The sequence below is a fragment of the Dasypus novemcinctus genome, chromosome 28, assembly GCF_030445035.2.
Source record: "Dasypus novemcinctus isolate mDasNov1 chromosome 28, mDasNov1.1.hap2, whole genome shotgun sequence".
Taxonomy (NCBI): domain Eukaryota; kingdom Metazoa; phylum Chordata; class Mammalia; order Cingulata; family Dasypodidae; genus Dasypus; species Dasypus novemcinctus.
Genome location: NC_080700.1, coordinates 21,039,579 through 21,167,609, shown reverse-complemented (window position 1 = coordinate 21,167,609; position 128,031 = coordinate 21,039,579). Strand labels below are relative to the sequence as shown.

Here is a 128,031-nt window from a genome sequence, read left to right as displayed (position 1 = left end):
AATAGACACAGAGAACAGACAACCGGGGTTGGGGGGGGGGAGAGAAATAAATAAATAAATCTCAAAAAAAATAAAATAAAGGGGAATGGAACTACTGATTAGATGATTAGAGCAGATTTATTTTTATTGCAGTTATTCTCTTGTTAACTGAGTAACTTGTAACACTGATGCCAAAAATAAATTAAAAAAAAAAAAGCATCAGTGATACCCATTTTTTTTAAAAAAGCATCAGACTTCCCTTTCTGGAGAACCTCGTCTTGGCTGACATGCATAGCATCTAATTTATTCTTGCAACAGCCTTCGGAGCAGATGCTATTACTAACGGCTTAGGGGAGATGGGGGGTGGTAAGGCATTGAACCGTGGTTCCCCCAAAACACACGTCTGCGTCTGAACCCCAGAACCTGCGACATGACCTTATCTGGGGACAGACTCTTGCAGACGTGATCCAGTTAAGGACGGTGAGGCGAAGAGAGTGCTGGGTCAGCTGATGGCCCTACGTCCGATGGCAAGTGTCCTGGCAGGAGGCCCAGAGTAGAAGACGGAAGAAGAGGAGGCCAGACGGGAGGGATGCAGCCCAAACCGAGGGGCGCCGGCAGCCCCAGAAGCTGGCAAGGGACAGACTCTGTCCCCCGCCTCTGCAGGGAGCGCGGCCTCTGACCTCGGGACCGCGGGGAGGAAACCCCTGCTGCTTCAAGCCGCCGAGCGCGTGGAAACGCGTCCCAGCAGCACCAGGACAGTAAGCTGGGAGGGAAAAACAACTTTCAAAGGCTTGCGCCCCTTGAACTTGACCCCGGTCCACTCTGGCGCAAGGCCCCTTGACCGTCACGCCACCTGCGGCGGCCCGTGTGTTCGTCTGCCAGTTCGTTCAAATATTTGCTGAACCCTTGTGCGTTTCAAGCACCAGGTGGGCTTTGGGAGGCGGAGATGGGAGCGCTGACGCTCCCGGGGGAGTCGGATGTGTAAGGGACGGTCACCAGACTGGGCGGAGGCCTAGGGACAACGTGAGGCCCCCCTCACGCAGCCCCCAGAATGGCTGGACCCCGATGTCCCACAAGAGGTGACCAGGTGAGAGGAGGAGAAGCAGGAGGTGAGAGGAGAGACGAGGGGCGCAGGCCGGTTCTGAGGGTCCCCCGGTCGCTGCCTCCCAGCAGCCACACCCCAGAGAGGGCCGCCCAACCGGGGCCTTGCTTCTAGAAACCAGGCCACGGCCGGCGCCAGGGTCGTCTTGCCGGGAGCCTCTCCTCCCTGCCGGCGTCGGCGAAGCAGGCGTCCACGATGGGGAGGGAACCGGGCGGCCTCGCCCCGGCAGTCAGCAAGAAACAGAGACCCGCGGGCCTCCAGCTGCGGGACGGAATTCCACCAGGAACCGCGGGGCTTGGAAGCGGGTCTCATCCCCCGACGAGCCCTGAGACGGGGCCCCAGGGGGCAGCCGACACCGCGGGGCTGATGAGCCAGTTAGGCTGTGCCAGCCTGACCTCGGGCTGTGAGAGAACAGGGGCCGCTAGACCCACTGAGCTGGTGGACATCAGGAGGGGCAGCGCTAGACGGGTGGCGCAGAGGGTTCCCGGGAGGGTGGCGAGCTCGTCCCTGCAGTAGCTCCGCGGCCTGGGAGCCGGCTGGCTGGGGGTACCAGGGCATCTGATGGAGGGGTCCCTCGACCCACTTTGAGGGAACACAGAGCATGGGGCCTGCTGGACCAAGGGCCGGCGCTGGAAGACACCAAGTCCTCCAGCTTGCACAGTCCAATCCCGATGCGGAGACCGGCGAGGTCACTTGCCCCAAGTCACCCAAAAAGGAAGTAGCAGAGCCCGGAAATGGGCTCTGAGCACGGCTGTGGCCTGGCGGAGGCCAGCCTGGCCCCACGGGCCGAACTGGAAGGCAGCTTTTAAGTTTCAAGCAGCATCTCACTCCCCACCCGGCCTCAGGGGCTAGGGTCTAACTCTGCTGGGGTACCCTCCCCGCGTGCAGTCAAGCATAGTCAAACCTCCCCGCTGCGCTCCCACCTCGCCCCGAGCCCGGGCAGCCCAGGACCCGCGTGGGCTTCTCCAGGTTTCACTGCCCGCCCCAGGCAGGCCCCTGGCTGCTTGGCTGCGACACAAACTGAATTTTCCCGGGACGCGGGCACATGGCCATGTCTGAATAGGCACAAGATGCCAGCCTGGAGGAACCGATAGAAGCCTCAAAGTGCCGTGGAGGGAACGGAGGTGGCTTAAGTGATCAGGCACCTCCCTCCCACATCGGAGGTTGTGGGTTCGGTTCCCGGTGCCTCTTAAAGAAACAAAAGACGAACAGACACAAGTGCCAACAATGAGGGGTGGGAGAGATAAATACATCAAATAATCTTTGGGAAGCAGATGTGGCTCAAGCAGTTTGGCGCCCACCTACCACATGGGAGGTCCCAGGTTCAGTTCCTGGTGCCTCCTGGAAAAGATGAGCAAGATAGCAAGCTGGCAGGATGGGCTGGCATGGCAAGCTGATGCAACAAGGAGACATAAAGAGGAAACACAATGAGAGAGGCAACAAAGCAGGAAATGGAGGTGGCTCAAGTGACTGAGCGTCTCTCTCCCACATGGGAGGTCCTAGGTTCAGTTCCTGGTGCCTCCCAAAGAGAAGATGAGCAGGCAGTGCACATAGTGAACGGACACAGAGAGCAGACAGTGGGGGCAAACAATGGGGGGAGGGGTAAATAAGTAAATTAAATTAATCTTTAAAAAAAAGTGCTGTGGGGCAGAAAACATCCTACCACACCCACCCCCGTTCCAGCCCCAGGAAGGGAACATGGCACAAGTGGCAGTTCTTGTACGTGTGCACAGAGGAGGTACAGATGGGCCTGCAGCAGGCGATGCTGAGCGATATCCTTTTTTTCTCTTTTTAGAACTTTGCAACAGGTTTTTATTTTTACTTTATATCTATTACCGTGTTTGAAACCTAAAGAAATCATTTTCTTTTCAAATTTGGCTGTGTATATAAATATCATTTGTCTGGACTCGCAGCAGACTTGATGCCACAGTTTCTTGGGTTAAATATGCCCTGAAATCATCAAGCTGTTTGTCTTCCTAGGGGCCCTGAGAATATGGAAAACAGCCAGAAGGCTTATGGTTATTGGAAAAACAAAAAGAAAGGAATTTTGAAAGAAAAACCAGTGAGACGAAGGGATGGATTCACTTCCTAGGGTGTAGCTGGGGAGCCAACCTGCTCTTGGGGGGCATATGGTAGGTCTGGAAAGGACATCTAGTGGGTCGATTAAAGGCAGTTCTCACAAAGATGCACTAAAGAAGTCAAAACCCAGGGCCTGACGGTTTTATGTCTTGGTTTTTTTTAAGATTAGTTTTTATTTATTTCTCCCCCCACCTCGTTGTTTGTTCTCGCTGTCTGCTCTCTGTGTCTGTTTGTTTTGTGCTCATCTTCTCTTTAAGAGTCACTGGGAACCAAACCCGGGACCTCCCATGTGGGAGGGAGGCGCCCAATCGCTTGAGCTACCTCCACTCCCTGCTTGTTGTGTCTCATCGTGTTTCCCCGTTGTGTCTCTTCATTGCATCATCTTGTTGCGTCAGCTCGCTGTCTTGCTCGTCTTCTTTAGGAGGCACCTGGAACCGAACCGGGGACCTCCCACATGGTAGGCGGGTGCCCAACTGCTTGAGCTGCATCTGCTTGCCCTGAGTTTCCAGTAGTGGACATGCTCTTAAGTCAGAACTTCCCCGTCCGTCTCAGGCTCAGAACCTTGGGGGACGCCTTCCTGCACTGTCCCAGGGCACAGTAGAGTTTGTTCTTCCCAAACCTGGGGACTGACAGTCGGACCGGCTCAGGGCGACAGGGCTTTCCCGGAGGGATTCAGGCAGGCGCGACGCAGGCTGGCCACGCAGAGGCCAGGCGAGCCCAGGCCCGCTGAAGGCCTCACACTGCGGCGGGCAGCCGCCTCCCAGGGGCCCCGGCCTGCAGCGCTGGCCTTTGGCTTAGACTCTGACCCCTTCCTCTCCTCGGAGCCCGAGGCCGGCGTCCCACCGGATGGGCTGGTAGAAGGGGCAGCCCACCTCGGGGAGCTGCTGCTTTGAATCCCCTTCTCCCTGCCCTCTTCCCTTCTTTTGGGGGCAGGGGGTTTGGGCTGCTGCCTGGAGGACAAAGAATACTCCCTGGGAGGGGTGGTGAGGGCGTGGGAGGGAGAGGAATGAAGGGGGCGAAGGAGGAAGGGGGAGGAGAAGGAGAGGAGCTATGGAGGGGGGAGGAAGAGAGGAAAGGGGAGAGGAGGGAAGGAGAAGAAAGGAAGGAGGGGGAAGGAGGGGGGAGGGGAGGGAGGGAGGGAGAGAAGGGGGAGAGGGAGAGGGAAGGATGGCGGGGGCCAGAGGAAGCCCCCCGAAGGCAGGCCATTTGCGCACACTCCAGAGGCTGGGCCTTTGCCTCTCCACCGGACCCCCTGAGCCGAGCCCCCCACCCCCCAGCTCGTCCTCTGCACTCGCCTCGAGGGAAGGCCAAGTCTGCTCCCAGCACCCGCCCCGGGGATCAGCCAGCTCTCGCCCGCCCCCCCCCCCGCCCCCCCCAGCCAGGGCTGACCATCCGCTGCTCCTCCGTTCCCTGGGAGAAGGCAGCTGGCGCTGGTTCCAGGCCCCACCCCGGCCCTCTGAGGCCTCAGGCACTCTTTCTTTACTCGGACTGGCAGGTGGTCAGGACTTGGTGGTCAATCAAAATTACAGGGGGGAGGGAGCTCCCGCCTCTCACACACGAGGTCCCGGGTTCGGTTCCTGGTGCCTCCAGAAAAAACAAAACCAACAACCCAAACAAATAGAAAACCAAGCGCAGGGAAGCCGACGCAGCTCAGGGGTCGAGCGCCGGCCCCCCATGTACGAGGTCCCGGGGTCGGTCCCCACCCAGGGACCTTAATTAAATAAAACAGATTATAGAGAGAAGCAAGGGAGCACGGGGCGGGGTGAGGGCCAACCGAAGGCCAGGCCCTCCCCGCCACCAAGGGGGCACCTGTGGGTGACGCCCTCCCTGGGCACGTGCCGTGTCATCAGCCGTCGTCCTCAGGGCCCTACGAGGCTGGCCCCAGGGTCCGGGGTTCCTCGCTTGCCCCTCGGCATTCCGCCGACTCTAGGCCGAGGTGCAGTGAACGGCTCTCGCTGAACGCCCCGTCACTGCTGGCCACGTGGCCAGATACGTCAGGACAGGATCCGTGACGTGTTCCAAAAACAGGGCACCCCACGCCGTGGCGCTTCCCGAGTCAAGGAAAAGACGCAGGGGTAAGGGGCTGGTTCAGGCGCAGAGATGGAGGCGGGCGCATTGCTGGAAAAAGAAAGGAAGGACAGGCCATGGTCAGGGACAGGCCCACCGCCGGCGAGCCCGAGGTGCTGGAGCTGCGCTGCCGTGACCTTCCGCCCCAGGAGCAGAGGCATGCCCCTGCCCAAGAGCTGGGACAGCAGCGCGGGGGGGAAATCGCCAGTCATTCAGCAAACTGGTGGCCTGAGTCCTGGGTCCCAGGCAGCAGGGGCTGGAGCAGAAGCCCCTGCGGTAGCCACTGGCCTCCCTCCTCTCGGGCCTTGCAGGGGGCCCAGGGGCCCGTCCCAGCCGCTGGGACTCCTTTCCAGGCCCCTGGGTCGGCTCATTTCCCCCTCGGTGCCTGTCCAAACGGTACTCCTTCCAGGCCCCGAACTCCAGCACCTTCTTCCAAAGTAGCTCCTTTCCTTTGGGTCTTTAGGGGATGGGCTGGCTTGGGTCTGTCTGTCCCCCAGAAAAGTGTGTTCTTAAACTGAATTCGTTCCTGTGGACGTGGGCCCGGGGCAAGTAGGATCTTTTGGTGCGTGGGATCTGAACTTAAGAGGCGACCCACCTCGTTCAAGGACTCCTCTTACTGGAGATCTTTGTAAGAGAATGAAATGCAGACCGAGAGAGAGAGAGCCATGCAAGCAAGAAGCCAAAGGCAACGAAACCTGGAAGAGAAGGCAGAGACGGGCAGATGCCCCACGGGGCAGAGGAGCCCGGGGCATCGGCAGCCAGGGTTTGGGGAAGAAGCATCACCTGCCGATGCCCTGATTTGGACAGTCCCACGGCTTCCAGACCACAAGCTGGTAAGTTAATAAATTCCCATTGCGAAAAGCCACCCCATTTCGTGGTCTCGGCATTTCAGCAGCCTAGCAAACTAGAACAGGAGACGCGTGTTCAAACTACGCAGCGGACCAGGCATCAAAGCACGGAGCAGCTCGAGGGCCCACGGAGTCTCCGGGCGGGAGTCACCCAAGGGCGGCCTGTTTAGAATCCAGCCTGTCCCGTCCCCCGACCCTAGGCTCGCCCCAGCCAGCCGGGGCCTCTGCCCTGTCCTGACACGGGAATAAGACAGGATTTCCCATTTCACTCCAGGCAAGAGTTCCTCCTCCAGCAGACCTCCCTTCCCAGCCCTCCTCGGAGGACAAAGCGGCAGGACTCCTGTTTCCCAACATCATGAGATGTTCCAGTTCTACATTCCCAGGCTCTGGAACCAACCGGATCCGAGGACCGTTTGGGCCCGCCATGATCCATTTGTCCCCATTTGTCTGAACAACCATAAAAAGCAGACGCGAGAGAGAAATGCAATTCCGTATTTATCTCTTGACCTGCCCTCCCTCCCCACTGAAAGCACTGAGAGGCCGGTGTCTCCCAGATGATCAGCGTTCCAGCTCAGGGGACCTGGAAGCATCGTCTAGTCCGCCACGCCAGAGAGCGGATCGGCAGGCAGAGGAGAAGCCAGGTAGGACCAGCCCTGGAGTTTCCAGTTCTTGGTTCTACTCCCAGTTTGATGTTCAGCATTCCAGGACCTGGAGAGCACACCCAAGCACCAAGATCAAAGCCTTGCCCAAGAGGCCCAGCTCCTCCCAGGCAGGAATCAGCCCCACCCACCCCAACCCCCCAAAGAAACCACCAGACCAGCGAGTCATCCATCCATCCATCCATCCATCCATCCATCCATGCCACAAAGATGTAGACTACGTCTTTGTGCTAGACACTGCTCTTAACACTGAGATTGCAGCAGTGGACATAAAAGATAATATTTACCGGAGAGTAAAGACACATAATAAGATAAAGCAGACGATACACTAATGGGTGGTAAGTGCGAGAGGAAAAATGTTAAGCAGGGGAGGCTGTGATGTTAAAGCAAGCGGTCAGGAAAGGCCTCTTTAGGTGAACTTGTTATCAAACAAAAGTGGGGGGCCTCTCTGCCCCATGTGCTCCAGTGACCAATTCCTGAGACATCAGGTTTTCAAAGACAGAGTTCATTGCTAAGCGCAAAGCAGGCGATCAGATGGCCGGCTGGTCTATCTGTCTCCCCAGCTGCAGTAACTCTGAGAGTTTTATGGTATCGAAAGACAGGCAGGTTTATGGCAATGAGTACAGTGGCTCGAGATGATGAAGTGAGAGCTGATCTAATTATTGAGCAGGTACAGACTGATTACACGAAGCTACTGCATGTGTCAGGCAGGCCAATTTTGGCTGTACCTCCCTTTGTCTAGTAAGATAGTTTAGGAATTGGGGTGGGTTAACTCTGGGCTGATTCGAGTTCCTTCACTAATGTACAATAAGAGCTGCCTTGTGATCATAAGACTCCAAAGTTGTCAAACAGCATGCGGGGAAGGCAGAAGTGGGAGCCCATCACAAGGTTTTGACAATCATGAGAGGAAGGTTATACAGTTTTGCAATCATTAGAAAGGTATCTGGGTTCTACTTTAGCCAGTTGCAGAAATTTCAGGTATTTACTTTGGGCTATTCAACAACATATTAGAAAGTAAAAAAGGCAGCTAGACTACGATTCAGTAATCAGAATCATTTAACTCTTAATTGTGGATTGCAAACTTAAGCCTTGAGGGAGGAAGGTGGGAGGTGAGCCTCAGGCATTTGGAGGAAGATGGTTTCAGAAAGAGGGGGTGGCAGGGTCAGAGGCACCTGCTGATAGTTGTGGGGCTAGTGAAGGAGGTAGCATGGCTGGTGGGGGGGCTGGTGAAGGGAGGAGAAGGACAAGATGAGGTCAGGGGTGTGGGGTTCCAGATCGCAGCTTGGAGGCTTGGGCTCTTCTTTGGAGGAAGCCAGGAACCGCTCTGAGCCTGGCCGCAGTGCAGTCAGAGATACGTTTGCAGGGTTTGCTGTGCCACCCTGTTGACTTCCCGACCTTGGGCTCCAGGCGACTGCTGCTACAGTCTGCTCGGTGCAGTCATGTGGACGCTGCTGCTGCTGAGGAGCCCACTGCCCTCCATGGGGGCTCCTTGTGCTCAGCGCGCCCTGATCTGTTCCGAGCTGTGGCAGGGACAGCTCAGGCCACTGTGCTCACCGCCTGCTTCCTGTGCTTTCTCCTGCGCCATGGCGCTGGGTCCTGGAGTGCCACAAGAAGCAGGAGTGAAGGGGGACACCCGTGGCTTGACCGACCCCTGCCCATTCTGATCATGACTCCTGCATGCCTGGCCGGCTGTCCCTGGACACTGTCCTTTAACACGCTGACTTCTTCTGCATGACCTCTCGATGTCTCCACAGTGACATCGGGAACCATGTATATTGGTTTAGAAGGCCCTGCTCCATGGGGTCCCCAATTGAAACAATAAAGTCTAGTTAAACCTTCAAAAGAGAGAGAGTAACTGCAGGGAGCGAGGCAAAGATCCAATGTGGAGGCCACCGCGATGGGTCAGGCATGAGGAAACGGTGGCAGCAGGGGTGGGCAGAGCAGTCAAATCCTGGCTATAATCTGAAATTCAGCTGTGACAGGCTGAGTTTTGTGAACCACAGAAAAAGATTATGTTCTTAAACTAATCCATTCCTGTGGGTGCAGGGGCCCTTTGATTGCATTACATTCAGGTAAGGGGCCTTTGATTAGATTACTTGGTAACATTGATTTAGGCTTTTGATCGGACTGTCAGCAAGGAGTGAGCCAGCTTGGGTCTCTGCCATCTTGTTGGGTCTGATATGAACGAAGACAAAGAGAGAGACACACAGAGAAAAAGGAAGCTGCTATAGTGTATTGATCCTTCCATAAAAGAGAGAGGACTGCAGGAAGACAGAGAAGCCCCAAGAGGCCGAGAGAAGTCCTAGAGTGTGGAACCAGCAGAGCACAGGGCAGGGACAGAGGTCCCCCAGGCGCTGGGCCCAGGGAGCAGCTCAAGGCCCAGGAGATGAGCCCTGCCCAGTGCCTGATCGCCACGTGGCAGGACGCCAGAATCAACAGCAGCTGACTTTGGTGAGAAAGCATCTCCGACAGTGCCTTGATTTGGACATTTCACGGCCTCAGAACTGCAAGCTTCTACCCCAAAATAAATCTCCTTTATGACAGTTGACCCATTTCTGGTACTTTGCATTGGCAACCCTTTGGCAAACTAAGAAACTGTGATGAAAGCATGTACTGGCAGATGGATGTTGGGCATGAGAGGAAGAGAGGGGACAAGAAGATTCCAAGGTTTCTGGCTGGAGCTGCTGGAAAAATGGAAATGTCACCAACAGAGGGGACACCTCGGGAGGCTGAATGTCATGAGGCTACATCTTGAGATTTTCTCTGGGGCAATCCTGGAGGTAAAGGGCTTTGGAGTCCACGTGCCTCTCTGGAGACAGAGAGCTGGACTCAAATCCTGTTTCTACCAGTCACCAGCTGTAGCGCCTCTGGCAGGTTCCCCGTCTTCTAAGCCTCAGTGCTCTCCATAGTAAAATGGGGCACCGGGGCTCCTCACACAGGCTGGGGGACTAGGGGAGCTCACAGATGGGCACCCTCTTTCTATGAAGGGCCAGAGGGTACACAGTTGAGGCTTTGCAGACCCCACGGTCCGTGTCACAACCTCACTCTGCCAGTTCAAGCTGCAGCAGCCACAGGCCGGCAGAGGTGCGGCTCCACACCAATGAAACCAAACTTTGAGTTTCATCTAATTTTCATGTGTCATGTAATCTTCTTTTGATTGGTTTTCAGCCATTTCAAAATGTAAAAAAAAAACCAACAACATTCTTAGCTTGCAGAATATTAAATCAATCCCTGGGTCAGACGATGGATTTAAAACTCAGGACTGTGTGGGGGTGGGGGGTATACAGGAACCTCTTATGTTTTCTTTAATGTGACATTTTGTGTGACGTAGGTTTCTTCAAAAAAATACAATTTACAAAGATGACGGGGGTGGGAGGGTGGGGAGTGGGTTATATGGGAACCTCTTATGTCTTTTTTAATGTAACGTTGTGTGTGATCTTTTAACTTTAATTTTTCTAAAAAGTGTTAAAAAAAAAATAAATAAAGCTCAGGACTGGCACTGAACCAAGAGTTCAGTGGGAAGTGGATGTAACTCAAGTGGCTGAGCACCTGCTCCCCATGCATAAGAGCCCGGGTTCCATCCTGGGTACCTCCTAAAAGCAAACAAATGAAAAACCGGCTCTCATTGGGGAGCAGGTGTAGCTCAGTGGTTGAGCACCTGTTTCCCATGTATGAGGTCCCGGGTTAGATCCTGGGTACCTCCTAAAAAAAAAGAAGTTCAACGTAAACCAGAAGTCACTGTGATAATATTAAAACAGCAGGAACAGGGAGATTTAAACAGCTAGTGTCCCCCTGATTATACTGCAGTCCCTAATTTCAGACTAAGAGCTCTCTCCTAGACTAGTTTCTGATGAAAGCAAAGAGAGAGAGACAGAGAAAAAAAAATAAAGAAAAGAAAAGTTAAGGCAAGAGCCTTGGCACATGGGGCTGGAAACATGTTTGTTTTATTCCCAACCCCAAGCCCCGCTCAAGCCTGACAGAAGCAGTCAATAGAGTTCTTAAGTTTGTGAATTAATCCATTCTTTCAGACATGGAAATACTGTGGAGGGTGGGGAGAAGGTGCCCCTAGGAATTTCCAGAGTTTCTGAGCACCCCAGCTAAAAAAAAATCTGCATCTCCATGGCCAGGGCACATGGCAGTGCCCGTGACAGCTCTTCTTCTGTCTCCTTTATCCTGCCTGCTCTCTCCTTCTTTTCCCACTGTCTCAGTTTGCTGAAGGCTGCCAATGCAAAGTACCAGAAATGGGTTGGCTTGTATAATGGGAATTTTATGTAGGGTAAAAGCCATGAAATGTCCAAATCAAAGCACCATCCGAGATGCTTTCTCACAAAAGTCAGCTATTGGTGATCCTGGCGTCCTGCCGTGTGGCGATCGGGCACCCAGCAGGGCTCTCCATGGGCCCAGGCCCTTGGGTGCCTCTTTCTGTGCTTTGTGCTCTGCTGGTTCCAGACTCCAGGACTTCCCTCAGCCTCTCGGAGTGTTTCTGTTTTCCTACTGCCCTCTCTCTTACATGGCAGGATCAAATAGGGCAGCTTCCCTTTCCTCTGGGTCTGTGTAAGACCCAGCAAGAGAGCAGAGACTCAACCCGAGTCGCGCCTCACTGATGTAGTCCAATCCAAAGCAACCCAATCAAGCGATCTAAGGTGAATCTAATGCAATCAAAGGGTACCACACCCACAGCAACAGATTAGCTTAAAAACAAAATCTTTTCCTTTTGGGGATTCGTAAAAGAACTTCAAACTGTCACACCCACCAAGAACAAGAGCCAACTGGCATTGTGTATTTACTGAGCCATGACAAAGTGGAAACTTCCAGATCCTCATTTAGCAAATCACAGAGGTAAGTAACTTGCCGAAGTTGCGCGGCCAGGTTTCAAGCCTGACTCCACAAACTGAACTCCCTTCGTTGTCACAGCCTTACCCCCTCCTGCCCCCCCGCCCCCCCCCCCACCCGCCACCTCATTTCCCTCAACTCTGCCCTGCTGTGAACTTTGGGTAAACCAGTCCATGGTGACCCTCAACCAGTATAACTTGATTCAAACCCCAGCTCTGTTACTTACTAGCTGTACAACCTTAGGGTTAATTAGTTAGCCCACTCAGGGCCTCAGTTTCCCCATCCATCAAAAGTGGTATTCTCCATTGCCATGAGGATTTGATGAGTTAGTATCGGAGAGGCCGGGCATGCAGTAAGTGTAGACAGCTGCCAGGTGTCCTCTTCAGCCCCATGGCCCCAGAGGCGCCCGTATAACTCTGCATTATGACTTCTTCGCAGGGAGCTCTCTGTAAGAACCAACTGCCCTATTTCTCTTCCCATCACCCGTTCTGTCATGGTGTTTGGCCTAAAACAGATACTCAGGGCCATCTTTTTGAATGAATGAGCAGATAAGTAAATGAATCGATTTTCTGGATCATGTTTTCAGCAGATTTGTTACTGTTCCTGGGATCTACTGAATACGTGATATGGAAGGCAACTGTCCTGGACCGTGAGGGACACAGAGAAGATGAGTGGACGTGGTGGAGGTGGCCTGGATTAGGGACCACTGTGTCTGCTGGTTGCCCTCACTGGTAGACTGTGAGATCCTTGAGGCAGGGCTGTGCCTTTATCTCTGTATCTCCAGCCACCCAGTATGGAGAACCACTAGAGGAAGGGCAAAGGGGCACCATTTCAACCGGTCAGATACTGCAGCCGTGTCATGGCAGAGGTTCCCTTCTTGGAGAATTCAGCCTAAAGGGGAGCATCAAGGGCAGGTGAAAGGCCAAAGGGAGGAGGGGAGGGAAGTGGTGGCTGCTTCTGGTGAGAGTGTGTGCTGAAGTAGCCTGAACTCCTGGCTGGTCTTACCAAAGCCCCATTGTTAACCAGCCACGTTTCTCCTTCATAAGACCCATCCTACCTAGGATGCATGTCCCTCTGGAAAGACAACTGCACCAAGCAGGCAGTGTTCACCCTTTCCAGTTGACATTCCACAGGCCACCAGGTCCCCCAAGGGCACAGGTCAAACATTTGGGAAACACTGTATACTCTGTGCCCTACGTGGAGCTTCACTTGCCACATTTTCTACAATTTTACGTGTGTTCATCAGCCTCTCCTCTGAAAGACGCTGAGACATCTCACAGCAAGAAGAACTGTTAATTTAATGAACTTGAGCAGAGTTCCTTTTCACTGTTTTTATATAGCAGCTATCAAAATCCATGGAGTGTTCCATGGACCATGCTTTGGGAATCACTGCCATCTGACAGCCCATTCTGTGTTCCAACAAGGGTTTCTAGTCCAACTAAGATTTTGTAGAACAAAAATCTGAGGCCCCCCTGCCCTGTCCACACTTCCTGAACCATTTATCCTGAAGCCAAATAGGTGGGAAAGAGCACAATAGCCACCCCTCCCAGTGGAGGGGTGGGTGGGTGAGGAGGGCGACGTGGCAAGGTGGTCTCTGTGGGGTGTCAGAGTCCGAACAGGATGAGAAGGGCACCCTTGCATGTCAAGGTGATAGCTGGAAAATGTGCTTATTAAGATGTCTTCACGTAAGCAGCTCTGAAAATCCTAAAAGGAATTGAGCTGGTTTTCTATTAATCTAATTTTGGAAGTTTACTCTTTGTACTTAGTTCCCTGAAGGATATTAACCAGAGCGTCTCAGTTTTGCTTACAAGAATAAGAAAATGTCTCAAAGCAAAACCAGGCAGAATGGTGTAAATTTGTAACTTCTCAGAGACGAAAACTTTGATATCCTTGGGCGGGTGGGTGAGAAAGGAGCATGGAGAACTTGCACCTGCACAGCAGTATCTAAACTGTGGTTTAATAGCCACCGAAACCAAGGGCAAGTTGAATGTGCTTGAGACAATGCAGGACTGACCAATTGTATATTCCTCCTAAGACCCCTAGCATCACTTTGTTTTGGTTTGGTTTTTACTTTTTTTTTTTTTTTTTTTTTGGCCTGCGTAAACCCTAGCTCCTATTTTCACCTTGAACTGGTTTTTAAGAGTCCCCCAGTTCCAGGCTTGTGCACGCACAATAAATCCCCTTCTCACTGAGAGACAAGTTTGTCCTTTGTGGTGCCAGACTGGAAGGGCGTTTCAATTGGAAATAGCCATGCTATGGTAACAAAGGTCACAAAAGGCAAGGAGAGACTGAGGAACTTTCCCAGACTGAGGGATGCTACAGAGACATGGCAACTGAAGACAATCCACAATCATGAACAAGATCCTTTGACATGATTGTGACACATGTCGAAATGCAAACAAGACCGAAGGATGAGCTGGTGGCGTGCGTCCGCATGCACGTTCTGGCTTTGATGGCTGTGTTGTGGTTAGGTAGAAAGCCCTTGTTTATAGGAATTATATACAAACGTGTCCCGGGGTGCTGAGGCATCTGGTTGGCAGTTTGCTCTCAAATGGTTCAGGGACAAAAAGTTCTTTGTTCTGCATGTTCAAATTTTCTATGAGTTTCCAATTGTCTCAAAATTGAAGGAGGAGGAGGAGGAAAAGAAGAGGAAAAAAGAGGAGGAAGGGGGAAGGCGGGAAGAAGGAGGAGGTGGAGGAGAAGAAAAGAAAATCTGAAGCCCAGGATGCGTCCCAGAGCTGCTTAGAGGTGGAGCTGGCCTGAAAGCTGACCTCCTGATTCCTTTACAGCTTTGTCTGGTGCCCCTTGCCCTGCTCTGAGGGTCTCCAGCAACTACGTTTGCATATCCACGGCCAGCTCCCCAGAGGACAAGCCCCCCCGGGATGCGGCTGAGAGTGGCCCACTCTGAGCAAAGATGGCAGCTCTTGATTGTCACCCTCTCCAGGAGGGATGACCAGTGGGATCATTTTGTTCCTTTCTGGTTTTCAGTAAAGATCCAAGTAATCAAAATAACATTCTAAATTATTTTTGATGAATTTTGATTTGCACACTGAAGTTAAAATACCACAGAGAACAAGAGGGAAAGAAATACAACTAACTAGCAATTTGTAAGCTTGATGTTGCATTTTCCCTCTCTATCCCGAAGGAAAATGCTTTTTATCTTCTCCAGGAAAGTACTGACTTTCAGGCTGAGAGGCTGAGGCTTTCCGATGTCTGCAAAGCCAAGGTTTCCCACTCCCAACCCAGTCATCCGGATGTGAGAGTCTTTGAAGCACCTCTCTTTACTTTCTTCTACTCTTCTGTTTCTAGAATGCGTTTTCAGCCCTCGGTTCTCAAGGGAGGGGCACATGTACCCTGAGCCTTTCTTCAGGAGCTCCCCAGATTGGGTTCTGCTTCAGCCTCATGCCCCCACCCCTTCCTGGTCACTCCTGGCCAAATATGGGCACTGCGACCCTTGGTCTGAAATTGTCCCTCAAACCAGCCCAGGCTCTTGACAGGTGCCATGGGGCCAAGCCTGGGGACCAGTTCAGACCCTCAGGCCCAGCAAGGCCCCCCAAGCACACCCTGCCCTGCCCTGCCGCCGTGCAGCCGGTTCGCCCCATACTCCCAGGAAGAGAACGCTAGAACCTTCAGCACTTCTAGCTCCAGGGCAGGTGAGGGTAACCACAAGTCAGCAGATAAAGCCCAAGAAATAAATAAGGACTCTGTGTGGGTCCCTCTTCCTGAGTTATGAGTATTACTCTTTGCATGCTGATAAAGGAAGTTTCTACAAATCATGTTCCCTACCCCACCGTACCTGCTATTCCCTGGGGGCTGGATTCCCAGTGTCTGGTTTGTCTTTTGTGTACCCCAGAAAATTGTTCTTAGGCGAATCCATTCCTTTGCATGGAGTCTATCATATGGGGAGACTCTTGGTTAGCTTCAGTGAAGGGACCCTTTGATTGCACTAGATTTAATTAAGAGACCTTTCGAGTAGATCACTGTCAATTAGATCATTTTGGGGCTTTTGATTGTGAGGTGTTTTCTTTTTGTTTTTGTTTTTTTGAGGTACCGTAGGGGGCAGAGATTGAACCTTGGACCTTGGATGTGGGAAGATGGCGCTCAGCCACTGAGCCACATCGGCTTCCCCGAGTTGTTTTTTTTCATTTTGCTTGTTTGTGTTTTTGTTTTTATTTTCAGGAGGCACCAGGAACCGAACCCAGAACCTCCCGTGTGGGAGGCAGACACACAACCACTTCAGCCACATCTGCTCCCCATCAGTGAGACTCTTGCTGAAGTCTTAGGTAAACTGAGAACTGAAAAAAGAAACACAGTAAGAAGAGACACAGAGAAAGGGAGCTCTGCCACTTTGGCCCTGCCAAGTGAGAAAGAGGACTCCAGGTTCATCTACAGCTGCAGAAAGACAGAGAAGCCCTGAGAGGCCCAAGGAAGGCCCCGAGAGGGATGCCTGACCACCCACAGCTGACCTCAAGGAGAAAGCAGGGTGAGATTGGAAGACCTGCCATCTTGCCTTGCCATGGGGGCAGGACTCCAGGATCTGCTAGCAACTGACCTCGGGTGATAAGCTATCTCTGATGATACCTTGATCTGGACATTTTCACAGCCTCAAAAGTGTGAACTTTTACCCTAATAAAATTCCCATTCTAAAAGCCAACCCATTTCTGAGATGTTGCATTGGTAGCCTTTGGCAAACTAAGACACCCCAAAAGAGATCACATGTGCTGACCAGTCCTGAAATTCATGCAAAGGATCAGACCATGCCCCCAGGTACTTTTTAAGAGGACCAAGGGTGGTAGATTAAGGGCATTATTTTGTGTAGGACGCTGTCCTGATTGCTTGGAAAAGCGTTGGTTTCTAATTCTTGAAAAATTTTCCTGGTAAGAGTCAGTTTTTCTCCTCGACAAGGATTTGCCTGCCCTGTCTTGAGCCCTGCCCCCTTGTTCCATTTCTCTGACATCCAGTGGACTGTCCCCCCAAAAGGGGGGCATAGACAACTAGATAATTTGGTTAAAAGGAATCCGAAGATCAGGATTGTCTCTGACCAATAAAATTATTTCTCTGAAAAGATTATAATTCCTAGCAGCTGCCTTGGCACATTCTCCTAGAAAATATGGACAACAGCAGCTGAATGGGCAGTTACTCTATTTTTCAGAGATTTTTCTTTTTTGAAAAAACAAACACCGTGACCGCTTCCTCTCTGACAGGGAGATGATAAGCAGTACACTCGAGCACACAGAGCTCCCAGTGAGGGTGGCTGACCCAGCCACAAAGCTTACCAAAGGGTTTCGAGCAGGTCCCTGGACACTTCCCCTGGTCACCAAGAGCAGCAAGGGGCTTCCCTGTGGTCCAGGGAGGGCCTGGACAGCACTGTCCCTCAATGTAATGCCCGAGAGCCAGCCACCCCCCAGTCCTAAGGCAAACCTTCCAGAAGGCCCTACAATGGCTCAGGAGAGCTGCTGGAAGACTCCCACTGAAATGTCACTCCAACTGGATAATTTAAAAATGAGATGGAGGGAAGAACGGCTGCTCTGAGAAACCTGGTATTCGTTTAACATGCTAAGAACTCTCTGCTTTCACGTTAAAACGTGGGTAGCTCTCAATTCCTAGCTAGTTGTCTAAGATGGAAGGCTCAGTGAAATTTCCTCCAGAGCCAAGGCCCGATTAGGTTTCACACAGAGACGCTCTGTGGTATCATTGGGATCTGAACTCTGTAGTTGGAAAACAGGAAACACCGTGATGGGCTGAAGCCGTATGAACCCCAGAAAAGCATGTTCTTAAAGTTAATCCGCTCCTGTCGGTGTGAAGCCATGGTAAGTGGGATCTTTTGGTGAGTAGGAGCTTAAGACAGGACCCGTGTCATTCATGGAGTGAAGACTCTTCTTACTGGAGTCTTTTATCAGAGAATGAAATTCAGACAAAGGGAAAGAAAGCCACCAAACCAAGAGGAGGGAGAGTCCGGCAGATGCCGCCATGTGCCTTGCCATGTGACAGAGGAGTCCAGGATTGGCGAGCCCGTCTTTGGGGAAAGGGGATCGACTTGATGATGCCAAGATTTGGATGTTTTCATGGCCTCAAAACTGTAAGTGTGTAAGCTAATAAATTCCCATTGCTAAAGGCTGGCCCATTCCTCAGTATCTGCATTTCGGCAGCCTAGCAGACCAGAACCCACCCTGGGGTGTGCTTTCAGGGAAAGAGTGAAGAAACCAGATCTAAATAAAAGTGGGAGGAAGGGCCATTCAGACCGAGACTGAGCAAATACCAACAGGGAAGACTCCGGAGAGAAAACGGAAGTGCTACGTAATGAAGGGCCAACCAGGACACTGAAATTAAAACCCCAATACGAAAATGTTTGGGAACTTTCAGAGAAAGAAGCCAAGACAGAGTAAAAGGCAGGTAGTAGGCCAAGAGCTCAGCAGCTTTTCACCGTCACAGGAGAGTGAAAACTCTTAACACTCCATTAATAATTTATCTTTTATTGAAATAGTTGAATACATTGTATACAGTAAATGATTGAAAAATAAAATGAGGAAAAGAAATCAAGTTTATAAAATACACTCATGTTAAAATCAAGCCAGCCAGCAAAACCGGGTACAAACCAAGGAATCTGGTAGGGTTGCTTGCTTTTAAGTATATGAAATACCATGAGTCCATGTACAGTTCTATGTGCGAGAGCAATTCGCAGAAAGTCATCCATGAAACACTTCCCGGAAGGAGTCGAGAGCCGGTGGAAGAACGCGGTACTGCCTGCTCTGCCCTGGTAACACTGAGCAGGAGCCTAAGCGCAACGCCAGGCGGGCGGGGTCTTGGGCCCATCGTTTTCCACGCGATCTCCACCAGTCACGCACTGTGCAAATTAAGGCTTCTTATTGGTCGAATGGTTGATAAAACACCTTTCTCTTGAAAAAAAAAAAAAATGCACAGTGAAGATGGCATCATGAGAACCTAGAGCTACGAGAGCTACACCCCAAATCTGGCGGGGCAAGTCATCTTCTCTGATCTGGAAGCGCACCTCACCTCCGCTTGGCTCTACACACACACACACACACAGATCAATCTTTGGGTACATTGTTTGGGTTTGCCAGCAGGCAAAAGAAATACTGATAGATGTGCTCTAAATATATCTTAGATTGATGAGGTCATGCAAAAAAACTGCAGCCCGAATGGCGCGGCCCAGGCCAGCCGCCGGAGGCTGGAGCCCAAGGGGAGCCCCTGCGCACACTCCTTGCACGCCGCTGCGTGCGTGTGCATGTGCTCCCGTAAAAAATTGAAAGCAAAAAAAAAAAAAGAGAGACAGAAAAATATATAAAATAGAAGTGGTATATATGCTAACATAAGGGGATAAATGATTGGCCGGTTTCTAAAATTCCACACTAAACCATCCTGGCGCAGCAGCAGCTTTCCCTTCCTAGACTGGGTGAGCCACGGACCACCCCCATGCCGGCGGGAAGAGACTGTTGCCGGGTTTGTTTGTTTGTGTGTTTGTTTGTTTTCCTGTAGAGCAAACCTGAGTAACTGTTGAAGTTAATAAATAGGAGGAGAGAATTAAAATGCTAACTGAAACGGTCCCACACCCTACAGACGCCAGAGCAGCAAGGGTTTTTCTTCCGAAGGCAGCCCCTCGCCTGCAGAGCCGCCTTGCGTGGGTGCGGGTTGTGCAGTGCACAGCAAATGGGTTCTGAAAGGTAGGCCGGGGCCTAGACCCCGCGGCCAATCTGAGCCTTGATTCCGGTTAACTGTAAACAACTGTGTTGTGAGCAGCGCCTGACCCCCCCCTCATCCTCTCCCCCTATCACAGAAATTCTTCCCTTTTTTGAAACAGCTTTTGTTAAAGGCAAAAAAAAAAAAATCATGAAGCATCTTTGACTTGGAAGTCCTGTTTGGTTGGAGTCGCTCTGCCGTTCCGCCGATCCGTCTCTTCTCTCGTAGGCACCAGGAGGGGTTTAGATGTTGAGCAGATCCTCGTCGCTGTCATCGTGGAAGGACACCAGGCCACCGGGACTCATGTAGCTCTCGGGTCCGCAGCGGGCCTTGGCTCTTCGGATCTTCTCGGCTCTCATCAGCTCCGCCGCCCTGCTCCCCTCCCTCTCCCTGAACATCTTCCGGGGGGGGCTCCTCATCTGGTAGAAGCTCGGTGGTTCGGGGGGTCCAAGGCTGTGGACTCTCACTTCGGGGATGCTCAGGACCTCGTCTTCACTGTCCAGGTCGTCCACGCGCAGGGAGGTGAGGGCCTCGGCCTTCACGCACTTGGCGGTGATGTGGCCGTTCTCCTGCCCGTCCCTGCTGGACCCTGGGATGGTCACCTGGATCTCTTCCATCAGCCACTCGGTTTCGTGTTCCTCCGCCTCTTCATCCTTGCTGACCTGCCAGGGATCAACGGCAGAGACCACGTGAGCCCCCCTGAGTCTCCCGTGCTGCTTCTCTGCTGTCCTCCCTCCGCGGCCCACCCGGAATCGGGGACCCTCCGTGCCGTCGGGAGCTGGGGGCGCGGCTCGCGCCCCACTGCTGTCGCCGCGTGTCCGGTTCCCGGAAGCCCGAGCGGGGGCGAGGATGGCGTGGGCCGGCGGCAGTCCCCTGCTCCCCGCCGCGGCGCGTCAGGCCGAGGGGGCTCTCGGGAGGGGCTGGGATTGGGGCCAACCGGCCAGAGCTCTGCAGACGCTACGGGTTGAACTGCGTCCCCGAAAAAGATACGCCGAAGTCCTGAACCCCCGAGACTTGGGAAGGTCACTGCGGGGGGAATCGGTTACGTGACAAGGAGATCCTATTGCGGTAGGGTGGGCCCTTAACCCGATCTGCCTGGTGTCACGATAAAGAGAGAGGAGGCACAGAGAAGAGAGGGCAGCCGTGGGAAGACGCAGGCGAGACGGAGGGCCTGCAGGGCAGGGAGGCCCGGGGCTGCCAGCCGACGCCGCAGAGGCAGGGGAGGGCTCTCTCCTGCAGGTTTCTGAGGAAGCAGGGCCCTGACGGCAACCTGACTTGGGGCTTCTAGCATCCAGGGCTGTTAGGACAACAGAGTTCTGTCGTTTCCAGTCGCCTAGCTTGTGGTGCTTTCTCCGGGCCGCCCTGAGGATGCTGGAACAACAGCCAAGGGGGCAGAGCCAACACAGAGAGCCTCCGACGTGGCCCGGGCAGGGAGGGCGGGCAAGCGGCCGGGCAGCAGCGCTGGGCGAGGAGAGGCTCCCCTGAGGCCTGCGTCACAAGGAGGTGCCCTCGGGGGGCAGGGGAGGGAGCTGGCGTGCAAGGAAGGCCACACAGGGCGCGCGTGCAGAGAGCCTAGTTGACGTACACCTCTTAGAAGGCAACTGAAGATCCATCAAGAGCCACAAACACACTTCGACCCAGATAATGCTCCTTTCCTGGAAATTTCCCTGCGGGAAATACTCCAAATGCTAGCGGTAATGAAGACACTCATTCCCTTGCTTTATTTTATGTAGAATCGCCACACACAAAAAAAAAAAACGTGGAAACAATCTAAATATTAAGTACTCCAAGGAAATCAAACACACCAAAAGAAAAAAAAAAGGGGGGTTGGTGGAAGAGGTTGGGGAAATGTTTTTTTCCTTTTTGTATTTCAAACTGTCTGTGACAACGTTTTTACTCTCATTTTGGATGTTGTAACAGTATCAACAACACAATAGGGAGTCGTGGAGGGAGAGGCAGTCACCCCTGAGAATCTGAGCAGGTAATTACCTTTGAGTACTTGTAGGACACGTTTGAGCTTCTTCTACAGCAACTGGCTACCTTATTTATCACCGTTTCCCTGTGAAAGAGAAAACCGTGGTTATTCCACGGTGGGAGGTGCACGAGGCAGGCGTTTCACCCTGGCACCAACTGGCTGGCGCGCCTCTGAAAGGCCACTTAAGCCAGCTGGGCCCTGAGCCTCAACAGGGTTGCAGCACCTACTCTCCAGTTCACTGGACTCACCCAGGACAACCAACAAGGAGGTGAGGACGGACAACCACCACAACAAGGAACTGAGAGAGTCTACGGCTCCAAGCAAGAGAGTCCCATCCATCAGCCCTATGGGATCAAAGCCCCCTCCCAAGTAGAGGGGGAGTGGGCATCGTCATCCCAGAATCCTCAGGACTGGGGAATAAAATATGGACTAGAGTGGACTTGCTAGTATTCTACTGTAGAGTTACTGGGATTCTAGCAATGGAAGGGCATAAATCATTGATAAGGCGACAGTGGCCACTGGAGGTGCTCCAGGCAGGGAGAGGGGAAAAGAGGTGTAATATGGGGGCATTTTTGGGACTTGGAATTGTCCTGAATGACAGTACCAGACCCAGGATATTATATATCCTGCCGTAACCTACAGAACTGAATGGGAGAAAGAGTATAAACTACAATGTAAACTATAATCCCGAGTGGCAGTGCTCTAAAATGTGTTCGTCAATCACAGTGAATGTACCACACTAATGAAGGAAGTTGCTGATGTGGGACAAGTGGGGGGGGGGAGTGGGGCATATGGGAATCCCTTATATTTTTTATGTAACATTTTATGTAATCTATGTATCCTTTAAAAGTTAATGAAAAATATATTTAAAAGAAAAGCCACTGTGCTGGGATAATAAGGCAGCCCGTCCCCACCCCTAAGCACACCCCTTTAGGGCACGGACAACTCAACGACAAAGGAACAACATGTGGCAGCAGAGCTACGCGGCAAAACAGCTCTAGCAATTCAATGGGAAGAGCGTGGGCTTTGGAACCAGAGCTGGATTCAAGTCCTGCTCCACCACTTAGGAGCAAGACCTGGAGTAAGTGATTTAACGTCGGAGCGTCACGCTTCCTCAGGAGGGCTAGGTCAGAGTCCACGTGCCAAATGACTAGCCAGAGGCCAGCACGTACAGGTGCTCATTGAACGCCCTTCCCGCCTGCATTTCCAACACAGGCTCTGGGCCTTGGACTGGCCTGGTGACCACCGCCCAGCTACCTCTCTCACAGCCTGGCTCTCCTGCCATCTCTTGCCCAGGGCCCGTCTAGCATGCGAGACGCCCACCGAAAGGGGCAGCGGGAAAGCCAGGGCTGGGCCCACCCGCCCGTGGCCTGCGCTAACCATTCACTCGCCCACGGGGACGCGGGTGACAGCCACACGGGAAGAGGGAGGAGTCCTTCTGCCCAGCCAAGTGGAGCCAAAAGGCTGGCGCCGTACCTTCCACGCAGCAGGCGCAGCATAAATGCTCACCTCTGCGGGGCCGGCTGATCAAAAGGGAGCCTGCTTGCAAAAGAGGTGTTTGGTTTTCTACAGATCTTTGGACCCATCGAGAGATGATGGTCCTGGAAATGGGCAGGGCCAGGCTGAGGCATCGAGGTGAGAACCTAGAGGGCAGGGCCTGGGGTTCTGGTCAAACTACTTCGTGCACCTGCTCGTCATAGAAATGGTGATGTTTAGAGAACATCTCCCATAGACAGTTTCCAACTAAGAACTTTAAGACTTCTGCTGCTCCTGGACTCCGAACAAGCTGAGCCTGAGCGTCCACGCTGAGCCGCTGGCCTCCCCGCGCCCCCCGCCATCTCCTCACCTTCTTTCCTTCTTGTACAGCAGAAGGGTCAGCAGGCAGCCCAGCAGGGCCACCAGCAGCAGGCTAAGGAGAGCCCCGATGGCCTGGCTCCGCTCCGAGAGCCCCTTGTGCACCTTGGTGTCTTCTCCCATGTTCTCGCCGTCCTCGTAGTCCACCCTGGAAGGAAGTCACAGGACAGGAAGCCACGTCACTCTCCGGGACCGCCGCCCCCAAGAAGGCTGCCTCGCGCGCGCGTCTGTTTAAACCGAGCAGAAGAATCTCCAGCCCGGAAAACGGCTTTGACTTTGACCGACTCCCATGGGATTCTCACTCAAGTCAAATACAATGAGGCCCGCGTGCCGTGGAAAACGGCACTGGAAAAGCTCCCTGGTGATGAGCTTGGGGCAGGCGTACTGGAAAACATTAGAAGGCAATGCCTCCGGCTTCATGAACTATTGACGAGATGAGAGAACATCAGACGCCTGTGGTTTGTCCACCTGCAGGGCCGAGGGCAAAGGCGACTGTGAAAGCAAAACAAATTGGAGACACAAGCCGGCCACACTCACCTCCGGGTGTTTTCCAGGGAAGAATGTGATCGCAACCTGGGCAATAGCTTTTCCCCCTCAACACCCCTGGCTTGGACACAGCCTTGATGTTTTATGGGGGCTCAGGGGAAAGCCACTGTGGAACCCCAGACAGGGACACCCCACAGAGTGTCCCCAAAACCCCAAGAGCCAGTGTGGGTGACACATACACACCGGCTCTTCCCACTGGAGCACTTACATGACTGCTTATGGGGAAAAGAGCTGATTTCCAAGATGGGTTCAACAGTCCAGAAGTCAGTGGAAATAACAAGTAATGTAAATGTAGAGCCAATTGGACTGACTGTGCTATCTGCTCAGAGAGCTGGACGGTTGTGCAACCACCTTGGGATTTCTCATCTGCCTGCCGCGCAGTCATTTCAGACCTGCGCCCGCAGTATAACATAAGCAGGTGAAAGAAATCCTTCATCACCCACAGTCTATCAGAAAGGCAGAGACGAGTGGGAAGTGGCTCGCTGCTGAGGTTAAAAGCGAGGGGATCTCAACAGGCCGTACAAACGTGATGAAGCCAGGCACTGACTTTTTAAATTCTTCCATGGTATTTCTTTAAATCAATTTTATTTAAATTCATTCACAAACCATACAGTTCATCTAAAGTATAAGATTAATGGCATTTGTAATCAGAGTTATGCACTTATCACTTCAATCAATATTACAGCCTTTTAATTACTAAAAAAAAACCACACCCGTTAGTAGTCACCTCTCAATTTCTCTATCCTTCTCCTGTCAATACTGCTAATGTATTCCTGTCTCTGTAATTTATTTGTATTTACATCTATTTATGTGGTAATTTTTGTCTGGTTTCTTTCACTTATGGGCTCTGACTTTTAAATTAGAAAATCATTTCGTTATGGCATGTTTGGCTCTAAAATAATACAAATAATTGGGTCAGAAAGACAACCAAAAGCTTGGCCACATAAAGGAAACTGCTCTGTGTCAAGTTAAAGCCTAAGTCAAACAATCCTGTTTCCGAATAAGAGAAAGACCAGAGACAACAGGAGAGAGTTCCAGGTTTCAGTTCTACCTCCACGGGAACGCTTAAGCCTCTGCTCTGTGGAGTCACAGGCACGCTAAACAGACATCTGAGAGAATTCTGGGGCTTTTCTATCCCCAAAGGCAGAAAGCCACTGAGCCAGAATCAGCCGGGGGTGTTCTCAGTGTTCCCACATATGAGAGCGCAGGTTCAATCCCTGGTACCTCCTTAAATTAAAAAAAAGTGAATTTCTACCACGTAATGTGTACTAGAACACAAAGAAAAGTATCTCTACTGGGAATTCCTAGATGGGACACAGCCTCTGCCCTCCAGGAGCTGATGTTTAGGGAGGGAAATGGCAGGGAGGGAAACAGGTGGAAAGTGCTAGACGTGCTCTTGGGGCACAGGGGATGCGCCGAGGAGCAAAAGCTAGCCCTTGGAAGGGCTGCTGAAAGCTAGAGGCTGCCTCTGTGGTGCCTCGCTCTACCCTAGCCTCTACTTTTGTGTGTGTTTGAATATTTCCATAATAAAGCATTGGGAAAAGCAACCCTTACACCTGAGTGAAGTTTTGAGAGGGCGGGTGGCAGTATACTTGGTAAATGCAAGGAGGACAGCAGTCAAAAGCATGTTCCAGAGACCCTCAGGACGCGGCACTCACCCTAAGGGACACACGGCAGAGGTGTACCAGGAGAAGAGGTACTGGCAGTCGGCCGTCTCATGGCTGAACTCGGGGAGCCCCTCCTTCACCAGGGGGTCACAGTGGAAGAAGATGGTGGAGGACACGGTCTTGGTTTTGTCTTTCCCGCACTTGGAGGAGGAGGAGAACACCACGTCCAGATCGCCATCTGTCAGGAAAGAAAGATGTGCACAAACACAACCGTAAGCTCTGGTGTCATCTTCTCTTCAATGACAGAGCTTCTCTAGACAGGCTATAAAAATCTGCAGAGTTAAAACTCAGACTGAGGATGTTTCGCCCAACGCCACGTGCACTCCTCTGTCCAGTCTCGTAAGTCTACTCGACGCACACCGACCGAGCTCCAAACCCACACTGGCGTGGGGGGAGGCACCCAGGGTCCCGGGATGAGACTTGGTGGGAGAGGCAAGTACGTCCACCACAGGGTGGCCCTCCTGCTTAGGCAGGCACAGGTGTGGGGCTGGGGAAGGCCCCACGTGGTCTCACCTGAGGTGGGGACTGAATGGACAGTTCTAAAGGCTGGAGGGCGGGCAAATGACCCAGCTGGTGAGGGAGGCGAGACGGGAGCTCGGGCTCCCAGCTAAATAGACGGCTTTGCTGCCTCCTGCCCTCTCAAAGGAAAGGCATACCTCGCACGGCCTAACGGCAGTTCCATTCCTTCATGAATGTGAAAAGGGGTCTGAAAGCAACTCTCTGATGCTTAAAGGAAGAAGTAAAAAAGGCCAGAAAAGGGACTTCACTTAGCCAGGAATAAACAAACGTGCGTGCGCACGCAGGCTCTGACGTGGGGCTTTCAGAGGCTCTTCTGGACGTACACGTGACGAAGGTGAAGGAGCTGCCTCTACACAACTTGACACTCAGAACTATCGGGGGGGTTTAAGGTAAGGAAGGAGAAACACTTTTATTAGTGTAAGGCCAGCATTTCTCAGCCTTTTCTTCTAATCCTTTTGACAAATATAAAAACTTCTCCTCCTTTGTTTGCTGTTTGCTTGTCACGCTGGGGTCTGATTTACCTACAGGGAAATGCTCAAGTCTTACAATGCGCCGTCCGATCCATTTTGATGGATGCACAGCAAGATACAGAATTGCTAGGGCTTCGCGTTTTCAGATTGACCCGAAATTTCAACCGAAGGGAGTCTGCTCATGAAAATTTTCAGGTCCTTCCCTCGACGGAAGTCAAGGACCGAAACCGAGTGCGGCGGCCGGAGCTCAGGGGTTGAGCGCGCCCTTCACGCGCTCAAGGTGCCGGGTTCAATCCCCAGTACCTCCTTAGGGGGGAAAAAAAAAAAAGACAGGCCCCTGGTGAGGGCACGGTTACCTTGAATGTAGTACTTGGTCTTATCAGGAGTCCCGATTTTCCTGCTGAAACGCTCGTCGTTGGGTTTCACCTGGCATACGTTGGCTCCGTTGCAGGCAGGGACGGAGGAGGTCGTGATGGAGGAGAGCTGGATTTCATACAGATACTTGTCCCCGTTGGTCCTCATGTCCCCAGAGGCGCTGAAGAGTCTGAGGAGAAGGAGGAGGACAAGGCGGTGACGCCGGCCGCCCTTCACGGAGTCGTTTATGACACCAACCCAAAGTCAGGAGTCCCTGCGGGGCTCTGCAACGCCTTTTTTCCTGCGAGTTCCCCAGCCTGCGGTGGCACTTCTGGAGGCCCCGGACACTTCCCGGGCAGGGTACGGGTTCTCCACCTGCACGGTCCTCCGCCCAGCCCTCAGCCGCTGTCCGGGCCTCACCGGGCCCTTCCCCAAGGCCCGTGCCCACGGCTTCGGCCCCTGAGCTTCCTCTGACGCAAGGGGGAGAAGCTCTATTTTCACACTCGAGTGCACCCACCATCTTTGGAGTTCAAACCTAACACTAACCGCTCAGCAATGCGTCCCCGCGGCTCCAGCAACACACGACGACCCGCCCTAGCAGCGGTTGCTAAAACACACGGGGCCTGTTTCTCCCGCAACGCTCCCCAAAACGGAACGGCTGGTTTATTTTTGAACACGCTGGAGCGTGCAAAGGGAAAATATGTCACTTACTTAAAATAGATGTCTCCCAGGCTGACGCTCTTGCCGTTGACGGGGTTGATGATGGTGCCATTGTCCACCTCCACCTCCTGCGGCTTCACGGCGCAGGCCGCGCGCGTGTCCCAGCTGAAGTAGTACGTGCAGCTGTCGATGTCGAACCTGGGGGGGGGGGCGGGAACGGCGGTCAGCGCGGCCCAGGGGGTGGCCGTCCCGGCCGGACGCCGAGACGAGCGCGGAACGGCCGCCCGCCCCGGTGGGACGCGGGACGCTGCGAGGAGGAGCGCGAACGCCGGCCGGGTCGTAACGAGCGCCCCGGCGGGGCTCGGCGGCGCTCCACGAAGGCACGGCGATGGCCCGGTGGGTTCGGGGGGCCCCCCGGCAGCTCCACCCACAGAAACCCTGCCCAGACGAGGCCCCCCCCCCACCAGGCTCCCTGAGAGCTTCCTGACACCAGGCAGGCAGCAGTGGGCCACGCTGGTTTTTTTTCTTGCTTTTCAAGACAGCCAAGGGAAGCTGGCGTCGGGCACGTCAGGAAGGTGAAAAAGCAGCCTGAGTGTAATATGTCTTTTTTTCAAATTTAGAAACTGTACAGTGTTTAAAGGCTGGACCTTCTGCCCCCTAGATTTTTTTAAAATTTTGTTTTGCCTGCTTCTAGGACTCAAAAACTCATGAAACCTTTTGAGGGTTTCTGGATCTCTCCTTTTCCAAGGTTAGCTCCTGACAGTCTTCACAAACGTCAGGTGACATGCTCCCTCTGCTGGGCAACTCCGAGGCACCAGACGTGGGGTGCCTGGAAAACTCTAAGGTCCAGGGCGTGCCCAGGGCGGGCCTCGCCTGTCCATGGGTCCCATACAGGGCACTTGAGCAACTGTCCCGGGTGGCATCAGCCAACACCCTTTGATTCCACCATGACATATTAGAGAGGGAGAGCAGGTAAATACTGCTCAGGCAGCAGATGAAGTACTAAGTCTCTTCAAGAGTATATTTCCTAAGTGCCAAATCTGGCTCAAGAGTATATGTTCTAAGTGCCAAATCTGGCTCAAGAGTATATTTTCTAAGTGTTAAACCTAGTTCAAGTGCATTTTTCTAAGTACTACACCTAGTCCAAGAGTATATTTTCTAAGGGCCAAATCTAGCTAAAGAATATATTTTCGAAGTGACAAACCTAGTTCAAGAGTATATTTTCTAAGGCAAGACAGGCCCAAAGAAGCTGCTGTAGTCTAATAACAGTTTCAAAAGAGGGTGCCATTGGCAATTTAGCCGGGGAATTTGTCCTTGTGTGCACAGACAGAACAATCAGCAACTGGCCCTCTGGCCTGAAGTATCAGCCAGGGGCCCCTCAAACTTGTGACAACCCAACATCTTCTTCCCCTGCACATACAGCTCCAGCCCCCCCAAGTCAAAGCCACGGGGAGGAGTTCCAAGAGCTCCCCAGAGCTATTCTTTCCCGGATCCCGGCCGACAGCACAGCCTTGTCACCTCTTAAACGTGGGTTTGCCCACTGTCGTCGCGCACGCCAGTTCCAGCACCGTGGACGTGGTCTTGTTCTCGCCGCAGCGGTAGCCTTTTGAGTATCTTACAATCACTTTGTCATCTGAAACACACAAGGTATTACACTGCCATCAATTCTACTTCCTTAAGGAAAAGCCACAAGGTAGTAAGTGAAAATCTATACTAAGGGCCAGGGCAGAACAAATGTGCGGCTCTTCTAAAGGAGGGAAGACCGTCCGCCGGTCCACTTTCCTCCCGCACAGCACGCGGCCGGCTTGCTAGATCACAGGGAGACCCGGGTTCGAATCCCCGTCCTCCCACTCCCCGGGCCGCGGCTGGGGGTGGCTGAACATCTGGCCTCAGTGTTCTTGTCTGTAAAATGGAGGCACCACCCCCAGTGGCACACTGCGTGGGGGGGGCAGGCATCCGACTACTCGTCACTCCACCTCCGCACGATTCCCTCATCACTTGGGCTGTTCTCCCTCACAGCAGCATGGGCAGGTGCCCATGACTTACCGACAACTTCCAGCTTCTGGGTGTGAACGAGACCCAAGGCCTGGACATGACCAGAGTCACTCTTCCTGCAAATGCTGGCTCTGTCGGAGCAGCCGAAGGGTCCGTTATATATCCTCTGGCACAAATTGATAAAGTACCTGTGAACGACACGGAGGGGAAGGGCAGAGAGGAACGCAAGCTCAGTCTACCCAGTGCGAGCAGAGGCTTTTTTTTTTTTTTCACCTGGCTTTGGAGAAAATGGGTTTTCAGAAAGGCCAAGGACCTACTTAATCACAGAAGAAGTGACATTATCAACCGGGCACGCGGGGAGGAAGGAGGGCCAGCAGGGAGGAGGGCTTTGGGGTGGGACAGGCAGCGGCTCGAGTGCTGGCAAGCTATTTCCTCAGGCAAGGTGCTGGCATTCTCCATGCACCTGTGCCTTCTCTGCAGCGGGCAGCCACCAAGGCTTGGGGCAGGGCGCGTGTCCCTCATGCGCTGCTGTCACTGCATTGAGTGACCTCGGGCCACTGCAGAGCCTAAGGACACCAGGTCTCCGGCTTGTGAAATCTAAGCCCCCAAACCCACACAGTGGACCCCCTTCAGAGACAAATCCACCAGGCCAATAGGGGGTGTTTGGTTTTTTTCTGGGGTCTTAGGCTCCATTTCTGTTACTCTCAAGCCCTCCGCCCCCGAAACCACGCACTGGGCACCATAACTGACCCCGCCGCGCCGCTTCCTAGGCGTAGGACAGCAGTAAAGCAAATCTGCGCGGGGTTCCCACCGCTTGGAGCTGAGAACGCTGTGGACCAGCCGCCGTCGCTGGCCTCCAGCTCCTGCTACGACCCCGGAAGCGGCGACGGGTACTCACGAGGAGCCTTCGTGGGCAAAGGACCAGGAGCCGGTGAGGGAGGAGAGCAGCCGCAGGTCGTAGGTCTTGTGGTTCTCAATGAACTTGCACTCCATCCTCTTCGGCGGGCAGACGACCTTGGTGTACCACTCGAACGCCACGTCGCACCCGCGGACCTCGCTGAAGACCTGGGGCCTCCCGATATCTTCGTCTTCGTCACACTTGAAGATGATGGTGGACGTCCGGTGGCTGTTTGCTGGGGAGGCGGGGGCAGCAGGGACCGGCGGTGAGCCCGCGACCTGGGGTCCCGATGCTCCCGGCCACGCACCCCTCTCTTAGACTCGGCAGCCGGGGGGCCCGTCTGTCGCCTGGCCGCGCCTCGGGGGCTGCCCTGGGCGGGTGTCGTTTCAGGTCATTTGTCCGAACCTCAGTTTTAAACAGACCAAGTTCGAGCAGGGCACGGTCCTCACTCTGCCTCTTAATAATCCCACAGCTCGGGCCCATGTCCACGTAGGGGTGTTCAGTACTTGATTAACGTACTGAGAGCTACAAAAACTAAAAATACTAACAGCAAACTATCTGTATTAAAAATGCGTCTTCCAGCTTGGAGACAAAGGGACATGGTGAGAGCACATCACAGGGTCTGTAACGGGCAGTGCTAACGGATGGGTATAGTAACTGTTGAAAAGGAAAGTCTAAGGTCACGTACATCACTGGAAGGAAAGCTAAAAGAAACAGGACTGCGTGGCACAGCAAACCCTCTCGTGAAAAGTGAGTACGGTTAATAGTGCGCATATAAGAAAACAGGACAAATGTGCATTAAGAGTCACAAGACATTAATAACAAGGTGATATTTGGGCCAAAATACAACCAAGACAAGCTATGGACAGTAGTGCACAGTAGTATATTAATAATCTTCTACCATGGAAGGAAGTCTGCTAAGTGAAAGAAACTAGATTACAAATCGTCCGATTCCATCTACGCGAATGCAAGCACAAATGAAATTAGAAACACGCCCGACGTTTGCACCTCGGCCGGCTCTGCTGCCGTCACTGGGATGCCTCCCAGGGAGTGAATGAAAAGGTTTTCGTTGCTCACTACGAGAGTAAAAGAGGCTACCCCGCTAGATAAACTCAATGCGAGAAGGGCCACGGGCAGCGGGCTACTCCCATTCGCTTGGAGGGGCAGGCCGAGGTCTGCGGCACGCCCCGAGGGTCTCGAGGGGTCCCCGGCGGGCGCTCCCACTTACAGTGCTGGCAAAACCCCCACTCGTGGTCCCGGTCGTAGTTGGCCGTGGTGGCGCACCACAGGTTGGCCCTTCCTTCAAAGATGCAGCTTTCGTGGCTTTTGCCGTTGAACACGAAGGGGAAGACGCAGGGCTCGCCCTCGTCCGTTTCTGGGAAGAGAGGAGCCGACTGCAGCTCTGCCCGCGGCCGGCGTCCCAGCGGCCGCGCCAGGCCGGCCAACACCGAGGCGGCAGGGCCTGCGCCCTCCAGAGGCCACCCGGGCCCGAGTGCTGGACGCCCTCCTTCACCCGCCGCCACGCCCGCGGGCACCTCGTGGGGAGCGGAGAGCCTGCCGCGGTTTGAACCCGGGGCGCCCGCCCTCCGTCCCCGGGGTGTGCCCCGTTCCCCGTCTCCCCGCAGGCCGGCCCGGGAGCCCAGGGGGCTCACCTGGGGGGCAGATGTCGCCGTTGACGTAACTGAGGATGACCGCCTCGTCCTGGTGCCGGAAGTCCAGCCGCATGGACGCCAGGCGCCCGAAGGAGACGCCCTTGTTCCCCGACAGCAGGCAGACGCCGCCGTCCCGGCAGCCCTCCTGCTGCGGGCTCGCGGCTGCGGTGCACACCCCCACGCTGTAAGTGCGCGCGTCCCGTGTCACCTGGACAGACAGACAACCCCGCCACGCGGGTGAGCGAGCCCCGTGGGCCTCCCGGCTGGACCGCCGTGCGCGGGGATGGCGGCGGGGGCGGTTGGGCAGAGAATCAGAGGCCGGGGGAGCGGGAGGAGCTCAGTGGTTGAGCACCTGCCTCCCACACACGAGGTCCCGGGTTCGATCCCTGGTACCTCCTTTAAAAAAAAAAGGGAAACCAGAGGCTGTAATGCAGGGCCACGTAACAGAGCCCCGGTGTACACGTGTCACTCTCCAAGTCCTGGACGCCCCTCTCCTCCAGAGGCGGCCGAGGCTGCCACTGCTGCTCGGTCCGCCCTCCGGGCGTCTCGCACTGAGGATCCACTCCCCCCACCCACCCCAGCCCACGGGGCAGCCCACCGCTTGGCGGGCGTCCCCGTAGGGCTGCAGGAGCAAGGGCACTTGGCCTGCCGTCAGGAGCCATTTTTGAACTTGGAATTGTCCTGAGTGATATTGCAGGGAACAGGTGCTGGACATTCTATGTCCTGCCATGGCCCACCGAATGGACTGGGAGAGTGTAAACTACAATGTAACTATAATCCATGCAGTGCAGCAGTGCTCCAAGATGTATTCACCAAATGCAGTGAATGTGCCACAATGATGAAAGAGGTTGTTGATGTGGGAGGAGTGGGGTGGGGGAGTGGGGTGTATGGGAACCTCATATTTTTTAATGTAACGTTTTGTGTGATCTATGTATCTTGAAATTTAAAAAAACCCTCATCCGGAATAATTAATTTAAAAACCCTGTGTACCCAAACACTCTGTAAACACGTGGGATACAATGCAAGTGTGAGCTGTGACGAGTTAATCACACAATCCAGAAAGCTTCCTGACGTGCTGGCCCTCTACACCAGGACCAGAGCCACCACCCCCTTCAGACCGCCAGCGTCACACTTTGTGCACTCATGGGTAAGATGTCCCATTACCGGAACATGTAGGGCAATGTCAAAAATATCAGAGATTTCCACCTGGTAGTGGAGAGCTACCAGGAGCACAGTGCACCCTCGGGCCCCAGAGTGCTGGCTGCACGGCGTTACCTTGAAGATGCTCCTGGAGAGGCTGGACAAGTTGAAGCTGTAGTGCAGCTGTTCATCGGTCAAGGAGCAGCCGCTGGTTTTCACTTCATCGGGACAAATGAGTGGAGTCTCCCACTCGAAGACGAAGTCGCAGTCGCTGGTTCTCAGCAGCTTGGGGGTTCCCTGTTTCAGAGCAGAGAGAAGCTGTTTAAGGTTCCAGTCCGCTCAGGCCCGCCGGGGCCTTCCCACGCGTCTGCTGGGTGGCTCGAGTTGTCCATGCCGATTTGGGAATTCTGCGCATTCGTGGGGGGCGTGAGGGCCAGGGTGGGCCCCGGGCACGGCCTCCTCCCCGGGAGAGGAGCAATGTGCCCACGGCACGGGGACTGGCAGACAACCTGGGGGGCCCACACCGGGCTCTCCATGAAGCAGAAGTGAATCACATCCTTATAGGTAAAACTTACTCCTTGATTGTAGCTATTTTGATTTGCAGAAGGCTTTGGTTGCCTGCTAACTACTGGACCTGGGCTATGTCCTGGCAAAAGTCTGTCTGACTTCCCAGGGACCATAAAGTCAGTAATGTGACCGGGGGGGAAAAAAGACCACTTTATACGTCATGGACAAAGATAAATGCCATTTTTATAGTCAAGTGTTACATGTTGTTAAAATATAGCAAGCCTCTGTGTGCCAAACCTGTCCTGTCAACTCAGTGTGAGTCCACCCAATCCTAAATGACTGGCTTTACATTATTCAGATGCACCACTCATGTACCACGTTCTCCAGGGCGGATATTTTGGATAAGAGTGGAACGCTTTACGGCTCTCCAGCCTTTGGCACATCAGTCCTCACGTCAGCTGTTAGATTAGGAACTGCGACAAAGAGGCAGGCCACTCACCATGCTTGCACCTCGCTTACAGTGGAAGGTGATAAGGGAGGTGTAGTTGAAGTGGCTGTCAGCTAAGCAAGGAGTACTGCTTTCAAAATTCATGTAAATTTCATTTGCTGTGGGATTGAATATCGGTGGTCCCGTGATTCGGCCAATATCCTAAACGAGGAACAGAAAGTTGGGGGAAATTAATTATTTGCAAGGTTAGTGGAATCAAAGGACTCACGGAGAACTGCATCATCGTTTCTGAAAATGAGATAGCACCTTAGAAACTGGGATACTATCAACACACTTGAGAAGTCCTCCATTAGAAGTGGTACAGAAAGTCAACAATGCCAGTGGTTGTCAGCTTTGGATTCCAGTACCCACTGGTTCTAGCTCTACTCGGGGCAGTTTTGAAAGACTCTCAGCAATAGAAATTTCTCGCTCCAGTCACGTCAAGCAAGTACGTCTAGGTATTTTATGCAAGGATTCACTATTTAAAGCATATAGATAACAACAGCACAGCAGAGACTTCAGGGAGGCGTGTCAAGTCACTAAACACACAAGGATGTGACAAAATAGGAGTATAACTCATGAAGATAATTTTTAAAAGCTTAAACCTATACTAAAAACACCAAGCACGTGGGGAGCAGACGTAGCTCGAGTAGTTGAGCGCCTGCTTCCCATGTACAAGGTCCTGGGTGCCTCTTAAAAAAAAAAAAGGGCCAAGTATAAAACCAAAATCTTCAGGCCCAAATAGTTAGCTTTCTATTAGCAATCCTGCTCCTGTCCTTAATTATAGTTACCAAAGAAAGCGTTTGCATTTCACGAGAGTTTTAATTACTGAAAAAATGCATCTCAAGTAAAGACACCAGAGTGCTGCCAGCTTTCTTCCTGGCCACTGAGAGGTAAAAATTTTCTCTTGATCAAAGCCTGAAGCTGCTAAGACAAGCACAAATGTGGGTCTATACGTATGAGTTCACATTTTCCTCCAAGCTCAAAGACCTTCTAATGCCAAAGGCTGCTGGTTCGATTTCCACGTCCTGCCTCTAGCCGTCCCTTAGTGGACCCAGGACACATACAGCCCCAGCTTCATTCTTTCCCCTTGACTAACTCTCCACTGAAACCAAGAAACACCCCACGAAGATTCTTGCTAAAAAACGCTTGCAAGGCCAGCTTCCACTCGTGCATTTCCCCCCGTACTCACTATGGGAGCCCCGTCGACGGGCACTTTGCACACAGAGGCCCCGGCAGGACAAGCCACTCTGGGGATGGGGTTGAGCGGCTGGCAAATGTTGATGTAGAAGTCGGGGTTGGTGTCGGAGGCGTCGTCCTCGCTCTCATCGTAGGCCTCATAACCCCCCGTGCGGTGGATAAGGGGAGACAAGTCGATAGTGGAGGTCCCGTTCTTCACGGAGCATTCCATCTGCTGCAGAGAACAGGCTCCGGTGAGTCCACGGTGGAGCTCCTAAGCCATCCTTCAGGTCTTAAAAGCTCAACAGCAGCCAAAGAAGCACAGCGAGCGGAAGAGTGTCCCGAAAGCCTTGGTTACCTAACGCCACCCACTTTCATATCGGGGCCACGGGGAGTGCCTGGGGGCCCGCTGGGAGGTGAGCAGGCGAGAGGAAGGAGCAGAGAGGGGCTCGGGGCAGGCTCTGCGCCGGGGGGTTGGGACGCCTCCAGACTCACCGGCTGCTCGCAGGCCAGCGGCGTGTGCCAGGAGAAGAAGAGCGTGCAGGTCTGCTTGTCGAGGGAGATGAGGACGGGCCTGTCGGACGGGCCTGTCTCCGGCTTGCACACGAAGCTGAACACGCTCTTGTACCTCTGGGCCGACCTCGAAGGACAGGGGGACCCGTCCTCATACACCAGCTGCAGCACCTGGTCCACGTAGCTGAGCCTCTTGTTCGCCTTCCCCACGCTGATCCTCGTCTGTCCGAAGCAGGCGCCTGCGCGAGGGGAGCGGGAGGAACCAGCGCGGCGGTTATGCGACGAGCGGCCGGCGTCGCCCTCGGGACGGCCCGCGAATCCCGGCCGTCGGGTCCGCGGCCGAAACACGTGCGATTCCGCGCGGCCCGTGTGGGTCTGGCAAGTGCTGTGCCTCGGATACCCGGTCGCTCGTTTCCACCTGCCTCGGCTGCCGGGCGAGGGGGCCGGAGGACCCCCCTGCCGTGTGTCTACCCGTCTGGGGAGCAGCGGGGCCGGGGACTCACCCACGCCGGGAGCGCAGTTCTCGTTTTCCCCGCAGATGCTGATGTAGACCAGCCCCTTCTCGCTGTAAGCCGCGGTGTGGCCCGTCCTGCCGCTCAGCGAGTTCAGGTCAAACATGTGTCCTGCGGGGGCCCGGGAAGAGGGACGCGGTGACGCCAGGCGGCCCTGGGCACCCGGGGGCCCCCCAGCGTGCTCACGCGCCCCGACCTGGCTTCCCGCCACTGCCCCCTCCACTGGCATGACCCGAATAATGCTCCTGGTGAGCCGGTGCCAAGACCTCAACCCCAGAAACGGGCGACGTCCCACCTCCCCCCGAAAGCAGGACTCCCGGCATGGACCCCCTGCAGCAGCCTCGAGGCTCCGACGGGCCCGGGGTGCGCCCGGTGGCGTCTCTGACTCGCCCCCCAACCGCCCGCCATGCCCTTCCGGGTCCCTGCTGTGCGGACACGGGGAGGTCTGACGTGTCCACCGTGCTACCTCCCCGCAGCAAAAGCGTGAGCTCTAGCGCGGCGCGTCCGAGCACCCAGGGCTGCTGGGCCCCAGCGGCACCCGCGGCCGCGGAGTTCGGGGAGGGCAGCGGCTTTCGGGAGGACGCGTCTCCTCCCCCGGCCCAGGAAGAGGCCGCACGCAGGCGGGTGCGCGCAGGACGCAGGACGCACCGGGGCAGCCGGGCCTCTCACCTGTGACGGGGTTGGGGACCTGGCAGTTGTCGTGCACGTTGCTCTTGAGGGGGCAGGCGGCCGGGGTGGGCCAGGAGAACGTGTACTCGCAGTCCTCCACGGCGCTGACGAACATGGGCCTGGAGTTCTGCAAGCAGAGGGCACAGAGCTGCGGCGGGCTGCGCAGGCGCGCCACGGCAACGCCGGCGGGGTGCAGGCTCCCCCGGGGAGGGTTTGTCTCGTGCCGTTTTGGGGGGAGGGACAGATTTTGGAAAAACAAGAGGGAATGAGAAAACAAAGGGTCCCAGAGATAACGTCTCTAAGGGGTGTCACACGTGGAAATGGAAGGAGACGTGCCCAGATCCAGAAAAGCCTGCTTGATGGGGTCTAGGAAGGTTTTCAGACGAAAGCAAGGGAATGAGAGCGCTGCCATCTGAGCTAGGTCTGCCCAACCTTGTGGCTCTTTCCAAGCCCCTTCATGGAGAAGGACATGCTGTCAAAGACCAGCTTTCCATAAAGACTTTGGAGGATCGGGGTCAAACTTTAAAGAGAGAACCAGCTACTCTTAAAACTAGAATTGCCAGGCGAGGCATCTAGAGAGCCAGAGAAGAATTCTGTCCCAGGGACCACGTGGACTGCCGAGCCAAGTCATGCTCGGCTCTGGGTCTCGCATCCCAGGGGCAAATCCGAACCCCGGCGTTCCTCGGACCGGGCCCCAGGGCTGATCCTGTTTCCGAAGCCACGGAGGTCAGGTGGGCTCAGGGAGCTCCGCCACTCACCACTTGGTTCTCGCTGCAGGTGAATCGGATCGTGGTGGACTTTTTCCGAATCTGATCTGGACACGGGTCCCCGTTGACGTACTTCAGGAGGGTGATGTCGTCGTTCCACTGGGGACCGTCCTCCACTCTGCCGAGATTCATGGACGTGGAGCCATTCAGCAGGCAAGCGGCCGCCTCCCGGGGGCACGGCTCTGCAGAAAGAGGGGATACGACTGAGAGTGACATCGGGGATGCCGCTGGCTAGCGCTGGAACCCCACCTGGCTCGACCCGGCAGGGAGGGGCAAATGAGCTAGAGAACGTGACAGCTGTCCTATTCAACCGCCATTTCCAAGACACCTGCTTCCACCTCCTCGTGTTCAAAATACGTTCTAAGCTCGGCCTTCCCGGCAGAGCCTCCAGCGCTAACCGACCCGGGACTGTTTCAGGGACCGGTCCCTCTCCTGCTTCCTGGCCACACCACAGAAGGAAGTAAAACGCCACGTACAAAGTCCCGTTTCTACTCCACCTTCCCCAGTAAATGCAGCACGGGCTGTTGCCCAGGACCCTCCTCTCACCAGGACCTCCGTGGGGAGCCAGGGATTTGCAGACGTTGATGAGGTAGTGTTCTGTGGACCCAGTGCTCGTGACGGCTTCCCAGTTGTCACTGTACCGCGACAGGGACGAGAGGTCGTAGGAGTTCCCAGCCCCATCTCTGACAGGAAGAGAAAGCTGCAGTCAGTTTCTGCTACATCCCAATGACTGATCCCTCCGTCCGGTCACTTTCAAGTACATAAGGCACATTCCTATCCCTGACATGCTGGCCGTCAAACCTTACATGGCGACAGAACTTTAAATCACATCTCTCCCGCAGCCACAGGGACCGACAACGGGGACCTTCAGACTTGGTTTAACAAAATCGAGTATGGACCAAGAGACGTCTGAAAAGGAAGCGTCCTCCATGCTTAGGCCAGTGAGAAGCGAAGCTCGGGGAGCTGATGGAGCTCAGTGGTTGAGCACCCGCTTCCCATGTACGAGGTCCCGGGTTCGATCCCCAGTACCTCCTAAAAACCAAAGCAAAAAACCAAGCAAACAAATGAAAAAACCACCTCGGGGGGACCAGTGTAGCTCAGTGGTTGGACTATCTCCACTGACATAATGATGGGCCAAAGTGAGACACAAAGGAACACAGAGAGAGGGCGTTCAGTGTTAAAGGGGTCTACGTTATTTTATTGACAGATGGGTAGAGTTATGGATTAACTTTAGATTTTTGTTAGACAGAATCACTCAAAATATTAAGGCCACCATTAAAAGAAGAAAAAGAATCATAATTTCCAAACAAACAAGGGGTGGGGATGGGAAGGCAAAAGAACAGAGAGGCTGGAGATTTATGAGACAAGTATCCAACTCAAGAAGATAGAAATGAAACCCAAAGAAAATACAAGAAAGAAAATAAAGAGTATAAATTTATGAAATTGAAAACAATGGGAAATAGGGGAAAAGACTGAAATAGAAATTTTTTATTAAGAAGAGTAGCACAAACCACTGTCAAAACTACCTTAAAATGTGAAGCTTTGTACAACAAAAGGCAACCAAAAGAAGGTAAGACAAGCCACAGACTTGAAGAAGAACTCTGCAATGTATAAAACTGACCTAAGAATAGTGTCAAGATTATGTAAGGAGGACTCCTACCAACAACTTATGTGGAGAGTGGAATGGAATTGTAAACTGAGAGTTACAGGGGACTCAACAGTTATTTGGAGCAATTTCTTTAAAAGAAGTTGGAACGCAAACAGGGCAACTGATAAGAATACCCACACAACATGGGTGGTGGGTACAAGGTGGATATAGTATTATTTCTTTATATTTTCTCTACATTTGATATTTACTTATATTTCTCTTGGGTATTTAAGAGTTTCATAGTTTGTGTGTGTATATAAATAGTTACACATATGTGTGTACATTAAGTAATTGTATGTGTGAGTATATACAAATAATTCTACGTGTGTATGTATATAAATAACTGTATACGGATGTATATAAATGCTTGTGTGTGTACCTTTCACTTTAAAATGGCGGACTGCCCCCCCACCCCGCCCAAAACCTCACTAAAATCACAGAAAAACACAAGAGAAGAGAACTTCATAGCAGCCTTGTAAAGTCTGAAAGACAGCACTGGTGGGTCCTGCACCAGATGGACCGGTGAGGGGAGCGGGGCCCAAAAGGAGGGTGAGTGCACACGACCCGTGGGGCCTTCCCAGCTAGCAGCGGATACACAGCGCAGAGAAGACTGGTATGGATAAACAGGAAATGGTGAAATGGAATGCACAAAATGTGGGCCAAAGCGATTAGCACTGGTGGAACTGGTGGGGTGGGGATTGGGGGGTGAAGGGTGAGGGCAAGCCGCTTGTCTGATCCCGGCTCACAGACTGTAAAGTCTACCTCACCCACCCAGTTACCTGAGGCCAACGCAGCGATGTTTGTTGAGGAAACTCTGGGAAACCTGCCTTGTAGCTGGTTCCTCATTTATAAATGTAAACAGACAACCAAGCAGCACAAAACAGGGCCAAGATGAACAAGTAAAGCGAATGTCCAGGGAAGAAATAGAAATGATTTGGGGAACAGAAGGTCAGGTTTTTCAAAAATCTACTTAGTACCCTCAGAGAGAACTGTAAAGCCTTACTCAAAAGGAGGCTTGGTGGAAAAAACACAGGGAATATTCTAGATAGAGTAAAAGTACAAATATAGAAGAGCAGCATCCAGCTTTCCATCAGCAATATGGGGAAGTTATAGAAAATGGGGCAATACCTTCAAAACTGAAGGGAAATTATTCTAAATACATCAGTTTTAAGAGCAAAATAATGACATTTTCAGACATGTAAGATCTGAGAATGTTAACCTCCCATGCAATCTTTCTAAAGTAACATGAGGATGTACTCCAGCAAAACAAAAGAATGAATCCAGTCCAAGAAACAGTGGCTCCAAGCCAGAAGTAACCCCAAAAGAGTAATGATCAGAAGGTCCAGAAAACAAATGGTCCAAATAACAACAGAAACCAGAGGCTTTCTTGAGGAAGAAAAGTGATTCCCAGTACAAACAAGAATGTCAAGAACACAGATATTCTTACATACAAGACAAAGGCATATCATTCTATCAACCATAAAAAAAAAGACAATAAAAAATGCCAAGAAAGATGAAAAAACTATCAAGACAGTCATATTCCCAATTTGAAGCAAGCTGAAATAGGGCACGATTTTTTTGAGCCACCTAAGACACAAAAGAGACGTGTTTTTTGTTGTTTCTGAAAGAAACTATTTTTGACCTCAACACTTAGACTACTTTGCTTCAATAACAACTGGTTAGCAACACAGTGTTAAGGCATTTTCTCTACATATAAGTAATATAAATGCTGCTTATTAGTTTTTCATTCATTTAGAATCGTAGATAAAGTGGGGAAAGACAGTTAAAATTACCAGACAGAATACAAGTATCGTAAGCCTTGACAATGGACCAGCAACGGTTTGGCTGATCTTATACAGGGGGCATGTAAGAGACACTACCTGAAGAGGAGGAACGAGAAAGAGAGCTTAGAGTGTATTACCTGGTATTCTAAAGACACCCAACAAGAGAAGTAAAACATAACAACAGGGAGGCAGGTTAGGGAGGAGAACAGGGTACGTGAACTACATTGCTCATCTGAAGACAGAAAGTCGAGATCGGCAGTAGTGTAACCATCGCTGACAGCTGTGCAAGGGCTCCAGAAGGAGTTATAAGAAGGTAAAAGATGGAATGAAATTGAGGGAAGGGGAGGGAAAGAAAAAGATTTCTTTTATACCTTTTTTGTATTCTATAAATTTATTAACCGAAAATGGAGTTCTTCGATTGAATTCAACTTTTGTAAACTTACCATAAAAATATTTTTCTGAAGAAAGATCCTTATGTACCAAGAAAATCAAAACTGTAAACAAATGTCAGGAAACTGAAGACAATCTTAAATGACAGTAAGAGAACAGCTAAGCAAATGTGAAAAACAGTCTATATCCATTAGAAATGAGAAATGAATTTCACATGAAAATGATTAGGAAGTGTTAATTGAAAAAGTCTAACATTACTAAACTTAAATTATGATTTAAATGTACTAATGCATATTATTAAGCCTATATATTTACACAAAAGGACAAAGATTGGAAGGAAACAGAGGAATTACTAATTTTACCCTCCCCTGGCAAAGTACGCTGTAACTCAGTGGTTCTTTCCAGGATACATCTTACAAATCAGAACTGCTGGTGTAGCCCTTAAAAATGCAGAACCACAAACCTAGAAAATCAAAATCTCCAGGGACAGGACCCAATAATGTGCATTTTGTAAAGGTCCGAGGGTGATTCTGAACCTGAACCTTAAATGAAATGAACACGAAAGGCAGGCCTCATCTTTAAGCAGGAGTAGCAACACCACTCAGTTCCAGGAGAGTATTTGAGCACAGGTACCAAAGGGTGATAGAAGGAACCTGTGAAGGCAACCGAAGACCCTGGTACTGCTTCTCCATCAAATTCTAACCTCCTCCCTCACACTCCCACTGTGGCATCTGTATCATCACTCTTCTCCCCCCCCCCCACCCCCACAACATAATTGTTTGCCAGAAGAAACCACAACTTCTTCATCTTTATATCCGAGGGCCAAGCAGACTACCAGCTCAACGAAGTGCAGGTGAGCTCCTGGCCCACTCTTAACTCCATTTTACGCTTTTAAATTATGCAAAGTTTAAATTTTCTGTTCCTACTACAATTATTTCCCTCGATGCATCTTAAATGCAAAACAGTCAGAGTCCCAAGGATGTGAGAGCTCTGTGAGTGAGCCTAACCTAATCCCTTGCCTTGATGTTGAAGGAACTGAACCCTAGAGAAGTTAAACTGACTCATACAATCCCACATCACCCAGATCATTAACTATTAAAGCAAAATCACATTACGTTAATCTGTCCAAATGAGTATGCAGCTAAATGAACTTACTTGAATGAACATTCGGTCAGATCAAAAGGCGGGCAAGCATACTGGGTTCGCCACTCAAATAAGTAGGAACAATCTGAAGTCTCCTTCAGAAATACCGGCTAAGAAAAATTAATACATATGTATGTTAATGTGGAAATGCAAAATTTCAGCCATTTTATGCTCTGAGCCTTTAGGGTGAAGACAGCAAGGGATGACTAGGTTCACTAACATCTCTACAAGTTCTAAGTGACCTCATACAGGAACCCATAAAACTGTACAATACAATGTAAACAATACGTGCTCAAGTTAATAGCATACATGATACTGTTTCCTGAAATGTAACAAAGGAGGTAGCACATTAATGCAGAGGGTTAACAATAGGGGGAAATGTGCATGTGAGGGAGAGATATGGGAACCTTGTACTTCCTGCCTGATGTTTCTGTAAACCTACAGCTGTTATAATACAAAGTTTTTTTTTTTTAATTTACGGGGGAAAAAAATTCACAAGTTAGCGGATGTAGCTCAAGTGGTTGAGTGTCTGCTTCCCACGGACGAGGTCCCGGGTTCAATCCCCGGGACCTCCTAAGAACAAAACAAACGAAAACAGCCACCTCTCACTGGGGAGCGGATATGGCTCAAAGGTTGAGCGTCTCCTTCCCAAGTATGAGGTCTGGGGTTCAATTTTTTAAATGTACACAAGTCGATCAAGACTTCAACATATTTCCTATAAATCATTTAGCTAAGTGAGCCAGGGAAAGCAGGGTAAGAGAGTTCCTAAGATTTTAAGAGCAGACTCGTTTTACCAAGTCAGCATCTGCACGAGTGAGGGGTAAATACCTCCCTAGCAAGGAGTCTCCCCCGGGGGCTTGAGTGCACACTTACTTTCTGGGTGCTGTGGTCACAATAGAAAAAGATGGTGGTAGAACGCTGGTACACCTTATGGCATGTGTCTCCCCCTGTGTAGTTAATTTTTAATATTCCATTCTCATAGGTCAGCTTCTGAGTAAGGAGACCTGCTCGAGAAACAGCAAGCAAATTAAACAGTGTTACATGCGAGATGTCCCCTTGCCGCCATGCTCACTGCGGCAGGTGCTTCGAGTTGTGTACGTGACAGAGAGATTTAGAGGACAAAGCATCCCTGGCCGAGCTGTGCTGTGCCACCAGCTCCTTGTCACACTACAGAAGAAAAAGCCTCCTCTCTCCCGAGGCTGCAGAGTTACAGAATGGCCATGGGAACGACGAGAGGCAGCCACGCCTAGTGAGCTACGACAGTGGCACTTCCTCTGTGTGGCTGCTCATGTACTCGCCACGTCGGGTACTTCATTTTCAGACATTTTTGAACTTATCACTTGCCCAGTTGCTTAGACAGAATTAATAACCAACGGCCAGCCAGATGGTTTCATAGCCAAATCCTGTCCTAGACGTGGCCCCTTGGGCTTGATTCTAGACAGTACTATCTCAGAACACTAATTTTTGAGTAGTTCAGAGTGGCCTGAAGCAGTTAAGAAAAGAAGCAGGATCTTGGGGAGGCAGTTATGGGTACTGCTAAAGAAAAATAAGATACAATATTCCCCGGCATGTTAAGAAAGGCAAGTGACATCAGAAACATTGCTAGCACATTGTTTCACAAGAATACAGCTAGTCATTCTTGCTACTCAAGGAAGAGGCTATTTTCAGCACACCACCTTAAACATTGAATTCCATTCTTTTGCACAAAAAGGAGAAGGAAAAACATAGTACCTGCCACTTTGTGAAATCCCAGGGGTCCCCGTTTCTCCTGACATGAGGAGACCTCCTTGGACTGATCATCAGTTGGACAGACGTCTGAGGAGAGCTTCTCACAGACCCGCAAATGGTAGGTGTACTCAGCGGCCCTCACGACAGTGTCGTTCGCGGCAAGAGGCTTTAGGTCATACAGGTTGCCGTGCCTGGGATCTCTCACTTCACAATTGTCTCCTTCGAGAACAAACGAGAAACAACAGACAATTGCAGTGGCCCCACGTTCACACGTTCCAGAGGGACTTTCACAATTCTTAACCGAGGAAGGACCGGCCTGTTTACTTATAGACATTAACAACTAGTTCCACACCATTTTATTTGGGTAGAACACAAATTGCTTGACTTGACAAGCAGCTGTCTAGAAAATCCTAGGTCAACCGTTAAAGACGCACTTAAATCCGACAAAACAAAACCTCACACCTCAGTGTCTGCAAATGTGGGGAAACAACAACCTGTCGATACAAGGAGGTGAGCAAAATTTCACTGGAAAAATTAGCATTGCAGTAGGGGAAAAAAAACACAAGGGAGAGAAAGAATACAACAGCAAGTGACACGATCACCGATGTGCCATCACCACAAGGTTTCACAAAGTAAAACGTCATGTAAAAATCTCAGTTACTTGGCGCATTTATGGTAATTACCTTCCACTCGGACAACTGGGCAAGCTTCCACTGTTCTCCACACAAACACATACTCACAGTCATCCAAACGTTGAAACATTGGTGATCCCTAGAATATAAACCAACAGCTTTTTTTGTTCTGCATTCCATTAACTTTTTAAAAATCAGTCAATGACAGTCATGAATAATATTTAATTTTTAACCTCCACGAGTGTTTATTAAACATCTGAGACTGGGGATATGAAAATAGCACAATGCAAGTTGAACTCAATCGGTGAAAAGACAGACCAGTTTTAAATGAAAGAGATTAAAGGGAAATGGGACAGGTAGGGAGTACACCAAATGTAAGATAGGGGCTAGAGTTAAATAATAGTAACTTTTGATGATGCTCGTTCATAGTTTGTAATAAACGTCTCACAACGATGCAAGGGGGGAGCCCTGTAGGATGATATGCACGTCTGTCCCGTAAGTTCACAACATATATTATGCACTGATTGTTTACTGATGCTCATGTATGAATGATAAACTTCAATTTTTAAAAAGGAAAACTTTTTTAAAGGTCAGGGGGGGGAACGGGAGACGGAGCTGCGGTCAGAACGCCTACCGTGGTCTGGGCACACTCCAGCGTGATCCTGGTGGAGTACTGCTGGTCTCCACACTTGTCGCCATTGATGTACAGGACGCTCAGGGACCCGTTGGCCGCGGCCTGCGGGCTGACCTGAACCACGCCGAGGTTCCAGGTATTGTCTTCGGTCACCAGACAGGATCCCACGCCGCTGCCTGCGAGGACAGGAGACGCTATTTGGGGGTGGCGGGGTGGGAGGGGAGGGAGACAGCTCTGCAGCCAACAGTGTCGTCGACGGGCGGGCAAAGAGGGTGGCGGAACGGAACGCACGGTGGCACCCAGGAATGTACGGCAGAGGAGTGCAGACGCTCAGGTAGAAGGTTCTCCGCCCGCCCTCGGCCGAGGGGTCGACGGCAATCCAGGGCGTGTTGACTCTGCTCAAGCCGCTTAGGTCGTACTCGTTCCCGGCGAGGTCTGAAAGGCAACGGAACGTGCTGGAACGCCCCGCTTGCTTGTCGGCCCTGGGGGACCACCTTCAGCTCAGCTGAAAGCCGAGGGCGAGTGCCAGCCCGGCACCCCTAACTGTAGGAGTACGGGCTCCAGAGAAGGCCTGGGGGCTCTGGCTGCGGGAACGCACTGCCCCCTCCCACAGGCCCGGTGGGGTCAACCCAGCAGAGAACAGGGTTTCGAGTAGGCGGCTGACGGAGAACTCATTTTTATTTTTCTCCCCCAGGTAAGCAGCTCTGCCAGTGGCTACTTGATTTTTCCCCCAAGTTACTCTGTCTGAGCACCTGATGCCAGACGTTAGTTTTAGACCATTCATTATATATCCTGATTCAAAAAGAAAGGCATTCTTTTGAATGTCTCTCCCAAAGAAACCTTCCAATCCTAAGTGTCAAAGAAAACACGTAACCCGATCGTGACGCTGCCTGAAAGACGCACGCGCCCCGCAAACCACAGCACCCGACACGCCCCACGCGCAGACATACCAAACACGTCTCACACACGCAACGCACACAGACCCGCGACGCCACCCGCCCTGGACGCGCCGCCCCCGGCCCCTGCGCCCGCCGCCTTACCGGTGACCTGGCAGTCCACTGGAGAGGGCACGCAGGCCAGGGCGGTTTCAAACTCAAAGAAAGTGTCTCGGATCCCGCGCCCGGTGTCGATGTTTTGATGCAGGAATTTGGCTATTGCCTCCGGGTAGGCGTCGTCATTACACAGAAAGCGGATGATGAAAGTGTCTGTGGCGCCTACGGCACAAGAAGCCGGGTTTTAAGGGGCCATCGTCACGGGTGCCACGGCGGCGGGCTGGCGCCACCGCTGGGGGACGAGGCGCGCACAGCGCTCCTCTACAACCGGGGGCAGAGCCGGGTTCACTGACGCTGGGACGGGCACTGCTGCTATACCAGGGGGTCCAAGCCCAGGACTGGTTTCTCAGCCTAGACACTGGAGAGCAGGGTCACCCCACCCCATTCATTTCCTCGAAGCAGAAGTGGGAAGAGGAGTTAGGGGCCCTTGCCCCCGTGGGAGCTGACCTTCCAGGCCAGGAACCCCGACAAGAACCAAAACAGACGAAGGCCGACGCACGCTCCCCTGATGTTTTATGAGCACCCGCGGGGACGTGTTAGACTTATGAGGCTGGAGCGTGGCTCTGGAGCTCTGACACCCACGTGGTAGGCGACTCCGCGTGAGTGGGTCACCCGGGCGGAGAGGGTGGGCAGAACCAGGGCAAAACAGCCGGGCGGATGGGGAAGGCCCAGGAAAGAAGAGCAAGGGGGAGAACCACGGGGGAGGCAAGTGAAAGAGGCGACCTGCTCATTTGTATGGCAAGTGAAATTAATAACCCCAAAGGAACAAGGAGACAAGAGCAAAACCGCTCATTACGGAGTGTGACTATAGTTAATGACTGGACTCGTAAAACGTGTCGTGGATGCCTGGTTGGCTCACAATGGAACGCCTTCCAAAAATGCAACCATGTCTGAGCAGACGTCAATGGGATTGGGACAACCCTTATCAGAAAGCAAGCGGGCTCTGGTCCCAGCTCTACTCCACCACAGCAGACGGGAAAAAACATTCCAGCGAGGGGGCCAGGGCTGGAAGGGTTCTTAGTCCAGAAGTTAACTCCCAGCTTGCTGCGTTCTTGCCTTGGAGCGTTGCCTCCCCAAGCCTCAGCTTCCTTATCTATAAAATGGAGATGGCGTACGTGCCTCATGTGTACTCTTCCCAGGGAGGAAACCACAAAGTACACGTAGCTCAGCGCCATGCTCCATGTTTTGTGTGCCCCATTTTGACATGAGGAAACTGAAGCAAAGAGAAGTTAAATAGCAAGCTGCTAAACAAGTTAAATAGCAGCTGAACGTGCACCTGGCTTCAAACCCGGCCGTCAACAAACGTCAGCTGTCGTTAACCACATTCCCTCACCCCCACCCCCACCCCATCAAAAACCCTGTAAGAGAAAGGATTTTTCAAGTTAGAGCAAGAAAAAGAAATCATAGAGAAAGACGAATCCATTTAATGTTAATACAGAGCTCTGAAACGGAGGAGCGAAAGAATTATATATATTTTTTTAAATGAAGCAAGTCACTGAGGTTAAAGCAAGTCACTTGGTCAGAGCTCACTCTACAACCAAGAGTTTAAAAAGTGTCCTGTCTGCAAAACAGGTTCTAGGATGTGCACTAGAACCAGACAAGGTTACAGGGAGCCAGAGTTCTCACCACCGCCACGCTCCTCTGTGCCTTCAAGTGGCCACTCACTTCCTCCCAAGGCAACCAACACATCCATCCCTGATCAGCTCATCTAAAAAGTTCTCCTTTAATGAACTAAAATGATTGCCCTTTGGTTCAAATCCTACCCCAACAAATTATACAGAACAAGTCTAATTCCTTTTTGAAATGGCAATCCTTCAAAGTTCTGACAGCACCCAGACCTGTGCTTTCTCAAAAGGATCCTTAACTTTTAAGAATAAAACGTAATATCCTTAAAGTTAACATATAACCTACAGAAGGGTGGAATATCTGTTTCCTAGGCATGATGCATGTCCTGATTTGAGTCTTTCCTGGACCCCAGATAATCCTGCTCTTGAAGTAAATCCATTCCTGTCTGTAAACCTTTTATAGGCAGGACCTTTGACTATCTCATTTTAGTTAAGGGCCTTTGTTCAGCCTGGGTCCTAATCCTCTCACTGGAATCCTATAATGATATAGTCCAAGGTCAAGTGCAATCCATCATCAGGAAGGGCTTGCAGATGACTTTGTACATGATACAGAAAAGAGGCAAGCAGAGCTGCCATTTATTTTTACCCTGCCAAGATCACCTACAGCCGCAGAAAGAATGAGAAACTCCTAGAGGCTGAGGGAGAGGCCAGAGGTTGGAATCAGTGGAGCAGCAGGAGCTGAAAGAGACAATGCTGGAGGCTAAGGGGGAGACGAGCCACGTGCCTGAGCCTCGGGGAGGAGGCGAGCCCGGACCTGGCCGAGTCGAGGCCATCTCGCCCTGCCACGCGGCCGCAGCCCAGTGCCTGCCAGCAGCCAACTTCGGAGAGACAGCATCTCTCATGATGCCTTGAAGTGGACATTTTCACAACCTCGGAATGGGAAGATTTTACCCTGATAAATTCCCATTATAAAAGCCAACCCATTTCTGGCGTTTTGCGTTGGCGGCCCTCAGCAAAATAAAACAATGCACACAATTAACCGATGACTGTGGAGTGTGGTCTGTTGAACCCAGGAGAGCAGACGCTTCACCACTCCAATCCAGATGCTAAACTGCCGTAAACACAGGCTAACTCAGGCACAGATAACTTTTGGCAACCACATTTACACAACTGACTCCTACCGAGTTCACCAAGACACAGTGGCAAGAGTAAACAGGTTGTGAAGTTATATATGTGGTCTCAGCTGTCTACTTGCTGGTGTGACCCCGGGCAAATACACTGAACCTCTCTGGGCCTCAGTTTCCTCATCTGCAAAAGAGGAAGGCATCCACTGGCAGCGCCAGGACTAGAATCCAAGAGACCCGGGCCTTAACCTTGGCTAGCAGAAAGCCTAATTTAGCCCAGCGCCATGGTATAGACACCTAACATGTGCAGACACAGCTGTATGCAGGCAGGAGGCATACACACAGCAGTGCCTACGAAGAGATGCAATAAAGACTGAGTGGTAGAATATGAGAAAACGAGTAAATTCAGGGGGGGAAAAATAACTTCTGTTATCTTCACTCATCATTGCTTCAAAACCTGAAAAGCAGTGAGATGAAAGGGCGGGGACCCACCTCTGGCAGGGGACGGAGGCCCTCGGTAGGTGAGGGTTATGAGGCCCTCGGTGGACAGCTGCAGGTTCTTCTCCAGCCCCACCGGCCTCACCGGCCTGAGGTTCTGGAGCTCGCCGGTCTGGCTCTGCGCCTCGCAGCCGGACGCCGGCTTCCCGTTGATGGTTCCGCAGACGGGCATCGTCCCACAGATATTAAACTGCAGGTCAGAACCGAGACAAGCGCACTCAGGCTACGCAGCGCCCGCAAGCCAAAGCCACAGCCCACTCGAACCCTCGCTCGCTTAAGAATGCGTCTGCTATTCGGTTTACCGACGTGCCACGCTCTGGAAGTTAAGGCCCACGGTTAGTAGCTAAGGCCGAAATGGCAGACTCCAAATAGAAACGTCTAGAAGTTGCCTGGAAGGTTCGGTGCGCGTGGCTTTATTTATGCAGGCCTCTAAATTAAAATGACCTATAAGTGCATAAAATAGCTTGTGTGCTTTAAAGCAACACATAAAACAGATGGAATATAAGCCAGCCATCATTTTCCAATCCTTGTAATTATATTAGAGAAGCCATGCTAATTTGGGTAAATATAATGGGATGCCCCTATATTTCGTTTGTTTTTCCCCTAGGTTTCTTAGAGATGTAATTTGTTATTCCATTCCATATCTTTGGAGCAAAGATAAAGAAAGACTTCTCTGTAAGTGTTAATGGACAATGTATACAAAACAAGTGTTTCTCTGAAAGACCAAAGGTTTCTACTTAGGACAAAACCCCATACAAAGGCTCTAGCGGCACCAGCCGTGTTGGGAAATCCTTGGCTGCGGATGCCTGGCCTCTACAAATCTGAGAGAAGCGTGGGTTCCGCCACATGCCGCTGTGGGCACCGGTTACCTTGGCTATCCAGCCTCTGAACCCCTCTCCTATCTGGGGCACCCGGGTCCCGCAGGGATGTTAACACAGGAGCAGCCACGGCGTGGACAGGGCTTGAACCACTGATGGCTGGCCCCGCCCTCAGCACGTATGACACAGGGGGTCTGGGGCAGGGTCCGAGAACGTGCATTCCCACAAGGTACCAGGGAATGCTGCTGCGGCTGAGCCAGGACAACGCTGCTCTAGACGCAGAGCAACAGAAACCACCCCTTTTCTGCCAGAAACAGCAGTCCTCCCACCCGATCCGGACCAGGTTGGTGGTGAGAGCTTTAAATCACGGTGCTCCACTCTCCTCCTAAGTGACAACTGCCATCACCATCCCTGCACACTATTTCTTTTTTCAGTAAACTTCATTTCAACGTCAAAAAATAAAACAATGGACAAAGTGCAGCTTAACTAACTATGGAAGCATTACTTTAAAAAATTCTGTCCTGGGAACGGATGGGGCATAAGCACATCCACACATGAGGTCCCGGGTTCGGTTCCCGGTGCCTTCTGAAAAAAAGAGAAACCAACAACGAGCCAAACAAACAATAAAATCAACTTGAGGAAGCTGATGTGGCTCAGTGGTGGAGTGCCAGCTTCCCACATACAAGGACCCAGGTTCATTCCCCAGCCCCGGTACCTCGAAAAAAAGAAAAAACTCGTCCAGGCACAGGTACCTCACTTAAACCTAAAAACAAACTCAATTGTTTCTCCACTGCTCAGAATGATAAATATATGAGCACAGATTTGTTAAATGATGTGACCAAGGTCTCCTCGTTAATGAAGAAAATGAAGGCAAAAAAATGCTTGATCACATTCATAGCGCATAAAACTAAATTCCATATATGTGTGTGTGTATATATATATATTTTTTTTTCCTTTAATGCCTGGAGCTTCCCAGGATGCAACAGCTCCTAGGGACTAAAATGTACCCTTATCCTCGTTTCAAATCAAATTGGAAATTCTTCAAATAACTCTTACCACAAACATTTTCCCGATGCCTGTGACCTCATAGCCTTCTGTTTTATTCAGCGGGTTGAGATTAAACACAAATCCACTGTTGGGATCCCTTATAGTGCAGGCCTACAGGAAACCAGAGGGGAGGGGGAGAAAGAGAAAAAGGACACATTCAAACACATTCCATAAGAGCAGGATAAATACAGAGTGCTCCCACAAGCGGCATGTGTGCATTTTCTAAAACTGTGTCTTCATTTATCTTCAAGACTCCTACTTTTTAAAGAAACAGCCCTAAGTCGCCGGGGCATCCCACGCTTTTCAAGCCTCTGGTGCAGCCCCTCTTGATGCAGCACCTGAGGTACAGCCCACCCCGCAGTGTGGTACCGGCCCAGAGAGAGCAAATCGACAGGAAAGGGGAGCGGGCGCAGCTCAGTGGTCGAGCGCCTGCTTCCCACGCACGAGCTCCCGGGTTCAATCCCCGGAACCTCCTTGAATGAGTGAATGAGTGAATGAATCTACGTGAACGCTCTTAGGGTTCCCCTATTTACCCTAACAAGAAAACTTCCCCGAGGGAAGAAAAGTTAGGCGGGAACCGTGAGACCGTGATTAATTTAAACACACAAAACCTAAACCTCACATTCAGCTTTTGGCCTCAGCTCTCCTCTTTAGGGCAGGGATGGGAAAAATCATCAGCTAACTCATCAACTATTTCTTCCTCCTCTGGATGGAATGCACGGGGCCTCCCCGTGTCTTCTCCTGCCCGTCCTCCAGATGCAGGGGATGGAGCGGCCAACAGGGTCCCAGAGGCGAGGGCCGTGGACGGCGTGTCTGGCATCCTACCGCTCACCCCACCCTGCTGGACCCTGTGCTGGGAACATCCACTTGGACAAGCCACGGTCTGCTGCTGCCAGAGGGTCTGCAGACCAGCGGAGATTCGTAAGAAGGGCAGGTGGGCCGGAAGGGAACAAGGACTAGCAGAATGAAATATGCACGGCGCTGTGGGGACCCCCGGGAGGTCAGAGCATGTCACGGAGGAACTTATTGGTACAATTTGCAGGAGGGGGCCCCGCGAAGAGGAAGGAGCCTGCGCCAAGGCTCAGGGAACATGTCGAGCTCAGGGGGCCGCGGGCTCAGGGGGACGGAGAGGTTTCATGTGGTGGAGGCAGAAGAATTTTTCCAGGAAATGTGCCTGGATTCAGATGATTAAGAGCCTTCAATAGCACATTAAAACTTATAGCTTTACCCCATTGGGAGCGGACGTGGCTCAAGCAGTTGAGCACCTGCGTCCCACATGGGAGGTCCCGGGTTCAGTTCCCGGTGCCTCCTGAAAACAGAGACAAACAACCAGCAAACCAACGAAAAAAAACAACTCAGGGGAGCTGACGCGGCTCCGTGGTTGAGTGCCGGCTGCCAGCATACGAGGTCCCGGGTTCAGATGAAATGTTCTCAATATCGGAGTGACATCGGCCACTCGGATCTACCTTTTAGAGGAGGAATTCTGCCAGTGACGCCACGGGGACAGCAAAGGGCTGTGGGAGGGAGACGGGGGCAGTGGGAGCGCCAGGTGGGGAGCGACGACGGGGTAATGGATTCGGAAACCCCGGGGAAGGTGTAAGTTCAGAACCGGGGCGCCGGGCACGACAGCTGGACGGCTGGGTCCGAGCTCAGGGAGGACCCGGCGACGGGGCACACGTACCTCGTCTGTGTCTATGGTTGTCTGGATGGGGCAGGCAGCCTCTGTGTTCCACAGGAAAGTGACCACACACTCCCAGTTCAGAGAAAATATGGGGTGGGTATTCTGAAAAGTCAAATTCAGGACAATGGTCAAGAGAAGAGAATGGAACTTGACGGAATCCACTCTCGCCTGGGGAGCTGGTGGAGCTCCAGGGCTGAGCACCGGCTTCCCACACACGAGGTCCCGGGTTCAATCCCCGACCCTGGTACTTTAAAAAAAAAAACAACTAGCTCAATAAACAAAAGTAGCTAAAATCTACTAAGTGTTTATGGATCCGTCAACAGGCTACTAGGAAAACTCAATGTCCTCACTAGCCTATGAAGGAGATGGTTTCTCTTATTCTTGAATGGTAAGAAATTTATCTGAAAAATTAAAAAATAATTAAAAGAGAAAATATATATATATATAAAAGAAATTTATCTGCGCCCATGACAACTGTAAACAGTCAAACTGGAATCCAGCTCTAGGTCTGATCACAAGTCTGTGCTTTCAAAAAATGCTCCATCCAAAGGCTGAGAGCAAGAAGCCATCCACGTAAGAGCAGAGTATGCATGACTCCATATACACACACTCAAAAACGGGCAAAGCTCATCTACCGCGTCAGAGCACCAGGTGACGGCTACCCTGGCACAGGGGTTGGGGGACACAGGGAGGACTTCTGGGGGGCTGCTTAATGCTTTGTTTCTGTTTTCCCATCGTACTACACCTCTGCCCACCCCTGTCTGTCCACAGGCCTGAGGTGCGTCAGAGCCTCAGTTTCCTCGCCCGTGGACTCTGGGGTTTGGGCCAACTACGCCTGTCCAGCTCTCAGCAGCGGAGGGGTGGGAGGTGCCAGGCAGAAGTCGGCAGAACGCCGCACGCGGCGCAGCAGTGAAAGAGGAGAGGCAGTTCCAGAAATCAGAACCGCAAGGGCCCTGCGCTCACCTGCTACGCCTACGAGGTGAGGCCACCCTTGAGCTGCCTGACTCCTCCGCCACCCCAGGGCTAGCCTCTGCACCCTAGAGCTAGCCTCTGCCCACATCCAGGGCTAGCCTCCGCCCACGCCCAGGGCTAGCCGATGCCCATGCCCAGGGCTAGCCTCTGCCACCCCCAGGCTCACCTCTGCCACCCCAGGGCTAGCCTCCACCCACCCCCCAGGGCTAGCCTCCGCCACCCCAGGGCTAGCCTCGTTTCTGTTAAGAGACACGTTGTTTCTGTTCAGAGACACATGGGGTAGGCGGGGCTCGGCAACGCACCAGGCTCCCGCGCGTGCAGATGAGGTGGATCCTGGTGGTGTAGGTCGTCAGCTTTCCGTCGCTGGTCCTGCAGGCGGAGCCGTTGATGTACTCAAGCAGGAGGCTGCCGCTCTCCTCCACCACCGGGCCGGTCACCGCCAGGCCCAAGTTGCTGACGGAGACGGTCTCGGAAAACGAACCCTGGACAGAGAAGCACCTTGTTGGTCGTGCCCCCCTCAAAGAGCTAACTCCTCCCTCACGCCAGCCTGGGGTTCGGGGCTCCGGGAAGGGTTCCCACGCGCACAGGCGGCAGGGCGCGGGGTTCTCGGCCACCAGGGCGCGCTCTCCGCCTTCCCTGGAACAGCTGCGGCGCGGCCCTGGAACGTGAGCCAGGAAAAGTATCCCCGGCAGGTTATTTTGAAAGAAGCTGGTTTCTAGAACACACGTTCGTCTTTATTTTAAGACCTCGCCACGTACAACCACCACGAGGGACACACAAAAGTTCCTGGCAGCAACTGAATCCAATCTATGATTAAGCTCGGCTCAGCACCCCAGAGTGAGAGCTCACGCTTGGCTCTCGTTCTCCCGCAGCCACTTTCCCAAGTCGGTTTTTTTTTTCTCCTCATGAATCCAAAACCCAATCTCTATTTTTTTTTTTTTTTTTTTACAGATGCCTATTGAATCACTCCAGGACGCTTTTGTATTCAGGCTAGACAAAAATCCACAGAGCGCTTCCCCTGCCCCATACTACGATCAAAGGTCACCAACATCAAGAAATTTTTTTTTTTTTTTTTTGCTTTTAAACCTGCACAATGAGTCCAGCACGATAAACATCTGCTGGGAGGCAGGGCCGTTTACACTCTGGACCCACACTTCCCCGGGGGCCTTCATCCGGCCGCCAGCCGACTTTGATCTGGGATCCCCCAAATAACCACCTCCACCCACTCGTCAGGCACCGAGGGCAGAAGCCCGAGTGGGCGGGTGGCTCGCTCACCTGATCTTTCTCAAACCTCATCTGGCAGGCTGCGGCGTATCGGTCACAGCCCAGCACTGGGTTCAGGGGCCGGCAGACGTTGAGGTAGTATTTCCTCCATGTGGTCTGTTCCCCGGCGTTATCCAGCGCGTACCAGTTCCTTCCGCGGCCGCCTTCAGATTTTGCTAGGCTGAGGTTTCAGAACGAAACACAGGCTTTTGCCGTGACTCACGCACTGCAGTCTGACAACTCACTGCTAAGCGGCTCGAGCGCGGCAGACACGGCAAATGAGTCGTGACCTATCAAACTACACGCACGGGCGCGCCGAGTCCCTGCTCGCCGTGAGCGCAGAGGACCTCGGCATGCTGCAGGCGGGGTGGCTGTCCCCAGCAGCTCTGTGCCGACAGCTTTTGTTCTGAATGATCATGCTAAAGCCTGAAGCATGGACGTCACAGAGGCTGCCAGCCCTACAATAGTCCACTCTGCTTAAACACCCCATCTTGGTACTGCACCCCCAGAGTTAACCTGAGAGCCAAAAACACCTGAACGACCTGGGCGACTGTGCCGGGCTGACCTGAGGACAAGGGTGGAACCCCGGGGCAGCCGGCCTCACCTGGACAGGTCGTACTGCTCCAGCGTGGAGGGGTCGGTCACCACGCACTCCAGAGGCTCCTCGGGGCAGGCGTAGCTGGTGTACCAGCGGAAATTGTAGGTCGAGTTGTCTTCTTCCTGATGTGTGCCAAGGTGAGACACGGGGCGATGAAAGGGGAACGGCGCACAGAGCCGGCATTTTTTAAATCTAGGGTGGCTTTTTTTTTAATGGAATTTTTAAATTTTTAAAATTTCCACCTACATTAAAATCTTAATGATAAAAAAGATTAAAACCTATTCTATAATACATGGGGAAATGGCAACTGATGTAACATATGGACGAGAGTTAACAGGAATTTTGTAACAATTTGCAGCAATGGCAAAAAGACATTTCAGTACTAAGGGACAACAGTGTGCAGAATTGGTAAACAGGGTAAATGGGGTGTGAGTTCATCTTTGGGAACAAATAGAAAAGGTGAATGCACAACCCAGTGTTTGTAACTAGCAGAACTATTGCACGGATATGACAGTAGTTAGAAGGCAGAGTCTAAGGTCATGTATATTACTAAAAGGAAAGCTAAAAAATTTAACATGGGACTGTACAGTATAGAGAAACCGCATGTGAAATATGAATATGGGTAATATTGTATAAATAAGACTATTTTTCTTTGAAACTGAATAAATGTATGCTGTTACAACAAAAAAAACATTATACTAAGTGAGAAAAACCAGACACAAAGGGGCTGGGAAAGAACGCTAAGGGGTGGGGAGTTTTTCTGTATGAAGTAACAAAATTGTTTCAAAATTTTTTGTCATGATGAATGCACAACATTGTGATTATACTAAAAGCCACTGATTAAACACTTTGGGTAGATTCTATGGTATGTGGGTATATCTCAATAAAACGGTTTTAAAATAAGTAAATAAATAAAATATGCAGGAATAGCAGCTACCTACAGCAGGAGAAGCATAGAGAGATTGAGAGGTGATGAATTTCTTGTTTGCTTGTCTGTTTTTTTATTATTATTGAAATAATGAAAATGCTCTGCTAATGAATAATTGTACTCTTTGGATGAATGTGCTTTACTAATATGCATCAATAAAATTGATTTATTAAAAAAAAAAAAACACTCCCCCCAAAAAAAGAAAAGCAGCAACTCTACAGGTGACCGTGTGTAATCTTCTTCCCCACCTGTAAGAACCTGGCATCCTCTACCCTCTTCGTCCCTATCAGCACCCACAAAGACATGCATTTGCAAGAGGGACAACTGCTACCTGATATTCGGGGAAGCCCAATCCAGCGTCGCGGTCACACAGAAAAGTGATGAGGGTCGTTCTCGGTGTGTGCTTTTGGTCATTGTAAGATGTGCCATCTTTGTAGTTCAACTGGATCATCCCATCGTAATATGAGAGCTTAGCATTGCTCAATCCCAAGCTCCAAGCCTTCCCATCACTAGAAGACACAGATCAACCACTCTCAGGAAAGGCCCTGGAACCAGGGCGCTCGGTGGCTGCCGTGTTCAGGCAAGGGCCACGAGCAGGCGTGGGGAGACTGCAACTCCCCAGAGGCTGCATTTCAAGCAAACCCCATGTAAGGATGTCCAGACAGGCCAGCCTTGTAGGGGGGTAAGAGGGTGTTTATGCCCCCAACTGGGACCCACTCCTGACACTGTTTATTAAAGGTACAACTCCTTGCAACTGGGCAGACACAGGAAGAGGCCAACAAGCACACAGATGTCTAGGTAACAATGAGAAACCCAATATACACAGGTTCAGAGGGCTGTGTGATGGCTCTTCTCTTCTGTGCAAGTAAACCCCACGCGAGCGTTTAAGTCTTCTTTGCATTTACATCGTCATCAACGCAGTGGCGTTGCTGTGAGAGGACCCGCCTGTTCTTGAATAACATACCCGCTAGCGCCACACGCCCTCAGCACAAACCCGTCAGTGACAGGAGCTACTTGCCTTTTTGCTACCTGGCACGCTCCTGAGTTTGTTGGGCAAGGATCCACAGTCAGAGGACCACAAACATTGAGATAAAAGTCGTACTTTTCTGTTTCAACCTTGTGGCCGCCATTTTTCTTTTTGAGAAGTGACAAGTCAAAAGAAAATCCTAAGCAAACATAAAAGCAATAACGCGTGTAAGGTCAGTTGGAATACAGGGTACCTGAGCCCATGGTTTCAAGGAGACAGGTATTCTTCCCAGAGATCTCCCAGTAGCAGGTGGAAACCAAACATTTCCTGCAACAATAACTAACACTGTCCTTGGAAATGGGCCCAATGCCACCAAATCCTTTTTACCATTAACCAAAAACTCTATTTGAAGCCCTTGACTGCTGGTCTAGAAGCCAGCACTTTCAACGTTCACAGGACGATCACAATACAGTGACATTCTTGGGAGGTCTCTCGAAAGTGGGCTCCTTAGCTAGAGTCGAGGTGAAAAGCCTTTTCAAACAGGACGTCTCTCTTTGTGTCCCTCAGGTTTTGTCAAACCCATCTCAACAATGATCTTAGGATAATATTTTCAATATCTAAAACAAGCCCCTAATGTCAGATTTTCAGGAATTTGGTCAAATGTTATTAACACAATTCTAAAAGAGGTTACCTCTGAAACAGTCATAGAATATATCGGGGGGGAAAAAAAAGTCAGTGGTTCCAAATCCCCCTAAACATCAGAAGTGCTGCTCAGCTACCCACCTGCTTGGGAATCAAACACCGTGCAGTTTTCTCCTTCTGTTCTGGACAGCACACACGCAGCCGCGGTGTGCCACTCAAAGTCAAAGAAGCAACCATTATCCTCAGCATTTCTCAACACCGGAGCACTTTCTAAGTCACCTGTCAAGACGGCGGCGGGAAAAACACCTGTCACTAATCCATTCCTGAAAACCTCTGCTTTTTTTTTTTTTAATACATATTTATTTATTTTTAAAATGCTTATTTTCACTTTGTTAAAAACAGACTCGGCAGGTTGAGGGGGAATTGGGTCAAACACATCGAGGGGTCAAAAGATGGCCATGCTCTCTGGCCTTATCCCACAGCTGGGAATTAATCCCAAGGAAACATTTCAGAGTGAGGTGGAGAGCAACACACTAGCGCTCGTAACACCACTAGAAACAGGCTAAGAGAAACACGAAAGGGAAAAAAGCATGCCACATCAGCAAGGAAGTCCCTAAAAACTAGGAGACTGTGACCGACGCCCAGGAGAGTGCACAAAACACATTTGGGGGAACATAGAAATGTATGAGCACAGAGACTGATTCTTGACTCTGTGAAAACTGTGCATACCTACAAATAAAGAAGACAGAAAACACCCGTTGTGTTTAAATAGTGAGATTGGGGGCAGCATTTTAAAACTATTTACAAGGGTTTTTTTTTTCCCCTTTTGGAGGAAGTTAAGCAAGCCCCATGACTGATTTCATATCAGCCATAAGGAAGGGAAAGCAGTGCTAAGCCTCATTAACTCATTTGGAAAATTACAACACAACTCCCCTAGGGTGTTTCCTTTTCTGGATTGGATTAAGGGGGTGGGGGATAAGCTCCAACTGACCTACCCCCCCACAGCACCACAAAACGATTTCAGGACCTAAAATACTCAAGCCTCATCCACTTTCCACCTAATCTTTACAGCAGCTGAGGAAGAACAGAGAAATGAAAAATGAAAGCACACCTCTGGCAAAAGCCATTAAAACAAGTAACTTTTTTTTTCCATTTTACCTGGCTTGCACACAAGCGTTATATTTGTTCTGATGCGCCTATTCTGATCACAATCATCACCCTCTGAATAGGAGAGTTGAATGTTTCCTCTGTCGATTGTGGGAGAAGAAAGAAATATCCCCAGATTTTTACTTCCACTCTTATCTGGAAAACAGAAGAGGGGAGGCAGGGGGAAGACCGAGAGACATGGTTTAAAAATGATCCCATCACCAATCAAGAGGTACCCCAAAAAAATCAACCAACACCCAGCCATGTGCGCCCTGACCCATTCCTCGGCCCACCCACCCGCTGGGCTGGAAAGTGCGTTTTTAAGGGGCACGTGTGCCCAAGCTGTAATAACCGTGCTGAAGGCGCTCCAGGGCCACTTCCAGGCTCAGCAGGAAAAAGCGCCGTTTAGGATCAGCGTGTCCTCCGTGGGGCAAGAGAAAGAGGAAGTGGCAAGCGCGTCTTGCCGCTGCTGGCCCCGAAAAGTAACCCGATTCCACCATTTTCAGGGGCCCCGGGAACCCTGAGACACAAGTTCTTTTGGAAGCACGGCCAAGGGATTAGCGTTTGCTGTGGGGAGAGCGGAAACTAACTAAACCTGTTCAGCAGCCCAATCAGGTGACCACTGGCTACTTCGTCCAGGTGTTTTCTCCTCCAGTGTATCAAAACCTCTGTCCTAAAGTCCTTCCTGAGCAGGCTTCCGGGCGTGCTTTTGAACGGACCATATGGTCGTTTCTACAAGTGAGAGCCTTTCCTAAAGACTCACAAGCCATCCAGTCCCCTGGAAAGGCTCTTAAAATCCAACCAAGGTCCATAATTCCTTATCTAATGTTTGTAACAGACTCCAAGTCCTCTCGCCTCCTGGCATTTTCAAAGGGGATTTCAACAACAAAGAGCGAAAGGGAAAATTACAACTAACGTAACATACGGGCAACAGTTAGCAGTAACACTGTAATATTTTGCAGCAATGGCAAGACGAGATTAACTCAGTAATAAGGGGCAAGAACAGGGGAGGGTATAAGAGGGTTTAGGATTTTTCTTTTGGAGTAATGGAAACATTCTAAAATGGACTTGAGGGATGACAGAACACTCCGTGATGAAAATGAGAGCCGCTGAGTGTACATTTTGAAAGGACTGTACAAATCATGGGGAACAGACTGTGATTAAGAGGACAAAAACCAGAAGAGTTTTCTCCTGAATGAAAACAAATACATAATACTAACATAGGGTGTTAAGAACTGGGTGGGTTGGGGGAAAAACACACCAAATGTAAGCTATGGACCACGGTGAGTGGTAATGTTTTGAGGATGCTCTGGCACAGTTTGTAACAAATGTTTCGCAATGCAAGCTGGCGGCGGGGAGATGTATGAGCCCTGAATGAAGAAAATAAGCATATTTTGTAAAGTCACAAATTTGACTATACACTTACCGGTTTTGTATGTCCATGTAGGAATGATATAGGTTAATAAAATTTTATTTCAAAAAGAAGAGCTAAAGGGCTAAATACCTCTCTCAAATTGAGAAGTCTCTGCACAACAGCTACAGGGTAATAGCAGCGAGAGCACAAGGAATCTAAAGAGCCCACGCTATGAGCCGAAGCCCCACTGCACTTAACCATGACTCTTTAAAGAGCCCAGGGAGTTATTTAAAAGACAAACACAGTCTTACACAAGCAGGGGCCAGGCTAGTCACCAGACTACAAAATGGAAGGAATCAAATGCTTCTCAAGGCCATTCTTGCATTCCTAGCCACAGGCCAGCTGGGTCAACCTCAGGACCACCTTAGTTCTGCATTTTTCCAAGTGCGTTGAGCAAGTTACCTGCATTCCAGGCATGAGAAGTTTGTGTGTGTGTGTGTGTGTGTGTGTTTAAACTATCCTGTATAGACTGAACCCAGAAAGAAGAGGCTCAGAAAAATGACAGGGAGGATTTTATAATTCGCTCCAAACTGGATGCCGGGGAGCCCCACAAGCCAGGAGAACCGTCACCCACAGCCTCCCCCCGCTGGACGCAACTTACCCACAGCACATACGGCTGCGTCCTCGGGGCAGCCCTTGGCCTGTCCCTCCTGGAGTACCCGGTGGCAGATATTGAGGAAGAAGTGCTTCTTTCCCATGTCCTCTGGGCTTCCATCGACTGCTTCCCAGTTGTGTTCCAGCTCTATAAAAGAAAAAGCTCCCTTGAACGGAGGGGCTGATGCTTCCTCTGTGAGTCACCGCGTAAATGACGGGTGGGCGAAGGACCCAGCTCCTCAAGTATCTGGCTAGTAAACTTCCGGGTCTCTCCTCTCTGCCCAAGTAGGCAGAAGGCACGGGGACTGGCTGAGACTCTCGCGATTCTCGTGGAGTGAGATAGAAACAGACCACACCCCGGCGCGAAGAGGGGGAATGGAGAATTCAACAGCCCAATTCTCCCAGGGAAATCAGACACGAGAAGGCAGACCGGGAGGCCAGCAAGCGCCTTCGGACTCGGCGGAGAGACCGGCTTTGGGCCACGGTGGCTCCCACCGTGACCGACCGAGTCGGGGCGCAGGCTTGGGGACCCTGTGCTGCTGCATGGACATAGCCCCTGAACACCCGAGGTCCACGGTCCAGTACTACAGGACCTGAAACTGATCAAAACTGAACAGAGAGGAGCAGAGGCTGAGAGCCCACAGCCCATCAGGGCAGGGACCCCCCAAGAAGCACCCCCGAGGCAGGTGGCAAAGGCGTGAATGAGAACTCGGGCATGTGTGTGAAGCTGGAAAGACATATCTTTGCCCTCATTTGAAAATGCTCCCTTTGCAGATTGAGAGCTGGGGCGGGGGCTAGAAGGTAAAATCCTCAGGCAGGCGGAGGTACTCCAGGTACTTTTGGAGACTGACATACTGACTTAGCCTCATAGAAGCACGGGAGGCTGTCCTGGGGGCACGCGCCAACCTAACACACGGTTCGAAAGCTTTGGTTGGGGTGGGGGCAGCTTGTACTGTCAGAAGAGGGGGGACAGCTTTTTTATTTCTTGTTGTTTTCTTGCTTTTTCTTTTTTTTCTTTGGGATGACTTCTTTAACCTAGCAGGGGAGGGAGGACTTTTTAAGCTAACAGCAAAGGATTTTTACCTCTCAGACCCCACAGCTACCTTAGGACAAGGGTGGGGCCAAGGGCTACAAGATACTGTAGGCTCCCAGAGAGGCTGAGCTGTGCCGTGGGTCTGCTAGCCACGGCTGCAGCCGTGCATCCCTGGTGCCTGAGTTTGTCCTGTGTAAATTGCACTGAACAAAAGGCTCCAGTACCTCCACCCAGTTTACTGCAGGAAAACGGAAGCCTGATGTAGGCAAATGACCTCCTCAAGAAAACACAGCTGGGGGGCGGACATAGCTCAGCGGTTGAGCAACATCCGCTTCCCACGTACAAGGTCCTGGGTTCAATCCCCAGTACCTCCGGAAAAATTTTTTTTAAAAAACATTCCTTCAAAGGGGGCGGATGTAGTTTAGTGGTCTGAGAGCCTGCTTCCCACGTACGAGGTCCTGGGTTCAATCCTCTGGACCTCCTTTTGAAAAAGAAAGAAATGAAAAACACAGCAGAATGTGGCTGTGCCACTCCTCAAACAGGTCTCAGATTCGGGGCTTAGGACGCTTTCCACTTTGCACGAACCCCACCTCTTTTAGCAGCACACATGTGCCAGAAGTTAACCGTGGCACCATTTCCAGGGGGCTCGGTTAGGAAAATTGAGAGCGCTTGCTTCCGAGGCAACCCGCTAATGCGGAACATTTACAGTGGAAGCCCTGTTTAAAAAAAAAAACAGGAGGAATGCCTTTTTCTAACATTGTGCTTTTCAGACCAGATGGGGACTCAGGAGAGAGGGAAAACAGCCCTGCCACAGCTGGCCTTTGTGTGACTCCATACCAGGCATTTTCTCTGCCTTAGGTGTATTATCTCCACTCTGCAAATGTAACTGTCTTCCATCTACCGAGGTTCGGACTGGGCCGAGGGTTAAAACAAGGCATTTCCCAGCTAGGTTGGGCTGTCCCTGCGAGAAGCAGCCGTCCTTATTATTCGATCTCCTCTGTCTCTCCTGAACTACAAGCTCCGTGAGGGCAGAAGTCAGGCCCTGTTCACTGCTGTACCTGTAGTAGCTGGGCTAGTGCCTGACACATAAGGAAGACTCAATCCAAGTTAGTGAAGTGAATAAATGAGTCGGCTCAGCAGGCAGGAGCCACGGGCTGAGCTCTTGAGGACAAACGCCACCTTATATTCATTCAGCATGGCACGGTGTCCCCAGGGCTCTCACCTGCGTGTGCAATACAGGTTGTTTACCCCTCTGAGCCTGTGAGTAAAATGCACAAAATGGGAATACCACCTACTCAAAGGCTATTATAAGAGCAGATGGAGATTGTGGTACTATAAATAGAATAATGTAAATACAAGAATGTTCCTGTACTACAAGGTGCCAAGAATATGGTGCTACAGGGAAAAGTACAACCAACGTAATGTACAGACTAGAGTGAACAGCAATGTTTTAATATTTTTGTAACAAAGGCAAAGAAGTACTATATCAATGGTAAAGGTCCAAAAAGAGAATATGGGATTTAATTTTATGAGCTATGAATATGACCAAGCTTTTTTCTTCCTTCATTTTCTTCATCAACAAGGAGCCCTTGGTCATGTATTTAACAAATCTATGCTCTTTCATGAAACTTGCAAATACTGGAGAAACAAATGAGCTTGTTTTTAGCATTATGTGCGCTCCAAGTGCCAGGACAGAACTTTTTAAAGTAATGCTTCCATAGTTTGTCAAGCTGCCTTTTGTCTGTTATTTTTTGAGTTGAGATAAAGTTTACTTTAAAAAAAAAAACCAATTACATATGTATACCTAAGCACAAAGCACAAGGACTGGCACTGCAGGCACTTGGTGTTTTTTATTAAACTACTGTAAGATCAGTTCACAGTAACAACTAGAAAACGGTAATGCCAGCCTCAAATTTATGTCTCTTATCTCTCAAGTCGGAGCTATTTCTAATCATGTGTACTGCTACTATGTGGGAAGGAGGAAAAATAAAATAAAATAAAAGGCCAGGATATAATCAGTTGACAGTGTTCAAAAAAAAAACAAAACAGGGAAGCAGATGTGGCTCAGGCGGTTAAACATCAGTTTCCCGCATGGGAGGTCCCTGGTTTAGTTACCAGCACCTCCTAAAAAAAAAAAAAAAAAAAAACAAGTAACAAGCAAACAAATTAAAAAACCAATTCAGGGGGACCGATGTGGCTCAGTGGTTGAGCACTGGCTTCCCATTTACAAAGTCACGGGTTCAATCCCCGGCCCCAGTACTTAAAAAAAAAAAAAAAAAAGGAGAAAAGAAAACAGTTGCCGGCATGTCCAAAACTCTTTATGAAAAAGAAGGAAGAGAATGTTCCCCTTAACGCCCAGACTTGACATCAAAAGGCATCCAGACGAACCTGAGTGACGAGCCAGCACAGACAGGTCGTATCGCCTCTTCCCATCAGAGACCCTGCACAGCAGATCTTCCTTCTCCTTGACGCAGGCATGCTTGGTTTCCCACGTGAAGAAGTAGGTGCAGTCCACCTCCCCAGTGAAGAAGGGGGCTCCTTTCCCATCATTGCCTGTGGCGTTTGCAGAGGAAAGGAAAATAAAGTTAAACGTTCCTGATGGGACGAAAGCCTTGGGATGTCAAAGGAGCGAGGGAAGAAGCAGTGAATGGGTATCAACGCCGATGGCCCAGCTGGAGACCCACAGTCCCAACCCTCTGGGGGTAGGGGGTGAAAGCGGCGCCAACTGGGCTTGGTCACGAGGTCACGGACTCCAGGGTGGCAGGGCTGGAGCCCCGTTCCTCCTGGCGGGACGGGGGCAAGTCCCTCATGAGGTGGCTTAGAACACGTCCAGTGGAGGGATGGGGTGGGAGCTGAAGAGGAGCGGTCACCAGGAGATGGGGCGCGCGGCACTCTCAGGGCGGTGAGACCGTTCCACGTGGCACTGCAATGGTGCATACGTGGCAAAACCCACAGAACTGTCTGGCACAGACGTGAACCTTAAAATGGGATGGTGCCTGGAAAGGGTAGTCTAGGGATGTAAATGTCAATTGAGAGCAAGCTAGAGAATAATCTAGGGACTGAATAACGGTGAACCCAGAGGTGGAGGAGAACTGTGGTTAATAGTACAAATACGAGAACGTCCTTCTGCGAACTAGAACGGATGTACGTCACCATTGCCGGGTGGTGGGAATGGGGAGAGGCAGGTGGACATCAGCGTAACCTAGAATATAACCTGTGGACCACAGCCCACAGCAATACTGTAATATTCTTGCATCAATGCCAAAGATGCACTGTGCTAGTAATTGGGGGGTATGGGGAAAACGTGCCAAATGTACACTGTGGACTATAGTGGTAACAGTCTGATGATATTATCTCATCATCTGTAACAAATGTTCCACAACAGTGTGTTGAGGAAGGGGTGTTGTATGGCAATTCTACACACGTACATGGTTGTTTTGTAACTTCACAACTTCTATAATAAAAAAATTTTTTTAAGTGAGCCTTAATGTAAAACAACAGGCACTGTAGATATTGGTGACTAAAACTCTCTCCACGTTGGCTTACTGGTATGAGCGAATGGACCACGCTAAGGCAGGATGTTAACAATAGGTGCGGAGAGGGGCAGGGGTCTATGGGAACGCTGTACTTTCTGCTCAACTTTTCTATAAATCTAAAACTGCTCTTAGGGGAAAAAAAAAAGTTTGAAGAGGGGAAAAAAACATGCCAAAGAGGAACACGTGAGCAGCAAGCAAGGCTCTGCGCTCGAGCTGTGGTTAGCCTCCCGCAGCCTCGTGGCCATCTCCGGGTCACATCAGGGTCTGACAAAATTACAGATTTGTGAAAGGAGGGCAGAGCCCAGGGCTCTAGGGATTCACGATGGGACCTTGAGCAAGACGAATTCCTTGGGACTCGTCCTTAAAATGAAAGCAAAAAAGAGTGGGCCCTGGTAGGGGTCTCTCCCAATTTGAACGTGCACCGACGGAGTCCAGCCTCCCAGTGCAGGAGGCGGCCCCCCCAAATGGCGCCAGCGCCCCATGAATTCGGGGAGGCATCTGTCTCTAGTGTCCTACTCGAATTAGTCATCTCCTCCCCCACCCCTTGCAGTGAGGCCCAGGTTTCCTATCTGGTAGCTGGAACAGTTCAGCTCTAAACTGTCTGGAAGCCAGCTCCTCCGCGGGCCACTTCCCCATTTCACGTATCCTGTGATTTAGTGATCTTTGCTGGCTTCTCCCCGACTAGGAAGGCTTGCCCCTCACTCTCCCAAGCTGCTGGATTGCTGGCCTATGCCTCCTTTTTCCACCCCTTGATGGCTTTTTAATAATCCTTCCCTGGACCTCCTACGTTATTCGTCTTTCTTGAGGTCTGGTGTCCTGAGCTGCAGAGCGTTCCAAGGGAAATGATACTTGGTACCAGGGATAGATAATGTTTCCATTGCAGTTTCTATGAGATCTTTGTGGGGTTCTCTTCGTTGTAATTCGAATAGCAGCAGCGGCAGTGCCGCTGTCCTGAGCGCGAGCTGAGCCAGGCTCCGAGCTCAGCCCTTCAGGTTCACCAGCTCATCTAAATAAGAGCTTTGCAAGAGTCAGCAGTTGCATAAAAGCGGGCACTGTTTTCAGTGCTTTACGTATATTTCCATCTTTAATCCTTGAAACCCGATGACTCAGGTACAATTTTAGTCCCATTCTGTAGATTCAGGGTGGCTAAAAAAACTTGCCTATGGTTTCAAAGCTAGAAAGCTGGGGAGCCAGGAATCAAATCCAGACAGCCTGGCTGCGGAGCTTGCTCTCAACCACAAGGCAGTACCTCCCACCCTTCAGTGGTTCTTTTCCTCTCTCCCTCCTTCCTTTTTTCCCTTCTTCCCTTTTTCCCTTTTCCTTCCTTCCTTTTCTTCCTTCCTTCTTGCTTTTCTTCCTTCCTCCCTCCCTCCCTTCCTCAATAAATAATTTGAGCCATTCTCTTTTAAAAGCAAGCCACTCCCACCTTCCTTTCCAGGGGCACAACCAGCCCCACAGAGCCCGTCACCCCTAATCTGGGACCCTGCTCCTTAGAGCTGTGGATCACAGAGCCTAAGCGCAGTGCTGCTCCCGTCCCTCTTTCCAACTCACCCACAGAGTTGACATACAGTTGCCTCCTACTGGATTCGTATTTCACAATTTGGAGGAGGGGGCGGAAATAATGTGTTTCTGCAAACCTGCAGCACTCACTCTCAGTGAGCTTAGGAAAAGAGTACATAATACTGTCAGCAGTTCTAGCACCGCTCGCTCGTGCGGCGGCTGGTTTTGCAAGGCAAGTCCGCTCGGAGTGCACCTCAGCTGCATTATTTAATTCCTCAATGGCTTGCAGCAGAGCAGGAGGCTCTGACGCCCCTCTGCCAGGCCACATTTGTCTCTGGCTGTTTTTAGACATCGCGGACTTTGCCTTCAGGCTCACCCTTCCCGGCCCCCATCGCTCCTGTCCTCGAAGGGTTTTGGCTTTTTGCAATCTCTCCCTCGGTCGCACAGAAGGCACCAGCCTGGCTCTTCGGGGGCTCCCCCTCAGGGAACCTCTCTCCATGGGGTCTCCCCGTATTAGGGTTCCAGAACCAGTTCAAGGGAAGGTAGGGTTGCCCAATGGACCTCTCCACCTGAGCAGCAAGATGCGGTGCCTGAGCCACCACTCTCCTCCGTGGCAGACAAACGCTCCCTGCTCACCGGATGGATTTAATTTTCTTCCTAGACACGCAGCTACACTTCATTTCCCACCCTGCGTGAATTTCAGTTGGGGCCGTGCAACTCAGTTCTGGTCCACTTTTTTTTTGTTGTTAATAAATTGCTCTTTGCATTCCACAGAGAGCCTTGAGTGCCACGTTATTAAGGATGGCAGCAGTACAAGAGAGCTTGAGCCCCTGATCCAATGCAGAGCGCAAAGGGCGTTCACAACTCCTCCCCACTGAACGGGAGCATGTATGAAACATAAACCCTGAGATCACTTAAATTGGTAGGGACTTTTTATCAGCCTCTCCTAACACATTTTTTAAAGGTTTGTTTTCACTTATTTCTCCTCCCCCTCATTGTTTTGCACTCACGTCTGCTCTCTGTGTCTGTTCATTGTGTGCTCATCTTCTATTTAGGAGACACTGGGAACCGAACTCGGGACCTCCCACGTGGGAGGGAGGCACCCAATCGCTTGAGCCACTTCTGCTCCCTCTCCTAATATATTTTACTCTTTTAAAAGGATTTTCTAAGGTCCTAATTTAATAGGATCACCAAAAATAAGGCATTACATTACCTCAAACTAGAATAGTAAAAAAATTTTTTGACTAAAAAAATATATTTATGTGCCTTTGTGTTTTCAAAACTTATGGACTTTAAGTTCATAAGTAGAAATAATTCCTGGAAATCCAGGTTAAACTATAAAACCCATTATATTCTATCGCACAGAGCCAATTAACACACATTGACAGTGCGATACATTTATTCAATAATCACAGAATCCACCCAGGGATTTTCCCTAGAAACTCTAAATTTAAATTCGAACAAAGTAATAACAAAATATTTTTATAGCACATACAGTTGGCTCCAAGGTTTGGAACACTGAACCACAGAACTGGAAGGACTCTTAAATATTTTATAATCCAACTCTTGCCTGAGACGATGCTTGAAATCCTTCAATAAAACACCTATCTAGCTGTCCAGTCTCGTTACAAACATCACAAAATTAGCCTAATAAAAACACTGATTTTTTTTTATATTAGGGTATCTTATCATTGTTAATTTTGTCAGGTACAGTATTGGTTCAGAGCTTGCATAAAGGAATGTCTTGTCACAAGTTGGGGTAGAGTACGATGATGAATCAATGGCATATATAGTAAATATGAAACAAATTTGGCAAACATGAATGACTGTTACTCTGTGTGGTGGATACACGACTTTCCATACTAATGTTCTTTCTACCCATGTATTTGGAAATGTGCCTAATTTTAAAAAGGGCTCCTTGGGGCCCCCACTGTCCTGGTACCATCGTCCCAGCACCCTCAAGTGCAGTCAGCACTTGATTTACTGTCATAAATCACAGGCCCCGAACAGAAGAGGGGGTGATGTGATGTCCAGAAGCCTGACCGCGGCACAACAAAGGGGGGCGCCCCAGGAGATCCAGTGGGGAGCAGGCGGGGCGCTGGCCCACCAAGAATGCCAAGTCAGAGTCAGGCAGCAGTAGCTAAGTGTCCTGGGACGTGGAGCACGAAGCAAGCGCCATGCCACAGAGAAGGAGGGGCACAGAGGAGAAGGGGTGTCGTTCAGAGCTTGGAAGGGAAGAACATGGAAGAATGATGGAGCAGACAATTCACACCAGATGGCTGATGTCCCCCAAAGGTGACACTGATGTTTCTCATTTGCAGGTCAGATTCTTGTCAAATCACCACTTAAAATCCTTTCACTCCCCTTTGATTTCAAGATCAAATTCGAATTCCTTTGCAAGCCATCCAAGGCTTTTCACGACACCGCCCTAGTCACCTTTGCGGTGTCTTCGCCAGCCACAACCTCACATTCTGAATACGTAGCCTTATGGACCTGCTCGGGGCTACCAAGGCCCATGCCTTTGCCAAGAATACCAGCCAACGGCCATCGTTCCATGTGACTGCCTCACTCCTACTCATTCTTCAGAGCTCAGCTCAAGTTCAGACTCCGTTTGACAAGGCATTCTTGACCGCCTTTTCCCTATCACCTATCCCAGCCCCCCGGACCGAGCTGACTTTGTGCCTCTCTCCTGATAAAGCCCAAAGATGATAAAATTCAACAGAAGCTCTATTTTAGCACATACTGCATACCACTTTCCTTATCTCTCTCTGCTTCTTGTCTGTAAATGCCTGGAGAGAGCCATTTCATTCATCATGGCATCCACAGGCCCAAAGTGTAACAGGTTCTAAGTGAGTGTCTGCTGAATGAGCCAACTGAGAACTAAAAACAGGTGCAGCAAACAGAGTCCAGGTGGAGGAGCGAAGAGGGCTGACTGCCTGGCAAGGGATTCCTGTGAGGGGCGATGGCACCTTAAGTGCAGATGTAACAGTCACGGTAAATGGGACAGTTTGATACTAAACCATTTCCACCAGCGTAACCCTAACCTCCACGAGGAAGTTCATTAAGGAGGGATACGAAAGATCAGAACCCCTGCTGGCCTCTTCTTCGTTACGGACTCGAGCGTCTACAGCAAGTTCAGTGACTCATTTAGAAATCTGCTCCATGACCAAACTCTCGAAAGCTCTCCCACAGGAACATGTGCAAAACAAATAAAAGGAAGGAAGAGAAAGAACCTCAGAGGTGGGGCAGCCACATGTGGTGAGGCAGGTGGTATGCAGATTGGGACTGAAACCCAAGCCAGGCTCCAGGCACGGCTATGTTGACCCTGGGAGGCAGGGAGGGCACGCGGGTCGACCGCTTCAAGGTCAATTAATGGGATGGATTTCTGATGAGTCCCGTCACCTCTCTAACGGTGAAAGCTATGTCTAAAATCGTCAAGATAAGGATACTGGGCAACCCTCCTTACGGGGCACACTCCTTGCGCGTGGGGCTTCCCTATGGGGGGACACCCCTGTGTGGCAGGGCACTCCTTGCGCACATCAGCACTGCGCATGGGCCAGCTCCACACGGGTCAGGGAGGCCCAGGGTTTGAACCGCAGACCTCCCATGTGGTAGATGGACACCCTAACCACTGGGCCAAGTCCGCTTCCCGGGATAGTGAAGCTTCTTGAAATGCTAATGCCCCCATGACTTCAAGGAAATTTATCCTAATTGCTCAAAAGAAAACAAAATCATGTCTTAAACTTGTCCTGCGACATCTTGTAATCCCAAAATCATAATCCCACTAAAGGGTCACCACTTTGGGGGGGAAAAAAGGGGCGTGGTGGTGGAAGGAGGGCATTTATCTTGAAATTTACTACCTAAAAGAAGAGACCACCCATTCAAAGTTGGTACGGAAACCCAACCTGCTCTAACTGCACTCACTTTAGTGTGAGCGAAAATTCAAGACAGATACTCTTTCCCAGCAAAGACCAGTACTGGGCCCATTCCCAAAACAAACACGGAGGAGAGAGGAAAATGGAAACAGGATGTGTGTGTCGATGAGGAGAGACGGGGCACTCTTACCCATTACAACAACAGAAAAACCCAACCTGGGGATTAGAGCTGACCAGCTCCAAACGAGGCCGTCGGATTGCTCCAAAAAACTGCCTCATTCAATGTCCCGCTTCCAAGAACACACACAAGCGCACCCATCAGCCCAAAGAGCACGTGTAAGCCCCAGAGCGTATGCTCACCTGAAGCTTCATTGCATTCAAAGTTTATGATGCTCATTCGCTGAAAGCCTGAGGTGCATTCATCTCCTCCTGAATATATTAAGGTGAGGTCTCCGTCAGAGTACCTAGATTTTGTAAATATACACATATACATATATTTGGTAGAACCAAGAAACTTACATTTTTTAAAACATCTACATTAAGACTTTTGCATATCATCCACAAATCACTACTGACATAAAACAGCAAACATTCTAGCCAAATGGGGGGAAAAAATGTCTCAAGGAAATGAGTTCCAAATGTAGAGGCTTGTCATCCTTTTACTTCAAAGTAATAACGAGCTGGGGGGAAAAAAAGTTAAAGGTTTTACTGTGTGCATGAAGAGACTCTCACTTTTGGATTTCATGCAAAATAAATAATGCCCAAGAATCACACTGCTTTCCCGGCAACTGCCATAAACACAATCTGACCTGTATCAGAGAACTACATTTTCATAATGCTTTTGTGAATGTAACTACCAAATTAAGGGCCACAAGGATTCCACTGAACTTTTTTTAGCAGTTTAAAATTTTTATGTAAATGCTAATTGGCGTTTCAGACTCTCAAACTGCCAGCAAAATAACAAAATCCCTCAAAAACATAGATTATGAAATATAAAAATCGTATCAACTTTAATGAAACAACTTTCTTATGGTTATGATACCTTACAAACAATTTATAAAAATAGCAGTTTTAACAGAAGCACTTTCATATGTAGTGGAAAACCAGGAAAAAAAATGCCCAAGTGCTATTAGTTTAGTGACAAATGGCAACTTGTCTAAGTCAAATGGGAAGGAATGCTGGCTTCCACTGATTTTCCTGTATTTAATGGAAAATGGAAGGAGAAAGACGATGAGGGGAATAGGCTATGCCTCAGAGGAGTATACACAAAGCCCCTCGAAACGACACAGAGGCAGTTTACATACCGGAGCAACTGATTCTGGTATCTTCCTGCCACTTTGATTTGAGAGGAATCGGCCTTTTTCACCTGGCAAACAGCCACGTCTTTCTTGTTTTTACATCTCTGGGCTTCAATTCCCCCACAGACATTCAAATAAAAAACGTAATCTTTTTCATCGGAGGTGTAGAATGCAGCTGCAACGAAAGGGGTGGGGGGGATGTTTGAGAAGCGGCCTCGTTGCCTCGATAGGCGTTGGACAGTCACAGCAACACTTTCCCTCAGGCTTCAACGCCAATTTCCAAAACACCAGCCGAGATGACAGTTCCCTCTGCCCCGGGGGCCTGGGCTCACTCAGCCCACACCCTCCCCGTCCTCCGAGCACCGCGCGGCACAGAGGAGGAGGGTGGGCGGGCGGCGCCCCCTCACCTGGGTTCTGGCTGAGCGCGTGAAGGTCAATGGAGATGTCGTGCTGGGCGCTGTTCAGGGAACAGTTTTTGCTCTCCAGATAATCTCTGTGACAGGCGTACTCTGTGATCCACTCGACCTCGTAGCGGCAGTTGGATTTTGCAGTGAGCTTGGGAATGGTGCCCTATGGGGAACAAAGGAGCAAAGCACATTTTTTTTTTTAAATCTTAAAAATGACTTTAAATTATTTCAAGGGGAGAGGAAGTAGCTCGGCGTGGTTGAGCGCCTGCCTCCCATGGACGAGGTCCTGGGTTCTACCTCTGGTACCTCCTTAAAAAAGAAAATTGATAACAATATGTTCCCTCTCTCTGTGCTCTCAGGTTACAGATCTATCTCTGTTAGATCACTTGGAAATAGACAAAGTATGCTACTCCATTTTTTTTTTTCAATTTTGTTTTACCTGCTTGTATGTCCTTTTCTTTTCTGGGGTCACTATGCTTCAACAGAGGATTTATCTTAGTGTGTGAAAAGCTTAAGTGAAGGTCCCATTTCTACCCACTAGGGCTTTCGAAAAATATGTTTACTTTTTAAATTTTCAGAATGTGTATGCAGAGAGGAGGCCCAAGAGAAACAAAGATTCCAGAATCTTCCATGACAGAGATTACAGCCTGCGGAGCCACCTTTCTCTTTGCTGCTTCTACTTTGTTCCTTTTTTCTCTCTTTGGATTACTCATTGTTTCTTGCCTTTCTTCTGTCTTCCATTACTTCCTAACTTCTCACTTCTTTCCTTCTCTTCCCCCTTCTCCAGTCTCTCTCCCAAATCCCTCAACCTTCTACTTCTCGAAGGCTCTCTGCAAGCTACAACTCCAAGTCCTCTAAGTCTCCATCCCCAGGGTCTGCACCCTACAGACCTCCAAGTGAGAGGTTCGAGGACGTGACTTCCCTGCACCCCCTGCCTCAACCTGTCTCCCCACTCTTCTCCCCACAGTGCACGTCAGCAGCTGCGGAGGAGGGTACAGGGGTCGCTGTGCTCCAGGGGGGCTGGGACACGGGAGCCTGGCGCAGCTGGATGAGACAGCAAACGTTCAGTGTGAGAAACTGCGGCGACACGCCACGCCGGGCTTTTATTTTTCCCCCTGGGAAACTTCTTTCTTGGTCCGAAAAGGGCTGAGCCGGGCGGGCAAGGAAAGCGCTCCGTGCCAGGAAGCTGCGACCACCGGGGAGCTTCGCAGGCAGGGAGAGCCTCCCCCTGGGCTCGCCGCCCCCCAGCCCCGCCACCCGGTCACATGTGGACGCCCCGGGGCCATCTTTTTAATTTGCCTCGGGCGACGTGTCTTACTGGTCTCAGAACCAGACAGAAACGCTGCCGGCGGGCGTCATTCATGCCGCGGGGCTCCAAGTGCCGGGGTCACAGAAAATAGGTCACACGGCTGCTATCTGGCGGAGCTGAAGGCCAGCCCTCTTCCGCCTGACTCGAATCGATGCTTCTAACCACTTGGCCCAGTGCCGTCTGACATGCGGTGAAGCAACGCAGAGCGCAAAGTGAGAGAAGCCAGACGCCGGGGCCCCACGCTGTACGACTCCACTAACGTGCAATGTCCAGAAGAGGCAAATCCCGGGGGACAGAAAGCAGATTCGGGGTTGCAGGGGCTGGGGGTGGGAGAGGGGAGTGACCGCGGAGGGGCAGGGGGTTTCTTTTGGGGGTGACGGAAATGCTCTAAAGTTAACATTTTTTGGCGACGGCTTGCCCAGTTCGGTAAATGTACCAAAAAGCCCTGAAGTGTATTTAAGATGGTAAATTTTGTAGTATATAAACTCAGTCAAGTTTTACAGAAAGATCTACACGACTAGAGGTGAATGTTTACTCAAGTTCCTAAATGCTTAACATAAACCTCCACAGTATCGGGGCATCCAGGAACACTGAACACAAGTTCTGCCCTGGGAACAGGGAAGCTTGAGGGGGGACCTCCAGCTGCATTAATGACAGACTGGTGGGGGGGCGCACGCAGCTCAAGAGGGCGAGCGCCTCCTTCCTACATGGCAGGTGCCAGGTTCGGTTCCAGGTACCTCCCAAAACCAACAAGCAAACAAGTGAAAATTCCAACTCAGGGGCGTTGTCGTGGCTCAGTGGTCGAGCACCAGCTTCCCACATTAAGAGGTCCTGGGTTCAATCCCCAGTCCTGGTACCTCAGAAAAAAAAGGGGGGTGTGTGAGGGGGGGGGAGAGACTGGCCTTTTCTTCTAGTTACAAAAAAATGCCTTCTGCCCCACAGAGGAGAGAGGAGGGAAACTCCCAGGTGAGTGTGACCGTGTAAAGCAGTCCATACTAAATACACGGTGGGGGACGGGGGGGGGACCCACGAAAAGACCACGACTAGCTAAGAATGTTTCGTCAGGCTGAAAAGATTTTGATCCAAATCTGTAGGTGCCCCCGGGGAAGCCTGAGTCAATATTCTCCGGCGCGCTTATCTGGAGCGCGTTTCAGTTACTGGCCCGCCGCGTCTGGATCAACCTGAGGTCTAGGTACAGACCCAGGTTGGCGGAACTGGCCTGAGCCTTTGTCTCCATCCCCTACCCACACTGAAACAGGCCAATTGCCGGCGTGAAATCAGAGCAAATTCCACATTTGTTTGGGGGAGGGGCAGCGTGACTCTCTGGCAAAAGAATTCCACTCCTCCTACTTCATTCTCTTAAAGCGAGGCAGAAATAAATGAAAGGGAAACTGTACCCCTTCCTCCCGGGGGAATGTCTAACTTCTGTGTAGCAACCCTGTGCCTTGCTAAAAGCAAACCACGTAAACGGGCCATCGGCCCCGCGCAGGAGCTGCTGAGCAATGGAACGGAGACCGAACGGGACCCTCCAGGAGTTGACAACTGTACCAGAGGTTTAATAAACAGCCAGAGGACAGAAGTAATAAATCTACCTTGAGTGTGAGAGGGGCAGGCGGGGAGGGGAGGGGAGTGGGAGCAGACCCGGGAAGGGGCAGGGGGAGGGGCGCGAGCCTGCAGAAAGCTTCCTTCTGGCCGTAATTCTCCTATTTCTAGTATTCCTCGGTTTCTAGACCATGTCTGCATACCATCTGTACTAGTCATGCCTTAATGTGTTTCTATAAACCAATTAACTATTTTTAACTTGCCTCCTCCAAAGCAATCACATCCATGAAATCACAGGGTTTGAGGTTATACTTGCGGTTTTTTCAAATACTCATTAAAATCGGCATTTTATTAAAAAAAAAAAAATCTATCCGTGAACTGCTGAAAATCACCTCCCGAAGCACGAGGAGAGAACACCATCCCACAACAGCATGCTTAGAGGCTCCTGGAGCTGCCGGAGAGAAACCCCAGCCCAAACCGCTCTCCCCCACGGAACCTGGCAAGAGCAGCTGGAGCGTCCCCAGGAAACGCGTCTTCCCCTGCGCTGGTGCATCTTTTCCCCCCCTGAGCCTTTCCTGCACCCACCGGCGCCCAGCCTGCCCCGCACCCAGCCGGCCCACGCTTGTGCAGGGAGCCATCGACCATCACTCACCTCTCTCCGCACTGAAGGGCAAACAAAGGTGACTGTCACCGCTGGGCTGTGGCCCCCACAAAAGTCTGGCTTCTCTGCCCCTTCTTTCACGTAACTGAGGACGAGCCTGGATGACACATATTGAGAAAAGGTGATTTCTGACTTGCCCTGAACATATATGGCCCTGAACATTCACATGGGGAAACCGGGAATAACGAGAAACATTAAAGCCTAAAGAAGCCGTAACATAAAGTAACTTCAGTCCGTTCCCATTTGAAAGAGCGAACATAAAAGTCAGCTCTAAGAGTGCTGTTATGACTTAGGCAGTGTCTTAAAAATAAATAAAGCCAACGAGCCTGAGAATTTGAAAGACTAACAGAAGCTGTGTGTTGTTGTTTGGGTTTTTTTTTTTTTTAATTGTAAATGATCTGACAAAAACAAAGCAAAACAAAGACAAGCAGGTCAGGCGCATGTTTGGCCCACAAGGCTACACAAGCATTTCCTCTTTACACAACAACTTCTAAGTGCAGCCAAAGAGCTTTTTTTTTACCCTGAAGATGTTCAGCAACTGGCCTGGCAGCCAGGGAACCACAGCTCTCACCACTGCCCGGAGCCGTGGCAAGCTCGTCCTCCCCACAGCAGGAGGAGGGAGCGGGGTGCTCCCCGAGGGGCGTGCCTGCTGCTCCTGGTGCCAACAGAGCCACCTCCCCTTCCTCCCAAGGCTAGCTCCAGCTCTCAGCCCGCTGCCCCGGAGGTCGTGAGGTCCGCTCAAACCCTCCCCGTCCTGAGAACCGCCAGGCTGTGACTTGGCACGCGCATCGAGGACGCAGCCAAACATTTGTCAATTCAGGGCAGGCGCTCGTGACTTCTGGGGACAGAAGTGCACACCTGTTTCCTGCCCACGTCACGGACTTGAGGCCAGAGCAAGCTGCAAGGGGGGGGGGGCGGGTGGGGGCGGCTGTCCTGCAACCGGGAGACGATCAAAATCACTGACACCACGATCCCTCCCTGGGACCCAGGGGCCCTCCAAACCCGTTAGGCTATTCTGCTCCCTTGAAGAGAGCTGGGGAGTGGACCTGCTTCTCGTGGACGACATCCCGGCTACGTCCGAAAAAAACAAAGCAAAAAACGAAGTAGCCAATTCAGGGAGCCGGTGTGGCTCAGCGGCTGAGCACCGGCTTCCCACACACGAGGCCCCAGGTTCAACACCTGGCCCCGGCCCCTCCAAAGACAAACTGCCCTTCCTGCCGCGTGCCCTCTAGGATGGTGCTTTCGAATGACAGGTGGCTATGGGCACAAAATCAATTCTGTGGGTGATTCGGAATGACGTGGAAAATACCCAACTGCCCCTAAAGGTAAGCAGTATGTCGTTACGTAGAGAGAGACTCTGTATTGGATTATGATTCGTCACATAATTTTACTTCTAGAAGAGTAAAATGCTTAGAGCCAGCCCGTGACTCACAGCAAGGACCAACGATGCTGCAAACACAGGTGAAGCAGTAATTTGGCAGGAATGAGCACAAGCCCTGGTGGAAAAGCAACATTCCCCGTCACAGCCTGGGCAGGCTGGTTCTTGCTGACAATCCCAAGTGCAAGCGGACTGACCTGTCCCTCTTCATCAGCTTCAGCCCCTCTTTTGGCTGGCCCACATCAAACACTTGGTTCCCTTTGACCAGGCAGGCGGCAGTCCCAGGGGGACAGGCACGCATCTGGAGGCTCACGTCATTCAGGGAATCTGTAAAAAAAAAAGTATACATCGCCTAGAATTGGATTATGTCTCAGCAGGAGACATCCCGTTGACCCTTTGGTCCAGGGGCCCTTTAAAAAAAAAAATTATGGAATTTTTTAAAAGTTTCCCTAAGGAGTATGAGTTTCGGGAGGGGAAAAAAAAAAAAAAGACATTAGGATCGGATCCCATTCGGAGACCCAACACACATCGTTAACCTCCCTGGGCATGATTTTTTCTCATCTGCAAAATGAATGTAACATCCACCCAGCAGGGCTGCCAGAAGGTCAGGGAGAATTTATGTAAAATATTCACTCTGCACCTGGTGTATGATGCGTGCCCAGTAAACAGTGACTGTTATGTCCTTTAGAGCAAAGGAATGTACCCCGCCTTCCCATAAAGATTTACTTGTGTTAGCCAAGCCATAAGCAGACCAGAAAATGCAGGCAACACATAGACTGAAGGGGAGCTCGGCAGATCCGTGGAAAGAACTCACACAGTTCTGGGTTCAGACCCGAGATCCACCCACTTCCACTCTTTTCCTAATTACTGACTCAATTTGCTGCCCCACAGGTTTGGGGAAGGAGTAAAGAAAAGACTCTATTAAGAGTACCTACAGGATTGAGAGGTGATGAGGTGGGGTTTTTTTTGATCTGGGTTTTTTTTTATTATTATTATTATTATTTATTATTATTATGAAAATGCTCTAATACTGATTGAAGTGATGAATTGCACAACTATCTGATGATACCAAATACCATTGACTGTGTACTTTGGATGGATTTATGCTTTACTAAGATGTATCAGTAAAACTGATTAGTTTAAAAAAAAATCAGGGGAGTGGATGTGGCTCCAGCAGTTGACTGCTTCTCACACAGGAGGACCAGATTCAGTCCCCAGTGCCTTCTTAAAAAAAAACAACAACAAAGAGCACCAACTTCCCACAAACAAGGTCCTGGGTTCAATCCCAGGATCGATACCTCAAAAACAAAAAAACAAAAATCAATGGATGGAAATTACTAATAAAGATTTTTCAGTTCAGAGTACTTGATATTAAAGAGGCTCTTAATTATGGAATTACATGACTTAGGAAAGAACTCTGATGAATAAACTTGCACTGTGTAGTTAAGGGGGAAAAAAAAAAAAGAGTACCTAGAATCTTGTCAACAGACTACCAAAACCAACAGAAATAACTACAGTTTTAGTTGTTTCCCTCTCCCTGCACTACATTTCTTAGCTGGCATCACCTCTGATACCTTATATATATTTGTGTTTACTTGTTTACTAGGTGTCTTCTCCCCCTTGACTCTAAGTTCCCAGGCAGACAGGAACTTTACTATGTTCAATTAGCTGTATCCAGTGCCTAGATTACTGCCTGCACGTAGGAAGGGTTCAAAAAAATACTTTGCCCGTGAGAAAATAATATCCTCTCCCTTGTGCTCTAAGTGCCTTATCAAAGAGGGGAGGGTTGTACCTTCTTCAGTGTGCTGTAAGCTAAGGGATGGAAAGGCAGACCTTCAACTTTCAGGCCATCCAAATATAGGGCGGTACCCTGAAATGTCACTTACTGGGCTGCTGCAGTCCACAGCTAGTATTTGCTGCACAACACGTTTCTTGTCCTTACCCAACGTTAAACAGGCCACTTGGTTTATTTAAGGCACAATGTGAGGTACGTGTCGATGAGTGGGTGAGGAGCTGAACATACAGCAGCAAATCTAAAACTATTAATGAGACTTTGGTGATCACTTTCAAACTGGGTCTGAGGCTTGGGGCGATTTTGGGGGGATGGAGAAAGTCTGGGCAAAAACTGGGCATATCCATGTGAATCGAAATCAGTGGCATTCAACTGAAATTGCCAGTAAGTGGAAAATACCCAGTGAATTCAGATGACCCTCAAAAGACTAGAGAAATCTAGTTTTCCAAACCAGAATGGCATATCATTTCAGGATTCATTAATCTGAGACTCGACTTTATTAAAAGTTTATAATCAAACTCTCAAGTTTGATGGAGGCCCATTTAAGAAAAAGACTATTTCAAAAAGAACATTATAGGCCATTTTTAGAGAACAATTAACTTAAAAACCTGACACATGAAAATTTTTAAATTATCAGTGGTCACTTTTGGTGGGCCCTGTGTATAGTGTATTTATTTTTTAAAACTGTTTAGAAGTAATATACAAATAAGACGGTATTTAATAACATACACGTGCACTTTAAAGAATAATTGGAAATTAACACTCCAATCTCGTATTGCCAAGTATACCTACTGGCAATAAAATAATTTAAAAATCAGATTTATTTTTAAATTTTTTCCAAGTTTCTCTAAGGCCAAATATTATATATTGTGTGAGACAAAAAAAAAAAAAACACTTCAAGGAAACAATAAAAACGAGCTTGTAGCTCATTAGTTAATTAAACAATCCCCAGCAAAATGTCAGTGTTGGTGTGACAGAAAGATGAGCCCTGGCCTAACGGGACTAGCAATTCATAGCCCTTGAGGGAAGCATAAAGGAGGTTTTAGAAATCACCGTTGGAACAAGCAAAGGGTTAATGAAACTTCCCGGGGCCCCTTTTCGGTAAGGGCTAGTTTACAGCCTTTAGTTGATTTCGCTGACACCCAAGCATCTCACACCAGTATAATGGCACCTACAGAGAAAGCCAGGGAAGAAGGGTGGCTGGGCCAAAATACGCATCACAGCCAGGAGCCCAGGATTTAATCGTTGCTCTCTCCCTTTTAGCCAGCCGGCGATTCCAAGCCGAGGCATTCAGCGTGCAGCGCTGGCTCCACGGACCCTCCTCCCGCGGCCCCTCTCAAGAAATCTGTTCCGTTCCCTTCTGCTTGTTCTAAGAGCTCCCAGCACACCAAACCTACTCTCCCCGCCACCTCGCTGGAAGATTGACTTACAACTCCCAAAACCCAAAGTGCCTGCACCGTGACTCTGAGCTAATGGAAGGGTGGGGTACGGAGCCAGAACTTCCTGGGGAAGATGGGGCTGTGCAAAGAGAGCCTCTTTTAAGAGAGGAGCTTTCTTAGGGGACCCAGCGGGGGCTGTGAGTGTTCAAACAGGAGTAAGTGTGGAAGGGCCCAGAGAGGGAAGCCTTTTAAGAAGGCGTTCACCACCACTCCCCGCAACCGTGCAAAGACTCGGACCTATGTCTCGGCAGACGTTGATGAAGAGAGAAATGTCTGGGTCAGAGTCATCCACCAAATAACCACCGCTCCTCTTGATCAGTGGATTTAAATCGTGCTTCTTTAACTCATCATCAAAAGCATAGCACGGCACCTGGGGGACAGAAAGAGAAAAGGTGAGTCTTCAGCACGCATCTTCTGGGGACTGATGGATTGGCAAAGTGTACCATGAGTGTCAGATAAACGCCCGTCTGCACCTCTCGAGGTCTACCGGGCCGTGCCCTCCCACCCCCACAATGACAAAAGCGACCAAGCCAAGGCCGACAAATATTCCAGCTCCTCTAATGTTGTTTTTAATACTCATCTCCTGCTCCTCACCTTTGTTCTCAAAGAGGCCTGTGCCCGTACCTCCGGCCCGACATGCACCACCAAACCACGGCTGCCAGACCTCCTCCTTGTTGCCAGATCTGAAGGTCACGTCTTAGTCTCCCCCCCACAACGGCACCCGATGTGACCGATCGTTCCCTAACTCCTGAAACACTTCCTTCACTTTGTTTCCTGGCTTCTCAGACCGTCCTGATTCCCCTCTGCCTCGCTGCCCGCTTTCTCAGGCTCCGGGGACCATGTCTCATGCCCTCCAGCTCTGAACGCGGAGGTTCTCCTTGGCCTCCTCGTCAGGCCCTTTCCCCACCTACTTTTACTCCCTTGGTGATCTCACCCGTTAGGGATTCCAGCACCTCCAACGATTCCCACGTTCATCCCTCCAGCTCTGACCTCTCTGCCCTGCACTTGCAGAGTCAAGGACAGTCGCTGAAGACAGATTGCTCTAAAACTTAGTAGCTGTGTGACCATGGGCAAATTTAACCTTTCCGTGCCTCAGTTTCCCCGTCTATCAGAAGTTCTGTGTGCTTTCAAAGGCAGAGCATTCAAGCCCAGTAAAAAAAAAGGCTCTGTTCATCTAATTAACACTCTCCACTACTATGTCTTTATCTGAAACACGGCCATACATTTTACTTCCAAAATAATACACTTATCATTTTTAATCCTCTCCTGCACAGCCATACATTTGATTTCCAAAGTAATACACCTGGTATCATTTTAATCCTCTCCTGCCAAGGAACCATCTAAAAATTCATGTGCTCTCCAATCATCTCAAAGTAGTTAGCTTTATCGCTTTCCATGGAAAATTTTCCTAAATCAAACGTTTGCCTTCTAGACCAGCGCTGTTCACAGGCAGGTCTATTTACAAAATTTAACTGCTTAATATTCAGCTCTCAAAGTTTTCTTAGAGAGATACTGTAAGACCTGTAGGAATGTTCTAACCTACTAATCTTTGTGCCCAGTCCTGTTTTCAGAGACTTCACAGGGAGCTCATAGCTCAAATCAAACACCTCTCTAAAACTATCCCTCCCCGCTAGCTACCTCGGGGCCACAGGAACTCACTTCCACTACACCCTCAAAGCAAAGTCTCCCGTCACCTAAAAGGGGATCCAGCCGCCGTGTGAGGGGGCTGGGCGCCTCCAGGCCACAAGGACACTGGCGCAGGAGCCAGCAGCCTCTCACAGGAACAGGGTCAGAGGGCAAAGCCTGCAGGCCTGCAGAAAAGCCATTAACATAAAACTGTCACTGCAGCTCGTCAGGAGGTTCCAGTGAAAAGCAACTACAAGGGTCTGTAATCCCACAAATCTAAAACCTGTCACCTCACAGTAAGATAATTCAGGAATGCCAGCTCAAGAGGGGAGGGGTTTGCTGACTGATAAGATAAGAAGGAGGCTCACAGCAGGAGGGAGGGGAGGCCTGTGAGAAAGAACTCACAGTTGAGAAATTGGCTCCGTTCCCAAGAGGCCAGCAAGCACCCAGCTCAAGGCTGGGAGCAACTTCTGACTGGCTCCCTGAGCCTGGAGGGAATAAAGTGCACACCGAAATATCACCCACTGAACTGCAGCTTGCTGTCGGTCAAGGCTACCTGCAGGCTACCCTACCTCAGAAGCCTGAAGGAGCTCCGGCCCTGGCCACAGGCCGTGGAGACCAGCACACAAAGAGGAATTCAGCAGCCCGGGGAGGGAGGTGGTTTTCCAGCTTCACATACCACACACAGAATTGATGTTGCTAGCATTGCTCAATGTATATAATCTTATTTATATATGGGCAGGCCAGTTCTGAATTTTTTGCATTCCTGAGAGTACTACAGTAGAGAACGAATGTCCACAGTGTTTTGAAGAAATAAGAAACCCTTACTGGAATCCACTGAACAAGCATTATACCAGTAATTTTTAAAGATACTGCTTGAAACTACCATGACTGTTGCTGAGCAGATCATTCTAAATTAAACAAAGAAAACTAAGAGAAAAAATGAGAAGACATCAGTAAGGTATGAAAAGCAAGACTACACTGAAACCAAACCACAAATGTGGATTTTTTTTATTATTATTTTTAGGGAATGATGGGTGTTATAAAGGTCCATAAAATACTTAATATATTTTTGAAGTCATCATAGCACAGCCTGTAAGATATAATCAAATCATACTGAAGAAAAAAATGAGAGGACCATGCTTTATTATGATTTGCTAATGGTGACAACTACTTTTTTAGCAGTCACTATACGTTTCAGTTCTGACGATCTAATTAATTGGTCCCAAAGACACAAAAAAACTGAGGTAGTGAGCATGGATGTGTCCTCCATACCTTTAGTCCGAGGGACTCCTGAAAAAGAAAAATCATCCCAAAATGTAATGTAATTCCTACTGCTAAGCCTACAATAGTCTCTCAATAAATGTAAAATGAAACCTGAATGAATAAGACCCCAGTCGCCAACCATGCCTAAAGAGATACAAAAATACGAAAATTAAATGCAAAACTTCTCATGATTTTGTGAGAAAAATCTCCCTACCCGCCCCCAAAACTATTTAGAACAGGAATCAACAAATGTTTCCTGTAAAGGGCCACAGAGTAAATGCTTTAGGCTTTGTAGGCTGCATAAAGTCTCTTGTCACATATTCTTCTTTGTTTTTTGACAACCCTTTAAAAATGTCAAAAGCATTCCTCATTCCAGGGCTGTACAAAAACAGGCTCAGGGGCCATAGTTTGCGGACTTTAGATATACAGCACAAAGAAAACAGAAAACCAGTTGCTGTTACTTAAAAACCATTTTTTCCTAGGTGGGTGGAATATACAATAGCCCAATCAGCAATGCAAAGTCAAAAGGGACAGTCAGAAAAAATAAGCCACACTATCAAAGCCCAAAAGGACAGATGTGGGGTGAGGAAGATGAGCACCCTATGTCCTCGGGGGGCACGGACCTCAGCACCAGCACAGAGAGAAGGAGTGGGGGCGGGTGTAGCTCAGGGGCTGAATGCACATATCACATGTGTGAGGTCCCAGGCTAAAAAAAAAAAATTCCTCACAATCCTTTCTTGGAGGCAACATTTTACCTCCTCTACTTTCACATCAAACTGTCTTTTCTTTTATAAATTGCCATATCTGAAAAAATCAGTGATAATCATTTGTAATTTAGATTTGATTTTGTTTATTAAAAACACAACTTCTCTCACCTTGCCCTTCTCAAACTACTTTGCATTACATCAATAAAAATCACCACCCTTTTGCTAGTTCCTAAGAGAGTCTTTGAACTCAATCCTTAAAAAGAGAAAAAGATACGGGGAAAAGTGAAAATAGTCACTTAATTAAGACTGTTATCTAGGTGACAAGAAGAAACCACCTTTACGTTCTGGGGAAGTGGAAAGAGAAAAGAGGCAGGGGGAAGTGTAGCCTGTTCTTTTCCATGGCCAGGGAAAGTCAAGGCTACAAGCTAATAGAAAGGAATGAGTTCAAGGCTGGAGAAGAAGATGCTACATTAATCACCAAGAAGGACTTGGCCAAGATCAGGACAGCTGCCCCGATAAAAACAGAAAGAGTGGAAGGGAAGATAAGAGGATCTCTGAAGTGAGCTAGCAAAGAATTTAAGGGATAGGGGTGTCTGGCCTCGATTCAGGATGCGTCCGGAAGCCACTCCAAGGCTGAGGAGGGGGGAGCTGACCTTCTAAACAGGCAGAGGGAACTTAATCAGAGTGCGGTGTGTCACAGTAGCAAGGCAAGTGCAAAGGAGGCTGAAGGACTCAGGATCAAAATCATAGCGACTAGGGAGCGGGTGTAGCTCAAGTAGTTGGGCGCCTGTTTCCCATGCATACGATCCTGGGTTCAATCCCTGGTACCTCCTAGAGAAGACGGCAACTTTTTAGGGAGTAGATAATCCAGGCTCAAGCACAGCACTGATTGCAGAGCCAGAGACCAAGAATGATTAACTGTAGGTGAGCCATTTTATTTCCAACCTGGATTAAGAATCACATCCTATGATACTTAAAATGCCCACCCAGGGCAATTCTGACAAATCATACAGTGTCTTTGGATCAACTGGAACTTAAAAACCAAAAAAGGTTTCTATACCCAGATTAGAATCAGTATTTTGAATTTTTAAAGGTCCCCAGAGTTTCCTTCACAAACAGGTAACCTTAAAATCCACTTGATACCTCTTTAGTAGCTTTAAATGTGTCTTTTTTGCAGGCTGCCGAGGTCCTCCACTCAAAATAATGCATACATTCTGTTGCAGTTATAAATTCAGGAGTTCCCTATTTTAAAGAAAATAAATAAAAAATAATTTTACCATACCACATAATGTGAAGCTTAATTTTTTTTAAAAGCTAAAACACAGTAAAGACTAAGGAAAAATTTTTAAAGTAGCAACAAAAGGGCAGGAGAAAAGGAAAAAATAGAACAAACTGCAACCATTTTAGCTAAACAAGGTCATCAAGAAGTTCCCAAACTCAAAAATCCTGAGACAAAAGTTCCACGAAATCATGTTGGAATTTCAATGTAATTGGTCCAAAACTGCTCCACTGCCCTAATTATGTACAGTAAACTCATGGGAAGTAATCCTCGGAGTCCTTCTACGCTCAGGCTCCAAATGTTCTTTCAGCCAAATGCTAACAAAATCAAAGCCAGGAAATGTGATCTCATGCTTCCTGTGAGCGGAGGGAAGAGGCCCATCTGGAACCAACTAGAGTTCATATACCTAACGACAGCCAGCTAAGCATCAGCTCGCTGCAGACATTCAAATGCAAGGGCAGACCCTCAGGATTTATTGCATCCAGAGCCGGTTCCAAACTGGTCAACCACAGCCTCGCTCAGTGACACGGCTGGAATTAACCATTCCACTCCTGTGTGCATGTCTAAAGAGTTTTCCTTCTAATGATTCTGTTTCTTGGATGGGGAGAAGGAAATTAGTGAAAATTCAAATGGCGATTAGCTTACTCTGTCAGAGAGACTGTCACGTTTTATGCCACTGCAGATTCCTTTTTTAAGGTCTCAGCATGTGCAAGGGATAGGCTGATCCAAAATTAACCATATAAATTCTATTTTAAAAGGTCGACAGAGGTGGGGTTAATGGGTCTGAAGATGCCATGATCACAGCACCAAATTCTGAATTATTACTTTAAAGTAATTAGGTAGCCACGTGAGTTTTAGTCAACCCAGTTTTTCTAAACACTTGGGTTCTTATTCTGATTAAAGAACACTCACAGAATTTATATACAAATTAATTCTTCTAAAAGCTAGCAATTATTTACTGAAAGTCCCTTTGTAAAGACTAAAGATTAAAACCAACAAATCACATACGGTATGCACGAACTAAGAACAAACATTAGGCTTTACACAATTAGGACCCCTTTCAACACAAGGTAATATTCAAAAGGCCTGGGAATCCAGTTTCCCACAGAGAGCTCCTCCTAAACAGATGTCGGATTTTCCCACTTAATGTAAGTGAGGAAGAAAGACAAAAATGTTATTTTCTAAATAAATATGTTGCCCTAAAACCTATCAAAATGAAATGCTGAAAGAAGAAGTTTTAGAAAGAAAAAAATTATGCCTGCAGCATAAAAGTTAAACAGTTCTCGGTTTTTCACAAACTGATTATCTTGAATTGTAGCCTAGGACATACTGCAATATATGGTTCAAGTGTCACTTAAAATTTTAGTTTAAAAAATGTAGTAGACTTACCAGTGTTTTCCCACACAGGAAATTGATGCTACTATGGATTTTATGATTTGTGTTTTGCTGCACACAGTTCTGTGTGGTGTTGAATTCCAGAATAGAGTTGCTTCCACTTTGGGGAACAAAGTCACCTATTTGGGGAGGAAAGAAAAAAAAGAGGCTATTTTAAAAAAAGAAGAAACTTTAAAGCTATGTCCAAGGATAAGCCTTCTTTCATTTGCACCATATGACAGAATAATCAACATCCATTCCAAGGACCAAGGGGGCCAGAGGTCAAATACGACAACTGAGGAACAGAGTATTCATTTAAAATAAAAAAAAAAACTATGAAAGCAAATTAATTTCTTATTTTAAAAGCTAAGAAGCTATTCACAATCTAAAACAAAAACAGGAAAAAATCAGATATAAGAGATGAAAAAATAAAATAGTTGGAATTTCTAAAAACTCAGTGGATGGACAATAGAAGAAAGGATACAGTCAAGGAGCAAATTAACAAACTTTAAGACCGGATTGAGGAAATCTCCCAGAAAGAATAAGTAAAAGACAAAGAAATATAATAGCTAGACATTATATATATATACTGCCATAACCCACTGGATGAACTAGGAAGAGTGTAAACTACAATGTAAAGTATTATCCATGTGGTGCAGCAGTGCTCCAAAATGTATTCACCAAATGTAATGCATGTGCCACAATGATGAAAGAAGTTGTTGATGGGGGGGGGGGGGGTGGCGGCGAACTCTTATATTTTTAATGTAACATTTTTTGTGATGTATGTATCTTCAAAAAATACAATTAAAAAATTAAAAATTTTAAAAAACAAAAGACAAGTCAGAAGGTCTAATAGAAAAGGGAGTGAAGAGGAAAGCAGGGACGAGGGTGGACATTAGGATGCCAGCGGGGATTTGGTGGCGCATCGCGCACCCTAGCGGTTCTTTCTCCTGCCTGCGCACACAAGGCAGCTGGGTCTGCCTTCCCTGCCTGAACCAATCAGTGGCGCGCCAGCCCAGTGTGCCCGGGCTCCAGGACCCTGGACAGTGTCCTCGTGGCCCCGCCCACTCGGTAGGCGGGCCCGGGGCGGGGCCCGAGGGAGGGCGGGGCCTCAGCGCCGACTTCCGTGCCGCGCGCTGGGCGACGCACTTGGCGGCGAGACGTCGGCGCGGAAGCTGCGCGGTCGTGCTGTGATGGCGGCGGCGGCGCGCAACCCGGAGCGCCTCGGCGGACCCGCGAGCGGCCACCTCCACCCGGCTGCTGCGGGGACCCTGGGTCCCACGGCGCCCCTAACTTGCCGCGTCCGTCCCGAAACCGAAGCCCGAGGAGCGCCTGGACTACGCGGGAAGGTCGGCCGACCCCCGCGCGCGGACTCGGGACCCTCAGCGGCGTCGGCCGCGCGGCCACCTCGCCTCCTTTCCTCTCCGCCTGGACCGAGCCGTCGCCCGGGCCCAGCGGCCGACTGACCGGGATCGGGGAGAGCCCGCCAGAATCGCCAGCGGCAAGCCCGGGCCACCCTCCCCGACCGCAGGCCGGCGCCTCCGCGCCGCTCCCGGCTCGCCAGGGCCCGCGCCATCTGCTGCTGCCTGGGACGCCCTCGCCGGGTTCGCCGCGGAGGTTCGGGGGTTTGGCGGGGTTCGCCGGGTTCGCGGAGTCCGAGTTCGCGGGTTCGCCGGGTTCGCGGAGTCCGAGTTCGCGGGTTCGCCGGGTTCGCGGAGTCCGAGTTCGCGGGTTCGCCGGGTTCGCGGAGTCCGAGTTCGTGAGTTCGCCGGGTTCGCGAGGCCGCCCGGGCTCGCGAGGTTCGCGGGGTCCGAGTTCGCCGGGTTCGCGAGGTTCGCGGAGTGCGAGTTCGCCGGGTTCGCGGGGTCGGGTTCGCGAGACCCTCCGGGTTCGCGAGGTTCGCGGAGTGCGAGTTCGCCGGGTTCGCGAGGTTCGCGGAGTGCGAGTTCGCGGGGTTCGCCGGGCGCGCCGCGTCCGCCAGGCGGCGCCCGCGACCACCTCGCCGCCGCCGCTCCCGCCGAGGCCCGCCCGCCCGGCCGCCGCTCTGCCTCCGGGAGGCCCCGAGAGCCGGCGAGTCCCAGCCCGGCGCCCCCGCGCACCAGCGCCAAGGCCCCGGCTCGGCCGCCCAAGCGGGACCGCCGCACAGGAGGGCGGGCCGGCCTTCCCGGAGCTACTCGCGGATCGCGCCCAGCAATTCTTCCTCCGTTACTTCCATCATCCATTGTTTCTTCTTTACTTGTATGGTTCTCTCCAACATACTATTCCTACGTTATTTCAACTGATTTTTTTTTAACCTTCCCCATCCCATTTTTTCTTCCTGCTAAGGACTCATTTCCCTGCTTCTCTTTAGAGTAACATTCTTTTTTTTTTTAAAGATTTATTTCTCTCCCCTTCCCCGCCCCCCCACCCTGGTTGTCTATTTGCTGTATCTTCTTTGTCCGCTTCTGTTGTCGTCAGCCGCACAGGAATCTGTGTTTCTTTTTGTTGTGTCATCTTGTTGTGTCAGCTCTCCGTGTGGGCAGCGCCATTCCTGGGCAGGCTGAACTTTCTTTGGCACTGGGCGGCTCTCCTTACGGGGCGCACTCCTTGTGCGTGGGGCTCCCCTACGCTGGGGACACACCCCTGCGTGGCACGGCACTCCTTGCGTGCATCAGCACTGCGTGTGGGCCAGCTCCACACGGGTCAAGGAGGCCCAGGGTTTGAACTGCGGACCTCCCATGTGGTAGACCGACGCCCTAACCACTGGGCCAAGTCCGCCACCCATAGAGTAACATTCTTTAAGAAGAAATTTCTAGGGAAGTGGATGTAGCTCAAGTGATTGAGCCCCTGCCTCACATGTATGAGGTCCAGGGTTGGATCCCGGTACCTCCTAAAAGCAAAATCCAACTCTCATTGGGGAGATGATGTAACTCAGTGTCTGCTTCCCACATATGAGGTCCTGGGTTCAATCCCTGGTAGCTCTTAAAATATACTCACTACCTCCCACACCCACCTTTCCCCCAGCACTGTCTGGCTCACTCCTTCAACTCCAAGCCTTCGCTTGAGGGGCACTGTTCCTTTTCTTTTTTATACCATTCACCACATTCTAACATAGTCACTTTTTTTTTTTTTAACTGTCTCCCACCCCACCAGAATGTAAGCTAGGTGAGGAAAGGAACTAATTGGGTGGTTAATTCATTTCTAGTACTTAGCATAGTGCCTACTTACAATTGGCACTCAAATATTTGTTATGAATAGTGAGTGTTGGCTGTATTTTAAAATATAATTTATACATAAGTCTTCTTAGAGACCGTGTAGCCAAATAAATCAGAAAATAATATATACAATTTGTTGAATCATCCCCATTCAGTTGCATTGTTCTGGCACATATGCCACAATAAACAATGCTACAAATATTTTTTATACAAATATCTATGAATACTATTTCTTCTATTGGTTAGAGTTCCAAAATAAGTTATGGGTATATATGTTTTAATTAAAATATTGCCAGGCTATCAGGAGAGACCATAAATCATATAGCTATGAGTTATATCCAAAACTCAACCAGATATCACCTGACATACCCAATAAAATTATATGGCCTTAAGAAAATGAAAAGAACACTGGATTTAAAGGGAAAAGATATTTCATATTTTAAGAATCAGATCAAAAAATCCAGTGATCATCTCAGATGACTGCTGTAGATTTCTGTGAATATACTCAAGAAGCAGAAAAAAATGAATAATTAAGTAGGTGGTAAATGGGACCAAATGTTATTAACAGGCCCAATAAAAATGACTGCTAAAATCTGCGAGAGTCGCCTATGTAATAATATCATTGTGCCTGAGGAAAAATTAAGCATTGTTTTTCTTAATCAAAAATAATACTGTTTAAACCAAGGTTGGGGTCTCCACAGTCTTTTCTTGGCACAAAAATTGCCCTCGAGGGTACTATAAAACTCACATCAACAATTATTTTCCCAAAAGGATTACACATAACCATTTTCCTATAGCAGGATATGAACATGCCAGTTTCCAGGCCCCTTGCCAGCACTCTGTTTCAACCATTTTTAAACTTGTGCCAATTTGATGGGAGACAGATTAGAGCTCATTATTGCTTTGATTTGCATTTATACCTGGCTTCCTAGTAAAGCTGTATTGACCAGCTGGATTTGTTCTTCTGTGAACTGCCTATTCTAAGGCTTAGCCATTTTTCTCTTGGGTTGTCTGTCTTTCTTATCAATATTTAAGAGGCACTCTTCCCTATTAGCACGTTGGCACATACACTAATTTTTCCCCCCATCTAATGTATGTCTTTTGTCTTTGAGATGCCTTTTGTCATTAAAATGTACCAAGTCAGATGTGCCCATCTTCTTCTTCATGGCTTCTGGGTTTCTCTAAGGACGTCTCCTCCAGGGTATTTTTATATTTTATCAGTTAAACTTTTTTCAATGTTCTATTTTCATTTTGCATTTAAATTTTAACTGATCTGTAATTTCTTCCTAAAAAATGCATTTTATCACATCACCTATCATCCCCCAAAACTGCTGGATTCACTGCCTGCCCCAGGAGACAACAACTCTCCTGCCTGGCCTTCAAAGCCTACCATAACTTGGTCAGACCCAAATTTTGTCCAGCCAAGCCAATCTCACAAAATATCCCACTAGCAATTCACCTGCATCTGGTGTCAGTTCGTATTATCAGATGCTACTTTTCCTCTTCCTGGAGACCCAAATAACACTGGCCAATAGGCCCACTTCCAGCCTCTTACCGTGAAAATCTTCAAAGTGTCACGACCAGGAAATGGGCCATTGTCATTTGCAAACTCTGTAAGAATTTGACCCAAGATTGCAGAACAACCTGGTACCTTTCCCATCCCTAGCCTCAAATCCCTCTTCCTAGTGCTATCACTTGGAGTCTCACTGAGACAGAAGGAAACCAAACAGGAGCGGGGGCCTCAACCAGCAAGCCTATAATTGCTTATGTCTCTTAGAAACAAAACTCTAAAAAGCCCTTTTTACTGTGTTTAGGAATTTTCATTCAAGATGATGGCCCAAACTAGCCCAGTAGCAGCCCTCCCTGCTCCACAAGCCTGGCATCTTGGCTACCACCCCGTCTCCACCACATGCTGTCTCCCCACCAAGACGTCTTGGTCCTCCAGCAGACTCGCCACTGACGGCCACGCTGCCAACGCGCCGGAGACCACGGCTCTTCTGTGTCTGCCCCACATCTCCTCCTCTAGGCACTTGCCTCTTCCCTACTCCACATGCACGGCGGGGCTGCCAAGCCGCTTGGACCCCATCTTCCCCATTAGGGGAAAGGAATTCTGACCCTAAAGGAATACACTTGGGGATCTGAGAGGGCCCCTAGCAAGAAAAAAGTTGCGCTTTTCTTCTCCAGGATTGCCAGTCCTTGGGATTATCTGCTTAATTTTTAACACAGGCCTAAAGCCAGTGGCCATCTTTGACTCCACGTGAAGGCAGACTGCCTGAAAATCAAGCAGACACAGGGAAAGGCTGAGAGGCACAAGGAGGGAAGTGGGTTGCGCCCTACAAGAGTCGGGTGAAGGCGGGAGAAGAGTAAAGGCTGGGTTTAAGGAAAGCCTGGGTGGGCAGGGAGAGTCAGAAAGGAAATACTTGTATCAATAAATATACACCCATGTGACGTTTCTCAAGGACTGAATACCACATAGTATTTCACTAGATGGAAGTAACTAATTTAACCACGCTGGACATCTGAATTGCCACCATTTTTCACTTTTTAAAACACAAAATGTGTTACATTTTATAAACATACACATACACATAATACTCACATACACAGTGATTTTTGCGAAGTTGGGATCATGCTGCCCGTATGGTAATTTAAAGGTGGCCTCACTTACCCACTGAACGAGAGCGCTTTGTCTTTGGATTGTACATACAAATAGCACTTGATGGTCCACACTCAGGAATATCCAGCTTTCCACAGATGTTTATTTTATAAAGTATGTTATTTTTGGTATCAACAGCTTCCCATGTGTAACTGGAAAGGAAGAAAAATAATTTGTCACTGTCACTGATCTGCCAATAATTGAACATCTCTCTAGTTTTACATTCAAGCCACATTTGCTTAAAACTACCTCAAACGAGAACACATACTTTCATTAGCCAAAAATACCAAAGCCAAGATATGTTAAGTTTAATAGAAGCCAGGGCAGAAACCACTAAATACCATCTTGCTCTGGTTAATTCTTAGGGTCAGGCAGCAGGAGGTAGAGCAGTGAACAAATCACACAGAGAAGTCCCTGCCCTCTCTCGGAGTGGAGCCTCCAGTGGAGAGGACAGAGAAGAAATACGGAAGCAAATCCACAGGATAATTCCACCTACTAATGTACTCTGAAGAAAAGAAAATAGAATAATGTGACCTGGAAATGACTGAGTGGCCCCTTTAGATTTGGAGGGTCTTAGATGATATTTGTACTGAGCCTTGACGGACAAGAAGGAGCAACCTGGGTGGAGATATGGAGGGACAAGCATCCCAGGCAGAGGGATCGGACACTGCAAAGGTCTTGAGGCCGTTAAGAACCTAGCATGACCCATTCGTGGAAAAGGAAGACAGCAACCTGGGGGGAAGAGAGGTAGAAGGTGAGGCTAGCAAGGGGGGTTGCTGGCTGTGGAGGGGCTTGAACCCTGGAGGAAGCAGTCTTGATTTATACTTCAAGCAAAGGAAGGACACTCAAAGACTGCATCTGTCCTCAAATTCTTAAGCTAGTGTTTTTATTTGCAGAGCATCAGTAAAACTTTTCTATTATTAATTTGGGTTAATTAGGGGAAATGCTAATCTCTTACTCAGGAGTCCTGACTAGCCTTTACCAGGACACTGAATATCAAAATTAAAACCTCAGCAGTGGCCTCAGGAAAGTACTTCCCAATCCTAAGTATATGACAGGTGTCTAAAGATGTCATTTTAGAATGAGTCACCTGGTAGGAAATGATACTAAAGAAATCCATGCAGTACCTGAAATATCATACCTTTCTAACAGAAATGGACTGTTTTGTTTTGGTGGTTTGTTTTTTTTTTTGTTTGCTTTTTTTGCAGAGGTGATATTTAAATAAAGTTAAAGTGGAAATAAACAGTATGTGTGTTTGGATAGCAGAAGAGTGATATGAGGGAAACTTTTGATTATCTGGAAATCAGAATTCTTAGATAGGAAAATGGTATGCTACTCAATTATACTTCTTTATGTGAAGTTTATATTTTCTTTGTCAAGATGTATCAAAGGGAGTGGCAGGTAGATGCTATTAAAAGTACCTAAATAATGAAAATGTTCTACTAATGATTGAAGTGACAAATGCACAACTATGTGATTATACCAAATACCAGTCACTGAATGTATACTTTAGATGAAGTGCATGCTTTATTAAGATGTATCAATAAAATTGGTGTGTTTTTTTTTAAGTACGTGAGAGTTGGCTTTGTTGTTGAGGGGTTGACTTAACAACTTACCTCAGGGCAGCGATGCCTTCGGTGTCACATCCCTGAACAATGAAGGAATGCTTACCATATATTTCTAATTATTCTGCCAACCCTACCTCGGGTTGTCAGTACTTGGAAACATTCTAATTCCAAGGGACTTCATACGTCTGCATTGACTGGTGCAGATATATAACTCCCACTTTGGAGTTAAAGATCCCAAGGCCGAGATGACAGAGGCAGATCTTCCAGTAAAACCGAAGCCACCTATCGAACGAAGGCCTGTTTCTGAGGAAACCATGTCACACTCATCAAGAGATGATACGCTTTCCCTCGCTCCAGTCCCTCTCAAGCTTTAAACTTCTGCTCCTCTTTACTCTCAGCCCTCTTCTGCCTTCTCTTCTGCACAGTTCCAACTGCCAAATGCCAGAGGTGTCCCTTGTGCAACCTTTCTTCCCACACCCAACCGGTTTCTATGGAAATGACATTGATTCCGCAGACCCTCCTTCCTGCCCGCTGCCTTCTCCTCTCTCGGGAGCCAGCTGGATTCTGGACTCCACCACATCTATATTTGTTTTCCTCGTCACAGATTTGCACTTTCTTTTCAAATGACTACTTAGCTCAGCAGACAGCCACCCTTCGAAAATCCCAACCAAGAGTCCAGTAGTAACTGTCATCAATAACTCTGAAACATCCTACAATTCAACCCCGCAAGAGATATGGGGGAGAGACGGAAGCTTCACACCAGGCAAATGGCTTTAAGAGAGCATGGATTTTAAGGTGAATTCTGTGGTTGACAGTATACCCAAGATAGGGACCAATTAACTTAACCGTGGAAGCCAACCATATAGACAGAATCTTTCTGTTCGTTAAAGAAAGCTTAAATCTATTTTGCTCCTGACGGGAATCTTAAATCTATTTTACTTCTGGTGAAACTACATTGCAGTCAGTCCACATCTGTTCAGTGGCACAGAGGTTCCATTTTTACCTCATTTGGACTAAATTTCATAATATCCTGAAAGGTGTTGGCAGATCACCAATTAGAAAGAAGCACACAAGTAATATACTGTCCACCAGCCCAGAGACAGGAAGGCATTTCTACTTTTCCAAAACTGCTCCAGCTAACGCCACATTTAAAACCCTTAAAACTTGTTCTGTTCCAGACGAAACCAATCTAGTGGCAACAATGAAGAAACTTCAGTGTTAAAAAATGTCAAGTTTTAAGCTGTGTAAATCTAACGGGGCCAACACAACTGCCTACAGTTTAGAAAGTTTACTTAATGAAGAGAAATGCAGAGCTGTCTCGACCGAGTAAGTAATAAATTTTGACCCAAAAAAAAAAAAGAAAATCAAAAGAAATAGCCATAGGGGTGCAATTGTGTAATTTTTAAAACTATTTGACAGTATATTCCTGTGGCACCTTTCAGAGTTTTCATACATGTTGTTTCCAAATGCCTGAAAAACTGCAATACCTTGCAATGTATAATTTGGGGTTCTTTTGTTTTCAAAAGAGCTTAACAATTAAAATAAAATCTATAAAATTCAATTATAAAATTTATGGTATGCCCAATCCCTTAAAGAAAAAAATCTTAGAAAACAGATTCCTTCCCTCCAACACAAAACAACTCCATGCACTGTAACTAAGCCCTTTCCTCCTCTACTGCCACGTATCCATACTATTTCGAAATATATGTTAGTTCCCTAATTCCCTCTGAGTCTTGGTCATGCAGCTATGAAACATTTTATTACTGGTACAATGACCAGGATGTAGAACAGGCTAGAGGTATGATAGTTTCAATAACCAAATTAGCAAGCATGTGTGAATCTGTAATTCAGTTTTCTTTAAAAAAAAAAAAAATCCCAGTTGGTGATATATGAGCTAAATCCACATAGCAAGATACAATACACAGTCGCTGGCTAGAGAAATGTTTTTCTGAATGTAGAGTGAGCAACAAATCTAAAACTTTGGGGACTAAGGGAATGCTAAGTCTTTCCAACCTGAACATCCAAAAAGATTTTCCTACTTTTGACGTACATCCAAGTACTCTAACAGGATATTCAAGAAATCATTTGGCTCATTACTGCCCTATGACCATCCAGCAGTTTCCCAGGTCAAACATTCAGTCCACCGACATTCAAAATTTGGAACAGTACACTTAATTTAAGAAGGGGAAAAAAATAAGGTGGGGGGAAAGGAAGGCATGGAAAGAGGCTCCCAAACTGAACATCTGCAGCAGGATGTCAGGACCATAACATAAATCAGATTTGGCACGATGGATCTGTGCCCTGGTCTGAGGGCTGGGAGCACACGTTAATTTGACACAGCATGAATAAAGCTTATATAGGAAGTAATTCACTTCCTATTTTAACAAACCCACAAAGCTGCATATAAAGATACGGGGCCTGGGGTGGGGGAGGGAACCAGCAAAGAAGCACCCGGCATCAATATTTGATTTTCAGGGAGCTGGAAGCAGGAAGCCAACAGTTCGATAGGAAGGGATCAAGGCTAACATCTAGGACAGCACAACAGCCAACGACCCCAAAGAGCAGCAATGGTTGGAAAACAGCATCACGAAAAAAAAGAGAAGGGGCTTTTGAGAGGGCTGAGGACCTAAGACTTCAACTGGTCGAACTGCTGGAAAATTGACTTTACAAAAAAAGGAGCCCTTCTTCTAGAACATTCTTCCCTTGGCTTCCAGGACAAAATGGCCTCTTGGTTCTTATCCTGCCTGCCTGGCAGCTCCCAGTCAGTCCCCGCTGCCGGTTCCTTATCACCTCCTCGGCCTCCAAGCACCGAGGACCTGAGCTGTCTGCCTGCATTCCCACCCTAAGGAATCTCACCTAGTCTTGTGGTTCTCCGTGGCAGCTCCCAAATTTATACACGAAGCCCAGGCCACGCCCCTAAATGCCAGCTCTACCCCTCCACCCAGACGGCTTGGCATCAACACATCCAAGCCAAACTCCTTATCTTCCCCCCTAAACTAGCTTTTCCCACGGCCCTGTGAAAGTGGCAACTCCATCCTTTCAATGGCTCAAGCCAAAAATCTAAGAGTTGTCTTTTCTCCTCACATCCCAATCGTCAGCAAGTCCTAGCAGCTCCACCTTTAAAATATCCAAGCTTTCACCACATCTGCTGCCACAAGCCTGGCCTGGATCTATTATCATCTTTCACCTCATCGAGCAAATATCCCAGCTTGCCCATTAATCTGCCCCGTAGGCCACTCCTCCACTCAAAATCCTCCAAGGGGCCCCCGCCCTCAAAGCGAAAGTCAAAGTCATGACAGTAACCTGTGGTCCACACCCCAGCTAATTCCTGTCCCCTCCTCCTCCCCAGTTCTCAAACGTGTGTACGTGGGTCCATCAGCTCTCCTCCCACTGAGACGCTGGTCCACTCCCTTACTTCCAGCATCAGCCCTGCTGAAATGTCACCTGACAGAAAAGCTTGCAATTGTCACCCCTGCATGAAACAGCCACCCACCCCGCCCGGCCCCACGTCTCCTGCTCTCTCCAGCAGCACATGTGCGGCACGATTAAGTCACACTGCCGCTGCCTCCTCAATGGGGCTGACTCTAAAAGAGGCAGAAAAGGGAGGCTCTGTGGCTTTCCACGCCTTCCTTTCTTTTGCGGTGTGTGACACTTCGACAGCAGACAACAGGTGGCAGGAGTCCTCAGAGAAGCTAATGGGTGACTCACCGCCGGTGCACCCTCGTCATTTCTAGGAACCCCATCTCTTTAGCACTTCTATTCCGGTGGCTTGGTTTTCTATTTGCAGGCCAGGGCGAGAGGCAGGGAGCACTGGGGGAATTCTTTTAAGTAAAAATGTATCACTCATGTCAGAGCAGAGATAATCACACAAATGGCAACAAATTAACTTGACACACCATCAAAACCCCACAGTCAATTTACTCCTGAATGAGCTTTCCCTCTCCACTTCTCACATTTTTTGATAGCACACACATAGGTGTGAAGGATATTTACACCATTAAAGCACAAAGGCTCTAATTAAAAAGACAGTTCCTGGCCCCGCCCCCACGGCCTCCCCCTGACAATTGAATTTCAAAGGCCGCTTTTCACTGTTCCCACTTTCCTTAGTTTACCCCCCTCAGTCCCTCCATATTCTAAAATTAAACCTAAGATTGAAAACTTTCACAATCTTATTTCCTACAACTGCCCTTGACCTCTATAAACAATAATATCTGCAGGAATCTGCTCCTTCGCCCTCGGTAACTTGCCCTTCGCCCGTGCCTGGACTCTGGCTGTCCCCAGGGGATCTAAAAGCACACAAAAGGAAAAAAAAGAGATGGAACTCGAGGTCTCTAGCCAATTTAAAGGGAAAGTTTCACCCTCACAGGAAGAACAGGGACTGGGATTTTCCCCCACTGTGAAGGACTCACACAGCCCTGACCCACTGACCTGCTAAGGCAAATATAAAAATAGGCACATAGCTGTGGAATCACAGAATGTTGGATGTGAAAGGGATCCCAAGAATTACATAGTCCAGTGGCTTTCAACATTTTTTAAACGGTGAAAACCCGTCTTCCTCAGAAGGGAGCTTACTTGGAGTGCCAATATATGAAACAGAGCAAGAGGTATTATCTGGTTGAGACAGCAGCCCTCAAGGCGCACTAATGAGAATCCCAGGGCACAGAGTAACAGCCTAAAAAAATACAAAGTCGCCGTCCATTTTAACTGCAGCGACTCCGGCTCTCAAATAAAAAGCGTGCACCCCCAGGACCACCGTTTATGGAACACGGAGGCCGTGCCAGGGCTTCAAGCACATTCTAACTAATTCTCGGGCTACCCGGGAGGTTGGAGGACTTGCCCGGGTCCTGACAGCTAGAGAAGGGAAGAGTCCAGATTCCAAACCAGGACAGTGGCTCAGACTCCCCCCCTCTCTTCAAGAGCAAACTGAGAGGCAGTGAAATGAAATGATTCGACACCGCCAACTCAGTAATCCATATCTCCTGTCTCGGACTGCAGGAAGGCCACGCTGCGCTCTGCCAACAGCCATCGGCAGGGGTTAGCAGCTGTCTCCTGGCAGCACCCGCAGCGCCCGGGTGTGGAAACACCAGGCAGCGGCCCCAGGGGAAGGGAAAAGACCTAAACCCCGAAGACCAGCCAGAGGCACGTCCTGCCCACCCCCCAGTCTCCCGCCAAACAATTTATAGCCCGGACAACTGCTGCCAGCCCCACCCTGCACAGCTGCCCGAGCAGGGGCAGCAAACTGCCAAACGAGGGAACTTCACTGCAAAGAGAAAAATCGAGACTCATCAGCCATGAGAGGGGTACCTATGCCGTGACGGGGAGATAAAGACAAAGGCAAACAAAAGAAGGGGGGGCCGAGGAAAGAGAGGTAACGGAGCAGGCAGGGCAGAACTTGCAAATATCTGTTCAGTGAGAGGATGAAAGTTGTAGCATCTGTGCAAAAAAGAACAAGCAACCAGGAAAATAAATCAGTGGATGACCTTGTTGGAAAAAAAAGACAAAAAAGCTGAAGAGCATATGAACAAAAGAACTGGGAGACAGGGACAAGAGAAATTCTTCTAGAGCCCTCCAAAATGATAACGTGATACAAAGTATAAAAGAAACGGATAAATCAAGCAGGACAAAGGAAAAGTTAGGATAAAGAAAAGCTGAACAGCACAATTAATAAAACTTTAACCCAAACGGAGAGCATTTTTTTTTTCCTAACACATATAGAACATTCACAACTTGACTAAGTGCTAAGCCACAAGGGAAATGTCAATAAATTCCACCACATTTACTGGCCACAATGGAAAGAAAAATTATTGAAACCAAAAAAAATCAATTTTCCTAAAAAATAAGAGTCTAAGAAATTAGTGGGTACAGGAAAATAAAATATTTAGAACTACTAGGTCTAAGAAGGAACTATTCAGAATTAAGGGATGAAAAAAACTATCAAAGCTCATAAAGGGTGGTAGGGTGCTAAGGAAAAAAACAATTTTAAAAGCATTTCTTAATTATATAAAAGGATTTAAAGGAAAAGATCTAAGCTTTCGACTAACACTAGAAAGGAAAAATGAGGTAGAAGTTAGTAATAGAGAACAGAAATTAATAAAAAATAACTGGTGATAAAGATGGTAAACTTAAAAAGACAGGCTTTTTTAACTAAAAAGTAAGTAAACTTTTAGTAAATATGACTTAGGGAAAAAAGTGCATGAATAAATATCAGGTTTTTTTAAATGTAAGATACAAAGAGTATCTTTTAACGTATGAGCGTAGTATTATATATGAAAACAATTAAAATAAGAGTTTCCTAGGAAAATAGAGATTACCAAATTGGCTCAAGAAAAAGCATGAAACTTAAATAAACTAGATAAAACTGCGACAGTAATCAAAATTCTTCTCAAAGCCATACTCCACCTCCTCAAAGGTACCAGGGCCAGAGAAATTTACTGGTGAGTTCTACTAAAATTTAAAGAACATAAAATGTCTATCTTATGCAAAAAAAAAAAAAACTGTTCCATAGCATATAAGACTCCTAAAATCTCACTGGCTCATTGTACAAAGCAAACATATTCTTGATACCAATATTCACCTAAAACAGAACAGCAAAGAAAATTACAGCCCATTCCTAAAGTCACAGCTGCCAGAATCCTACATAAAATATTAGCAAACTAGACAAAATTTTAAAAATAAAGAAAAAAATTAGCACAGAGATGAGGTATCGTCATGAATGAACAAACAAAAGCAACTTTTAAAAAAATCCCTCACCTCACCACATCTGCTTTAACTATGGTAGAAGAAACTTAAATTGGTTGTCCCTACTTTCTTTGTCTCCCAAGAACAAAGTCTTGGGGGGAAAAAAGCAAATTTTTCCCATAAGGAATATAAAAATTAGAGGACATGTTCTGTCACATTCTTTATTTTTGTTTCTCTTCATTTTATGCCATTTTCAACACCTTCCTCCCTTGTTTTAGCACCTTGGAAGGCAGATGTCATAGTTACAAGGTGGGGGGGGGGCCGCATTGGACTTAATGCAGTGAAAATGTTATATTTTAACATTGAGATTTAGGGTTTATATTTTAGCCCAACATAGAATTAAAAAGTTCTGGAAAAAAATCAACTTTCACCCTATCCTCACGTCATACACAGACATTAACCTGAAAAATTGATTCTACAGCTAAATATAAAAGTTAAAATTGTAAAACTACTAGAAGCAAATACAGGAAAATATCTTTGGCACTGGCCAGTGGTTCTCAACTGGGGGTCCTTGTGCTTCCCAGGGGGTCCTTTAGCCATGTTTAGGGACATTTTTTTCCTGCCACTACGGGGGTAGGAAGAGAACATCTAGTCTCCAGCGGGTAGAAGCCAGGGGCGGCATTTAACATCCTGCAAGGCACAGGACCCCACACAACCACCCTGGGACAGGCAGACATTTCTTAGATTACAAAATGCACAACCCATAAAGAAAAAAATTGATAAATTGGACTTCACCAAAATTTAAAACATATGTTCTTCAAGAAAATGAAAAGACAAAGGCTGGGAGAAAGCAGGCACAAGGATGACATGTAAATTTGTAAACCATTTCATATTTTTCCGTAAACCTACAACTTCTTTTAGGAAAAAAAAAAGACTGGAATACTCATAATACACGACACATAGATGTGCTGAGACTCATTTGCAGACATGTAAAGAGCTCTTAATGCTCAGTAAGACCCCTCCTCCCAAAAAACCAGTTGGTGCAGGCAAAAGATTTTAACAAACACGTTACAAGGGAAGATATCTGAATGGTCAATAAGCACGTGAAAAGATATTCCTCATCATTAGTGATCCAAATAATACAGGAAAAGATGCTGAACATCAGGAGTTCATGACAGGGATATGCAAATTAAAACCATACTATGAACCCACCAGGACAGTTAAAATTTTAAAAATTGAGAAGACCAAGTATTGGCAAGAATGTGGAATAAATGGAACTCTCCTACATGACTGGTGGGAATGTAAAATGGTACAGCCACTTTGGAAAACAATTTGGCAGCTCCCAGAGAATTAAACAGAGACTTGCCATTCACCGAGTGACTCCACTCCAAGGAATTTACCCATGGAAAAAGGACGCAGCATGTCTGCACAAAATTTTGTACGTAGGTATTCTTAATTGCTTAGGGAAGAAAAAAAAAAAAACCAGTGACATCTAAACTTACTCTGGGATCACAAAATATCAAAACTAAGGGGAGAGGGAGTGTTGAGTTAATCATATCTCCATTCCAGCTCCCCCCCAGTGGAGGGCCAGACTCGGGGAACGTTTACTTGAAGAATGAATTCTGTGTCATTCGAAGGCAAAGAGTCACTGTCAATGGTGACAGTATCAATTCGGGCCTCTGTTCCTCCTGGACGTGAGTCAGCTGTGTGGTGGACCTACAGGTACGCCACACCTCAGCCATTTCACCCCTCTCTTGCACAACTCATGACCAGCTAGGATATTTGCAAGAGATCTCTGTGGCTGGACAATCAAAAGGAAAAAAAAAGAGGAAAAGCCCCATTTATGGATCTGTAGGGGGATTCTCACTGCCCAGGACAATTTAGGTTCATTTGCCAAAATCAGAATCAAGAAGACAATATCAATTTCTTTTTTCTCAACCCATCTTTTAAAAACAAAAAAGTTCCCTCTCTACAAAACTTGGATAAAAGATGTGAAGCCCAATCAGGTATTCATTTCCCGGAACGTCAAGATGCTGTTCTAAGAGTTAATAAACGAGCCCTAATGTACACCTGATTAACACTGTGAGGCTTCTACACACATTTGTTGTTGGAAGAAATGCACACACACAAATGGACGGTGTCCAATTTTAACATGTGGCCCAAATTAGACATATAGGCGTTGTTCCTTTGGAAAAATCACAGGGTAAAAAAAATTCTCCTTAGAGACAGCAAACTAAACCAACCTCAGATCCCAGCTGGCCTCATTACTCTCTTGTGCTCAATATAATACAGACTTTCCAGCATTTATACCCAAACAGTTTGGGGGGTGGGAGTGGGGACTTGTTCTGTGTAAATTTTAACGTAGTAAAAAAAAAAAAGAAACTTTTTAAGCTACTTAACTGCCGAAATAGTAACTACTTAAACAATGCACTGGGCACGGCTACCCTAATGCACTATTTTATTAGTGCAGGTAGGGCCTCACCTATTAAGGATGTTGTTAACACCTAAATGAAGGACAGGCACCCGCCTCTTATAGATGTAATGTATCATTCTACTGGGTCAGACTTCTACGGTACTAAGTAAAGCTGCTAACAGACAACCTTTTGATCACTTTGGGGATCTGGCAAAGCCTGCCCTCTCCCCAGGCTCCCTACACCCCCCACCCCACCCCGACCCCAACTTTGGGCCAGCACCACCGTTTTCACACTGGCTTCGGGCTCTTTCTACCCAGCACGCCACCTCCCAGGAAGCACACGAGAGAGCAAGGTTTTCTTTAATGACCAAACCCCTCTAAAGAATGAGCACTTATGCTTAGGGAACCTCGGAGATGACGGCCTTGACATCCCATGCACGGCTCAGGGAGAGCTGCCCTCTCTGCCTACGGGCTGCAGCCCAAGCCGCTGCTGAAGCCGCTCCTCCACCCTCTCCTTCACCCCTCTCAAGAACTAACTGCGCCAGGAGCTGCATCCTTGCCCACTGGCACCCACCCAACCACCCAGAGGCAGTGAGGGCCAACGCTCCCGCCAAGCCTCCGCCCGCCCCAGGGCGGCAGCGAGCCAAACGGCCCTCTCGCTGGGTCTAAGGGGCAGCCGGTGGGTCAGACCCTCTCAGGGTCTCGAGACTGGGAGGAGAGGCTGTTTGCCTGAGCGTCTAGCCTCATCTTCTAAAGAGCCAAGGAGAATTTACTACCAGAGCTCCAGTTAAAGCTGCTCAGTGTCCAGGCACCTCAAAAACCGCTGCCTGGAGGAGGGGTTTCCCAGGCCCCAAACCACAAGGAACAAGACTGTTTTCAACGGGAAATGTGTTCCACGTTTCAAACAACCAATTCACAAGCCCTCGGAATGTGATCCGTGCGTCCTGGGACCCCCTCCGTGCGGCAGAGAGTGAGATTTGGAAACAGCTACTCTTCAGGCTTACTAGCCTGTGGGTGGAGGCCGGGCAAGTTATTTACATTTCAGCCAAATGGATGGTAATAAAAAAAGGTAGCTTAGTATATCCGGCTTTGTGGCTACTTGGTAGAACTTCAGCTTTTCACACTGGATAATAAAATAATCATCTCACAGCTGCATTCCTCCAACGTGCCCGGGAGTCAGGAGACGTTTTGCCAGTTTTAGCTTGTAAAAGTGTGCAGATTTTTTTAAGCAAATCATTTTATTGATACCTATTAATAAAGCATACAATCCACCCAAAGTGGACACTTTAAAGTGTGCAGATTTTTTTGACTCCCCCCCAAAATAAAAGTGTTTAAAGTTATTTAAGCTAAGGTATCAATTTAAAACAAGAACAGACGGAAAGAACTTGACTTTGCAGGTATTCAGAGCTGCGCAGAGATGGCGACTGCCGCAGCAGCTTTAGAAATATGTGAAGACACAACCACAAAGCAATAACCTACAAAGTGGGCAGGAGAAAATCCAGCTATGGACACAGGCAGGTTTGTCCTCCTTAGGAATTCTGGCAGAAAACCTACATACTCCAATTTTAAAGATATCCTAAGACACAGAGGAGCCATCTCATTATCAGACTCTCTGGCATTTGTAAAGGTAGACCCGCACATGACAGCAGCTGGAAGTCTTTAAAGACACAAAGGGCATTTCCCACGGGACCAGGAGGCTGTGTTCTACAGACATTAGGTTAAAGAACACAGGTTCAAGGCAAAAGCACCCTGTATCGCCCACGGAGCTGCAGTGTGTGCCCTTGAGGCAGCTTCCAACTGGAAATATTAAGACATAGTTATAATTTACTAACAACACTAAAAGTTCAACACCACTGGTCCAGCTGAGTTAATTCCTCCTGGATGTTTTTGATCGCAGCAGCCAGGATGCCGAAACTTTTAAATCTGTCTCACTCTGACCTTGTTTGAGCCTCCGCCCTTTTCTATCAAGCACATGTTTATTTGAGTAACTACGTATCTAAGGGCAGCTAACTGGTCTAAGGGATAATGTGCAGTAAATGCTCCCTCGTCCCCCACCTCTTCCCAAAAACAGGGACAGAAATAAAGAACACGGGCCCTTCCAACGGGTTTGCGTTGCGATCTCAGCCCCGCTCGCCTTAAGATAATCCCTGCAAATTCTAAACTCAGGGAGTCAAGGGAAGGACAGGAACCCCATAAAAAAGTTCTGCTCAAGCTAGGATCCATTTCATTCTAAAGAAGTAATTTGCGAGCAGCAGGGAAAATCATCGGGGGTGGATCGCTCGCTAGTCTTTCAAAAGTCTTCATCACCCTGCTTCCTTCTTACTAGTTTAAACGCACACATAGAAGACTGAATTTTACAAAATCCTAAACCGTCCCGGCAAGGCTGGTCAGAAAATTCCCACAACTGAAGCTCCTCTGCCCCTGGCGCCCAGACATTAACAGTTACTCAGAGGGACTCGTGGTTATCCAACCCTGGTTCCCAAAGCAGACGTTCCACCACCTGAAAAATCAGTGACATCAGTTGAGCAACCAGGTAGAAAGTTAGGACCCGGAGGTAAGGAGTAAAACCTCGAAAGCAGAATACAGGATGGGGACCCCGCCCTCCCCCAGCCCAAAGGAACAAACGGGCACCTCGCCTGCAGCGGCACAGCCGCCACCGACCTTAAAAAAAGAAAAAGGGAACCCACAGGCAGCAACTCATCAGCCAGTGGAACCCAAAACGCCCAGCCCCGGGACCGTTCCCAAGCCTGCCCGAACTTGGGGACCTCCCCAAAGACCCCCGCGCGTGGAACTTTCCTCAAAACGTGGAAGCGCGGACAAAGCGGAGCCCAAGTTCCTGCCTCCTCCAACTTTCCCAGATGCACGGGGGGCCTTGGGGAGCGGGACGGAGGGCGAAGGCAGGAGTCGCGCGCGAGGGCACCGGGCGGGTCTGTCACCCCGACGGGTCGGGGCAGCCGGCCGCGCGCGCACAACGCCTCCCGCGGCTTAGTGACAGCCACAGATGGTCGCGGCCGGAGGGACTCTCGAGCCAGCGCCCAGAACCTGCGTCCTCCGCCCCCCGCCCCCGGCCCGCACCCTAAAGGACCTGCAGTTTCTCCTCCCCGGGCCAGCGCGCGGGCAACTTCGCCTCTCGGGGTGGGGGAAAGGGGACCCAAACCCGGACCCCCGGCAAGCACCCTCCCGCTCCGGGGGCTCCCAACCACCACGGTCCCCGGGCGCCGCCGGGGTGCGGCAGGGCCAGGCGCGCGCGCGGCCAGGGCCGTCCCGGGGAGGGCGGCGGGGACAGCGCGCGCGGCGCCCGCCCCGCCGCCGCCACCCACCTGCACAGCTCCGGGAACTGGGCGCCCTGGGCCGCGGCGCCGGCCGCCGGCTGGCCGCCCGGGCCCGCGAGCAGCAGCAGCAGCGGCAGCAGCAGCAGCGCGCGCGGCGCGCGGGCGGCGGGCTCGGGCCAGGGCCCCGGCGCGGCGCTGCGGCGGGCGGCGGGGTCCATGCTGCGCGACTCGGGCTGGCTGCTCGGGGACACGCCCGCGCCGCCGGGGCTGCGCAGCGGGAACCGGAGCCGGAGCGCGAGCGGCGGCGACTGAGCGCGGCGCGGCTCGGCCGGGCTCGTCTAGGCGGCGGGGGGCCCGCGCGTCACGTGACCGCCGGCACCGCCCCCGCCCTCCCCGTCACGTGACCGCCCGGCTCAGGTGATCCCCCGCCCGCCCGGCGCGCCCGCGCGGGTCACGTGAGCCCGGGGCCCCGCGCGCGCCCCAGGCGGGTGCGCCCTCGGCCGCGAGGGCGCGGGGTGGCCAGCGCACCCCGGGCCCGGAGGGCACCCCTCGTCCTGCCCTTCGGAGTGACACCCTGGAGCCTGCGGGGGGAGGGTGGGGGGCGGTCCCCACCTTCGCCCTGCCCCCTGCCTGCTGCGGGAGGTGGGTCACCCAGCGCGGGTCCCTGCGGAGACGAAGGCGGCCGGGCCGGGGGCGCGCGAGCTCCGGGGGAGCCCGAGGGCGCGCTGCGCCCCGATCTGTGAAGGCTTTTACTGGAATCGGTGCGGAGCCCCTCCTCCGTGAATGGCTCAGCGCTAGGCACGCCGAGGGGACAGGAAATCTGAACCCACTTAAACCCCTCTCTCCCCCCAAAATGGATCCACAGAGTAAATCAGGAACGCGCGGGATCATCAAGGTCACTGCTGATGGGTCGGAAACGCTGACGCCAGGCCAGACACTGGCCTGAACCTTCACAGACTAAGAAGTGGGAACCCTTTTCCGAACCAGCAGCTGGGGCGCAAGGGCTCGTGACCGCGCCCTCCCCCACCCACGTGACTCGCCCGATGCTGCTGACACGTGGCAGAGCTGGGATTGAAACACGCACGACTCCTCTGGTCCCACCGTCGCTAACTCGGACGGAGCAAGTACTTCTATGCCGAGTCGTGTTCTGGTGCTCTGATTGCGTTATGCACTTGAACCCAACGCACCCCTGTAATTAGGTACCTGTTCTGCCCGTGTTTTACACATAAGGAAACTGAGGCACAGAGCTGTTAACTTACGGTCATGCAGCTAGCAAATGAGAAGGCCAGCGCCGAACCCAAGCGGGACAGTTCCAGCGCCTGTAGCTGCGCCACCGTCCTATACAGCCAAAGAGTAGGACAGCCCAGGAAAGGAAAGTGAAGTGATTCCGAGGGACGGTTCAGACATTCAGCTGTGAGCGTCAAGAAAGAGTATCACTGGATACCCAAACCGTCAAGTAAAAGATTGTTGGGAACTGTGTCAAAAGTATCACCCTAATGAGGGAAACTGTATCTACCCAATGGAAAGATCCGGTAGAGCCACCTTGATCCAGTGATTAAAATTACTATCATGGTATTTGGAAAAACTGATATTTTGTGCCCCGCCCCCAAAGACATTCAATGAGAAGTACTGCTAAAGGATAATATTTAAAAGTGAGCGTAATCATGACTCAGATACAGGTGTGAAATGCATGAGTCAAAGATTTTCTTGAACTTATTAATTGGGGGCCAGTAAGATGTTACAACTGCTAAAAGGAGACTCCAACACGTGTGTACATGGTCAGGAATGCTAAAATGAATTTGCCTAATATATGGGTGACTGGTCAACCCATAGGTCAAAAATAAATTGCATATCCATTGGACACAATTTGCATTTACGGTTTGCATCAAATGTGGTTAAAAGGGGATTTTTTCGGTTGCATATATCTTACTAGGATAAAAACATAAAACATAGAACCTTGCAGCACAATGAACCCTATTGTGAATGATAGACTATAGTTAGTACAATTATAAAAAATGTTTTTTCATGAATTGTAACAAATATATCACACTAACACAAGGTATTAATAGGGTGGTATATGGGAACTCAAATTAATGCATGATTTTTCTGTAAACCTACAATTTCTCTAATTTACAAGAATCGTATCAGTGATCTACAGTTCACAAAGTTGAAAAATAGCTCAAAGGCAATGAATGTCACAGACTCCATAGAATCAGATAACCCAGAAGAGCTAGACAACAACCAGTTTTCCACTAAAGTAATATTTTTGGGTCATTTCAAAGTCTTTCACAATTTTTTCCCAATGGTACACAATATCACTTATTCTTGCCAAAGTGTTTAACCGAAATCTAAGGATAAATCAAACAAATCCAGATTGTGAAACATTCTGTGAGAAAACTGAACTGGACAATCCCAAAATGGCGGTGCTCCAAAAGACCCCCCTCCCTCCACCCCACCCCCCAAAAATGAAAGTTTCTACATCAGGGTTGCCAGAAAATCCCATGGCCGGTTCTAGCCAACAAGCTGTTTTCGCAAATAAGGATGTATTGGAATATAAGCACATCCTCTGCTTGTACGTTGTCTATGGCTGCTTTTGGCAGCATCAGGCAGTGGCAACAGAGACAGGACAGCCTTTCTGGCCTCTTACACGGAAAGTTTGTCAAGCCCCGTTCTCAATCAGTGGTTCTCAAAAGTGTGGTCCTTTGGTAGAACATACGTGGCCCACTGGGTGGACTGAGGGAGAGTGTAAACTACAATGTAAACCATTATCCATGTGGTGTAGCAGTGCTCCAAGATGTATTCACCAAATGCAATGAATGTGCCACGATGAAGAAAGAGGTTGTTGATGGGGGAGGAGTGGGGTGAGGGGGGTGGGGGCTATATGGGGGCCTCTTATATTTTTTGCATGTAACATTTTAAAACAATAAAGAGAGGGGAAAATAGTGTGGTCCTTTGGACCTTCAGCTTTGGCATCACCTACCAACCCGTTAGAAATATAAATTCATGGACCCCGGCCCAACCTACTGAATCGAAATGTCTGGAAATGGGACCTAGGAATTGGTTTTAACACTCTGTCCAAGAGATTCTTGTGCACATGGAAGTTGGAGAAGCACTGTCCTAAATCAAAGGAGAATGAAAACCAAGGACAGTATGTGATCAATTGAAACCTAGACCCCCCAAAGAGAAAGGTATAAAGTACACTTAGGGCCAATGGGAAAACCTGACTCTAAATTCTACCCTAGAAAATCTAGGGAAGCGAACTTGGCCCAATGGATAGGGCATCCGTCTACCACATGGGAGGTCCGCGGTTCAAACCCCGGTCTCCTTGACCCGTGTGGAGCTGGCCCACGCGTAGTGCTGATGCGCGCAAGGAGTGCCATGCTACGCAGGGGTCTCCCCCGCATAGGGGAGCCCCATGCGCAAGGAGTGCGCCCCGTAAGGAGAGCCGCCCAGCGCGAAAGAAAGTGCAGCCTGCCCAGGAATGGTGCCGCACACACAGAGAGCTTACGCGCAGCAAGATGACACAACAAAAAGAGACACAGATTCCGGGTGCCTCTGATAAGGATAGAAGCAGTCACAGAAGAACACACAGCGAATGGGCACAGAGAGAAGACAACTGGGGGGAGGGGGGAGATAAATAAAAAATAAATCTTAAAAAAAAAAAGAAACTCTAAAGTCAAATGATATAGGGCATAACTCTGCTATATTTCATTTAAGTTTTGCAGCAAACCATTGAGGAAATCGCAGAGATCTTAGCCTAAGTCCCACAACTAATGGAAGAGCCTGGCTTGGCATGGGTTGCTCCTGCCCATTCTCTGACCATCCACCATCACGATGGCCCAGTCTTCTTGCACCTGAGGCTTGGCCCAGCTTTGGAAACCAATGTTCAAGTGACAGCCCTAGGACAGACTTTGCTGTTGACAAAATACCTGCTTAGAGTCCAGAGCAACAGCAGCCGTAGATAAAGCTAATGAGTGATCTCTGAAACCCTGGCAGAGGCTTACCCAGAAAACTCCATTAATTTTTCAGAACACCTAGGGTAATCCTATACCAATCTTCTGAGGGTGATTCTACCACAAGACCCTCAAGGCATATTGTCATTCCTTTTGAAAATGTGACGATTCTTCAGATGATTAATAAACTCACTTATTTGCCTAAAAAAAAGAGAATTTGAACAGTAGATAATTATTTATTGAATCAATGTAAAATTCCTTGGGTGTGGTTACCAGGATTGTGGTTACATAAAAGAACATCCTTGTTCTTAGATTATACCTGCTGAAAGATTTAGGGGCAATGGTTCTGAAAAAAAAAAGGAGTATATATGTATCGATAGAAAGCAAATGTCAAAAATATTAACAATTAGCAAATGTAGGTGAAAGGTATATTCGTGATCTCATACTATTCTTTCAACTTTTCCTTAGGCTTGACATTTTGCACACTGAGAAGTTGGGAACGCGATCGTACCGTGGAAGAGATCACATTTGAGTTGGATATACGGAAATATAGAAAAGGTACAGGTGGAAAAATGCAGGACCTGTATAGTGAACACGATCTTCTACTTAAATAAAAACCCTTTAAAGAAATAGAGAAGAATAAGTTTTAGTCCCATTTAATAAACTACGTTTGAATTGTGCTAAATCCTGGGCTTATATAATATAATCCTGCCCTCCAGAAGCTCACAGTTTAGTGGGAGAGATACTCAATTTTAATATCATTTTGGAAAATTTTATTGGAATCAGCTCCTAAAGGAGCTTAGATGGTCATTTCAGAAATTTAGATTTCATTGAATACCCGACAGCTGACATGACTGACTGAAGGCTCAGAAATCAAGAACAATTCCTGTATTATTTCATTTCCACCTCAAGCACAGTATTGACTAGTAGTAGTGAAAGTGGTTATCCTTGCATTGTTTCTGATAGAAAGAACCACATTTAGTCTTTCACCACTGAGTATAATATTTTGGGGTTGTTTTGTTTTGTTTTAGGAGGTACCAGGGATCGAATCCAGGACCTCACACACAGGAAGCTGGTGCTCAGTCACTTGAGCGACATCCACTCCCCACTGAGTATAATGTTATCCATGGTTTTTCACGTTTGCCCATTATCATGTTCAGGAAGTTTCCTTCTATTCCTAGTTTTGAGTGGTTTTCTCGAGAAAGGATGCAGGATTTTGTTAAATGCCTTTCCTGCATCCACCAAAATGATATTTTTTTCATTCATTCTACTAATGTCATTTATTACATTGATTGATGTTCCTCCTTGAACCACCCTTGGATTCCTGGGATAAATCCTACTTGGTCAGGGTGTATAATCCTTTTCATGTGCCATTGTATTGTCCAAATACAGTCTTCTTTATTTGGAATTTATTACTGAGGTATCTGTTCCTTCAGCTTGGATCAAGCTCGTGTCATGTCTGAGATTTCTTTGAGTGTCAGGAGTGTGTGTGTGTGTAGGAGAGAGACAGAGAGGAAAACAAGACAAGACAAACAGAAAAGAAAATACCGTCTTGGGTCGTGGCAGTTCAGCCTGAACTAAAGCTCTCCTTCAGAATTTAGCCATTAGCAATGGGCCCAAAAAACAGCCTAGGGTGGGGTGGGGAGGGAGGAGAAAAAAGTAAATGAAAAACAGCCTGAGGGCACAGCGTATGATTTTCCCAGTCTTCTCTGAGTATGGGTCTTATCCTGGCCATGCGTGTGTGTCCTTATGAATACCCCATTTATATGAACCCAAACATCCTCTTTCCCTCTAAGAAACAGTCTTTCCTCCTGGCCCTAGGTACTTTATTGTATGTCTCAAAGCCAGCAATCCTGTGTTCCCGCCAGCTGCGATTTGGCTGCTTTCTCACAGTGTATTGGCTGCCCTGCTGCTTCTACGTACTGAACAAGTTCTGAGTCGGTCACCTGAACAAATGTCCAGCTTCAGTCCTTCAGGCTGTCACCAGGCAGTTTGGCATAGACATGCATGCCCCCTAGGGGCACGTCGAAATTACTCTTCTCCCTCCAGAAACTTGACCGTGGACGTGCACTGGGGGCGTGGGTCAGCTCTGCCCCAACCCAGGGATGTGGTGGGAGAAGGGACAGCAACAGCACCACGAGGTTTTCTTACCTTTTTTTTTTTTTTTTTTTTTTGAGGTACCGGGGCCAGGGATTGAACCTGGGACCTCGTAAAAGAAAAGCCAGTGCCCAGCCACTGAGCCACATTGGCTCCCTCTTACTGTTTTTAAGTTGCCTTTTCCTTGATTTCCTGGTTATTGCAACTCTGTTTTCCAGAGCTCTGAGAAAGATGGTTCTGCCTGGTTTTTTTTTGTTGTTTTTTTTTTTTGATGTTTAAAATTTCTGTAGGGAATGTAATCTCGGAGCATCTCATGTTACCATCTTGGTGACATACTGTACATACTTTTAAACATGGTGTCAAACTTATTATGATGAACTGCAAAATAGTCTTGCAATTTTCCCATACCCTCCCTATTTCTCTGTTCATATTTGTGCTTGAACTTGTTGTTCCTAAGGATTATTTGTTGGAGACTTGTTTATTTCAGAGGCTTTATCAGTGTTGCTCTTTATGAAAGGAAGCATTGGCACACCATCACACAACCCCAAAATATATATATGTATAAGCCTCTCCCGAAGAATTTTTCCAGGGGATCTGGTAGTGGAGAGAGCTTTAGATATCTTAGTTAGAATCTAGTCTCTGCCTCTTATTTGTGTTTTTTTTATATATATTTTTTGAGCAGGACATTTAACCTCAACTCCACTTTCTTCATCTAGAACAAGGGTCAACAAAATTTCAGTGAAGGGCCAGAGAGTAAATGTTTTAGTCTTTATGGACCATACTGTTTCTGTCACAGCTACTCAACTTTGCCATTGCAGTGTGAAAGCAGTTACAAACATGGCATAAGCAAATGGAAATGGCTGTGTTCCCATAAAACTGTAGTTCTCAGAGCAGGGAGCTGGGAGCGGGTGGAGCTCAGTGGTTGGGCACCTTCTTCCCATGTACAAGATCCTGGCCTCAATCCCCAGTACTTCCTTAAAAAAGCAGGCAGCTGGCCAGATTTGGCCCAAGGGCAATATTTGCTGACCCTTAATCTAGAAAATGTACATATTTAATGTCTACGCCCTGGGCCACTCTGTGCCAATGAATCAAGAGAAAAGGATTGTTGGAGGCTTCTGGGAAACTGGTGTCCTTGCTTTTAAGAAAATGCCACCACGTGAAGCTGGCATTTCTCTAACGTAGGCGCGAACGAGGAAGTTAGAGGTCCAGTTATTCCTAGCAGCTCTTCTACCAGTCTTAGGAAGGGTTTGACAGTGTGGATGGCTGGACAGAGTCTTTCTCTGGATGTCTTGGTCTATCGCGCTGCTGTGACAAATATGACACAATGGGTTGACTCACGGTTTGGAAAACCAGGCCTTGGCCGGCCGTTCCTTCTTCAGAGTTGGTAGCTGGCGCTGGCTCGCTGCACCCTTGGGGATCCTTGGCTTGTGTCTCTGCTCCCTTTCGCGTGGCAATCCCGCTTTCTTCGTATCTATTCCTCCAGTTTTCCCTGACTTCTATCTCCTCCCTGTGACTTTCTCTGACTCGCCCTGTCCAGATTTCTTCTGCTCGTAAAGGACTCCAATCATATGGAGTAAGGCCCGTCCTGAATCACTTGGGTCACACCTTAACTAAAAATAGCATCTTCGAATTCTATTTATAGATGGGCTCGCTCCCACAGAATGCGGATTAAGATTAAGCACAGGGAGCGTGTGTTTGAGCACCTGCTTCCCATGTACAGGGTCCCGGGTTCAATTCCCGGTACCTCCTAATTTTTAAAAATTTGCTTTTAAAGATTAAGAACGGGTATTTTGAGAGGGTACAAAATTCAGTCTACCACTCTAGTCTTCCGTGACCTAAAAAACCAAAAACCCTTCCACCTTCTTTCACTGAGTCTGAACTGGGCCATTTATTTCATCCAAAGTCATCCTAAGTGAAAACCTCATACAAATGGCATTTATGAGATCTAAATGGGATCATGTTTGTGATTGTGGCTATAAGGTTCTACTGATATGACTTAGTCATAGTGAAATAATCACCAAAACCCCTTCCCCAATTCATCATTGGTGTCTTTTGGATGTTACAATGACTGTATACTGTCTTTGACAAACATATACTATTGAAAATGAAAATCTTTAATCTAGTTCAATAATTTTAAGAATTCATAGACTGTCACTTCTCTTAGCTTCAGATTCCCCATCCACATATGCAGAAAGCTCTGTGAAAAGAAAGCAACAATAATCATTAGCAAGTCAAAGTAAAGAGTAGCAGTATTGTAACAGTCACCATACCACAAGTGTGGGGAAGGTTGCCTGCTTCCTTGCTTCCTTTCTCTCTTTCTCTCTTCTCTTCCTTCCTTCCTTCTTTTCTGGAAAATAACAACGGGGAAAGTTGAGTTTGAGGGATGTAGTGTTGGAAGAAAACAATGGGTCTTCTTTGACTATCCAGCTTCTGCTCCTGAATAAATCATTACACACTAGGCATTACTCATTCTGATAAATAATATTCTCTAGTCTCAAAAAGGTGTAAATAGGGATTTTGGATTATTTATTGACATCAAAACATGCTGAGTACTTTGTAAAGTTAAAAACACTCAGTCTCATTCTCTCAAACCCTCCCTCCCTCTCTTCCTCTGTCTCCACTCCTCCTAAGGGAGTTTTTGCACAACTAACACAGTTGGGTTTTTTTTTTCTCTTTCTTTTTTTATCTTTCCATGATGACCCAATTCTGTGATTATTTAAAATTTGAAACAAAGAAATAAATTCATTCAATATGACATTTCATAACTTGTGTTGCTTGCAACTATGTCATACACAGAGTGTTCCAGAGCTGGGTAATAATAGCTGCTCTCATTTGTCAAGGACCTACAATGTACGAGGTGACTGACAATCATGCATGCACACAACGACTTTGTAAGGCATTATTATCTTCATTTTACAGATGAACAAATTAAGGTTCACAAGGCATTAAAGTACCTTGCCTAAGGTTATAGAACAAAAAAGAGGAAGGTCCTGGATTTGTGAGACTTAAGAACAAGTCAGTTCAGAAACTGGAAATTGTGAGCGTGCCACAGGCTCGTTTTTGTGTAGTGGTGACTGAGTGTGCAGCTCCAAGATCTGAACGTGTCACATTGGAGCAGCCGGGCAGGACGCTGGAGAGGCACAGGGACAATAAGCCGCCTCTCCAGTCACCTTGGCAAACTCAGGCTAGGGGTCGGCGTGACTGCAGATGTTCCAGCTGTGCTGCCTTCATGTCCAGGGAAGTTCTTTAACTGGCTCAAGTTCACACATCTGGTTAATGACAGAACTGGGGCTGCAGCTGAATTCCAGTTTCTGATTCCAAATCCATTCTTCATTCCCACAAATCAACTCCCTTTCCTGCAAAGTCCAGCACAAGACTCTCATCCTCCCACATGCCTTAGCTGGTCCCTTTGGTCCCAGTGATGTGCCCTGACCCTTCCCCAAAATCCAAGGTCACTTCTCGACCCTACCTCTCACCAGATGCCATCTTGTATTGCTAGTTAACTTTCCATTTTTTGTGCATTTATTTTGGTAAATGCAGGAACAATAATTTATATTATTTTTTGCCTACATCGTGTTATTTTTGTGTGTCCTTCTCAGTACCCAACAAAACGCCTAGCATGTAACAGCATTCATTTATTGGACATTGAATTGGCATGATAGTGCCAGTTGACCAGTAATCTATGTCAAATTGTGTGAGGCTTTCCCCCTAGCACCTTGAATGCCCACGGAGTTTTATGGAATATACTATGGTTTTTGCTTAAGCACCTGGGCTTTCAAGGCAGGCATCTTGGGTTAGAAACCCAGCTCTCCTACAATCTCTCTGGGCCACCTGGATAATTGACTAACCCTCCCTAAGTCTTCAGTTCCTAATCTGCAATATATGAACAGTAATTAATAGCATAGAGCACCTCACACAGCTCCTAACCCACAGAGAGCACTCAGTAAATAACTTTCACATGATTGATATACACCAGGTGTTCAATTAATGGTATGTGTTGCGGTAATGGTTATTTTTTAAATAACATCAATGACCAAACTGTTTGTTTAATGCATATTTTTTAAAAAGTAGACTATTTTGTGTGATCTATGTATGTTTTAAAAAACAGAAAATAAAAATAATTTTTAAAAGTAGACTAAGATTTAGTCAAAGTTAATTCTGCACTCCACTTTGCTGCTATCCTACCATGAATTTGCTCTAAGGGGATATTTTGGATCCTTGTAAAAATCATTTTCCCATCAGGCCTTTCTTTGAGCCAAAGATTTTAAACTAAACAGCACTAATTGAGCGTCCCCCTGTATGCAGAAATCCATTCTTCAGTGGCACCCAGCAAGGACACAGTCACTATTTCCATTTCACACATCTGCTGTTCTCCTACTGTGGCCCAGGGACTGCAGAGGAGCAGAGAAACTTGCAACGTGTCCGTGAGATCAAAACTATTTCATAATAACTCACCAAGAGGTCATTCGCCTCTTTAACTCTCGTTCTCTCACAAACGGTGGTGTTTTCCTGAAGCTTCCTGCCCTGGGATGATGTCATCTCAGCAGCTAGAAGGTGGTCAGTGCCATTCCCACACCCCATTTACAAACCCCTTCACGGCTTTCGCGATCTTTCTTGTTGTAAAGGGCTGTGAAGCTGTGCTGAGGAAGCTCTTTGATTTTATACTGCACTTCTCAGACTGGTCTGTTAAATAAGTGCTGCCATGCGGAGCAGGTGTAGCTCGGTGGTTGGTTGTCTGCTTCCCATGTACTGGACCCGAGTTCCATCCCTGGTACCACCTTTATAAGAAAACAATCATAAATAAGTCCTGCCAACATTCCCATTTTAAGTTAGTTGCTAAACAAGCAAGAATGAGATCTTCCCACAGCACCAGGCCTACTGGGTAGCTCTTTGGGGCAGGGGGAGAAAATCCATTTGCAGGCTGCTGCTCCAGAGAGTATAACATGGTCTCTGCATGTAATTTTCCCCCTTGGAAGCTTGCTTTGCTTTTAAGCAGTTCTGCTCTATCATTTGTGAAATATCTCCAGTGTAATCATCGAGCAGTTCTTACAATGATTTCCTGTTTGTCAAGACTCTTCTTTAGTGACCGTGGTTACAGGAGAGACACTGGCGAGATGGGCTAATTTTACGTGGGTTGTTGCTTCATGCTTTTCTGCCGCCCAGACTCGGGGCAGATGGTGTGGTCGTTTACACCGCGGGGGCAAATGTGCCACCAAAGGGGCAGGAAGTCCTGGCGGGAGCACCGAGGGCTGTGTCTCCTGCTGACCCTGGCCTCCCCTCAGCAAGTGTTTCCATTCTGGTAAATGAGGAAGACAGCTCGTGTGCACTTGGCCAGGGTAGAATGGGGCTCGGGCTTTGCCCACACCCTGGAACTAGCTGGAGTCAAGATAAAGACAAGCATTAGACACGTTTTTCTTTTACTTTTTTTTTTTTTTGGAGCCCCTGGGGCCTGGGATTGAACCCCAAAGCCACACCGGCTGCCCCAAGTTCCTGTGGTTTGTTTTTTTGGGTTTTTTGTGTTTTTTTGCTTGTTTTTTGGAAGTACCAGCGATCAAACCTGAGACCTCATGTGTGGAAAGGAGGCCCTCAACCAGTTGGGCTACATCTGCTCCTGAGCACTGGACACATTTTAAGAATGTCTAGCAAAAGCACATTCCCCATTAGCTGGCTTCATTAACTGTTCAGACATTTACAAACGGACCCCACCTACAGTGATGGTTATTCAGCAGACGAAAAGGATCCTGGGTGTGTTCACAAAACACATTTCTTAGTGCTTGTCGTTAATCTAAAATTATGTGGAACAAGAATATATCCCTGAAAGGATGAAAAACGGGGAGTGGCCTGAAATAGAGTTTACGAATTCTGCTGATATCCACAACTAGGCTACAAGCCTTCTTGATAGCATGAAATGATAAGATCCCTGGCATACAGTCCACCAGGACTTACAAGCACAAAACAAATCTCCAGAGACACACCCGGGTCTAAGACCCTGATGAGCCCTTGTCCAGACTTCCCTGATAGCCATCAGCCCGGCTTTCCGCCCTTTATTGCTACACGGCGCCAGCGTGCACATTCTAGAATGTGAATTGAACTGGGGCAAAATAACCTGTTCTTCAGTTCTTTCCATGAATTTCTCAGCTCTGCAGCCCCGCCGCCACCTGAAAGCCCTTTTCTTGGACCCTGAGGGCCCCTTCCAGCCCTTCCTGCAGTCATGAGTCACCCGCTGCAGACCAGAAGCTAAATGTGCAAATATTTGGCTGGTAGACCCAGAAGTCATTGGCCTCCCAGCCAACTGTGAAGATGCAGATTGACGGAGCCAGTTTCCAGCCCCAAAAGCTGAGATACAATGTAGCCATGGGCTGAGGGGGCAGAGAGGAAGAGGAGGGCTGGCCGGCAGAGGAGAGCAAGAGGTTGAGAAACCAGCACAGCAGGGTCCCCGGCAGCCGTTGAGTCTAAAAGAGGTGCAGAGTGGAGGCTGCAGGGGCCGCAGACTTAATTCCCCTTTCAGAGGGTCACCAGCCTTTCCTTTAAATTAGCTGGTTTTAAGTGACTCCCTGTCTCAAAACTACTCCATCCCATCAGAGGGCCTGGGAGTCCCCTAGAACAAGTCCCCGTAGAACAACAAAGGTACTTGTCAGGGTGAACGTTAAGGACTGGAAACCTCATCTTCAACCGAGGCAGGTTTAGATGGAACCAGTTGCTCACCACCCTCCCTGGAATCCACTGACCTGGCACACTTGCCCCCAGCAGACGTGTCTGAAGACATGAGCCATTTTCCCACCCAAAAGGCAGAGCTCGACCAGCAAGCGAGAAAAAGGACATCAGAGCATCCTTCATAGATTTTAGATGCTGGCAGGTCCAGCACCCTACTTCCCAGGCTGAGAACTGGGTCAGAGAGCCCAGAAAGCCTGCTAAAAGCCTCAGGTAAGTTGAAAAATGCTTGGCTTCTTAGAGAGGAGTCCAGGAGGCTGCAAACCCCAAGGAGAATTTCTGGGTCCCACCTGGCAGCTGAGTGGTTGAGTCTGAATTCTAAGGTGGTGAGGTGGAGAGAAGGGAAGGTGGCAAAGAAACACCTGAACTAAATAGCCAGCGGTCTGCAGGGTGCTTCCTAACTGGGACAAAGACCAACACAATGAATCCAACCATGGATGGCCATGATGGGATGGTGTACCTCTCTGGAAGTCAGGGAGAAGAAGACTTTCAAGGACCTCGGAGCACCTGCCCCCAGACCGAGACCGTGTGTAAACCTCACCTGAATCCAGATACCACCGGGGAAGAGTGGGAAAGAGAGAGAGGTTGGCATGAATCCTGAATTAACCCAGCGGTTTCCTAAGCTGGAAGCAACTGAATTGTGTGAAAAAGAAGTGCTCCTCCATTCGAAGAAATGAAAAATTTGTCTGCCAAACCGAATGCAAGTTTAGAAAAGCCACATTTCTGCACACCCACGTTTGTGGATTTGTGTCTCTTAGGGTATTATGGCAATCTCTTGCTAAAAAATCTTATCATGGTTTCCCACTACCCTTGTAGATTAACACAGACTCTGGACTCGGGTCTAAAAGCATGAGTCTATTCTTCCTCCCAGCTCAAGCTTCTGTCCCATAGTTACCTTTATGAACCGCCAACTCCCCAAGCTCTTTCCTGCCTCCAGGCTGATATATATGATTTCCTTCACTGGAAATGTTCTTTCCCACACCAGCAGAGGAAAACTGGCTCCATCTCAGATCTGGGGAGGCCAGCTGCAATTTTGGGAACAGTTTTAAAATAACATGATACATATGTGGAACTCATAAGGGCGATGTGATCTCAGGTTAGGATCCGCTGCTTTAATTATTAGCTCTTCTTCAGGGCTGGGGAGCCACAGAATGTACATACCCATTCTGGGTAGAGCAAGGTAAACCTGTGTCATACCATTTGAACTCATAGCCTTTTTAGGTCACTCTCAGTTCAGTGATTACTAGGAAGACTCTAAAGACTCAGTATATATTCATATTCATGGCTATGCTTCATTATAGCAGAAGGACATAAAGCAAAACCAACAAATGACAAAGGTTCATGGGGCAAAATCCAGAAGGAAAACAAGCACAAGCTTCCAAGAATCTCTCTCCCAGTGGAGACACACAGGCACAGTTAATACCTCCAGCAAAGACTTATGATAACAAGTGAAGTATCATCTACTGGGGAGGCTCCTTAGAGAGTCAAAACCCAAGGTTTTTATTAGGGGCTGGTCATGTAGATACCCTCTGCTTGGAAGTTTCAAAAATCCAGATGTCCAACATAAACCACATTGCTTGCACAAACAGTTTAAGCATAATACACAACTTTTATCATTTAGGGAAAGCTCTATATCTAGGGAACTGTTGATCCTTCAAATTCCCAGATGCTAGCCTACGGCCAACCTTGCAGGCAGGCCTTTCTGAGGACAGCATGTCCAGGCCAGCTTTGCTCATTCTTTTCTGCACAGCCAAGAACATCCCTCCTCACTGTGACCTCCCGTGCATGTAAGAGGAGTTCGATAAAAGAGTTGACAAGCACATGAGTGGGAAAGGAATATTCCCACGAGTGGCTGCTTTCCATGTTTCCTGAGCACAAAGTGAGAAAAGAGGGCCAAGTGCCAAGGGAAAGCTTTTAGATTAGGTAGTTGGTAGGGCAATACTGCAGACCCATCTGTTAGAGTCTATTCATTATGATGCAGAAAATCAAGTTGATTCAGGAACTGTTAGTGGAAACTATTCTCTGCCAGGAATCAAGGGATTCAATTTGCCATTTGATAGGCACCTGCCCTGCACGTGTCCTCTGCTGTGGTAACCACCACGGAGAGTAGGAGACGCATCCAAGAATTCGCAGCCTCGATAGAGAGGCAGGAATAAGCACCCCGAGCCATTAAAGAGGAAGACCCAGTCGACTGCGATTCCCAACCTTTGGAGAAGGACGCCATCTTTCTCTTGTTGGTTCAGCTTGTCCTTCTCTTCCCTCTCTACCATTCCCCACCCTTAATACTTGCGTGGCAAGACATTTTAAGTGAATTAAAGTTAATCCAGTTTTTGAGAATTTCGTACTTTTCCCAAGTGGACACACCCTGAAGGATCTTAAGAAATGTGGCTGGAAACCGGTAAACAGGGTGGGGATGTCACGAACAGAGAAAGTTCACGGTGAAAACAATCCTCTACTTGTGACATAGAATGTGCTTTACTTACGAATGGAAACGGAAGTCTTACACAATAGACAGGATAAAAAGCCCCATCCTTGGTGTTTACAAGCATAGGATGTTAGTTCTGGGTTGGCCCAATTTTTCCTTCCAAGGCCCCTTGTTGGGGCAGAAGGAATCTCCTCGCTTTACGCTCCTCTTCCTGTAGTTAGCCAGGAGAACCTCCTCCCACCACAGGCAGCCCTTAGGGGGCACGCTCTTTATTTATTTTTTTCCATTTAAAAATTTTATTGAAGTATATCATTCCTACAGGAACACACATAAACAATCAGTGTATAGTGAAAGTTGTGAACTTACGAAACAAACATGCATATCATCATACAGGGCTCTCATACCTCACCCCACCACCAACACCTTGCACGGTTGTGGAACATTTGTTCCAGGTGATGAAAGAGCACCGTGGAAGTATTACTACTAACTCTAGCCCCTATCTTACATTTGGCGGATTTCCCCCCAACCCACCCTGTTAGTAACACCCTGTATTGGTATTATTTATTGTTAGAGTTCATGAGAGAAGTCCTATCTTTTTTTGAAAGATACTTAGTTTACATAAACGTTCAATGAAAAATGTAAGGAATTCCCATATGCCTTCTTCCTCTCCCTCCCACACTTTCCCACATTAGCAACATCCTTCATTAGCGGGGTGTATTTGTTACAATTAACGAACATGGATTGGAGCATTGCCACTAAGTGTGGATTGTAGTTTACATTATAGTTTAAACTCTCTCCCACACAATTTTGTAAGTTATGATAAAATATGTAATGGCCTGTATCTGTCATTGCAACATCATTCATGACAATTCCAATGTCCCAAAAATGCCCCCACCTTGTACTTATTTTTCCCCTCTCCCTGCCCTCAGAACCTCTGGTGGGCACTGCCTCCCCATCAATGATAAGAGCTCCTCCACTGCTAGAATAATTATAAGTCTATAATAGAATACCAGTAAGTCTACTCTAGTCCATTGTTCATTCCCCATCCCACGGATTCTGGGATGGTGATGCTCACGCCACCTCTAAGTGAGAGGGGGCTTAGATCCCACGGGGCAGATGGGTGAGACTACCTTGCTTGTTCCTTATCTCTGTTCCTTAGGGTGGTGTTTGTCCATCCTCACCTCCTTGTTAGTTGTCCCGGGTGAGTTCAGTGACCTGGAGAGTAGGTGTTGCAACTATTTGAGATTCAGGGCCCAACTGGTACATGGACAGTCCAGAGATTTAAGTCTCTTGGACATAAACTTATCAACTCTAGTACTAATTATAGGTTCAGATATAAGGGGCAAAAGAGCCATGTGTAGGGAAACCAAAAATGAGTCTGACTCTGTCACACTGGGGAGCATAAATTTGGGGAAGGCACATTTTAAAGGAAGCAGCACTGTGTCCCTATTCTGAGTCCAAACCACGGGCTAATACCTCAACTGCCACCACATCAGAAGCCAGACTCATAGTCGTCTGAAGAACATAACACCAGGCACAGCACATGGAAAACACTCAGTAAAAGTTGTAGGAGAGCAGAGTGGGTGTGGCTTAGTGGTTGAGCACCCGCTCTGCATGTATGAGGTCCGGGGTTCAATCCCCAGTCCCTCCTAGAATTTAAAAAAAAATCGTTGTAGGATGAATGGATCCCAGAAGACCATGGGAAAATACATTTGCACTTTGCTCCATGGGGCATCTCTTGGTATCCCTGTGCCCAATTTTGATGACAAATAGACAAATGCCCAAGAAGGGCATGATGACCAGGATTTCCGACCCCTCGGGGACGAGCGTCTGGGTCACCCCACCAGTTAAGCTGCAGGATGAGGGGTTCTGGAATGGGCAGTGAAGGAGGCAGATGACGACTGTCAGTCGTGACCTCAAGACCAGCTGCCGCAGAGGAAGCTGGTCTAACCCTTGTGAATTTCCTGAGGAAAAGAGACGGCCCGAACTCCTGGAGCCGCTGTTTCCAGGTGAGGTGAAACTGGGCCTGGGAGGCCCACACGGTGGCTGCAGTGGACGCTGCCCGTGAACCCCCCTCACGTGGAAGGCGCTGATCTCCCCAAGCTCAGGGGCATTGTCTCCTGTGGGCTCACAACCGCCTTCTTGTCCAGGTGTGGTCCTCGGTGAAGGGAGCTGCCTCACTTCCACGGCTGGTGCAAAGACACAACCGCTTCGTCTCCTTGCCTTGTTTGGGGACAAATGTGCATATCCCGGCAAGTATTTGACAACTAGCCCCCCCAGGGAAAAAGTGAAAGCCCCCCGGTCATTGCCGATTTCAAGACCAACCGGACGTCAGTGAGCATGGAGTTGGGAAGAGGTGCCTGCAGGTGGCTCGTGCGCTCTGGACCGGAGCGGGCCAGCAGGCCGGCAGGCGCCCCTCGAGGGCCCCCGGCTCCAGGGCTGCCCGTGGAATCACCCGGAGCCCTTGCTGGACGTGCACCGCTGCTCAGCGGCTCCCTTCCCTCCCGGACAGGGTGGACCCTAAACATGCTCCTCGGGCTCCCCCTGCTGGCCAATGCCAGAAGGCTGTCCCCGGGTCCTCGGGCTTCCTCGGCTCTGCTTTCTTCTCACTCTGCAGTCTTTCTTTGGGCCACTCATACCCTCCCGCAGTGTGGCCAACACTCTGAGCCAGAGGGCGACTGCTCTGCTCGGGACTCCTTTTCCTCAAGTCCACTTTCACATGTCCAGATGCACAGAGCTTAGAACTTAGCACATATAAAACACACTTGCAGGGACAGACGCTGGGCATTGTATCTCCTGCCATAACCCACTGGATGGACTGGAGGAGAGTGTGAACGACAGTGTAAACTATGATCCATGCGGTGCAGCAGGGCTCCAAGATGTAGTCACCAAATGCGATGAATGTGCCCCAACAACGAAAGAGGTTGTCGATATGGGAGGAGTGGGCTGCGGTGTGGGGTATATGGGAACCTCATATTCTTTTAATGCAATATTTTTTGTTATCCATGTATCTTTTTTTTAAAAGGCAATTAAATTAAAAAAAAAAAACTCTCCAGAAACCTACCTTTTCTCCTATAGTTTCTCTTTTGGTAAATAATGCACCATCTTCCCAACAGCATTTGTTTAAAAACAAAACCTCAGAATCACCTTCAGTAGTTCTTTCTCCCTAAAGTCCTGACGATTCTAAAATTCTCTTCCTGCAATGCCCATCCCTTTTCTCACATTTCTTCGGCCTCCGCCTACTTAGAGTGACATTACGCCTTGCCGGCGTGGTCTAGCGCCCTCCTAAGGGTCTTTCTGTTCCCATTTTCTCCAGTTTCATGCTTATCCTAATTTACACTTGTGGCCTCCAATATGGGGTGAACAAGCCAACGAGATGCCAGGCAAAAGTGCTGGGACCACTGCTTTCATTTATCCTAATTTCCTTTTAATGCATGCCTTGTAAGAACATGCTCTATCACAAAATGCTTCCGATTTATAAATAAAACCCTTTTATTGGGGTGCATGCTGACTTTGTTCCTATGCTAATGGTGTGTGACCTAAAAAGTCTGTGGCCCCCTGTTCTGCACGATATTTGTGTATTTGTGTAAAAAATCCTTATTCTCTGGCATATTTTAAAACTCTTTGATTTCTATGTATCTTTTGAAAAACTAAAAATAAATAAAACTCATTGAGGATAGAGATCTGGCTTATATTTTTCCCCAAAGCCTAGATCGGCTCCACAGCTACAGGAAAACATTTCATGAGTGTTTTTTGAGGGAATATTTGAAGTAGTATACACCTCAAAGATTGGTCTTAATGGTAAGTTTCATGTTTACATGATCCCTTTTCCACAGAAAGTGTTTTGGTAGTTCAGAAAACGTTGTCCTTTTCAGGAAAATTCTGTGATTCCTAACAGTCTCTAGTTCGCAGACCACAAAAATGAGAAAAAACAAAGCAGAGAATGTTACCACCAGGTGGCAGGATGACATTACTTTTTGATACATATTTTCCGGCTCAGATTCACTTCAAAAGCATCATGAGATACCCACTAAGCTGCCCTGAGAACACACCAAGCATCTTCAGAATAAAACGGAATTGGAGCCAATTCGCCCCCTTCCCTGAGCCCTGGTCTTCGCAAAGCCACCAGGTAACGTCCGTGTCCCAAGCACGTGACAAGGATACTGAGTCTCCAGTTCCAGGCACCTGTGCAGGCGATGCAACCGCCCCATCATCACTCCTTGCAGGTTGTCAGGGGCCAGGGCGTCTTCTCTCAGCAAACTCCCTCTGCATTCCAGCACCTCTTAGATCCGCGGCACCAGGCTAGCTAGGACCTAAAATGTTAATAAAGGGCCTCCCCTGCATTTCCCTGCTCTCCTGGGGCAATCACCTAGTGCCTCTGTGCCTGCAGCCCCATCCAAGAGCTGGCAGAGCAGAAAGCAAAGAGCCGAGGAGGCAGTACTAGGCTTTGGGGTTTTGAGATCTTGGCCTCTATTTGGAGTTTTGCAATTGCAATTCAGGGAGGACAGATTCAGGTACATATATATATATATAATGTATTTAACAGCTTTATTCCCCTCTCCCCCAACATGGCTTGCTCATCTATCTGCTCATTGTCTACACGTCTTCTTTAGGAGGCACTGGGAACTGAAATTGGGCCTCCCATATGGGAGGAGAGTGCCCTCCCTTCTGGTTGCGTCGTCTGCTTGTTTGCAGAATCTACTCGTTGTGGTGTCTGCTCTTTGAGGAGGTTACAGTGTCTGCTGGCCATGGAATCTGCAGGTTGTGGCGTCTGCCCCTTGCAGCATCTGCTTGTTGTGGCAGTTTTGGCATCAGCTGTTTGCAGTGTCTGCTTGTTGCAGTGCCTGCTTGTTGCAGCATCTGCTCGTTTTCTTTAGGGAACTGAACCCAGGACCTACCACGTGGGAGGAGGGCACCCAACTGCCTGAGTCACATCTACTCCCAGATACACACACACACACACACATACATATATATATATATATATATATATGGGAGTTTTTTTGGAGGCCAGTGATTGAACCCAGGACCTTGTATGTGGGAAACCGGTGCTAACTGCTAAGACACATCAGTTCCCTGAGCTGGGGGTGTTTTTTTTCCATTTTTTTGCTTGTTATTTGTTTTTGTTTTGTTTTAGGAGGCACT

The 128,031-nt window shown here is 49.0% G+C and overlaps 1 protein-coding gene and 1 long non-coding RNA gene across 6 annotated transcripts; one reads left to right on the top strand and one right to left on the bottom strand.

The window, feature by feature from the left end:
* Positions 1–6,559: 6,559 nt before the first annotated feature.
* Positions 6,560–108,033, bottom strand: IGF2R (insulin like growth factor 2 receptor). 5 transcript variants are annotated; one of them, XM_058289639.1, is made up of 48 exons: positions 107,749–107,933; positions 93,782–93,921; positions 87,935–88,059; positions 86,410–86,508; positions 81,905–82,037; positions 78,634–78,763; positions 77,050–77,155; positions 73,547–73,709; positions 73,146–73,314; positions 72,202–72,305; positions 65,319–65,483; positions 61,905–62,045; positions 59,902–60,045; positions 58,885–59,022; positions 58,153–58,300; positions 57,466–57,643; positions 56,213–56,328; positions 55,621–55,789; positions 54,648–54,827; positions 53,374–53,475; positions 51,702–51,803; positions 49,822–50,017; positions 46,629–46,802; positions 45,880–46,023; positions 45,589–45,764; positions 45,006–45,093; positions 44,326–44,541; positions 43,468–43,598; positions 42,607–42,704; positions 38,176–38,312; positions 37,621–37,811; positions 36,863–36,989; positions 36,185–36,304; positions 35,664–35,920; positions 35,182–35,403; positions 34,002–34,151; positions 33,131–33,292; positions 31,856–32,063; positions 31,432–31,578; positions 30,204–30,438; positions 29,357–29,493; positions 28,829–28,943; positions 27,362–27,508; positions 26,653–26,840; positions 25,299–25,485; positions 23,087–23,242; positions 21,255–21,324; positions 6,560–6,783 (listed from the first exon to the last, which is right to left on the bottom strand). In XM_058289639.1, the coding sequence occupies exons 1-48, from the start codon at positions 107,916–107,918 to the stop codon at positions 6,769–6,771; spliced, it is 7,116 nt and encodes a 2,371-aa protein (XP_058145622.1). In that variant the 5' UTR covers positions 107,919–107,933; the 3' UTR covers positions 6,560–6,768. The 5 variants fall into 5 exon arrangements, with proteins under 5 accessions (XP_058145622.1, XP_004449851.2, XP_004449850.2 ...); XM_004449794.5 differs by lacking the exon at positions 6,560–6,783 and adding an exon at positions 18,025–18,463 and having other exon boundaries at positions 107,749–108,033; XM_004449793.4 differs by lacking the exon at positions 6,560–6,783 and adding an exon at positions 18,025–19,927.
* Positions 89,065–95,337, top strand: LOC131276425 (uncharacterized). The gene is made up of 2 exons (XR_009183901.1): positions 89,065–89,536; positions 92,928–95,337. It is a non-coding gene; the product is annotated as an uncharacterized lncRNA (long non-coding RNA).
* Positions 108,034–128,031: the final 19,998 nt, after the last annotated feature.

Excerpts from the sequence above, each read along its gene's own strand:
- IGF2R (XM_004449793.4), bottom strand. The coding sequence starts at position 107,918 with ATGGACCCCGCCGCCCGCCGCAGCGCCGCGCCGGGGCCCTGGCCCGAG. Across the intron at positions 43,599-44,325 it reads GGGATTTCACAAAGTGGCAG|GTCTCCTTACTCAGAAGCTG; the intron begins GTACTATGTTTT and ends TTTCTCGAGCAG. Across the intron at positions 21,325-23,086 it reads CTGTACAAGAAGGAAAGAAG|GGAAACGGTGATAAATAAGG; the intron begins GTGAGGAGATGG and ends TCTCTTTCACAG.